This window comes from Mirounga angustirostris, unplaced genomic scaffold (assembly GCF_029215605.1).
Source record: "Mirounga angustirostris isolate CCGP_5_RB_7025 unplaced genomic scaffold, mMirAng1.0.hap1 SCAF_6, whole genome shotgun sequence".
In the NCBI taxonomy this organism is placed as follows: Eukaryota; Metazoa; Chordata; class Mammalia; order Carnivora; family Phocidae; genus Mirounga; species Mirounga angustirostris.
In genome coordinates this window covers 102852153-102989698 of record NW_026991714.1, presented here as the reverse complement: position 1 = coordinate 102989698, position 137546 = coordinate 102852153, and the positions used below count along the sequence as shown (strand labels likewise).

The window sequence follows — 137546 nt, the reverse complement described above, 5'->3', positions numbered from 1 at the left end:
TGAGCCACCCAGACGCCCCCCCTCTCTCTCACTCACTCATTCTCTCAAATAAATTTTTAAAATTAAAAAAAAAAAAAAAAAGAATCACCTGGCTTGAAGGTTTAAAAAATATAGAATGTTAGGTTACTTCCTTGGAAATTCTGATTCCTTAGGTCCAGGATGGGGCCTAGGAATCTGATTCTTAATATGCATCTCAGAAGATTTTCACCACTGGGGCGCCTGAGTGGCTCAGTCTTAAGCGTCTGCCTTTGGCTCAGGTCATGATCTCAGGGTCCTGGGGTCCAGTCCCGCGTCAGGCTCCCTGCTCCACGGGGAGCCTGCTTCTCCCTCTCCCACTCCCCCTGCTTGTGTCCCCTCTCTCGCTGTGTCTCTCTGTCAAATAAATAAATAAAATCTTTAAAAAAAAAAAAAAAGATTTTTACCACCGGGCCACCGAGCCCCTTCCCGCGGCCATCAGCGCGTCGCCCGCCGCTGAGCCACCCCAGCCAGACCAGGCTGCACGGGTCCCCCGACCCCCCCAACCGGACGCACGGACCTCAGGCCCGACCGCGGGCTGCACCCCGAAGGTGCTAACCTGGCCTGCTGGTGGCGGGCTGGGGCCCCCTCCCCCAAGAAAAGGTATTTTTTTGTTTTAACGGTTTGCATAACTTTTATTATTATTATACATAAATGAGCACCTACAGTTTAAAAAAAAAAAAAAATCTTACCACCAAACAAGTTTGGAGAAAATGTTAGTCAATGCATATCTAGGGAGTGTTGGTTGACTTTTACCTGGGAAATGCCCAATTAAATCACAGACTTTCTATCTACTGGGGCTTCTACTCCAATCCTATCCTTTGAAATGAGGGCCTGTATAGAGGTGGGGAAGATCCAGGGCTGGAAGGCCAACTTCTGGGCAGAATTTCTCAGACAAGGATGAATCAAGAAGGGAATTTACACCTGACAGTTCTGTGCAAACCCAACCACCCTGAGGCTACTTTTCTAAAGAATCTATTCTCAAAAAGTTAATTGCTTCGGCACTTTTGTACTTGTTCTTTTTTTAGATCCTAGTGATAATTTCATTTTTAAAATGCCAAATGGATGGCTAATGGAGGGACTTTTCCATATAGAGATTGAAAGAGTTTGGGAAATGAGAGCAACCCTCAAACTCACGACAGTAGTTGAGAAATTAGTGCCCGAGGACCTCAGGAAAATTGGGAGAAACTGGGTAGAGGTGAGAACAAAGCAGAATTGAGAATAGCTGTCCTTACTTTCTGTGATAGTTCCTGCGGTTCTTGTGTTGGCATCCTTCTGAGCTTCTCAATTTTTTTTTTCCTCCCTGGGATCTCCTGGTTCCACCTGAGTAAAACTGGGTTTCCAGAGTATTGTCCCTTTGCAGGGAGGGTGGGAACTATCCTCAGCAACAATGGGCCCAGCAGCTTGTGGGATGACCACGATGTTTGCATTTTTCGTCAAGAAGGAAGCAACAGTGACATTCTCCCTGAGCAGACCCCTCTGCTCCATGGCACAGTAGCCTAAGGATTTATTCAGTCTATCATGGCAGTGAGCTTGTGCTATTTGTAAAGAAAATTCTAGGGGGCTCTGGGTGGATCAGTTGGTTAAGCGTCTGCCTTCGATTCGGGTCATGATCCCAGGGTCCTAGGATCGAGCCCTGTTTCAGGTTCCCTGCTCAACTGGAAGCCTGCTTCTCCCTCTCCTCCCTGCTCGTGCGCTATCTCTGTCTCCCTCTCTCTCAAATAAATAAATAAAATCTTAAAAAAACAAAAGAGAAAATTCCACCCAAAGTTCAAAAATAAAAAAATTAAGCTCGACTCAAGCTGTTAATTTCATTCAATCAACCAAAAATTACTTTCAAATACCTAGGGTGGCACCTGGTGCTGGGCTGGACCCTGAGGGCGCGCAGAAGAACCTATGTGATCCATACCCTGAGGAAATTTAAAAACTGGTAAGGAAGACAAAATGAACATACCTGAAACAATTAAAACGCCATTAAGCAAGATGGGTACTATTTAGAAAAAAGAAAAGAACAGTGTTGGCAAGTTGTGGAGAAATTGGAACCCTTTGGCACTGTTGGTGAGATTGTAAAACGGTGCAGCCACCGTGGGAAACGGCATGGAGGTTCCTCAAAAAGTTAAACACAGAATTATCATATGATCCAGCAATCCCAACTCTGGGTATATATCCAAAAGAATTGAAAGCAGGGTTTCAGAGAGATATTTGCACACTCATGTCATAGCAATACTGTTCACGATAGCCAAGAGGGAGAAGCAACCCTAGTGTCCGTGGACAGATGAATGGATAAGCAAAATGTGGTCTATACACATAATGGAATACTACTCAGTCTTAAAAAGGAGGGAAGTCTTATCACATGCTACAGCATGGATGAACCTTGAGAACATTATAGTAAGTGAAATAAGCCAGTCAAAAAAACAAAAACAAAGGGGTGCCTGGGTGGCTCAGTTGGTTAAGCGACTGCCTTCGGCTCAGGTCTAGGTCCTGGAGTCCCTGGATCGAGTCCCGCATCAGGCTCCCTGCTGGGCAGGGAGTCTGCTTCTCCCTCTAACCCTCCTCCCTCTCATGCTCTCTGTCTCTCATTCTCTCTCTCTCAAATAAATAAATTAATAAATCTTTAAAAACAAAACAAAACAAAAACAAAAACAAATACTACATGATTCTACATATCTTTAGATATAGAGGTTTCCAAAGTAGTCAGATTCCTACATCGAAACGGAGAATGGGAGTTACCAGGGGATAGGAGGAGGGGGAAATGGGAAGTTGTTGTTTAATGGGTATAAAGCTTCAGTTTTGCAAGATGAAGTTCTGGAAATCAGTTGCACCACAAGGAGAATATACTTAAGACCATTGAACTATAATACACTTAAAAATTAAGATGGTAAGTTTTATGTGTGTTTTTATCATAATTAAAAAAAAAAAAATTACAGGGTGCCTGGGTGGCTCAGTCAGTTAAGCATCTGCCTTTAGCTCAGGTCATGATCCTGCGGTCCTGGGATCGAGTCCCTGCATCTGGCTTCCTGCTCAGGGGTGAGTCTGCTTCTCCCTCTGCCCCTGCTCCCCCACCCACCCCACCCCCCGCTCGTGCCTGCGCGTGCGCGCGCTCTCTCTCTCTTGCTCGCTTTCTATCTCGCAAAAAATAAATAAAATCTTTTAGGGGTGCTTGGTGGCTCAGTCGTTAAGCGTCTGCCTTCAGCTCAGGTCATGATCCCAGGCTCCTGGGATCCAGCCCCGCATGGGGCTCCCTGATCAGCGGGAAGCCTGCTTCTCCCTCTCCCCCTCCCCTGCTTGTGTTCCGTCTCTTGCTGTCTCTCTCCCTGTCAAAAAAATAAATAAAAATCTTTAAAAAAAATAAATAAATAAAATCTTTTAAAAATTACAAAATAAATTTAAATAAAAATAAAAAACAAAATAAAATAAATTACATTAAACACTCTGACCGCTGACCAAAATTGCAGTAAAAACAGAGAACAGACACACCGAAGTTAGAGATTTCCTAGGCCTGAACAAATCCTAAAGGATGTGTCATGTTGGATTGGTAGAGCGCGGGGAGGAAAAAAGAAGTTCCAAACAAGGGTCCTGGAAGACGACAGAAGCTGGAATAAACATTGTATAAATTCTGGAGAGTAAATTTTATATGTTCTTAACTGCAGGTGTGTGTGTGTGTGTGTGTACATATGTACACATGGATACAATCAGTGAGAAATCTGGCGCAATTAGGAAGAGTTTACACTGAAGAGTAGTGAGAACGAAGTAGAGCTAGGAAGGATGAGGTCTGATTGTAAGAGGTCTTAAAAGCCAGGAGGAAGTCTGGACTTGATACCATAGACTCCAGGAAGGCACTCTTGGTTCTTTTCTTTTTTCTTTTTTGAGAGAAAGAGAGAGAGTGTGAGGTGGGGAGGGGCAGAGGGAGAGAATCCCAAGCACACTCCAAGCCCAAGTGGGGCTCAATCTCACGACCCTTAGGTCATGACCCTGAGATGATGACCTGAGCCGAAACCAAGAGTTGGACGCTTAACCAACTGAGCCACCCAGGCGCCCAAGGCACTATAGGTTCTTAAACAAGGATGTGTATAAGGTTTCTAGTAAAGCTGAAAATTCCTACCGGTCTCAACTGAAATAAAAGAAGCAAAAGAGAGTGATTTGGATTATATCTGGGCTTGGGCTGGAGGGAATGGGGGAAAGATAACCCCCCCAGGGCTGGGTGCCAGAACGGGAGGGAGAATTGAAATGAAAGGACAGCAGAGGGGAAGTAACAATGCAAGGGAAGAGAGGAAAGCTACAGCTGCCTCCTCATTCTTGGTCTTCAGGAGCTTTTGTTTTTCCAAACTTGCAAAGTCATCTGTTTTGTTTTAGAAAGAGCCTGAGAAAGTTCCTTTCAAGAGCTGTACCATGAAATCCATATTTGATGGTCAATACAATAGTCTCATGGGTTAGAGTGGGAAGAATGAGGGTAGAGAGCCCCAGCGCTCAATCCCAGTGGCACCTGCCAAGTACAAAGGCCCTATCTTGGAGCATTAGCTGAGAGCTTTATCTTGAGGAAGAGGGTGACTACCCATGGTGAGGGCTGTGGTTTCAGAGTCAGAGAATGGTGTCCCATTCCCAGCTTGGTTGCTGACTCCATCTATTCACTGGGGTGAATCACTTCCCTCCATAGGTCTGTGTTTTTACCACCTGCTTTCACAGAAGACAGAAAAGACCAAAAGAAAAAGAAATGTACATCAGGCAACTAATTTGAGCAAAGAGGTAAGGCCTGGGCTCTAGGAAAGCTCGGGATGTACATCCACCGGGGCGGGGGGGGGGGGGCAGGTTTGATGTGCTCTGCTCTTGACATCAGAAGTCCACAGAGAAGACGTAAGTATTAAACAATACAAACAAATGTTGCCCCAGAGAGTCTGGGTTCTGGGAACATGAACTGGGAATCCCAACCAAAATTCCAGGTCTCCAAGTTCCCCTCAAGGAGTCATGAGCTTATGCAGGAGGTGAATCACCACACCCAGGATCTGTCTTGGAGACCTAAACCACCGAATATGAGCCCCAGCAAAGGAAAGGACTCAATTCAAATAGCTTGGGGGTTGTAACTAGAATATAAGCCGTTCCCTTGGGTCCAAATGAGACCAAGAAACAATTTTGCCCAAAGATTTGGATGCTATTATAGTTCTGAGGTCAGTGGCAGGTCAAAGCCATAAAGTCAGTCCCCGTGGAGTCCTATGGTCTCTGGCCTGGAAGACTACATGAATAAAAGAGTTCAGAACACTGTGGGCCTAAAGATAGCAAATTTGTATTCCTCCCAAAGCCTATATTATTTCACAGTCCAACTCTCCATAAGCAAAAGGCGGAGAGATGGGCAGCAGCTTGTCAGAGTCCAGAAGAAAGACCAGAGGGTACATGGAGAAAAATGCATGTTGGCTGCTCATTAGCAATGGTGGTCTCTCTGCTACAGGGAAATGCTAATCCTCACAGCCAGGGAAGGTTCAAGGGGAGCCCAGGGGGAGGAGTGGACCTTGGAAATCTGGAATACTTGAAACACTGTGTTCAAAAGGGATTTCACATACCACTTTGTACCCATTAGGACGGCTGTTACCCCAAAAAAGTAGAAAATAACAAGTGTTGGCAAGGATGTAGAGAAATTAAAACCCTTGTGCGTTGCTGGTAGGAATGTAAAATGGTGCGGCCACTATGAAAAACAGTTTGGCAGGTCCTCAAAATGTTAAACATAGAATTACCATATGATTGAGCCATTCCACTCCCAGGTATATACCCAAAAGAATTGAAAGCAGGGCCTCAAACAGATATTTGTACACCATGGTCACAGCAGCATTATTTACAATAGGTGAAGCCAAAAGGTGAAGCAACCCAACTGTCCACCGACAGATGAATGGGTAAACAAAGTATGGCATATACATAGAAGGGAGTATTATTCAGCCTTAAAAAGGAATGGAATTCTGATACATCCTACAACATGAATGAAACTTGAAAACGTATTTAGGGGCTCCTGGGTGGCTCAGTCGGTTAAGCGGCTGCCTTCGGCTCAGGTCATGATCCCGGGGTCCTGGGATCAAGCCCCGCATCGGGCTCCCCACTCGGCCGGGAGCCTGCTTCTTCCTCTCCCTCTACCTGCCTCTATGCCTACTTGTGCTCTCTCTCTATCTCTCTGTCAAATAAATAAATAAAATCTTAAAAAAAGAAAACATTGTATTTAGTGAAATAAGCCAGACACAGAGGCCACATATCATATGATTCCACTTCTGGGAGGTACTTAAAATAGGAAATTTCACATAGACAAAAAGTAGAGTAGAGGTTAACAGAGTTGAGGGGAGAAGGAATGGAGAGTTATTGTTTAACGGGTACAGAGTTTCTATTTGGAAGGTTGAAAAAGTTCTAAAAATGAGTGGTGATGGTGGTTGTACGACAAAGTGCTTAAAAAGCTAAGTATTGTGTATATTTCACTATAATAAAAATTAAGTAATTAATATTTTTAAATGGCTAAAATGGTCAATTTTACGTTATGTATATTTTACTAAAAAAAGATTGCCAAAAAAGAGGGGGACACAGGGATCTACCGGGCACTAAGAATAAGATTCAGAGAAAGAGGACATGGGAAGGTGGCCGCAATGATATTCAGAGTTAGGAGCTGAGACTGGGATGGAAACAAAGAGCCTGCCCATAAAGGAAAAGGATAAAGTGTAAGAGTCAGAGATGAAAGAAGAGAAGTTGACCAAAATGGAGCCCTGTTAGGGAATAGGGCTGAGTATGGTGGAAGAAATGGGGATTGGCAGGTCTAATTTTTTAAATGAGTCTGAAGTCTGGGTCTTTTCTTTGGCAGGCACGTGGATTTCCATGTTTAACCACTGCAGGGCTTGTGGTGGATGCTTCCGGGACCTTCATCCACTCTGCAGTGGTCATCTGGCTGTTACCCTCTGAGGCTTCCTGTCTCCTTGTAGAGCTGACAGACACCACAGTGAGTCAGTTCTACCAAGACTTGACTCATTTTTGACCCAGTTTTGGTGATCAAACACAAAATCCTGGAATTTGGCACTATGGCTCAAAAGGTATGGGGGGTACATTGTTGCAAGACCAGGTTCCTAGCTGCCCCCTGTTGCCAAACCATTTCTTTGTAAAGGTTGAAGTGAACTACATTTAAAGATTTTATTATTTTTAAGTAATTTCTCCTCCCAACATGGGGCTTGAACTTACAACCCTAAGATCAAGAGTCGCATGCTCCGCCAACTGAGCCAGCCAGGCACCCCGGAAGTGAAATACATTTAAAATCAGAGAGACTTGAGTCCAAATTCTGGCTTGCTTCTAACTAGCTATGTGACCTTGAGCAAATTACTTAACCTCTGAAAGCCATGGTTTTGTCACTTGTAAAATGGAGCTAAGGAGCTCTGCAGCCTTGTGATGGGGATTAGATGAGATAATGTATGAAGAGCTTCTCAGCACTTTGCTTGTCACAAAGAAATTGCCCAGTAAGTTAAGGTTATTATTATTATGACTACTATTAGTACCCCGAGGTCTTTGATTATCTAGGATTGCTTTGCCACAAAGGCAATGAAGACTATATCTGGAGAGTCAGTAACCCAGACTCCTATAGCCCTGGATTTAGAGCAGGAAGACCTGAATCTGATCTGGGATCCCCAGTTTACTAACTGTGTGACCTTGGGCATTTTCCACCCTCTTGGTTTCCTTGTTTGTAAAATGGGGTTACATAGAGTTGTTAATTTCAAATTAAATACTACAGGTAAAGGCTTCATAAATAACAACCACCACCAAAAAACCAAAAGGATGTATACTATACTCAGGATCAGAAGCAAGCTATGTCTGGGCCAAGGTTAAGGTCAAGGTGGGAATCAAGGTTGGGATCAGCACAAGAGCTATAAAAACAACTATGATAGAGATCAGTGCTGGCACTGGGGTCAAAACAAACTTTTGGGCTAAAATAGGGAGGGAGTCATGAGCAGGATCACAGTAGGGGGTTGGGTGGAGTTTTTAGTTTGGCCTAGGAATCCACGCCAGATGGTGCACACTGTCTGAGCCCTGAGCGATACAGCAGTTCTGTGCGGTGACTCAGAGGCGGCTGCACTCCCTGGGATAAGGCTCTAATCCAGAGAATTTGGTTTGGGGGAAAGTAGAGTACAGGACTTAACAAATCCTGAGAGACTTACAGAAGAGTAGGCCTTTAGGCAGATAGTCCAATTGTAGTAGTTCAGCGACCTCATCTCCTTCATCCTTCTCCCTGCAACCTGGTAAGTAGGTAAGTCATATTAAGTATCATCCCATCTCCAGCTCTGATCATCCCTCCCCCATTACCCATCTTCCATCATCCACCACCTACCCATCATCATCCATTCAACAAAGATTTATTGAATACTTCCTATGTGGCCAGCACTTTGCCGGACCCTGGGGATCCAGTAATGGATGGAGGCAAGCATGTTGTCTGTCCTCATGGAGCTTCAGTCTAGAGGGAGAGAGAGATAATGCAGCTGATTTCCACCTTCTACATTTGTGTGCATTAGTGGGTGGTGGCAGATTCTAAAATCAGTACATGAGGCAAAGATTGCAAAATTATTCTTGAAAATACCTTACATTGCCAGGACCTTGGCATTTAGAAGCACGAAAGCCAAGAAATAACATCTATTTCTCTTTCTCTTTGCACCTTGGGTGTCACCCTGAGATAGTAAATGTCAAGATCTGGCTTTAATGGTGGAGTGTGCTTTTAAATGAAGGAATTTCTTTGTTTCTTGCTCTTTCAGCTGAGTGTGGATAGTTGGGTTTGCATAAGTTAACTTCATTAATGATGGGACTCCAGTGTAAATACAAATTACACCAATATGTATGTAATTATTATAAATATGTAGAGGAGGAATAAGGTACACTGTGAATATGTACAGTGGAGGGATGTAGCCTAGTAAGGGGTAGATGAGTGAATGATATGGAAGGCTTCACTGAGGAGGTGACATTTAAGCTGAGTCCCAAAGGGTGAATATGAGTTAGCATGTCATAAAGGGAAAGAAAGAACTTTCCAGGCAGGGGTATTGACCTGAGGCAGAAAGGAGCTCAGTGCATCTTAGGAACTGAAAGCCAATTAGGTTGATGTTGAAGAGATAACAAAGGGCTTCCCCAAGTCAGCCCCCAAAGTGAGGACCTATTCTACATGCTCTGATGCAGTGTATATAACAGCACGGAGGTAAGATGGTCTGAGACTCAGAAAATTAAATAATTCAGAGTACAGGTCTAGAGAAACAAAGTCATCAGTCAACATCTTTTGGAATCACTGGGTGAGCTGCCCTGTGAGATGCAAAGAAAAATAAGAAACAAGTTATTGGAAACAGGGACAGTGGGATTCATAGCTATAGCTCTGAAAGAGCGTATACATAGACACAAACCAGGGGTCACAAATGCAAACACCCCAGAGGCGAAGTAAGTAATGTAAAGAGTAAAGCGGGTGGAATGTCGGACAATGTGGGGGAGGGAGTGTGAGGGCTAATGCAGACCAAGAGCTCTTGTCTTGTTTAAAGGGGTACCTGCCATTCAGCTCCTGCTAATTGTTTCCAAGTAAGAACTGAGGACCAGTTTTTGCTCAATCTTCCATATTGTAGCAGATGCCGTCAGTTCCAGCTTCTTCTGGCCTTTGGAACCCACTCTTCTCTACTGTACCACAGGCTGGATGCTCCTTATGAATTAACACCACCATTGCCCTCCCCACCCCACCCCCCACTCTGTAGCAGCTCCCAGCCAGTGACTGCAGGGTTTGGTGGATAAATATGTTAATGCCTTTGCCTCTTGGAGGAGATAACTTTGAGACATGTGTCCTACACTGTTTCTCGGAGTTCCCCAGGAGAATTAAGCTCCAGATGTCCAGATGGTAATTTCCTTGGTCACCTTACGCTTATCTCTTACCTTCCCTGTCCCACTCCCTAACTGGAGTTTCCTAGGATCACCTTCCCAATAAACTACTTGCAACTGAAGACTTGTTCTGGAAGAAACCAACCTAGGACACAAAAGGTTAAGAAATATTTGAAATCTGGATTTTTTTAAAAAGATTTATTTATTTATTTTAGAGAGAGAGAGAGCATGAGCAGGAGGGCAGAGGGAGAGGGAGAAAGAATACCAGGCAGACTCCTTGCTGAGCACAGAGCCTCACGCAGGGCTCATTCTCATGACCCTGAGATCATGACCTGAGCCGAAACCAAGAGTCGGATGCTTAGCCGACTGAGCCACCCAGGCGCCCTGAAATCTGGATCGTTTTGTGTTAAAACTTCCCAATTGAAGTTGGGCAAGTCAACAAAAGCAGGTTGAAGGGCTAGATTTAGCCAACAGACCATCAGTTTGGGATTCCTGACATAAACTAAGACTTCATCTTTCTTTCAACAATCACCCAGGAAAGGAATACGTTGGCTAGAGTAAAGTGCTTCGGACTGAGTTGGACGAGAAAGTTCTAAGGGTGAGACTCAGGGCTGCATGAAAATGATTGCTTCAAATATGGGGAATCAGGGAGTTCTCAGCTCCTGCCCATGGCTCCCTGCATGCCTCCTCCTTTGAATACACCAAGGCCCCAGGCAAAGTCAGAGAGCAGAGGCAGGCCCGGCAGCTGCCTATACCAAACTGGTTCTGCAGAAGAGGGGCAAGCCAGGGCCTGCTGGCTGCAGGGTCCTCAGAATCTGCCACTCCCGGTTCCCAGTCAGGAGCCCTTCCCGGGACCACAAGACAGCTTGCCTTTCTGCATGATCTTAGCCCAGCTTGCCTCTCAGTGCAGGGAGAGGCCCCAAGAGTGTGTGTATGTGAGGAGCCAGCTGGGGGGAGCCGTGAGCCCCCACCCCTGGCACCTCTAGCCAAGCCAACTTTCTAGGTAGTCATCCAACTCAGCCATCTAAAGTGCTGACAGGAGGCACTGTCATCCTCTGTTGCAGAGAGGAAGACACACCAGGCTCTGGAAGGTTGAGGGCTGCACCTGGCCAGGATGCCCAGACCGGCCCACGGGTGACAGGCAACACCTTGTGCCCCAAGCTGTCTCCAGCGGTGTTTGCAGAGCCTGGGCTATTTTAGGTTCCTTTGTCATCACTGCAGGCAAACTGGACTGGAGGAGTCTGATTAGAAGGGAAAGAACCAGTTTAACAGAGCTGGGCTGGTGGAGGCTGCTTCCCTAAGTTGGCACCATAGCACCCGGCAGAAAAGCCTGTGTCGCTGCTTCTGAGGCTCAGGACTGGGTTAGGATTTCAGCACTGGCTTTAGAGCAACTTGTCAGACAAAAGAGGCAAAGAGGAGGACTTTGAGGTTCAAGGGCCAGCAGCTGGAATTCCCGTCTTAGGAATAACCACGACAATAATACCTTATTATAAACATCCTGTAAAGTATTGAAGTTCTCTTCATAGAGGTGATCTTATTTGATCCTTACTGCAGTCCTATGGGGCAAGCAGGTATTACCCGTCTCACCTTAAATATAAGGAATCTAAAAGCTCACCAAAGTCAAAGTGGCTTGCTCAAGGTCACAGTCTTAAGAAAGTGACAATGGCAGGGCCTGAATCAATCTCAGCGGGGGGGGGGGGGGGGTGGCGGGGAACCTAGATTTGCACATCTAGAGGTCTTTGAAGGAAAAGGGAGACTCCAGGAGACAGGGGGAGCCCTGGCCTTCTGCTGGTGGCCCCAGGAAATGTGGTGCTTCATGGATCAGTGGCTGAGGAGTGGACCCACCCACAGAGCCTGTTGGTGGTCTGCACTACAGGGCAATCACAGCAGGCCTCAGGGCAGCTTCATCTCCTCTCTTAGCTGGTGGGTAAGAAGGGTTTTTCTGTTCCCCTCATGCCGCCCCCTGAGTCAGCTCTCTGGCATTGCCCTGGCACGTCCTGGGCCCCACGCCCAGGCAGTGAGGAGGTGCTGGCCGATTGCCTGGGGAATGCTGCTGTCTTAACTCCAGCCAAGTCCTAGTTAAGACCCCTTCCCAGAGGCAGCTCAACAATGGCTGCACTGGGAGCTTTGACTTGTAGGCACGGGCTACGTCTTCCTCATCCCTTGGACTTCCTGGCATAGGTGGCATTGGGCACACGCCTTTACCTAAGGGCTGCAACCTAGGAGGGGATGCAGGGACCAAATACATTTTATAGACTGGCTGAGCCAGGCTGCTACCCCAGAGCCCTGCTTGGGTTTCTGGTCACATCCAAATAGCAAGGGAGGGAGTTGCTTTTGGACAGAAAAGGGGAAAAGAGAGCCAAGACTCTAGCCTGAAGCTGCCTCAGCTGTTTCTAGGGCTCTGACTCAGAAGCTGCTTCTCAGGAATGTTGAGCACATGGGCCTCTGAGCCCCTTGTCCAGGCACAGTGGAATGAACAGCTGGGGCGTGGGGGATGTTTTATTCTCCCCTCTGTTCTCTGAGGATATCTCTCCCAGAGAAACCCTACCAGGTTAGATTGAGGACTCATCCTGGAAGGCCCTGGCCTCCTTGTCCAGGAAGGAAGCCTCCCCAGACCACATCAGCCCAAGGGATCGACCCCAGTGATGAGTGTCTGCAGCTACCAATTTGTGCTTGTCAAACTGCTGCCTTGCGTGGGTCTCTGTGTTCCCCCTCTTTTTAATTATCTGATCTCCCTAACTATTGCAACTTCATGTTCCAACATGAAGTCAACGTGTTGACTTCAAGCTTCTGGGTAAAAACGGATAATCTAAACATAACCTTCATTTGATAAAAACATTGATTGACAGATAATCTGAGAAAAGGGATCAAAGAAAAGAAGGAAGCAATGAAAAATCAGTGAGAAAACCAGCAGTCTGGGTCACACCCCCAAATCTGGGGACTCTCCTTTCCTTCCCAAGCAAAGCCCCCAGGCCACTTGGAAAAAGGAGAGAAGAAAAGCTCTGGAGAGGTGGCCTGGCACTTCCTTGCCCCCAGCACCCACCCCAACCCCAAACACCCTCAGATCTGCCAAGGGCCACTGGGAACCCTTCAACCTTGAGAGAGGAGGGGGCTCCACAGTGATTCTCCAAATGTAGACAAAGGTTCTTTTCTCTGCCTCTCACCTTTATTTATTTTATTTCTCTAAAGCAGGTAGATATCCCATGGGATAATCCACACCAAAATGAGACCCAAGGAGAACTAACCCTGGAACAGAAATTATGTTAGCAGCTTATCACACAATACAGTATTTTTAGGCTTGTCTGCGTACCTCCTTAGATCATAAGAGCTGGGAGGGCAGGAACAGAGTCTGTCTTGTTCACCAAGCTAGTCCCAGAGTCTAGCACGCTATGTGGTACACAGCCGGCGCTCAGTAGGGTGCTCCATGCATGTTTATTGATTTGGCTAATTGAGGGGCATCTGGAGCCTGCCAGCATACTCCTGCTATCTAAGGGCCATCAGCAGCTTTTATTCTAGAGCTAACTCATTCCAGGTCCGGGAATCTGATGATCTATTGGGAGGAACTGGAGCCAGGTACACTGATAGGCTGTCTCTGGGGCCCTGGGCTCTGGGACAGACTTGGGGTTGGAAATGACTCCTGGGGTGGGGTCTGCTGAGGAATCCACAGCCCTGATGTCTCTCTAAACCCGGGCCTACTGCGGCCTCTAGTGGACAAGCTGAATCACTGCCCTTTTGCGGGGGGTGGAGGTCCAGCTCCCTCACCTCTTTGCCCCCAGGATCTTCAGGTTCTCCACCTGTGGGCCCAGGGTCAAGAGCATACACGATGGCACCACCAGCAAGATAATGAACCATATCATAACAATAGATCAGACATGGAACAGACCAATCCATTAAAAAGCACCCATTATGTCCAGTACATAGTAGTCTAATAAAAGCATGAGGAGGGGGAAGAGGGAGATATGGGAATAGGCAAGGATTCAGCCCTGAAGAAACCTATGTTCTAACTGATAAGGCAAAACTAAAATTAAAATAAGCAAACAGCGAGCCTGTAATCAGGTGCCAAACATTTCAAGAGCTGAGTTCAGAGGATTAGTTTAACTTCTCTGTGCCTCAGTTTTCTCATCTGTAAAACGGGGATATAAAATTTACCTTGCAGAGTTGTATGAAGATTATAATAAGATGATGAAGAGGGAATGTGGCATTATGTTTCTTGCTGTTACTCAAGTAATCTATGTTCATCATAAAAAAATTTAGAAAGCACACTTAAGGAAGAGGAAAAAGTTCACACTGATACCACAATCAGAGATAAGTACTATTAATCTAACGACGTACAGTCTTCATGTGTTAAGCATGTCTGTAGAAGCAGGGACATTCTGGGAGTGGCATGAAATCACAAAACCAACTAGGATTACAGAGGATCTAGAAAGTTATACATGAGCATTCGTATTTAATTCTGAAGGAAACAGCATTTCAGCAAAGGCGTGACCTACTGAAAGCAACATTATTTCCTGCAGATCTCTACATATATGTTCATCTTAGCAGAGGACCTTCCCTGATTATCCTATATTAAATACCTCTATCCACTTACCTCACTTTGATTTCCTTCACAGCATTTATCACCACCTGATGTATTCAATATTTATTTGTTCATAGTTTGTCCCTCTCACTAGCAGGTAGGCTTCCTGAGGGCAAGGACAGCATCTATTCTGTCCACTGCTCTACCCCCAGCACTGAGATAGTGCCTGAAAAAAGTAGGTGTTCAACCAATATTTCTAAAAAGAAAGCACGAGAAAAAAAAGTGAAGTATAAAATAGAGTTGGCAAAGGTAGGAGAGTTACTGCATAACTCTGGAGGGTGAGGTAGGACAAGTCTAAGGTGGTGGGAGGAAAATGCAGAAGAAGGAATGGGCACAAAGACATTTAAAGAGGAAAATATGATGGTGTTGGTTCCTGATGACACACAGGATGGTAATAATAATAACTACCATTTATTTAGCATCAGGAAGTGAGCCATTAACCTACAAATATTATCAGTAAATTATTATAACAACCCTATAGTGAACATTAAGACATCTTTCTTTTACCAATGAGGAACATGAAGCTCAGGGAGTTCAAGTAACTTGCCCAAGGTCACACAACTAGGGAGTGGCAGAATTGAAACCCAGCTCTGTCCTTTAAGTGAGATAAGGGGTGAGTCAAAGTTGACTTAGAGATTCTGAACATAGGTTCATTGGCAGGAGAGTCATGTCACTGTCAGAGCCAAAGGAACTGGAAAAAAAAACTGGACAAAGCAAGAGAAGCAATTATAATAGTTAATATTTATTGAGCCCTTGATATGCAAGGCACTGTTTTACTTTTCTCATGTACTAATCATGTACTCCTCATAAACCCCTATGAGGTGAGTGCTATTATTATCCCTATTTTATAGATGAGAAAACTGAGGCACAGAGAAGTCATAAAATGTGCAGACTCCCATAGTTAGTAAGAGGCCAGGAGTTGGCTTCATTGTTCTTAACCACCATGTTATACTGCCTCTCAATCCAATTAATTTGGATTTGGATCATGTTGGATTGGGGGGGATAGCAGGACATTCAAGTGGGACCATCTGGTAAGTAAGTAATCATCTCTAGCCAAGGTCTGGGATCTAAGAGCCTCTGGACCTGGTCTGGTCAGAAAGTTGGACGTTTGTCCTTCCCAAAGCCTATCCCTGCCCAGCCCAGAGCCAAATACTATTAATATCTGGCTGGTCCCCAGACTTATGTCCTTTTCCTCCCCTCCACCCTCCCCTCCAGCTCACCTGACCACCCAGTTTCCCATACACCTGCCAAGTCCTCAGGATCTCAGGGCCTGACTCACACTCTCTTCTCTATCAGCAATGACCCCTCACCTACAACTCCATCTGCCAACATCCTTCCCCTCCTTTCATCTCCTCCAGTTTTTCCAATTGTTCCAACATGATCTGCTTGCTCCCCCATTAAAAGTCCCATAGTATTTTGCTTTTACCCTCCGTGCATTTACTGAGTACCTACTATACCCTGGGCACTTGAGAGGATACCAGGACAAACATAAACAGACACAGACCCTACCCTCGTGAAGTCTGTAATCACACAAACACATGTAAGATTACACTTGGGATAAGTGCTTTGAAGAGGTGGTGGATGGAACTTTGGGAGGCTGTGATTCAGGGACCTGATCTGGTTGAGAGGCCAGGAAAAGCTACTCGGAGAAAGTGACACCTGAACAGAGAACTGAGCTTAGGCAAGGGGACGGAAATGTGATTCAGGCAGCCATTTGTACTCTGGTACTAATCTTTTGTTGTATCATTGTTTTATTATCGTGCTTATCTTCTTTCCTCCAGTGAGTAAAGCTCCTTTAGGCAGGGCCTATTTCTGGCCCATCTTTTTATCCCCTATAAGAGTTAGGACTGATGTTTACCCAGGGCAGTGAGACTGTTGTCTAAATGGACGGAGGGGACATTGGCTCCCTCTGCAGAACCCCTCAGCACAACACCCCCAGAGCCCCAAGAGCGCTAAGGGGTCACCCTGAGCCCACCTCCAGCACCCTCCTTTGTGGTAAACAAGGACCAGCGTCACTTCCAGCTTCAGGCCCATTTTTATGTCCGCCCTTGATGAAGGTATCTTCTGGCATTAAGCTGGGGTTTCAGGTGTCCGGCCTTTGAGAGCATGGAGGCAGCCTGTGACCCACAGTTTGGAAGGAGCACCAGGGGGATTGTACCAGGACAGTGGGGTTTACTGGGGCCTCCAGGTCCTGTCAGCTTACCGCTTCCCTCTTGCCCACTCTGTTCCTGCCACACAGGCCTTCTTTCCACCCCTCAAATAAACAGGCCTTTGCTGCAGTTCCTTCCACCAGGAATGCTCTTGTCCCACACCTCCAAGGACTACCTTCTTATCGTCATTTAGGTCTCCCTTAAAAGTCCCTTTCCAAGGGCAGCCATGTCTGAGTACCTCAGTTAAAGGAATTCTCTCTTCCTCCCCACTCTGTCCCATTGCTTTATTTTATGTTCTCTGTAGAACTTACTCCAGGCGAAAAGGACCGCTTCCCAGGTTCATTGCCTGCTGCAATACAGACCCAATTCCAATGCAAGTTCCATGGGGGCAAGAATTTTGTCAAATTGTTCTCTTAGGTTTCCATGTGACTGAAACGGAGAGGTGATCAAAGAATTTAAGAAATGAATGACTGAGTGCCCTACTGAGTAAGTGCCTGGATTCAGGACGAGGATTCGATTGGGATAAACCCACGTTGGGTTTAAGATTCCAGTCTAGGTCCCAAAGCTGGTATGAGCACATCTGAATTGAATCCCCCATGCCATTTACTACTCCCCCACCTCAATACCCATTTCTATTCAGTCCTCTTCAGTCACATCCTCCCCTACAACATGTTAGTTGTTTGCTCTTAGGCAAGCTACTTTCCTTTCCTTTTTTTTTTTTTAAAGTAATCTCTACACCCAACATGGTGCTCGAACTCACGACGATGAGATCAAGAGTCAGATGCTCTACCGACTGAGCCAGCCAGGTGCCCCAATTTTGCTTTTTCTAAACTCCAGTTTCCTTTTCTGTAAAATGGGGCTGATGGCTCCTACACACAGAGTGCGGTGGTGAGGGTTAAATGGAAAAGTGTAAGCTAGAGTACTTAGTGCCTCTGCCTTTCCTGTAGCAGGTGCTCCCTAAAGGCTAGCTACAACTGAGGTTTTGTTATCTTCACCACACCTCTCTCATTCACATTCCTCTTGCTCTCCAGCCCCTCTCTAGCACCCTGTGCGCCTCAGGTCTGCCCACCAGGGGGCCCCACATGCCTCTCTTCCTGCCCTGACCGTCCCCGCTGGTGCAGGCGGCCGGCCCCTTACCCCAGTATCTCCCTCCTTCTCTCCTGACAGTTTTGTCACCTCTCCTCAGGTGCTCCCTCTTCGTCCTAATATCTCCGTTTCATGCCTGCAGTACTCCATTCATTCTACAAATAATTATTGAGCACCTACTATACTCCAGGCTTTGTGCTATGTGTTAAGGATACAAGGAGAAAGATCAGGTACCCTGTCTTCAAGGAGTGCAGTCTCTCTAGGAGGATGGTGAGGGGTGGAGAGGCAGAGAGACTGGACTCGGGGGTGGGAAGGCGGAAATCAGACTGCCCTTTGGAATCAGACCTCTAGCTAGAAAATGGAAGAGTTTCTACCTGCCAGTCCCTCAGCCCCTCCCTCCAAATACCACAGCTCCTCACATTATCTACTCCCACAACTCATCTGAAATTCTGAACTCAGCTCATCCCCAGCACCACCTCAGACCCTGTTCCAAACACTTCAGCTCTTCACACCAAAGTTTTCAGCCCTCGCCCTGAATGTCCTCAGCCTCTCACTCCAAAATCTCATCCCCAATGCCCAATCCTTCAGAGCTCAATCCCTCACTTTAAATTCCTCAGCTCCTCTTTTAAGAAATACTGGTTAAATCTGTGGTTCCTAATCCTTTTTTCAGCTCTTAGACACGGCAGGGATGGGAAAACACTCCTGCTAAGGACAATGACTGTTGGGAGTAGTTACTGAGGATGGGCATATCAACTATTCCGTGCATGGTTGTGATCTGATGTGTTTTCCAGGGGAGAGAGAGGCACCCCTCACCAGACCCCCTAGTTTAGAAATTGTTTATTTAAATGTTTTCATTTAAATGTGTCTGCCTGGCTCCGTTGGAAGAGCATGCGACTCTTGATCTCAGGGTCATGAGTTCGAGCTTCACAATGGGTGTAGCAATTACTTAAACAAATAAAACTTCAGAAAGAAACTTAAGTGTTTTCATTTGTCTTTCTCACTCTTTTTTTTTTTTTTTTAAGATTTTATTTATTTATTTGAGAGAGAGAAAGAGATGCAGCATGGGCAGAGGGAGAGGGAGAAGCAGACTTCCCACTGAGCAGAGAGCCTGACAAGGGGCTCGATCCCAGGACCCTGAAATCATGACCTGAGCCCAAGGCAGATGCTCAACCTACTGAGCCACCCAGGCGTCCCTTTCTCACTCTTTCTTATCCCCATTATCATATCTTGTCACTAGTTTCAAATACCTCATCACTAATAATTTGCTCAGAGTCCTTGGAGAGAGGCCATGACCTCATCACCACTAATTCTCCAAAATTAGCCAGAGAATCTTAGAGTTGGAGGGGATTTCAGAAGTCACTGGTCCAGGGAGTTTCAAACTTTTTTTTTTTTTTTTTTTAGATTTTATTTATTTGACAGAGCACAAGCAGAGGGAGAGAGAGGGAAAAGCAGGCTCCCTGCTGAGCAAGGAGCCCGATGTGGGACTCATCCCAGGACCCTGGGATCATGAACCAGGCCGAAGGCAGCCGCTTAACCGACTGAGCCACCCAGACGTCCCTTTTTTTTTTTTTTTTTCTTTTTTAAGATTTAAGTTTCAAACTTCTTTCGGGGACTTTTTTTAGCCAAGGATTCTTCTTCAACAAAATCTTAAGCAGAACCCCAATATATATGTTGAGCAGCTGCCGAGGCATGACCATGTAACCTGTAGGTTTCTGTGGAATATGGATCGAAAACCCCTTATGGGCACAAGACTAAATTGTCTCCAAATTTATTTTACAACATCCCCCAACAAGCAGATTAACTATTCTTTGTCTCCAAGAGCATCATCCCCCTTGCATTTGAACACCCCACTTTCAATTGCCCCATTTTCCTCAAGTCTGAAGAATAAGTACCTTTACACTCTAAAACTGCATTCCAAAATTAGGAGGGGAAGCTTCTCGCATTCAGGGGGGCAAGTCCCATGGTGTAATTTTTGGAGACTTCAAAGAGAAAGATCGGAAGAATGACAGAGGGTCCCACCCAGTGGAGCACCTCTGGTGATTACTGGGGCATCGATTTCCTGTGTAATCCCCTGCTCCCCGTGCTGTGGGCAGGGCCTGAGTGCTGGTGCTACCCAGGGGACTGGCTGCAACCAGAACAGTGCAGCTCGAGGACCCCAGGAAGTTGCCATAGATACTGATGCGCAGGGAGCTGGTGAACTCGTTATTATTTATATGTATCTTCCCTCTAATTGCTGTGGGGCAGCTGGAGGTTGTGTGGGTGCTACAGCAGTGGGGATCAGGAGGGTGTGTACGAGGGTGTGTATTTGTGTGTGCACACAAAGGGGTCTATAGCCTCCAAATTGCCACTCTGGCCACGTCAGAGTCTGACCTGTTGACAGAAGTAGTGAGAGAGGGAGAAGCGAGGTAGACATAGAAAGGAAAAAGAATGGGGTGCCTGGGTGGCTCAGTTGGTTAAGCGTCTGCCTTCGGCTCAGATCATGATCCCAGGGTCCTGGGATCAAGTCTCACATCGGGCTCCCTGCTGGGCAGGAAGCCTGCTTCTCTCTCGCCCACTCCCCCTGCTTGTGTTCCCTCTCTCGCTGTGTCTCTCTCTGTCAAATAAATAAATAAAATCTTAAAAAAAAAAAAAAAAGAAAGAAAGGAAAAAGGAGAGATTGATTTGAGTTTTGTTTTCATTGTGATGTCTAATTTTCCACTTTATTTGGACCTTTCTCAAAATGAAAGGCAGTGCCCAGCACATAGTAGGGAGGCGATAAACATTTGTTGAAAGGCAGTTAGTCCCACTTACCCAGCAGTGTGAGTCATCCCCCAGGCTTCCCCCCACTATTTTTCTCATCACTCTTCCTTTTACCCAGAGACTCCGTGCAAAGTGCTTTATATGGGTACCCTCCAAAACCCAGCATAGAACGCTCACCCTCAGTGGGGAAGATAGCCCCTCTCGCAGTGGGTACCTGGGAGCTGTAGTCCTGATTTTACATTTTTTCCTGGGATACCCCTCCTGGGGACTTCACAGCAGCCCTAGCTTGTTCTGATCTCCTTCCATCTTCTTCAAGCCACCTTACATTAATGAATATCAAGTTTCAGCATGAGGAGGTCGGGAACCCAGTTGTCCTGAGGGCTTGGGAAGGGCACGTTGATGATTAATATGCAGCCCCTATTTCTGGAGTGCAGACTAGCCATCACTTCTGCCTTTAAGGTGGATGACAGGAACTCGGGACTCACTGTCATCCCCACGTATAATCTCATTGCCTTGCCCCACGCTGGGACTCAGAACGGGGCTCTCACCCCAGTGCTTTGAGATAGGAAGTGGCCTTACTCCCCAGCGCCTACTTCCTGTTGCCCTGGGGAGGGGTGGGGCATGGTGTTCTGTCACCTCAGCCCTTTCCTCTGGTCCTTGCTGCCCTCCTCCCAGGCAATCTCTTAAAGCTTTTCTTCTCCCATTCCCTTAATCGCCCCCACCGGGCAGTCTGGTTTTCCCCAGCTCCCAGGGCTGTTGGGTGAGGAAAGTAAGGGAGCCTTCCTTGGGAGCTTTGCTCCACCCACCCCCTCAGGGAGGCAGCCTGGGAGGCTGGGACGCCTCTCAGCTGCCTTCTCGGTGAGCCAGCCTGCTGACAATGGAGGCCTGACGCCCAGTGGGTGTCCTGCTGTAATCCAGACTGAGCTGCAGCAGTTGGCCCAACCCTGTCCTGCCCAGTTGGGGCTGGCCCCTGACTTGGGGTACAGCTGCCTGGACAGGGAAGGTTGGGAACCCGCCCAGCTTGTTTCTCCTCCACGGAGACAGTTGTGTGCCTCAGTTCTACTGCCCTCTGACAGTGGCTACAGGGGAAGGGATGGTAACTCCCCCTGCGGGGGCCCCAAGTAGTCCCTTCATTCCACAAATGTTTACTGAGGGACTGGGGCTAAGCATACAATGGTGAACAGAGGAGGCAGAGGCCCTGCGCTACTGGAGCCTACAACTTAGTGGGAAGGCAAATATTAAACGAATAATAATAGCTACCTCTGTTCTAATTAGGTGCCTGGAGCTATTCAAAGTGCTTTAAGCGATTTCGCCCATTTAATACTCACAACCCTGTGAGGTAGATACTATTATTCTTCTCAGTTTTCAGATAAACTATTGAAGCACAGAAAGATTAAGTGACTTGCCCAACATCACACAGCTGGTCAGTGAGTTGCCCAGAAATCCAAGCAGGCAGTCTGACATCAGAATTCACTCTTTAGACAACCACATTCTAGCTCTTCTGCCTCTCGTAGCAGTAAACTGAATATATCATGACAAAATGTGATGAGTGCTATAAAATAAAAATACAGGGTGCCCTGCAAAAAAAATGGGGATATTTTTTCTCCTTCCTTCCACTTGCTCTCCTAGCCCACAACCGCACAAAACCTTTCTAATCGTTCCCACCTCATCATCCCTTTCGTTCCTGGCCTGAGAGAGAACATTCTCTTATCGCCAGGGTTGGAGTGCAGGAAGGCAGAGTTCCACCTGCATCCTTGGCCCTGGCCTGGTCTCCCTGAACAAACCATGCCTGAAGGGTTTTATCTAATAATGGCCCTGATGCTTACACAAGTCTAGACTGTCCGCTTCCAGAGGGAAGGCTGTTGAGAGAACTGGCTCTGCACAGGCTGGGGGCGCCTCCCGCGTGTGCAGTCTGACAGCGGACTTTTTGACCTTGGCCCTCTCTCCACATCGTGTGAGCCGGGGGCTAAGGACGACTAGAAAACTCGGTGGTGCAGACCCCAACACACTCCCAACACACACACATAGCACGCACATTCCGAGCCCTTGCAGGGTCCACCCTGGGACAAACCCACAGGTCTTGAGGCTTTCAGCTCCCTTCTGGTGGCCGGAGGCTGGGACCCCACCCCCGCCCCCTGCTACCCCGAGCGCGCGGCCCAGCCCAGGCGGCTCCCGGGGCGGGGCGGGGCCGACAGCAGAAGGCCCCTCCCCGGGGGCGGTCCGGGGGCCGGGCGGGGGGCCGGCGGGGCTGGGGGCGGGGCAGGCGGGCGGGCGCGGGGGTGTCCCTCCCTCCCTCGCTCTCCCCGGTAAAGTCTCGCGGTGCTGCCGGGCTCAGCCCCGTCTCCTCCTCTTGCTCCCTCGGCCGGGCGGCGGTGACTGTGCACCGACGTCGGCGCGGGCTGCACCGCCGCGTCCGCCCGCCCGCCAGCATGGCCACCACAGCCACCTGCACCCGCTTCACCGACGACTATCAGCTCTTCGAGGAGCTCGGCAAGTACGACCCGCCCGCCTCCCGCCGCGGCCCCCCACCCTGTCCCCGCCGCCCGGGCGCTATGCGGCTCCTCGCCCCGCCCCCCCGGCCCTGCACCGGCCGCTGCAGCGCCCCCTCGGCCCGCCCCACCCCCAGCCTTTCCCGCCCGCCGCCTCCGGGGCCCCCTCGCCCCCAGCTCCGTGCCCCGCAGCCCCCTCCGTGCCCTGCAGCAGCTGCCCGGGCTGCTGCACACCGCGCTGCCGCGGGGACTGCAGCCCCCGGACCGCTCCTGGGCGCCCTCCAGCCCCGCCCCTCCCTCACCCTTCAGGCGCCCCCCATTCTGACCCCGCCTGCTCGCCGCGCCCCCTCCTCACCCTGCTCGGGAGCTCACTCAGCACTCTGTCCCATGTCCCACGCTCCTGGCACTCTGGACCCTCCCTGGCCCTGCAGCTCCAACCCCGCTGCGGTGCCCGAGTGTGGGGGGATGTTTGGTGCCCGGCCCCGCCCCCCGCTAGTGATGCTTTCAGGATCCCAGCCCCGCTGCTGGGCAGTGCTGCAGCACCCCCTTGTCCCCTCCCCCTATCCCTGCAGTGGTCCCGGGAGCCGCGCGCCGCAGCCGCAGCATCCCCCTCCCCTCTGCACTGAGCTGGCCGCTGCAGCAGCCCCGGCCCCCCCACCCCCACCCGCGGCGCCGAGCCCGGCCACTGCAGCCCCCGCCCTGCCCGCCCCCCTAGACGTTTCCAGAGCTAGAGAGTGCGAGCTCCCATTTGGGGGGAAAGTAGTGGAAAAAATCATGGGGTAGGGGAGCTGTTGGTGTCTGAGACCTACAACTGGATCCTCTGTTTCCCTGCTGTCAGTTGAGCCAGGGATGCAGTGGGATGAAGCCGGTCGTGGGGGGTTTGAGCCTCACTTTCCTCACCTACCCCGGTGATTGAGGGAGATCTCCCTCTCGGAGTCATACCGTCTTCCTAATCTCTCCTTCCCCTGCCCTCAACTATTTCTGCTGAGAGAAGGGCAGGGTCTCTTGGTTCTCTTGGCCGGACTGCGGGGCTGTCCGGGAGATGCAGCAGGTGTGTGTTTTAAGCATTGCCCACCAGCTCTTGATGTACAGCCTGAGGTTGGGGCTGTTGCTTTGTCCAGCAAAGTAGATGTGGGGGGTGGGATGGGGTGGTCCTTCACCCACATCCGTTCAGTGTCATGCAGTGGCCACATCCTTCTGCCCCAGGTTAGAAGGTGATGGTCACTACGTTGGTGTGTATGATTTTGACTAAAGGGCTGGTGACGGGAGCATCGCTGTTCTCAGACCTGAAGCATGTCTGTGTCACTGCTCTGCTCCGCGTCCCAGTTCTTTCCCCCTTCTCCCTCCAGGGGTGCTTTCTCTGTGGTCCGCAGGTGTGTGAAGAAAACCTCCACGCAAGAGTACGCAGCAAAAATCATCAACACCAAGAAGTTATCTGCCCGGGGTGAGTGTTCCCCCATCTTGGCCTCTCCCTAGGCTGCCTCCAAGGGCTATAGCTTCTGAAGATGCTCCAGGAATTGAGAGTTGTGTATTTTAGCCCCTGCAGAAGAATTGGAATTTCAGGGTTGGTTGACTTGGAAGCCAGGCAAGGAGTTGCATGGGGAACCAGAAGTGCTCAGGTAGAAAAGAATGAAAAAGATGTAAGACATGTAGGTAGCTACAGGGAGGAGTGGTGCCTGAAGGCTCAAGGGAGTTTGGTTTTTAAGGGAGGCAGCGACATGGGGAGTGATGGGGGCATGGAACGGAGAGCTCTTAATTTGGAGTCTCTGTGTTGCGGACAGTGGGCAGCCGCTCCAGGCCTGTCTTGGTCCCTGTGCCCCAGTGGTGACTTAGGATGGAAATGCAGTAAGTGAACAGCTCTGACAAATCCAGCCTCCCCCTGCCCACCAGGCGGCAGAACAGACTCCCAAGGGAAGGGAATCTGTAAACATCAGGGGAGGCTGCTGCTGGCGAGGGCTTCTCGGGAACAGATCCTGCCAGATGAACTTGATTGCTTTTTTGATCAAATTACAAAGTTGGTGGTGCAGCAGCAGATGCAGCCTGTCCTGGGTGGAGGGTGATGCCTCATGGTCTGGAAATCTCAGTGGCCTGGTCTGGGTGGGAGCAGTATTGCCTCCAGGTCCGAGGATTGAGAAGGCCCAGGCCTTGGAGCCTGATTTGTGAGATCCTCCCAAGTACCTGGGGCCAGGAGGGTGAGGCCCTGTCTTTGTCTTTCACACCTTGAACCTACACTCCCTGAACCTTGTATTGGGTGCTTGCCAAACTCACCTCATCTGATAGGTATAGACCCAGCAGTCTGTGCAGTGCTCTGTGAATAGGTCTGGTGAGTACAGAGGTATGGGGATGGGTCGTCATTGAGGGCTGTGGGGTGCAGCAGGGGACAAAGGTTTTTAGACCCAGAGAAAGGAGTTAGTATGGGGCAATAGGATGCCCACACATATATTAGGAGCCAGGACTGATGCCCTGGGGAAGGTGAGGGCTGTGGCTAATAGCGACCCAGGCGACGCCAGGGTGAGAGCTATAGTTGATGTCCCTAAGCATCAGAGAAGCTATTAAATTCCACGGAGATGACAGTGGGCTCCTGTCATGTGTCCAGTTGTTCTGGGACCTATTTAGCAAGGCTGTGTCTGCCTCCTGGCTGGGAGGGCTTCTCTTCATCCCCACAAATAGGGCTTGTCTTTCTGTCTCCCTCCCAGCCTCCATCTTTTGCGGTTCCTCTACATTGGCTATAAAGTTGACTTATTTGTTTGTTTTCTTTCTCTCTGGGTACCTTGAGTCGGAGGCGACGGTTGCCATAGAGATATGTGGGCAGTCAGATGCCCTCCTCCCCTGGGGTAGGGGGATGACACAGTGGGCTGGGCTCCTTGGCAGACATCCTGTGGCCAAGGGTGCAGGGCTCAGGCGGGGATGGCAGCTCAAGAGTGGATACCTCCCTGTGCCCACACAGCAGAGCCCTGGTGCATCAGGAATGGGGCTGGTGTCTGGTGTCTCCAGTTAATGATGCAATGCTTCGTGTTCCTCATCTCACCAGTGTCCTCTGACCCAGGGGTGAGGGAGGGAGGGACGCTGGGAGCCACACTCTGAGATGTGAGGATTGCTGTCGTGGTGACTTTGTGAAGCTGCCTGCCTTCAGCTGTCATTCTCTCCTCCTTCCCTACCCACCTGAACTTCCCTGACCTGTGTCATCATGTCCTATCCCCTTCCTCACCTCCTTTAAACCTTGCCTTGTCTTTTCCAACTGACATCTTTCTTTCCCTGCCCAAATTGGATGAGGTTTGATTTCTCTTTGATTTTTTTTTTTTTTTTTTTGTCCCTCAAGGAAAGGATTCTTGTGTAAGATCATATGCTTCAGACATCAACTCCCCCTCTTTCGAGATGGTTATGCCAAGACTGGGGCTCTGTTGTGTGGCTTGCATACCAGGTTAACTTAGGGACAGAGGCTTGGTCCTGGCTGACGGGCACAGATGCCAACAGAGGGGTCAGGAATCTGTCAGTGCCAGTATGGTTCGGAGGTGGGAGAGTGGGAGGGTGTTGTCTTGGAGATGGAGGGACCAAGCTGGGGGCTGTGCCGTAGGTGTGGGCACAGGGGATGTGAGCTCCTGGAGAGTTGGGCCAGGGTGCCCACTAGGCTGGTGCCCATGGGGTTAGGGAGTGAAGGCCCGTGGCTACCCTGCAGCCTCTCAGTTTACGCTGTATATTTTATAAAGGTGCAGCAGCTGGGGCTGGGTTTCACTCTTCGCTGTCTGTCTGTCTAGGGCTCCGCAGGTGTTGGATTTCTGTGTCCAGGAATGTGGTGGGCCCACCAGAGTCATCCATGAGGGTCTGAAGGGGCTTGCCTTGTTTGCTGAGTTTCTCTGCCTGTGTTCTTTCTTGTTTGTGATTTTCCGTGCTGCGAATCAAAAGGAAAGAAAAGAGTATCAAGCTGCTTCTCCCGGGCATCTGCAGTGAAGTGCTCAGGAGGCATGGGGAGAGATCACCTGGTCTTACGGGGGGATTGAATCTGGGTGGGAATCCTTTTGCTCTGTTGTTTCTTGTCATTGTGGCCTCAGAGGCCCACGTTCGTAGCTGTGTTAAAGGTAGGGAGTTCGTGTGGCTGTGCGTTGAGCACCGTCTTTGTCTGCAGGCCTGTCTACATAAAGTCACTGAAAGTCATATAACGTCACTCCCTCTGCTTGGAACAGTCATAGGTGTGGAGTTGGGGCTCTTAAGGGAGCCCGTGGTTCCAAGCTTAGCCTCCACTAGGCTGAAGGAGGCATTTAAAATAGGCTTGGATGCAGGAGCTAGTGGGCCAGGTGATGGCAATGATAAGTCGTTATTTTAAGATTTAAGAGCACCCCCCCAAGGAGCCTGAGCCCTTATGTCTTTTTTTATTTTTAAATCTTCAGATTCCCTTCTTATCTTTATTCATATGCATATAGATTTTCACCTCGTGGAGCATAACATTTTATATCCTGCTCTCTTGCTTACATCCAAAGCGTTTCCCCATATTGCTATAGTTGAAGGGCAAATGGTCCTTTATTCTTCCGTAGTTTAGGATTTATCCTTGGAACAGTTGGCCTCATAAGGAACCTCTGTATTTGGCCCATTTATCTGGATTCCAATTGCTTTTACTACATGGACACTTGGCCTTACTAAGAGATGCTACCAGAAACAATATTTTGAAATCTGTTACAGCACTTGCTATTTATGTATTAATCTGTGTACCCCATGTGAAGAAGTTTCTGTTGAGGCTAAATGTAAGCAAAAGCTTTCCTCTTCCTGAGGACCTGGGAGGTAAAGGGTGGGGACTATATCTATTTCTTTACCTCTGTGTGGGCAGGGCCCAGCAAAGTGCCTGACACGTACCTAGCCTATACATGTCGAACGAATGGATTCAGAGGACTACATAACCAGTCATGGTTGCTTCCTGGCTTTGGCTCTCAGGAAACTCAGAGCCGAGTTGTAGGAACCCTCATACCCTGGTGCTGGCTTGGGTTCCCCCTTTCTGATCCATGGAGCCAGGCTGCAGGCCTGACATGGCTGTTGGAGAGGACACATGAGGTTAAAGACCTGTGCTTGGGGCATATATAGCAGGTGGGAGATGTAGGAACACAGTGTAGCTTATGATTCTTTCTTCCCTTATAGGGCAATGTTGGGACTTCCTCTCAGCAGCGATTTTCAATTTTAGTGTGCATAAGGATCACCTGAGTATGGTTAAAAAACACAGATTCCTGGGCTTTATCCACAGGAGGTCTGGCATTGGGCCCCAGAATCTATACTTTAAACAAGTATAGTGAATTTATGGGCCCTAGTGGATTTCATGCAGGTGGTCCCCCAGCCACGGTTTAAGAAACGCCATCTAAAATCAGCAAACGCACCAGCGGTAGCTCTTGTCATGTTCTCTGAGATTTCCCAGACAAACCTTGGCCCAGCCTTCTCCAGGTGGCATCTCTGCTGGTATGTGGCCATCTGTACCCATGGGCTTTTCTGTGATTAGGGGCCTCCTCTGACCCCCCAGACTGGGGTGTCGGCCTGTGTCCAAGGCTGTGGCGGAGCTGAGTGCCTGAGGTTGTGGCATGTTGGCCACCAGAAGGGCAAAGGCTGTCCCTTTCTGGGTCCAGCTGGCCCTGGGGACTGAAATCAGATCCCCCTGGGTGGTGCCAGCTGTAAGTCCCCACCCCCTTAGTGTTGGCCTGAGTGGCCCCCATGACATTTGTGTACCCTGTGGTATCTCCAAGTAAGACTTTGCTGTTAAGGATCTGGGTGAAGCACGGTGGGGGCAGGGAGGGGAGGGTGAAGCAGCAGTGCAGGGCTGGGGCTGGGGGTGCAGGGGGGTGGGTGGGGGGGAGGAAGAGCGATCTATGCGGCGCTGGAACGCCGGGACTCTGCTACTTGAGGAAGCATTTAAGGAGGTCGTATACAAAACCGTGCTTTCCTCCTGAGGATAACAGGCCAGTCAGTTTCTGTTGACAGAGAAATGGGCATCCTGTATATAAATGACTGAGCTTCCACTGACCTGTTCCCCTAAGTGGATGAGAAAGCAGCCTGGAGGTCCCTTCTCTGTGCCAAAGGCTTATGCTGGGCCTGTCTTGTCATACAGTCACGCTGTGAGCTATGTGACTTAGTTCGTACAACACTGGCCCGTCACCCTGCCATCCCACCCACCTTCCCAGATTGACTTTGGGTTCTGGCCTCATGGGGTGGGGATGGAGTTTGGAAGGTGGCCCCATCCTTGCTCTCTCCCTGCTGCTTGCCCTGGTCTCTTGTCAGAAGTTGTGCTCCAAGCTTCAGGGCTATGCTGAGAGCCTAGAGGAGAGTGGCTGACCCCGTTCTCTGCTGAGGCTAGAGACAGGCAAGGGGAGGAGTGGGTATGACAGGCTCCTGCCCCCAGCTCTGTGCTTGCTCTCTGGACAGCCTTGGCAGGCCGACAGGGGCCTGATCCCATGGGTGCCAAAAGGGTGATGACAGGAAGGGATGGGCACTTTGCACCTCTTGAGTGCCTCTTGGCAGAGGCCTTTTGTTATCTGCCCATGGCCAGAAAGATCTGCCCCAGGGCCAGTGGGGAAACCAAGGCACAAAAGGTTGGTTGGTTTATTTTTGAGCTGTAGGTATGCCAGTGATTTTGCCAGTGCTCAGACCCCAGCATCCTCAAGCAGTATGGTCTTCACCTACCCTGTGGCTCCTCCCTTGAAAACACAGATTCTGGGCATTTTGTTCCTGTGATACGTGCTGATATCCACACCTCCATCTAGGCCCAGAGCTCTAAGCCTGGTGGAGCAAATCCCTCTGTTTTGCTGGCCGAGGCCTCGCTCTCATCTGTACCACCTCTCTGGGTACAGACCCCTCTGTGGTGGGGATATTTCCAGCCACCCCCCCACCCAGCACCGTCTCTACTTCCTGGGTCCTATCAGCAGCAGCTTCCCATCTGCTCCCCTCTTTTCTCCTCTCTCTCTTTCCCCTCCCCCCAGCTTGCTGCTGCCCTGGGAGGAGCTATTTTTAGGGGCTGCTTCCTGGGATGTTTTACTTGGGGCTGGTTACCATGAAGGAAATGTCACCAAAACAGTGGGTAAAGGCTGTAGGCACCCAGATCCCTGCCGGGGGCATGGAGAACTCAGCGGCTGACCCGGTTCTGGCCCAGAGAGAATCCAGAGTGTCCAGAGGCTGAGCCCTGCCTTCTTGGAACTTGCAAGTGACCCCATGGGGATTTTCTCCATCTAAGCTGGCTTGGGAGACTTTGGTTATGGGGCACTTGTTAGTGCCTCTCCCCTCTCCCTCCTTAGTTAAAGCTTCTCTTAGGACACAGAGGCCACAGTGGGGCTTGGGTCTTTGTGTCATCTGGTGAGAGCTGCTTGAGTGAGGACTGAAGAGAAAAGGAGGGTGCCAGATTCGGACAGAGCCTGGGGGGTTGACGTGAGCACGTTTCGGGCCCCATCCCACTGTACTCACAGCACGCGGCTGGTCCCGGGTGTGTGAGTGTGAAGGAATTCCAAGCCGAGACCCCTGCGCAGGCATGGTGGGTGGACTTTGCTCTTAATTGGAGATTCTTTGCACCTTTGGAGTGAGATTCAAAGAGGAAGGGATGTGGCATCGCAGTGTCAGGATGAGGTCAATGGGATTGTGGCCTGGGATTCCCACTGGTCAGTGCCCAAGCCCAGGGGCTGTTTATAAGCAGCTGGAAATGTGGATTATGACACCAAATCCCTATGGTGCCCTTGTTCTTTCTCCTCAGAGTGAGGCCCCGGGGGCCAGACGGAGGCCTCTGCCGCTTGGGAAGGACGAGGAGGGCACTCAGGAGGGCAGCAAGAGGAGACGCTCCACTTGGAGCATCTGAAATTGGGCTGTAGGAATCTTCTCGTCATTCATGTCAGGACCACAGGCACCTTGAAATACCCTTTGGAAAGTCCAAGGTGTCATTGGGATTGGAACGTGGGGAGGGTCCTCATAGGCGGAGTAGGGCCGTGTGTGTTCTTTCCCATCACAGAGGGTGGTGTATTCAGGTGGCAGTAGAATCTTATGTGAAGCTAGTACTGGCATTTGTGGTTTTAGGGAAATGTCACTAAGTCAGTCATGTCCCTACAAGGCCGTGGAGGATCAGTGGCCAGCCTTCCCTGGCCCCTGGTCCTGTGGGGGGGAAGGCAAGTGCATTTGGAGTAGGCTTCTCGTTTGGTTTGAGGGGAGAGGTGGTCTAGGACCCTGCCTCCCCTTTGCCACGTGCTGTCTCCTCATTGCTTCCTCTTTTCTGCCTCCCTTGGCACTGACTACCTGGTCACTCCTTGCCGCTCTTCCTGTGATGGGTACTTGGCCTGGACCGAGGCTCGGAGTGCTTGGGCCGGAGGCAGGAGAGGCAAGGCCCCCACGGATGCTTGTTTCTGGGGCCTGGCTCTACGCTGGGTGGGCTGTTAGGGAAGGCCCGAGCAGGTCCCTGATAACGGCCACTTCTGCTTTCTGCTCCTGTTGCTACCTCTGCTGCTGTGGGGGAGAACCTCGCAGAGAGATGTGGTCAGAGCTGGGCTGAAGGTCGGCCGGGGCGGGTCTGTCCATGGCAGCAGTACGCAGGCAGGCAGGAAGTGGCCCGGTGCAGAAGCGGGAAGTGGCTGTCGTCAAACAGGAAGGGGGGGCTGGGCCACGGGAGGGGGCGGGAAGTAGCCCAGTTGGAAGGTGGGTGGGAAGAGGGTCAGCCTCTGAAGGCCTCGGAACAGCGAGCCCAGGGGTCCATGGAAGGAGGGGTGTCTCGAGGGAGAAGGCCATCTTTGGGACAAAAGCACCAGCTGGTGTGTTACCACCTCCGGATGCCCAGGCGGCTCCCGTGGACTGAGTCAGTTCAGTGGCTTCACCCCTTTTGGGGTCGTGATGCTGTGCTTTAGCCGGGGCAGCCCTTGCCGTTGGGCAAGGTACTCCACAAGCCATATTTGTTCCTGAAATGCCACTGCTGCTGCTGGCATGGAGCCCTCTGCTTTTTTGCCCAGACAGGGCCCGGTCCCGGAGGGGACTCCAGGACGGGAGGTGTGGGGGGGACGGGGGCAGGAGACAACAGCAGGGAGCCTGGGGCGCTGGCCCACGGTGCACGGTGTAAGGACGCAGGGAGAGTATGGTAGGCAGAAACCCCATGGCTCATTGAGCAGAGCTTCTGGATGGCAGGACGCCACCGCCTCCAAGGGTGAGGCCGAGGAAGAGGGGGGACCCCGTAGGCAGTGGCGCGGCTAGGCTGTCCTGTCTCTGAGAAGCCCCGGTTGCTCTCCTTTCCCCAGGGCGGGCCCCACCCAAAGCAGCAGCTTTGGTACTTCCAGCCCAGAGGGGATACGTCCCCCTCAGGAGGGCTGTGGCCAAGTCAGAGGGCTCTGCTGGTGTGCTGTGGACTCTGGCCGGACTCTGGGTCCGACTCGCTCAGTGTCTTTGGATCAGGTTCTCCCTGTGTGCCAGGCGCTGTGCTGAGCATTTACCCAGTTACCGCATTTAATCTGCAGAGAGCCCTGCCTCCGTTTTCCCAGTGAGGAAACTTTTCCCCGGGATATGTGCCTGGCTCCTTTTGTCACCTCCTTCGGGTCCCAATCAAACGTCACTTCCTTGCTGAGTCTCTTCCATGACCGTCCTATTTAAATGTGTACTGTGCCTTTTCCCTGCTTTATTTTCCCACATTTTGCACTTGCCATGACATTTCCTGTGCCATCCCCTTCTTCTTGTCTGTCCCTCCCCCCCTCCCAGCCCAACTAGAATATCACCTCCACGAAGGCAGGGATTTTTGTCTGGTTTTGTTCACTGCTGTAGCCGTAGCGTTCAGAACAGTGCTTTTGAATGAATGAATGAGGCGCAGATGGATTTAATTACTCACCTGCCATAGCCGTGCTCGGACTCAACCCAGGGCTGTCTGACTCCAAAACTGTTGTGTTCATGGATGGAGTACACGCTAAGGATCAGCACAAAGACTAAGGAGCAGCCTGGGATTCAGAGAAGACATGGGGACTTGGCTCCTTGGAGACAGGGTTGAATTAAGTGGCTAACAAGGACCCTCTGGACGCTGGGCAGCTCCTTCGAGGAGCTGGAAGTCTGAATCTGTGTCTCTCCTCTCCCTGTTCTCAGTCACTGGTGAAGCCAGAGCACCCTTATTTTTAGTGCTGCTACTCTTGTGGGACTGTAACCATTAGCCAGTAAGAGACTTAAGGGAGGAGATAAACATTAATCTTCCAGGCCTTCCCCTCAGCAGCCACCTCCACATTGCAAGATGCTGTTCTCCTGCACCTGCCTGGGCAGCCAAGCCCAAGGGTTGTGGGTCAGAGGGTGGCGAGGTGAGTGGTCAGAGGGCGGAATCTTTGGGGCTGGCTAGCTTGGTACTTCCAGCCCAGTTCCAGGAGCTGGGAGGAAGGCGGGGTAGCCCTGGCATCTTCCCGGCCAGATCTGGAAGAAGCAAGCCCCCCTGCCACTGAGCAGGGCTAGCACTACTTCCTCAACTACCTCCAGGGTCTGCAGGTCCCTGGGACCGACGGATCCCAGGTGATGTGGGACTGTGGGGTCACCTGTGGTTCTCTGGCTGCATCCTGGTCAGTGCTAACGCCAAACTGAGGATGGAAAGAAGGACCTGACCCAGATCTTTGGGCAGCTGGGATGGATTAGCTGGGCAGCAGGAACTAATCTCTGTCTGTCCCCACCTCCTTCTTGCACAAAGCAGAGCTGTTGCTAAAGGGAAAGTTTAGGACAAAACGGGGGGTGATTGGTGAAACAACAAATGTGAATCGTTTTAGTCTATAATCCCTGTGTTATCTCAGACTACATTATTTTGGCAGGCCTGGGTTGGAATCCCAGTTCTTTCCCTTTCCTGCTGCAGGATCTCGGGCGAGTTATTTAACTTCTCTGGGCTTCAGTTTCATTATCTGTGAAGAGGTGACAGTGATAGCACCTCCCTGGTAGGATGGTTGTGGGGGTCATAGGGAGCTCTACAGAGGCTCTTTGCTGTTGAGCTAGAGGTGGGGTGGACAGAAGCCCCTACCAAAGGAGGCAGGAATTGCTTGGCAGGTGTGGATGTGAAGGCACCTGCCCAGACCTGGAGAAATGCCTCCCAAAGCCCGGAGTCTTTACTAGCTGTCCTCACTTTATCCTGTCATCATTGCATAGTGATGGAGAAAGGGCTCTAGGCCCAGACTGCCTGCATCCACTGCCTGGGACCTTGGGTGGGTTACTTCAACTTTTCAAGCCTCAGTTTCCTCATTTGTCATGTAGTGTTCATGACAAATGAAGTTCAAATGAACTGGAGTTCAAATGAACTGGAGTTCAAATGAACTGGACAAATGGCAAGGAGTTCATTAGATCCTTTACTTCACAGGGTCTCGGTGAGGGTGAAGGAAGATAACCCACGCCTCTGCCTGGCATATAGTGACTCCTCAGTAAATAATGGTTGTTACTACCATTGGTGTTATTGATAAACCAATACAAAGCCCCATCAAGGCAGGAACTCTAGGATAGGAAGCATCACTCAGAGAGGTCCCACCCTTTGAAGAGCTTGGGACCAAAAGATACTGGACATAATCTACGATGTGAAAATTCTAAGAAGTGCAGCAGAAGATGGGGGGATGCTCAGAGAGAGGAGAAGTCACATCTGCCAGGAAGAACAGGGAAGACTTTGTGAAGGAGGGGACTGTTGCAGCAGGTAGAGGGGGGAGGGCTGCTAGGCTGCCTTGCTTTGAGTGGTAGCATCCTCTCTTTCTACTTCCTGGAGCTCTGCCTTCCTGTGGAAGGAACCGACCAATGCAGCTTGCTTGTACCTGGGGACTCCTGGATTTGGGTCCTTTCACCAAAACAGAGTAACCCCAGTGCCTGAGTGCCAAGAGATGAGCGCTCACAGCAGGGTGTGGCCAGGAGGATCCTGGGGAGAAGCAAAATTACTGCAAAGTGGGCATGATAATAGTGCCAGCCTCATAGAGTGGTTATGAGAATAAATTAAAAGATGTTTGTACCTGGTGTAGAAGTAAGCTCTCGAGAAATGTTAGCTCTGCTTATCATTTTGTCAGATCATTATCATCTTCATCATCATCTTGGTTGTCAGCATCATTATGTTTCAGGGATACTGTGAAGACTAAATCAGAGAATATTTGCAAAATTCCTAGCACAGTACCTGGTCCTATAGTGGGTGTTCCATAAAACTTAGTTATCTCTATCAAGGAAGAGATTCTGGACGCCCTGGCCCAGTGAAATCCCTGCTGTAGTGAAAAGGGTACCAGAGTTGTAGTCGAAGACCTGGATTCAAGTCCTGACTCTGCCTCCCTAACTTGAGGGACTTTCCTAGGGCATTTCCTCATTTGAAAAAAGTCGTAATACCTGTCTCTAGGATTGCCGTGACTTGCTGCATTAATTCAGCAAATTAGTAAAAAGTGCATAGTTGGTGCCTAATAATTGAAGGACTATGAATAGCCACGTGGCCACAAATAGAACGGATGGCTGATGGTTTTTGTTTTCTCTCTTCTGCTTTTAGATCACCAGAAACTAGAACGTGAGGCCCGGATATGCCGACTTTTGAAACATCCAAACATTGGTAAGCACCTTCGCTCGGGGTAATTCTTGGGCATCTGGTAGAAGGTAGGGAGAACAGAGATCCACTGCTTTTGTGTCTGAAACCAGTTCTGTCCCTGGATCTTTGCCTGGTGTAATTTTTTTTTTTTTTTTTTTTTTTTTGTCCAAGTGGGATAGCAGGTGTGTCTTGCTCAGAACGCTGGGGCCTTCTGCTCTAGAGACCTGCGGGTCTCCATCCCCACATTGCCATTTCAGGGCCAGGATAGGAGGTCCTAGAACAGGTTTCAGACTCCCTTTCTTCCCCTTCTCCTTCCGTCTTTGGGCTGAGGTCCAGGGCCTGCAGCGTGTGAGGCTGCAGGCTAGTAGCCTGCCAGCATCCCTCACCAGGGGCCTTCCACAGCCGTCATAAAAGGGTCCGGATTTTGTTTCTGGACTTGAAAGAGTTTTGTTCCTGTTACGGTGTCGTGCGCACTCTGGGGGTTTCCATGGTGCTCCTGTTTGTATTCCCCAGAGCCAGGAAAGCGAGCTGCCCACCCACCTGGCTTCTCTGGAGAAGGGAAGGCAGGAGCCACTCTCATGGGGAAGGAGAAAAAATTAAGAGGATTTCTCCCTGCTCCCACCCTGACTTGGGGGACAAGAGCACATTGTTGGTTGTCCTAAAGCCTGAGGAGGTTTGCCTGCCACAACCCACTCCAGCTCAGTTTTACATTGTTCAGCTGAAATAGTCTTTGCCAGAAGCGTTGGCCCTGATTTGGTGCTTCTCGCAGAGGGGATAGAAACAGGGCTGGCTGCAGTATCTGAGCAGAAACCCCAGTCTTGACTTGAGGCAGAGCAGGGAGCATCTCCTAGGTTTTTCCCTGAAAGCCCTGAGTCATCACAAAGAAAAACACGTGTTCCTTGCTCCTCAGGCATGGCCTAAATATCAGGGCTCCCACAGTGCCCCGGAGGCTGCCTGCTCTGCTCTGTTGGCGGCCAGGGCTGGGAGGTGACTTGCTGAAGCCTGATGCTTCCTCTGGAGCTACCCAGCCTCTGGTCTGCCAGACCTTCGGCTGGAAAGCTTAACGTGAGCTCTTAACGTGGGAGAGCTGAGGTCGTACTCCAGCCCAAGGGGAGAGGAGTAGCTCTGAGCTAACCAGAACTCCAACCATGCAGGGCTTTACAGATCGCAATCAGCAGCTTGGATTACACCCGGAGCGGATTGACATAGCCAATGCTCAGCTCTGCTGGTGCGGTGTGTCCCACTGAGCCAACACCTCTCAGCTAATGGGTCCCAGGCTTAGAACTCCTGGAGCTCCCTGCGTGAGCTCCAAAGTCAGACGCTCACCTGCAAACAGCACAGTGGGGACCAACGTGTCACCTTGGGTAGGAGAGACAATGAGAGGAGCGCCAAGCAGCAGTCGCAAATTCGGGCGTGTTTTGTTTGGCCAGCTCAGTGGTCTAAAAATATTTTATTATTTGCCAGTATTTAAAAACAAGATTTTGCATTTGGGGGAACAAAAATTCTGTTTCCCAGTTTTGCGAATCAGACATTGGGGCTCTGCTGAGCCCTCAGTTGTATGCGGCCAGAATCAGCTAGGGCTGGGCAGTGGCTGCCCCCCAAAGTCTACTGGCCAACCGTCCTTTGCTGACTCCCTTGTTAACCTTATGTTTGCACTACCTACCTGGTCCCTGGAGGCTTTTGAGCTTGTGACCTCTAACCTAGAAGTTCCAGAACAGAAAGAAAAAGCATGTGGGTAACTAGAGTCATCCACAAGCACGGGAGCATTTTAATGTTCCAGTCCCAGGTCGCAGGATCTGAGGACGGCAACTTCCTTCCCTTATGCTACTCGTGACCAACTCGTAGAGTTGTTCTCATGCCAGGAGGAGCATAAAAGGTGGGGTGGGCGATGCAGGAGGCAGAACCACATCTGCATTGTCTGTAGCACAGACTTGATCGACCCTGGAAGGGTTGGGGTAAGATGAAGACAGTTGAGAAATGACCAGGAAAGACAAAAATGGGATTCTAGCTGAAAACAGTCATACCCTTCTTTTTATGCCTTTCTAGAAATTAAATATATACTTTTGACCTTTTAGACCTCACTTGGTTTGGTAGCTCTTTCCTTTTTAATCACCTGCCCCCAGCTCGACCTGGGGTCCTGGCAGTTGGGGGACCGCCTACCCTAATCATCTACCCTGTTAGGGGCCCCGTGAGATCCAAGCCAGGCCAGGCCAGGCACACTCACTTCATCAGCATCTGATTGCCTAGAACTGTGCTTCATTTCACAACTGCTCCCAGATCCTGAGGGATGTTTTTCTGGGGCCTTATTCCGGGATCAAGAGCAGCGAGAGGGAAGGGTGAGTCAGGACTATGTCCTGGGAGAGCTGGCTGGCCAGGCTCTCTGGCTTCCGGTGGGAACCGGGCTCCTGGAGACGTGGTGGGGCGGTAGATCCAGGAGGCTGAGGTTGCCATGGATCCTGATCTGGCTTGTGGCAGAGAGGAGGCCGTTTTGTGCCCTAATTCACTATTCTTCCCCTCTCTTCGCTGCCCTGTCCTTCAGAGTTGTGGCCCCTTTGGCTCCAGCCTCTTTAACTCCATCCCACGGGGATACAAGTGGACCAGCCCAAGAGTGGCTCAGAGTTGAGGAAGCTGAGAACAGAGAGTACATGGTCCCTCTCTGGCTGCTGTACTTGAACTCAGAAGAATTTTTGGTGCAAGGAGCCAGGCATCCCCAGTTTTCTTCCCTAATAGATATTCTATCCCAGGAGTTAAAAAGCCTGCTGGAAGAACGAATACTCATGTAAACTGCAGAGTCTGGGTGACAGCGATGTGTCAGTGTAGGTTCATCGATTGTAACAAATGTGCCGGGCTGGTAGGGCATGCTGATGGTAGGGGAGGCCATGTGTGTGGGGGCAGGTGGTATGTGGATGCTTTCTGGACTTCCTACTCAGTTTTGCTATGAACCCTAAACTCAAAAAAATAAAGTTTATTGGTGAAAAAAAAAAAAAGCCTGTTGGTTATGAGGCATTCTGCAGAACCTGAAACAGCTTTGGGAGAATGGCCAGAGGTGTGGAGTGAAGAGGAGGGGCCGGTAGTCGTCCTGTCTCCAGCCTGAATGGAGCATGTTCTACCTGTGATCTGCTTGCTCCCTGCTCTAAATTCCTCTAATGAATAGACTCTGTCTTCCTTCGTGCTGAGCTGCCCCAGCAGGTTCAATCACAGTCTGGCATGATGGTTTAGAGCAGTACTGCTGAAACTTTTATGTGCTCAGGAATCACCAAGGGATCGCATGAAACTCGGGTCTGATTCAGAAGGTCTGGGGTGGACCTGAGCTTCCTCGGGAGTGTGGTCTCCAGGGGAGGCTCACACTGCCGGTCTGCGGGCTGTGTGCGGGGGAGCAGGGTGTGTGGCTTGGCGATCGTGTCGTCCAGGTTTGCGTGTGGGATTTGCTGGCCTGGAGCTGCAACCTCCAGCAGAATATTTAGCCTCTTCGTGGAGCTGTGAGAGGGTTCAGTGGGTAAAGGAGGCCTCGGCTTGGAAAGAATGGAGGCCATGAAAACAGGATCCCCAGCTACCAGAAGTGACCTTCCCTAAATCCTCAGCCGCAGCTCAGTTTGCAGGGTATTTAAGCCAGGCTGCCATTTTTCTTGAACCCAGGCCCCATTCAGCTAACGCTAAATGGAGCAGAAACAGGGGCAAAGAAAAAGAAGAACACCTTGAATCCTGACCAAGCAGCTCCTAAATCTCTGCCTCGGGCAGTCCTGCCCACCTGCTCCTGGGGGGGCAGCCTCAGTCCCCCACTGGCCCCCAGGAAGCAGGACCTCCTTTCCATCATGCTATTGCTGCAGACACTTTTAACGGTGACACTTTCTCAGAGCTTTTTGAGCCAAGATTTGCTAGTTAAAATGTGGCATATTGTTGGGTGGTTTCTAAAGAACCGGAAATAGCCACCGCATTTGGGTTATGGCGTTGTTAGTCCTTGAAGGTATGAAACGTCAAGTGAGGGTATTTAGGTGTTTGGGCCGTTTTTCCCTCCACAGTTTTTAAAGAAAAAGTAACTAGTTTTATCGCTGAAATGCAGCAGATGCTTTATCATTCTTTTCCAGGTCTTTCTGTCTGTGGACTTGGTCTGGCCCTCCTTGGCCTTCAGGCCATATACTGTGGGATGGACTGAGCGTCAGGTTATTTTTTTCCCCATACATCCATAGCATCCTTCACTTCTACTTTGTAGCCCTTTCCGCAGTAGTGCGTAGTGACATATTTGTGTAAGTGCCGGTTTAAAGCCCGTCTTCCCCATTGACCCGGAAGCTCTGTGGCCACGCCTGCTTCTGGAAAGGCGCCTCGTGGACACTGTTGGGCGGAACAGAGTGGCCAGAGCTAGTGGGGACAGGTTGGAGTTCCTTTGCCTAAGAGGACAGAGAAGGGGACTCCTCGCAGGCAATTCCACAGTATCAAGGATCTTGCTGTCAGTTTGTTTTGGGTTCAAGTCTCAGTTCGGCCACTTAGGATGACCTTGGATGAGTTCCTTTCGGGGCCTCGGTCTTCTCTCCTGTGAGATGGGGGTAACAGAGGTAACGTGAGAGCTCAATAAAATAACGTATGTAAAGCACTTAGCACGATGTCTAGCACATAGAAACAACTAAGTAGTGGTGCTCACTTGGGTCATTATTATCAAGATTCTGCTGGATAGACACTTAGGGTGGCACAGTCAAGTTTTTCCTCTTGTTCTCAGTTCTCTTAATTTTCTTTACAAATGGAAAAAAAAAAAGATAGCATCTTGTTCAGCTATGAGGCCTTTTGCACCTGTCCCTTCTTGTCTCAGTGGTACCTTGCTCTGGGGCACACATCAAAGCCTTTCTCTGAGCTGAGTGGCCTGGAAGGATTAATCTTCCACTGCGGCTCTTCTCTTCTGATTCCCCTGCCCTGCTTCCTCCCACCTGGGCTCTGTGTGTGGCCTTCCTGGAGAAGGGCAAGTGCCCGTGCCTCCCCGCCTCGGCATAGGCCTGGGCACCTGGACTTTGTGCAGCACTCTCAGCCCCGCTGTGTGGGACGAGGGGGCAGGCCCAGGGGTGGGGGGCCGGCAGAGGCAGGGCCAGGGGGCAGGACTCCCCTGGGAGTGGTTGTTAGCATCCTACCTGCTCTACTGTTAGTCCCCTCCCTAATGAGGCTGGTCTTTAGCTTCTGGGACAGCTGATTTCCAGGGGATTATTTGTATTACACACTTTAATGCTTTTTAATAGCAAATTTTTAATTAAATGGAAAGTCCTTTTGGACATGAGGGAACGCAGCTACAGCAGGACTCTGTGCGCAGCACCGACTCAGACCAGAGAAGCGCACGTGGGGAGAGGGCTGGCAGGGCTTTGGGGGAGCTCACTTGAGCATGCCCAGGTTGATTGGGTGGGAGGGAGGAATGGGTCTGGCTGTAGCTCCTTCCTTCTGTCATCTGGGGGCCTAGTGAAGTATGAGCTTGCTCGCCCAAGTACGGGAGACGGCAGTTGGAGGAGGAGGGATTTTTGAAGTACCTCCTGCCTTTGATCCCAATGGTAAATCACAGTTGGGGGTGGAATTTGGGGTAACCAGATCAGATCAAATAAAGCAGGCAGCAGGAAGTGTCAACAGTCAGTAGGCCCTCCATCTAGCCCTGGCAGGCCCGAGTCCTCATTTTTGTCAGCTGAGGAGAACCACGGAGCTGTAGGAATGGCCAAGTGCCTGTAATTTATGATCTTGCTGTGGTGGGAAAGGCTGTAGGGAAGCGCCGCAGCCCTGAGGAAACAGTCTGACACCGGAAATGGGACCTGTCGTGTGGGGCAGTAGGCAGGCTGGGTCCCGCCAAGGAAGAGACATGGTGACTCCTGTGTATCCGAGAACTTCACCGGCCAGCTTGGTGTCAGGCCCTTCCTAAAAGTGCTCTGTGAGGTGCTCCTGAAACTGCCCGGGGCTGGCGTGAAGGTCAGACAGAGGTTCCGCATCAGGAGGGTTCAGGTGAGGGAAGGGACAGGGACAGCCTCGACAGCCTGCCAAAGCATCGCCTTGTGTTTGCATGAGAATGGTACTCAGGGGTTGGCATTTAAGCCCGAGGTGGCTTTGTGGGCAGAAGCTTGAGGAGGAGACCTCAGAAGACATTAGGCTGGTTTTTTGCCCAGGAGCTCTGGAGGCGGGAAGTGGGAATGGATTCTGCCTGCAAGCCTTTGCCGGCAGCTGGTGAGCTGCCCCGCTCTGCTCGGTGCCCTGGCCTCCCAGACCAGTCCGTGTTGCTGCTGTAGGCACGCTCGTGGGTAGTCTCTCTCACAGGCCCCATTGCTCTGGTGCCTGGCTGTGTGGGCTACACCACATTTCTTAGAGGAAGCGGTGGGGTAGACCCGTCTGTGGAGGCAGAAAGAGCTGGCTTTACATCTTGACCTATTGCTTCTTTGGCCTTCGGTAAGATACGATGTCTCTGAGCCCCCAGCGTCCTCATCTGTGGGATGGGAGGAATCCTCCTCTCGGGGTGGTCGTCCGGAAGAATCAACTCCTCAGGGACAGCCACTTTGTCCTTCCATCTAGCATGGAGTCCCACACGTAGCAGGCACTCAGTAAATCCTTGTAGAATAAGTCATGTCTGCAAAGAGCCTAACCCCAGGCCTGGCATATAAGAAGCGCCGAATAAACAGTGATTGTTGTCCTTCCTTGAGTCTGCATGTTGCCTCCCATGCTCACCATCCGTTAGCCTCACTCCCTGTGACTTGCCGCTGGGTGTTACCTTTCCAGCTTCTTCCCCACCCTTTAATTCCCTGTTTCCCATCTACTCCTGTGAAAGGGCTCTCAGGCCCTTTGGTCTTGTCATCCTCTGTCCCTCTGCAGTCAGCCTCCCTCGGCGCCCCTTGCTCTTGCCCTGCGTTACACTGTCATGCAGCAGATCCCAGGACCTCCTTCTTTGGGACTAGCCCCTCTGGGAAGGTTCCTGCTTCTCTCTGTCTTGTCTTCTTAGCCACAAAGCATCTCTCTCTTGCCTACGTCTGAGGCGGTCTGAGATGGCAGCCGGAGCACTGGACCCGGGGTCTGGTTGTTTCTCTGCTCTGCAGCCGTGTCACCTCGTCTTGGGGGTGGGGGTGACAGGCATGTCGCCGCTTCTCGCTGCCACTCCTTCAGGAGATCGTCCAGGGAGGCTGGCAGGCTGGGGCAGGGGTGGGGTTGCTGAGGAGAGGAGTAGGTTTCCAAGGTTTCTCTCTGTTAATCTCTGTCCCCATCTCCTCTCTTGCAGTGCGCCTCCATGACAGTATTTCTGAAGAAGGGTTTCACTACCTCGTGTTTGACCTGTAAGTGCCACTTTCTGAGGGTGTGGGGGCCTTTCCCTTCAGCTGGCTCACCATGAAGGCTTGGAGAAAGACCTAAAGTGGGTCTTCAGCCTCTGCCGAGGGCCCCTCTCCTTTGCCTGAGGGAAAGGATTTGATTTTGACCTTCCTCTGGTAATGGGCAGGTTGCGGAGGGGACCTCGTTGCTCACTCACGGTCTCCCCAGGGCTCCAAACCCCCAGATGGCATTACTCTCGCATTTCTGTTCAGCAGCATACCTTGTGCAGATGCTTTTTTTTTTTTTTTTCTTGTTTCTTGTTGTGTTGTCCTTAGTGGAGAAATAGACTACAGCTCTTCGCATCACCTTAAAAATTCTGGGAATTTAAAGGTGGCTTTTATTAGTCATAAACTGGACTCCACTTGGTCTCTCCTCCACTTTGGTTGTGGTTAAATATCTCAAAAGTAGCTCTTCACCTCCTGGAAATGCCTCTCTGGTATTTTCAGGATTGGGTCTCTGTGTCCTTGATCTCACTATTCTTCAACTTTAGGAGTAGGTCTGTCCTTCTTGGGCAGCTGTGTATCTCAGTATTGATATTGGTCTCAAATAAAACTATGACTTTCTGAGTAGGTTGATAATTTTCTCTTAGATCCCTGTATATTCATCTTTGCCTGAGTATTAGCTAATCTGTAGATTATAGACACAGAAATGTGCAGGAGGAAGGGAGGGCCCACGTTACCCCAGGGAGAAGCCCCACGTCATTGAAGGATGGAACATGTTTGGGCTCTCAGATGGAATGCATGTGGAGTTGGGATTTCTTTAAAAGCTGTTCCGTGGTGTGACCTGTTGCCTGTTGGATGCTGGGATTGGCCAGCTGACCTGCTTCCTCTGACCCTCTCTGTCTGTTGGTTGCAGTGTTACCGGCGGGGAGCTGTTTGAAGACATCGTGGCCAGAGAGTACTACAGTGAAGCTGATGCCAGGTGAGACAAGGACCCTAGAGTTCCGGGTGAGTCTTGGCCACTTCAGGGGGACAGGCTTTGTGCCTGTTTGAAGAGTCTTTGGATATAGATCAGAAGATCTTCTGTCTGGACAAAGATTCCATAGAGCTGGACCTGGGCTGCATTTTAAAAGTTAGAGCCGTCATTTTTTTGGCAGAGGGGAAGCACTTGCAAGTCTCCTTTACCCTTTCACCCCAGAAATACCTTTTCTTTGCACTACTGTGTACTTGCAAGCCTGCCCAAGGGCCCTCCCTACCCCTGCTTCTTTCCTTTGACAAATTTTACTGTGTGCAAGGCACTCTGGGGATGATCCAGAGATGGAGAAAACGTGGTTTGTGTTCTGAAGGAGTGTAAGCATCTGAGCTAATCAACCAGGAACCTTCTCAAAAGAGATTCCAGCCTGGATCCCTTAGTCTCTTGACCACCACGACCAGCCCTGGTGTGGGGCACCTCAGGCGGGAGGACCGTTCCTTGGCCACATCCCTCAGCCCTCAGCCCCCCGTGGCAGCCCTGGCAGAATTCTGCCCACACTGCAGCTCTCGGGTGTTTGTGTGGCCTGTCCTTCCCGCCTCGGCTCCTCCCCCAGGCCCCGAGTTTTCTCCGAGGGTGATGTCCATGCAACCTGGTTTTGATCATCCTGCCTGCAGCTTATCTGGCATATGTGGCAGCTCTGGCTGCCTCTAGAGAGTGGGGGAGTGCAGCTTCCTCACAAATTTCTCAACCCTGAGAGGCCAGTGTTTGCTGATCAACTTCAGATGCTTCAGCCTCAGGAAAACTTCTCAAGTGGGGAGATGAATTCCAGTGCCGGCAGGGGAGGACCAGACCCTGGGGCAGGAGGAGGCGGTGACCGCCCTGGGAGCCTGGCGGGGAGGAGGGAGGGCTGGCCAGGGGGAGGGGAGGGGTGGTATGTGACTGTGCCAGTGGGCTTGGCCTGGCTCTGCTGGGACACTTCGCACTTTTGCCATTTTTGGCCAGAAGGCTCTCTCTGCTAGCCTGGCTCTGTTCTAATTATACATTTCTGTGGAGACTCGCCTCTTCAGCTCAGTCTTAAAGTCTCTTTGGCCTACTCATGGGCTGTGTTCTGAAGGGAGGCCTGAGCCTCAGCCTCCAGGAGCCTCGTAAGACCCGTTGGCTCTTGTGGAAGCCCCAGAATCAGATTTTAGAGAAGGAGTCAGAAGTCCGGGTCACCAGCCGAGCGCCTCTCTGCAAGCCTGCTGCACGTACCTGCCGGGACCTGCTGACGAGGGCCTCATTCTCTAGGCCCGTGATCCTCAACCTCAACACCACTAACATTTGGGGCCAGATAATTTCTTGTTGTGAGGGCCACTCCTGTGCACTGTAGAGTTTTAGAAGTATCCCTGGCCTCTACCCACTGGATGCCGGTAGCATCTCCACCTTAACTGTGACAACCAGCAATGTCTCCAGGCATTACCAGATGTCCCCCAGTTTTCACCATTGCTCTAGATCGCCAATGCTCCCTGCCAGGAGTTTGACTGCAAGTGTGGCAGGATGTTTTGGAAGGTGGGCAGCCTGATTCAGGATGGCAGTGGGGGTGCCTGGCTGGCTCAGTTGGTGGAGCATGCGACTCTTGATCTCAAGGTCGTGAGTTCAAGCCCCATATTGAGTTCAAACCCCGCACTGGGTGTGGAGCCTATCTAAGAAAAAAAGAAAGAAAAGAAATCGCAGCTGAAGGTGACCCTGGGTTAGTTTTTTTTTTTTTTTTTTCCTATGCAAAATCATTACCAGAAATGCTCTTCGGTTGCCCTGTTTGGAACCTTCTTAAGGACATCTTTTCTTAAAGGGGTCTGTGTACTGGCTTTTATCTCCCCTACTAGATGATAAACTTCAAGGCAGGCACTAGGTCTTACTCATCTTTATAGTCTGTGTGGTACCAAGCACAGTGCCTGGAGATAGTCAGTCAATGTTTAAATAAATGAATGAGTGTGCCCCCCCCAGCAAAACAACTGAGGTACAGTTGTACTATTCTTCCTAAGATGCCACCACAAACCTCTTCTCCAAGAACAGAGTTACTATAGGGGGAAGAAAAGAAGGAAGGGGTTGGATGGTCTCTATTGCTCAGGAGTGTCCCCAGTCTCTTGGAAATGGACTGGTGGTATTGGCCCTTTACCGTCTAAGGAGGCATGGTGAACTCTGTGCTAGTCTGTCCTCTATCTAGTGTCTATCTGGTGTTCTCTATCTAGCCTTTATCTAGTGGGAGACCCTGGACAAACCACTTAATATGCCTGGCCCTCAGTTTATTCTTCTGTAAAATAGGTTGAACTAGATGATGTCCAGAGTCCCAAGATTTTAGCTGTTGTTCGGTGATTTCCTTGTGACTCCGCAACCCAGAGTTCCATGCTTTCATCTGTAGTGTGTGGTCCTGGATGAGTGGCTGACATTCCTTCTCCTTGTGCTTTTGCAGCCACTGTATACATCAGATTCTGGAGAGTGTTAACCACATCCACCAGCATGACATCGTCCACAGGGACCTGAAGGTACTACCCAGGCTCCCCCTTTGCCTCCTGCTTGTGAAGCGTAGGCGCCACCTGGTGCCAGGTGGTGGGACTGCGGGGACCCAAACTAGGCTTCCCCAGGGCCAGAGGGTGGGTGGGTGCCTCACGAGGTCTTCTCTTCCTCATACAGCCTGAGAACCTGCTGCTGGCGAGTAAATGCAAGGGTGCCGCCGTCAAGCTGGCCGATTTTGGCCTAGCCATCGAAGTACAGGGAGAGCAGCAGGCTTGGTTTGGTAAGAGTGACCCTGTCTTCCTGGAATGTGGCCCCCGCCCTTCCTCCTCTTCCTGATCTGCTTTCCTCTTTCAGAACTAGAAGCCAGACCCTTCACGGTCCCCGTCTCCTCAGAGACTGGAGAAGGGGGTGGAGGGTACAGAGCGGCCCCTGGCCCTAGGCGACTCAGTGCAGTGAGTCTAGCTGTTGTCAGCACCGCATTCTTGCTGCCCCTGGGGAGAAATGGGAGTTCCTGGTAGGCACACGGACTTGCCCTCTGATTTTATTCTGGGCACTACAAGAAACCCAGCCTGTCATCTCTCGCTGCCCATGTGCTGAGAGCTTATATAGCAAAAACAGCAGGAACGAGAAGGGGCTTGGGGGGAAATTGCTGATGTGGTTTTAACGACAGAGAAAGTGGGTTCAGTGTGCCTCTGCCCTTTCTTCTGCTGCAGGTTTTGCTGGCACCCCAGGTTACTTGTCCCCTGAGGTCCTGAGGAAAGATCCCTATGGAAAGCCTGTGGATATCTGGGCCTGCGGTAAGCCCATTCCACACTCTCAGCTTTTTGGTGTTAAGGGCCCTCAACTTCCAGCGATGGTGAGAAAGAAGCATCGCTATTCCTTGTGGGCCCTACAAGTGTGGGGCGTGTGTGAAATCACGGTGTTTGCTCTAGTGTCCCGGGGATGGCTGTTCTCATCACACGCTCTGCCCCAAGTGTTTCCTGGGTTATACTGCATCCTTCCTAAAGAGGGATTGACCCACGCCTTAGAGGATGGGTTACGTCTAAAGAGGTCCCCGATGGGGCTCCGTGACTTGGGGAGTGAAGCACAGCATTATCAGCTGATGGCCACTTCAACCTCTGGTATAACCTTGACTTTCTGGGTGGCTGAGTCCTGTGTGGCTTTTCTTGGTTCCTCAGTGAAGTCGGTGACTGACCCCAATGACCTGTGTTCTGTCTCGTAGGGGTCATCCTGTATATCCTCCTGGTGGGATACCCTCCCTTCTGGGATGAGGATCAGCACAAGTTGTATCAACAAATCAAGGCTGGGGCCTATGATGTAAGGACTGGTTTGTTCTTGACCCTTGGGCTGTATCCACAGGAGGGGGCATGTTTAGTGTGTCATGGGATACAGGGAGTGTCAAGGGACTTTGAGGACCCAAGGATGGGCATACAGGTCTCGATGCTTGCCACGCCGTATCCCAGGAGCAACTTTTTTTGCACAGCCTTTCTTGGTAGCTGTAAAATCGAGGAGCCCACCGAAGCTCTTTGATCCATTATTTGCAGAGAATGGCATGAGAAGTGTGGTGTGCCACGTAACATAGGGACAAGAAGTGGCGTGGCTTCTCCCACTGCCGTGGGGCCTTGGGCACGTTGTGGAGCCACTGTTTCCTTCTAGTAAGGAGATGGGGTTGAACCAGAATATGTTGGAGTCCCTGCTCTGACCGGATATTCTGGCGTTCTAACCGTGATTCTGTCTTCCTCGCCTGGTCTTTAAGTAGGCACAGGTACTGGGATGCCCCAGGGCTTCCCCAGCTCTCTGCCGGGCAGGTTTAGATAACACGGGGTATCCTGCTTATAGGAGTTGGGACAAAGACAGAGCCTCCGTTTCAGGGTGTGAGGCTCACAGATTTCATATGCCTCCTTTCCCTCTTCCTGCTTAGTTCCCATCGCCAGAGTGGGACACAGTGACTCCTGAAGCCAAGAACTTGATCAACCAGATGCTGACCATAAACCCTGCAAAGCGCATCACAGCTGACCAGGCTCTCAAGCATCCATGGGTCTGTGTAAGTGTCTTCACCCAGGGTGGAGGAGCTCAGGATGTCAGCCCTCAGTGTGCCCTCAGTACTCTCTTCACACTCCTGTTTATGAGCAGAGAATGATTGTTCTGGGCCCTGAGCAAGGACCCAGCAGAGAGGGAGGGATTCAAGGAAGCAGGTGGCCTCGTTGGCTTCAACCTATCTCTCCCCCACTTACTTGTCAGATGTGACTTAGTTCTGAATGAGGGCTTTGGCTGACCCTTGAGACTCTAGGTAGCTGATGAGGGAAAGCAGCTCGCAGAACCTAAAGTGAACTGCCAAGCTTCAGGTGCATATTCAGATCTCAGCTGTCACAGCTGTAATGGAAATGTGACCAAGATCCAACAAATAAACAAAAGGGGCCTCTGGGCAGTTAAAAAGAGCATCTTGAAGTTCGTGACTGGAAAAAAAAAAAAAACTCACCCTAGACGAACCGCCCCCCCGCCCCGCCCCGATCAGGCTGTCAGTGTGGATCAACATACTCTGTTTTCATAAACACTTCTGCAGAATTCTATAAAGTGAAATGTCTGTTTTCAAACTAAGAACAGGGTCTGCTACAGTTAGGCCTCCTGACAGCCACGATGCATTTATGTATTTGTCCTTTCCCACGTTTACTGAACGCCTCTTCAGTGCCAGTCGCTGCATGGGTCCTGGCGATACCAAGATGAGCGAGGCGTGGTCCCTCCCCTCAAAGATCTTAAAAATTATCTGGGGAGCTAGGCACTCAAACAGGCAACCATTCTGCAATGTGGCAAGTACATAAAAGGATCTAATGAGTGCACAGGAACTCTTGCCATCTGGTGAGCAGTGAGATTACTGAAGGCTGCATGGAGGAGGTGACCCCTATCCTGGTTCTTGGCAAATGGCTGGGAGTTCCTCAGGATGATAACCTGCAGGCAGAGGTTAGCATGAGCCGGGGTGAAAGGCCATGGGAAATTGTGGCAAGTTGAAGGAATGTTAAGTAGTTTAGTTGTAGATGAAGATACGCCTACAAAAATGCAAGAGAATGAAGCCAAAAAGATTCCATGACATACAAGTTTCTGCCTAACGAGTTTGGATTTTATTCGGGAAGCAAAGGGAACCATTTAAGGGGTTTAAAGAGGGAACAAAGGGGCGCCTGGCTGGCTCTGGCGGTGGAGCATGCAACTCTTGATCTCGGGGTTCTAAGTTCGAGACCCATGTTGGATGTAGAGATGGCTTAGAAAAAAAAATAAAATCTTTTTTTTTTTTAAGGTTTTATTAACTTATTTGACAGAGAGAGCGCACAAGCAGGGGAGAGTGGGAGTGGGAGAGGGAGAAGCAGGCTCCCTGATGAGCTCCCTAGCCCAATGCAGGACTCAGTCCCAGGACCCTGGAGATCATGACTTGAGCCAAAGGCAGACGCTTAACTGACTGAGAGACCCAGGTGCCCCAAAAATAAAATCTTTTTAAAAAATGAATTAAAAACAAAGAGGGAATGAAATATCCAGTTAAGAAAGGTCACTTTGGAAGCTGTGTACAAAATGGAACTGAAAGGAAAGGAGGCTGGGGCAGAGAGTTCAGGAAGCTGTTGTAATTGCCCGAGCAAGACCGAATGAGGTCTCAGCTAAGGGTAGTGTTAGGAGCCTGGGTGGCATGGCAAGGAGTAGACAAATTTGAGAGATACTTGGTAGATAGGCTTAAAAGGATTTAGTGACCAGTTGAATTTAGAGAGTGAAAGAGAGCAAGGGACTTGTGGGGACTGCCAGATTTTGAGCTGGTAAGAAGCACGGAGTTGTGCCATTCACTGACTCAGAGGAAACCCAGAGGAAGAGCCAGTTTGTGAGAAAGGATGATGATCTTAGTTTGATTGAGTGTGGTGTCTGAGGACCTCTAGCTGGAGATATCAGATGGGTAGTCAGAAATGTGGTTCCAGAGATTAGAAAAGAAGTCAAAATTGGAAACGTAGGTTGCGGTCATTTCTGTGTGGGTGGTGTTGAAATAAATGGGATTGTTTTTATGCTGATGGAATTCCCACTGTGGGTTTGTATTTGCTTCAGTAAGAGAAGGGATGGCCACTGAACACCAGCATGGAAAGACAGGCTGAGTTAGAGGGGCCAGCAAAGGAGGCTGGGAATGAGAACTTCTGTGGCAGAAGGAGGTTCAGGAGCAGGAGACCCTAAGAAACAGGAGGTCTCAGTAAAGGAGCGTCTGTAATCAGATGCCACAGAGAGTCCCTGATAAAGATGGGAAAGAATCCATGGACTCTGACCAATTAAAAGCCAGTTTCATTATTTCACTGACAGAGGCAGTGGAGGGAGAGACCGAAACCTTTCTTCAGTGAGGATGAAGAGAGAAAGAACTGGTACTATAGAGAGAAGATGATGAGTCAGGAGAGTTTTTAAGTTTTTGTTTAAGGAGAGTCTTGAATATAGTGTTTAGACTGCAGAGACGAATATAGTCTAGAATAAGGGGTTTAAAATATTGACTCACTGAGGAAGCAAAGATTGGGATAGTAAAAAGAGGTTGAAAGCAAATGAAAATCACTTTGTGGACGGGGGTCTGAAGTCGAAGGAGTTCTTGCATGAGGATCTCTGATTTCTCTTTGTGGAGAAATTTATACTTTGGAGGAAGAGGTAAAATTATAAGACTCAGAAAAAGTAGAGGAGGTTGGGAGACTTGCTTTGGAAACCAGGAAAAGGAGTGGGCCATGGGTGAGGAACAGGATTGTGGGGCAGCCCAATGGGGTTATGGGCACCAAGCTGCATGTTGTAGGATTTATCTTCCTAGCAGGCTAGCAAGGACAGCAACAGCTAAGGGAAGGGGTGAGCAACTTAAAACGGGTACTCAAAGACTAGGGATATACTATGTTCTGGGAGTCATTTTTGGAGTCCCCACCCTCCACCAACTTACATAACTCAGTAGCCCCTGAGGATGTCACTATATTATGATATTATGTAACAATTGATACTGAGTCATCAAGGAAATTGTAAATCATTTCCAGTGGACTCTTTAAGGAAGAAGGAAGTTACATTGCAGAAAAATTACCATCCAAAATGATGAAAAGTGAAAAGTGAAAACCCTTCACTTCAAGGTGAAGACCCTTAGCTTCTCAGATCACAGCTTTATTCAGGTCCTGTGGGGGTGTGTTGAGAGGGGCTCTTGGAAGGAATGAACCTTCTCTGTAGAGAGCAGGAACCCTGCCTGTTCTCTCACTGCTCAGGAATGTGGTAGGTGCTAAGTAAACAGTTGCTGAAGGAGTGACTGCATGGGGATCACAACACACAGGATACTCTCTTCTGTTCCATAGCTTCCATTTCCCAAGGAAGGGGAGAGTGCTGTCTCACGCACCCTCCTAATCTAGCATCAATTATCAGTGGTGTTTTTGTGTTCAGATTATTGTCCTTACATAACCTTGAGTTTGGGGTAGTGCTTTTATTCTAAAAGCATTTTCACATCTATGACTTCATTTTAGCTTTGGATCAACTCTGGGGCGGCTGAGCACACAGCCGTCAGTCCCGGGACTAGGGTGAGGGGCAGAGGGCCCAGCTGGAGGGCTCACAGGCCTGTCTGTTTGGCTTCCAGCAACGATCCACAGTGGCATCCATGATGCATCGTCAAGAGACTGTGGAGTGCTTGCGCAAATTCAACGCTCGGAGAAAACTGAAGGTGAGTCTTGCCTTTCCAGGCTGCCAGCATCCTGAAATCACAGCTGTTGACAGTCCACCCCCTGCCCCATCACAAGAGGAAGCCCCCTTTGTGGCTGGAGCTGAGCTATGAAGGTTATACATGTTGGGGGGCCCCAAAGATCTGAGGTCTTGAAGTTCTGGCCAGTGGCTGCCCTCTGCCTAACACCAGGCTATGCTTTTCTAGAGTCCAGCTGAATTCACAGGCCCCTCTTCTTTCCCCCAGGGTGCCATCCTCACGACCATGCTTGTCTCCAGAAACTTTTCAGGTATGTTTCCCCAGCTGTGCGCTTTAATTCTGCTGAGGTGAGTGGGTCAGAATGGGGTGTTGCCATCCCGGTGCTGGGTGTCTTAGGCAACACCTTGACCAAGATGAAGAAGACCCTGTTTTGAGGGGGCTGCTGCTGCTGGGTCCTATAACATGAGATTCTGGGGGACTTCTCTTGGGTTCACATTTATGAATTCTATTCCTTAGACCCTCCCGAGGAGTAACCTGCCCAGCCTCCCATTTACCTTGTCCCTGGGGATTCCTATTTAATTCTCTAAAGACTCTCAGCGCTTTAGGATTTTAGCCAGTTGATAGGGTATTGGACAATGGGCTGGGGAAAAGAAAGAAAGAGATGAGGTGTAGTGAATCTTCTCAACCACCACCATTAATTTGTCTACTGGGACGGTCTCTACTTCATTGTGTCTAAATAGCAATGACTAATAGAAATTTTTCCAGATGTTTAATCATTTTCCAGAGACTGTGCTTATAATATGCTTTGCAATACTAGCTGTAAAAGGGAAGAAAGAGAGAGCAGCAGGATGGAGGGAAAGCAACTTGCTTAAATTTGACGGAAAAATTGGGATAGTTGGGACCAGTAATTTGTAAATCACTTGATATTTCTTTTTAAGATGCAAGACACTCCACCCCACCCCACCCCACCCCACCCACCCCACCCCCACCCCCATCTTGTTTGCCCTCAGTGGAGAAGCACAGTGGCTTTCTTTGAGGAAAAGGTTAATGTCAAAACTTAACTGAAGGCAGAAGGTCTCTTCCCACCTTGCACACCACCCCCCACCTGGCCTTCCCAGCCCTGCAACCCCCCAGTCACACTGTTTTGGTTGAAGACTCCCTTTTCTCATTTTCATAGCGAGATTCCTTCCCTTGCTTTCCTTCTACACTGACATGGAGACAGGGTTGTTCGGCCGCCACTTTAGGCTAAGGTTGCTCCCTTGAGCTTGAGGGGCTTGTCTGTGCTGGTTCAGGGTAACCTAAGGGCCCCGGGTCTGAGGATGCCATAGCAAGGGCTACCGGGCACCGGAGGGGCAGGACTGGAGAGTGAGCCAGGGAAGTGTCCCACCTCAGGCCCATCCCCTGTGCTCCTGGTTTGGGGCTCATTCTTATGTGGGTATCCATGAGGGGAAGACGTGGTTGTGGGTTCTACTCTCACAAATGAGAGTAGAGATGGAGCTGTAGTTCCATATCAGACTTCTTGTCCTCAGAATTACTGGAAGCTTCTACTTTCTCAGAAGTGTGAGAGCCTTTTGGAGGACACTCGAGGGCATTTCTGTGCCAAACTAGAATGGTGATCTGTTGTCTCTCCGAGTAGAAGAAATGTGACGACAGGCTACTACTTCCCTTCTAGCCTGGGAAATCCTCCATCTCAACCCCCCCCCCCCCCATCCATTTCAGGAAATTGGTATCCTGGTTTCAGGAGACTGGGCTCTCTGTTAGGACAAAGCATTTTCACTCATTCTTAAAGAGCCTCCTCCTGTCCTTGTTGCCCAGACCTTGTCAGCCATTGAGCTCACTTTGCCCTGGGTCAGAGGAGACCAAAAAAGTGCTACAAGCATTCTAGGATGACCTCTGCTGCCCTGACTCTGGAACAGGTAGGGACAGAGCCTGTCTCTAGAAGCTTCTCTAGAAAGAGGTGTCACCAAGTATATCAAGAAGGAAGAGCGCCTGTGTGGTTTTTTTTTTTAAGGCGTGAACTAGGCTGTTTGCTGAGTTTACCCCAAACAGGGGGTGCGACCTGGACTCTAGCAGGTTCGCTAATAGTGGAATCAGGGGTTCTAGAATGTATTGCTTCAGCAGCCTTTGTTTTCTTTCCGGGGGCTCATTTCTTGGGCATCTTCACCCTCGGAATACTGAAATACAGGCTGAGAAAAACGGTCTGTCCTGGCTACCTGCCTGGAAGAAGGAAAGCAACCCGTGTCTCTGAGGAACTAGAGGATTAAGAGAGGGATAGGGAGCTGGGGCCCATCAGCAAACTTAGCTGAACAAGGGCCATGCACCTTCCATGGGCCTCAAATGCCAGAGTCCCTCCTGTTTGGAATATGGCCAGAGGACAGGGCTCTCTGATAATGTCCTCATTTAGGTCCCCTAGGGAGGGAAGGTGTGAAGGTGAGGCTCCGTTTCCTCACAGCCTCAAGCTAGGGCTCAGCTGCCTCAGAAAGGACACCGCCTCTCACCGATTCAGGCTTTTACCTGGACACCCTGGCCTGAGGTGCTCATGGGACAGGTGCCAGAGCTGTGGTGATCCCCACACCCTGACCGAACCCAGTCCTCTCAGGTCCCCAGACTGCTGCAGGGCTGGCTGCACCTGCTCATCAGCCTGCCCCTGGCGCCTTCGCTCCCCCAGCTCGGCTGGCTTGGCCACGCCGCCTGGGCCCTGCTGTGCGTGGGCGGCCAGCGGTTCCCGCGCCTCGTGCTGGGGCATGCTCGCTGCTGACGGGCCCCTGTGGCTTTGCGGCAGCTCTGTGCACTGAGAGATTGTATCCCCTCAGTTGGCAGGCAGAGCTCCGCCCCCGCCTCGCCTGCCGCGAGCGCCGCCGGCCTGGCCGGGCAAGGTACGTGGCATGAGTCCCCCGACCGCCTGCCTCGGCTCCCTGCCACCCCACCAGGAGGGCCAGCATGCCAGGCCCACTCACCAGGGAGGCGAGTCCCATGCTTGCGGGCTGAGATGGGCATGCCGGACGGACCACCTAACTTGGCATCTGCGAGCGCATTGGTGTCACAGAGCCCCCTAACCAGCCATGCATGCTGGGCGCTTGCCAACTCTCAGGAGGCAATAGCCTGGGGACGTGGAGCTGGGCAGCAGGAGGCTTTCCTCCAGACGGCCGAGAGCCTGGCCTGCCTGAGGGCTGCGGCCGGCGGCAGCCCCCCAAGAGACAGTCCTGGGTGTGGCCGGAGCTGCCCAGTGCTAGGACTAGGCTTCGTCAGCACTGCTGGGAGACCCCACAGAGGAAGCCACCATCCCCCTCAAAATCGTGAAGTCTGGCATTTGCAGGCCTCCAAGTCTGAAAGGCTCTAGAGTGTAGAAGCTGTGGGGAGAGCCGTCCCTGGGTTTGGATCCTAGCCCTGCCACACCCCGAGCGAGTCTCGCCAGCCTTCTCAGCCTCAGTTTCCTCCTTTCTCCGGTGGCGCTAATTTTTAAATAATATGGCGATGATTAAGATCATGTACGTCGAAGGCTCTCAACCCTGCCTGTAGAGGACAGTCTGTCAGACGTCCTGATGCTGACACCCCCACCCCAGACAAATAAAATCAGAATCCCTAGGGCATGGGATAGGCATAATGATTTTTGTTGAGCTCTCCAAAAGTGATTCTAAAGGGCAGCCAGAGTTCAGAACTCTGATGTATATAAAGCACTTAACATAGCAGGTGGTCAGGCATCGTAGTAAACACATTAAAAAAATAAGTTTCAGATCCCCCCAGCATGTAAAAAAATAAGTTTCACATCACCCCAGCATGACTGGAGATAGGCTCATAGGCCATTTTGGGAGGTCAGAATTCTTGTGAGGGAGGGATCCCTATTCTCACTGGAGAGAGAGGGGACCCGGCTTGGGTAGGAATGGCCCCTGAAGGGAAGAATGGCAGCAGTAATAGTGACAATGGTTTACACTTAGTGAGTACTTGCTACGTGCCAAGCACTCCACCTAGTGCTTTCCATGCATGGTCCCCTTAGGTCCCCACGCCTGTCCTGTGACCTAGGCCCTATTTTATCCCATTTTATAAAGAAACTGAGGTTCAGAGAGATAAAGTAACTCACTCAGTGTCATACAGGTACCAACTGGTAGATCCAGTGAAGTCCATCCAGGTGGATCAGACAGTTGGGCTGACTCCATCCCCCTGTGGCTCCCAGACTCTCCCATCCCACTGTGCTACGTTCCTGTGGCCTTGGTGACCAGCAGGTGTCACCAGCCTTCCTACACAAAGCTCGTCAGCCTTGAGCCTCATCCGTGCCTGGCTGGAATCCGTTTACTACCTCGCTATTCTGCCCAGTCCTTCCTGCTCAGTGGTTCCAGAGAGTAGACTGAGGAAAGAGGAGCAGATAGGACCCCATAAGCCTGGTGAGGACCTGCCCAGTCAAGGCTTCAACCTCCCTGGCAAAACCCTCCTGTAGGTGGTCCTGGTCTCTGTGTCTGTGTCTGTCTGTCCTCACGTCTGAGGTCTCCTTCGTGAACTGTGACACTCTTGTTTCTTAAGAGCTCTCAGGAGATGTCTTGCATCCTTCCAGCTTGGCCGTTCTGAGGAACTCCATGGCATCTAGGGACGGAGCCCTCACCTTTCACCCTGGCACTCTGCTTCCAGACCTGGGTGGAAGCTGTTGAAGGCAGAGTTCCCAGTACCCCAGGCAGCTCCTGTACTGAATGTGGTTTCTCCTCCCATGTGCAGTGTGTCCCTGTTTCCGCTGAGCCCTCTTCCGGGGCAGGAGAGATCCGGGGGCGCCACCCTGAGGGTCTGACGCAGCTTGAGAAGCCCTTCTTGCTTTGGGTCTCCCAGGAAGGGCCTCTTCCAGGGGCTTCAGGAGACTCCTGGCCCCCTTGTCAGACACAACAGACTCTTGCGGATCCGGCTGCCGGACTTAGGCTAGGGAGAGGGGACAGTGCAAGAGGCTTGATTTTCCTTTTTGTTTTCACAGCTGCCAAAAGCCTACTGAACAAGAAGTCGGACGGCGGGGTCAAGGTAGGTGTCTCCGCCCCTCTAGCCCAAGAGGGGTTCTTGGCTTTGTTCCTCCTTTCCCCAGGAACCTTCCTATCCTTGCTTTTCTGCTTCAAACCCAGAAACCTCTGTGCTCAGAACAGCAGGTTCCATTGGCCTGGGAGGGCAGAAGAAAAATGTATCTCTTTTGACCCTAGCTGGAACATAAAGACTCAGGGGAAGTGATCTAAATTATGGTTTCCTAGGGCTCAGTCCTGAAGCTGACTGCAGACGCGTGCCTCACCTCCACGGCTTGACTCTCGGGGTTTTTGAGGTCATTTGGGTAATCTTCTTTTTTCCTTTTTCTTTTTGGAGCACAAACCCTTTTTATCAAATGAAAGCAAAGTTGGCCTGGTTGACCCAGGGTGCAGGGCTTGGAACCTGAAGCCCCTGTCCTTCTAGTTTTTGGTCTTATCTCCAAAGCACTTCCAGAACCCAGCTCAGATGCCACTCAGTGAAAAGCGTCTTCAACTTTCTAGAGTTATAGGCTCCTCAGAAATAGGCGAGGGATGTGGTGTATCACAGATGCTCCCATTTGATGAGGGAGCTTTTCCCGTGGGATCACAGCAAGAGGCGAGAACAGGGGCGCACAGGGACCAGCGGAAAGCCTTAGTGGGAGTGGCTGCTTGGTGAAGGGGAAGGAGAGGTGGCTGGGGGTCCTCCTCACAGGGCCCAGAGTGTTCTGTAAATGCTTTGGGGGCAGAACAGGTCCTGGGGCTGGGGCATCGGATAGGCGCTCATACTATCTTGAAGCCTACCAATTGACACCATAGGGTATTTCAAACGATGAAATTATCCAAACCTTTACATCCCAACCGAAGTTGAAATGGGGCCTTTCCCCAGGATCTTTTGTCCCCAGCTGAGATATACACGTGTGCCCCATTCCCCTCCCCGCTCCCCTCCCTCTTTCCCTCATCCTCTGCATGCCTGCTTCTGTGTGCTTCTGCACCAAGGAGGGGAGCTTGGGCTCCACACACACCAACTGACGTGGATCTGGGGGTGTGACCAGCAGCCCCCCAGTTATAGGGACATGAACTGGAATGGGGGAACCAAGTTAGGAAAAGGTGGCAGGCTTAGCTGAAGAGAGATTTTGCATATTTCTATCCAGGAAAGAAGCTAGAATCAGTTATTCTTTACAAAGTATTTAATAAGTACCTATCAGAGGCCCAGTGCTGCACTCAGTTCTAGGGGCCCACAAAAGGTAGAAGAGGTGATGTGGTTTTCATCTAGCTTTGAGAAGTTGCAAGGTTAATTGAAGAGGAAATTGGACACATCTGGAATCAGCTAAGCACTGAATGGTCTATGGTACTGGACCCTACATTACATGGTTCAGTCCAAGAAGCTACTGGGCAAAAACTTACTGGAGAAAGCTTAAAGGATGTAGGAAGATTGGAACCCAGTCAGCGATTGCCTCTAGAGAATGGGATTGGAGGTGAGGACAGGATGGAAAGACACACCTTTAATTTTTCACTTTGTACACGTGTTTTCTTTAAAATGAGAAGGTGTTCCTGTTATAACTTAAAAACAACAAAATATTTTTATGGATTCTATCCTATATATTGATGTTCTCTGCCCAACTGGAACACGGGGTTTGTGCTAGAAGGATGTCGAAACTACAGCTGGATTGGTCTGGTTGGGCAGTGGGATTGGAGGTTTGTGTGTCAGACCACAGGAAATGTAGGCCACTGAGCAGGGAAGCTACGGGTGAGAGCAGTGTTTTTAAAAGATTTTGCTGAGTGTGTAAGGATGACTAGAAGAGGGTGGGAACTAGACACAGAGGTATCAGTTAGGATTTGTTATAATCTGGGCATAGGGTGAAGAAAAGGTGATTAGAAAGGACTACTATTGAAAATACTTCACCCCCAGAAGAACCCAGGCACCAACCCACGAGAATAGGCACTACCTACGGAGAATTGGTCCAGCTGTCACCAGGATTGTGAGGCTCTGATTAGCTGTTAGCTCTGTTTAGAGGTGTGTCCAAGGAAGTTCATACTGGATGTGTTAGAAAGGACCCATCAAAGATGATGTCAAAGTTCCTTGAATGTTGGAAGAATTGGTGGTACCTCTGCTAGAAATGGGAGTAGTTGTGAAGGAATACCCATTTTGATAGCAAGAGTTTTATTTGGACCCCACTGAGATGGAGAGACAGGTGATCTGGGGGGGAGAGGGCTTTTAAGGTGCTGGGAGTACCTGATGTGGCCCAGGGAAGAGGTCAGCACTACACATGGAGATGGGGACTCATGTGAGTGAATCCCATGCGTTCACTCACTCGGCCAGTTCCGTCCTTCAGGAGCTGGGAAGACAGCGATGTAATCCACCCTTTAAGGTGTTCAGAGTTGGGGAGAATCAGGGAAACCAGCAGTCCTGGGTGCTCTGGGCAGGTCTGTCGAAGGAGGTGTGCTCAGGGTGGGCCCTGGGGGAGCAGAGACCAGCTTCTAAGCCAAAACAGGAAATCTTCTGAAGGAGATGACCCATGAACTGGGCTGAAGGATCTTGCTAGGTCGAAGTGAGCAGGACAGGGAGGGGGATATTCCAGGCAGAGGGAATAGCATAAGATATATAGATTTGAAACAGTGTGATGATTCTGGGAACTTCAGTAGCTCCGAAAGGCTGAAGGAAAGAATGATTGCACAAAACAGGACCTGAAATAAAGCAGTTTCAGCCAAGATGGTGGTAAAAAGATGGATAATGAAGCCATTGAAGGATAGGTTTCTAATGGAACTTTCTAGATGGCTGACCCCAGGGATGAGTGTCAGGCGCAACTATGTAATATTAGTGGAAGGAACTAATTAAAAAGATACCGCTTACAGGGTCCAGCCTGGAATTCAGATTCAGGAAGCCTTGGGTGGGAGGCAGAATCTGAATTTTAATAATATTCCCCTTCTCCCATATGAATCTAAAGCACGTGAAGGTTTAAGAGTTCAGTAAAGACAAAATTTCAGGGCCATCTGTCATTGAGAGGCTGGAAGAAGAAGAGGAATCATCAAAAGGCAGAAGAGGTGGGGGAAGAACAGAAGTGTGCAACAATGTCGGACCTTACAGAGCACTGAGAAGGATGAGGGCATGGCAAGCAGACGGTTAAATAAATTGCTTCTAATGAGAACATACGTGGGGAAGCTAGTGTCCGACCCTGCTATGTGCCCAGCGAGTTCTGTGCATGAGAAAAGACTTTGAATATAGTGGTGGGAACAAAGGCAAAGATGCAAATGTTTAAGAAGGGAATGACCAACCAAAATTAAAAGGCCAGCAACAAGTTGAGGAAAATATTCACAGCAGGTGTGATATGAAGGGTTAATATTATTTTTATACAAAAAAGCCTCCGTAGGGGCACCTGGGTGGCTCAGTCGTTAAGCGTCTGCCTTCGGCTTAGGTCATGATCTCAGGGTCCTGGGATCGAGCCCCGCATCAGGCTCCCTGCTCAGCGGGAAGCCTGCTTCTCCCTCTCCCACTCCCCCTGCTTGTGTTCCCTCTCTCGCTGTGTCTCTCTGTCAAATAAATAAATAAAATCTTAAAAAAAAAAAACCAAAAACCTCTCCCTAGCAAATAAGAGTCCCCCCCCAAAACCCAGTAGATAAATGGTCAGAGAGGTTGCACTGAAAACCCAGAAAAGAGGAGGTAGAACTGGTTAACAAATGTGGAGGTTTAGCCTCACTAGTATCAGCAAAATGCAAGTTGAAATGAGGTGCCATATTTTGACTCTTTAAGTTTGGGATAGTAACGTAAATAGCAATGGCCCTTTTGGAAACAGACAGCATGTCAAACACCATAAAAATTGTCCCTGCTGGTTTTACCCTTTAATTTTACTTCGGGAATTTCTCCTAAAGAAGTAATTCAAGGGGCGCCTGGCTGGCTCAGTTGGAAGGGCATGCGACTCTTGATCTTGGGGTTGTGAGTTCAAGCCCCACACTGGATGTAGAGAATACTAAAATAAACAAACTTTAGGAGTAAAGAGAAATAATTCAAAGTATGGAAAAACTGAAAGCAGAAGGATGTTCAACATGACATTCTAACTGAAAAAATTGGCGACGATTTCAAAAGTCAATAAGATAATGACTAAATAATTACAGGAAACCAATTTACTAGACCTTTACAGAGTTATTAATTTTTCATGACTATATAATGATATGTTTTATATTAAGTGGGAAAAGTGGGATACAAAACAGTATACATACACTGTCATATAAATTTTGTTTAAAAAAAACGATGTGTTTGTCAATTATATTCAGTATATATTAAGTGGATGGAAGAGGAACTGGAGGAAACCCCATGAAGTGTTAATAGTAACTTCACTGGGTGATGGGAATTTGGGAAACTTTCATTTTATATATTTTTCTGTATTTTCTACATTTTTTACCTAGACCATGCAATCCTTTGAAAATCAGAATTAAAATCAAAATACTATTTGTTTTCAAAAGTAAGGCATCAACTCGGATGTAGCTTATAATGATGTTTCTAAATTACATGAGAAAAAAGACTAGCAAGAGAGATAGGATTATGGGTGGGTTTTTTTTTTCCCTTCTTTGTTTTCCAAGTTGTTCCTAACGTGGCTGCAGACCTTTTAGAATTTGGAACGTGTATATAACAATGAATGGCATGGTTGGACGTAAGTGCTACGAAAGGCAGAGGGGAAGGCAAAGCAAGATGTGTGGGGTTCGACTTTTCTGGACTCTCTTGAAGGTCAAGGTGACGACCCATGTGTATGAGGGAGGCCTGTGAGGTTGCTCAGAAGATGCTGACCTGTGAGCAGCCTGGGTCTCTTACAGACCCCACCTTGCTTTCCCAGCTTCTCACTTCCCAGTTCCTGGTGCTTAAGGTCTATCGGAAGGTTTCCTCCTCACTCTCCAGAAGCTTTCACAAGATGCTGGAATATTATTATTGCATGGGTTTGAGCATTGAGTTCACTTTGTGCTCTTGAGTGTAGGGACCCCAGGTTCTGATTCGGTTTCTCTGAGAGTGGATACAGGGACCCAGGGTCTGTAGAAGAATGACAGCCATTTGCGAGGACAAGACTGGAGGGGCCACAAACGCTCAGATCCCGAGAGGCCCCCAGTTGAGGACAGTTAGTGCATGTTGCTCATCCCAGGCCAGAGTGGCCATCCAGTCTTTAAAAAAAAATAAAGGAACAAAAGAAAAAAAAGAAAAAGGGATATAGCCATTTCCTTAAGTACTGTTTGAATATTTGTTTAAGTGTGGAAAGTAGGTTTGAATCCTTTTCTGGATTTCAATTTTAAATAAATATTTAATTTGTAAATAAAAGTGAGATGTGGTTCTTTAAAAATGATCTGGTATTTAAACAGTGCTGTAGTGGGCTGGTTGAGAGGAGCTCGGCTGTGCATGGCTGAGGGCAAAGCCCTGAAAGGAGGGAGGAACTGACAGAGCTCTACTAATCCAGTAGAAACCAACCCTTGAGTAGAAAAAGGAATGTCTTGGGTGTTCATGCCAGACAGTTGAGGAAAAAGAGATCCAGCTGCGGTTGGGAATTTCCTCCCCATTAGGTGAAGCAGACAATTGAAAGTGCTCGGCCTAAGGCAAGGTCCAGGTGAAAGCTGCCTGCTCCGGCCTTTCACAGCAAGAAAGGACATCACCAGAACCAAGGGTGGGCCCGGTCAGTGCTCCCAGAGTTTTCACTCCAGTGATCCTGGGCAAGTTAGAGACCTGTGCTCTGCTTTAGCCTGAGGGAAAACCAGAGTCAGCAAACCCAGTTCAACTCAGCAAAAGTTTGTTGATCGTATGCAACCTTTCAGGGATTTTGCTAGGCACAGAGGAGATGACAGAGATGGACCTTCCCTCACATTGTAAACACTCTGGTTGGATAAAAGGATAAGTATGAATGTAAAGCAACGTCCTCTTTTTGAGGAATAATTTTGGAAATAAAATCCCACATTTGGGGCATAAACAACAGGCTAATGCAAAAGAAGCCCAATTTGGGGGCGCCTGGCTGGCTCAGTAGAGCATGCGACTCTTGATCTCAGGGTCATGGGTTTGAGCCCCACGTTGGGCACAGAATTTACCTAAAAAAAAGAAGAAGCCCAATTATTTATAGGTTTTCTTTTTCTTTAGGTATAATTTTAAATTCTTTTAAATACTTGTAGTCCCCTCCTTTTGAATTTAATATTGTCCTGAAAATGTCCTCTAAAGTAGGATGTCAGCCTCTGGAGGGAAGGAACATTTACCTGACACATTCACTGTACCTAGAACAGTAGTCAGACAACAGGTAGACAGGTTCCGAGGGGTGTTCTGTCTCCCAGGAAGCTAATTATAAACTTCTTAAGTGCCTTTCACCTTTGATACAGTCTCCTGAGATGTATTTTCAGTGTTCCATGTGGTCTTTATTTTTATGCTCCTCTTTCACATCTGAACATAACGTCCGTGAGCATCTGGCCGAGCCTGAGGAATCATGCTTGCAGCATCCCCCTTGGTTTCCATCTTGACGTCTTTGTGATCACTCCACTTTTAGTCACCAGCACTCCTGTTCTCCCATGTCCCACTAATTGCAAAATGCAGTGAGATGCTGAAATCTTCTGGATGAGCACGGCCATACTGACAAAGAAGGGGATGACGCCAACTCACCGTTTATCAGATGATTTTCCAAAGCTCACCATCTTTATTCTGAAAAGCAGTGTAGGGATGCAGCAAAAAAGTCTCAGTTCAGGAGTCTAGTGTTTCCAAAGCTGAGGACAGCCTCGAATGGCTTTTGCTATACCTGGTAGCTGCTCAGCCGAATTTCAGGCAGACCTAGTAACGAGAGAAAATAAATAGCCTTACAGTGAGCCAGGCTTAGAAGCCCAAACCTACAAATTTGCAGCCAGATGTTACCTTTATAAACTTGTGACTTAACCTCTTCACAAAGCTTCCTGTGAGCAAGGCTGAGAATCTTAGAATACACTAAATCCGTGTTTGTGAACCTGACAGCGAAGGGCCCAGAGGCATGTGTGTGCCTGGTGGGCTACGTGCTGTGTGAATCCTTCGGGTGCTGGGCTCCAGGTCCCCTTCTTCCGCTCTTTTCTCCTGAGGCAGAGCCCACGCTGGTGCACTAACCTGCAGCATCTCTGTGCTTCTCTTCTTACCTCCTCTTTCCCCTTCTCTTTCCCTTTCGCTGTGGTGTGTCCAGAAAAGGAAGTCGAGTTCCAGCGTGCACCTAATGGTGAGCCTTGCCTGCCCACCCATCTGCCTACTCCATGCTGCCTGCACCCGCCTGCCAGCCACGCAACCCCATTCTGCCATGTGCGTGTACTTCACTCATCCTCACTGCATGTCTGTGCTGTATGGGCACGCGCGGCCTGTCCTGCCAGGCGGGGGCCGCGGCCCAAGGTCTCCCGGTGGCCTGACCGGTGGGCATCGGAGTGTACGGTGTGCCCCGCCCCCCCCTGCAGAGCTTGGACTGCCTCCAGCAGCCCAGGGCAGGACGTGAAGCTAGCAGGGACTGGGGGGAGTCCCAGGGAGAGACCCTCACATGCCGTTGCTCAGAAGGAGAGGCCCTGCTCTCCGGGCACTTACTGGCAGCCGGTGGGCATGTGTGCGGTGGGCAGAGAGCTGGTCTGCAGTAGGCTCACAGCCCCGAGCCTCGCTCTCTGGGCCTGTGCCCCTGGGCGAGTGCCTGTGAACAGGCCGTGCCAACGGTTCATCCTTCCCACCCAGCCCTCAGTGGGGACAGCTGAAAGACTAGAGAGAATGCATCTTCTTTCTCGTGGGACCCAGGCCACCAAGGGAGCATAGCAGGCCTGAATTGTTATGAAACCATCCATTAAAGCCAGAGGTGGGGCCATGTGGGTGACATCCCAGCCCTCTGCACATAGGGCGGGTTTAAGGGAGCCCTGGAGTCTTTGCCTCCTGCCAGGGTGTCTGTCTCAGCTGGGCTTTGCAGGCAGGACAGCCTTATCTGGTCAGCCCCAAACAGGTCGGACTTAGTAGCTGAGCGATGACAGCTCTGCTCCTTCTCAGGGGAGTGGTAGAGAGCAGAGTTCACATGAGTTTGACCCACATCCTGACTCTTCCTGGGACCCCTCTTCTCCAGCCTGAAGGGTTCAATGGGTTCTGGTAGCACTTGGTGCCTGGCTTAAGGTTCCATGCCTAGCCCTGGGTTTGGGGACATCTCAGCCATTGACAGCAACCTAGGGTTGGATGCCTTCAGGTCTGGTCCAAGGGGCCATAAAAGAAGCCTCCAGGCAGGAAGAAATAGGACAGTCTGGATAGCTTTCCGTGTGTATCCTAGGAGAGAAGAAGCACATCCTACCTGCCAGGGTCTCCTCGTTTGTGCCCTGCTCAGAGATGGTAGCTATAAGTTTGTCTGTCTTTTGAAGAACTTGCAGGCATCGGGCTGTTCCTCGGTGGCCACTGGCTCCATCGGGACTCCCGGTGAGACTGAGTACATCGGTGAGGGCATCGTAAGAGGCTCTCGGCCCTGGAGAGCAGCCTCCTTCCTTCCCCGTCATCTCCCCAAACCCTCCCTTGCTGTGCCACTCGGTGTAACGTTTCAAAAGGCAAGGAGATGTCCCAAGATACCCCGGTGGCCCGCTGTTAGGAATGTTGGCCTGCTGGGCAGCCTACTCTCCCAGGGGCGGGGTTCTCAGGCTACAGCCACCTCCCACCCCCAGATTCACCTGCCCCCCCTTGGAGCTCTGCCCTCACTCCTAGTTGAGCAAGTCCACGACTTACCAGGCAGAAAGGCCAACAGCACAGCCTTGTCTCTGCTCCCTGGGGGCAGTGGGTGCATTCTGTATCCAAAGTCACATCCCCCCTGTTTCCTCTCTGGACACCATCTTCTAGGCGAGGTTTTCTTTCTCTTCGTGCTCCTCCTCTTTTCAGGTCAGGCTTCAGGCTGGTGTCTTAAGGGAAAGGAAATGCAGGTGGCAGGTTGAAAGGGCAGCAGGAAACTGCCCACAGATAGGGGACCCAGAGTTTCTGCATTTTGTTCTGCTTTCTTATAAACCCCCCTTCTTTTTCCTGTGAAGTGAGAAGATCCTGACTTTCTTTGGGTAAAATGTGACTGTGCGATGACATGGCATCTGGCATAAGCAGAGATTTCTGGAGAGATGCTTTGAAACAAGCCTTTGGCCCGGGCCCACCTTAAGAGTGCCTCCAGCGTTAGGTCTCTGGGCCCCTCCACATACTCCCCTCCTCCAGTCGATCATCTCTCCGACCATTATTCCCATCCACACAGTATTACAGAGGCCACCTCAGGCCTAGCTCCTCCGGGCCAGGCCGGGGGGCAAGGGAGGTCTGGGAGTCGAACCTGAGCGGCTTTGGTGACTCCAGAGGAACTAAACCATCTGTTTTCTTGTCTCAGCCACAGAGCAACAACAAAAACAGTCTCGTAAGCCCAGCCCAAGAGCCCGCGCCCTTGCAGACGGCCATGGTACCTCCTGACTCCGGCTTCTCCACCCCTGCCCCTGGCTGCCTTCCTCTCCTTCTCCTTTCCTCTTCTTGCCCTCCCTCCCAGGCCTCCTTGGCCCTTTCCTTCTCATCCCTGTAGAGCAGGCTGCTTTGTGTCCTGCTCTGTGGGCCCCTTCCCCCTCATTTTCCCATGTGGCCATGCTCCTTCCTGCACCGCACAACTTCCGCTCCTGCTCCTTCTGCTGTTGGGGGTGGGGAAGAGTGGTCAGGGCTCTCAGCTAACCCTCTTAGCCCCAGGCGGGGGCCCCATGGGTCTGCTCTGGGGGCCGGGAAGGTGAGTGGCTTATAAAAGAGGGTAGGAGCTTTCTTGGGACCTGTCATTCAGTTCTTGGAGGCCTCCTTGTAAAATCAGCCTCAGCCTCTCCTCTGCAAAGCTACAAACAGGAAGGCGGGCTGGGGTCCCCCACCTCTGCATGGTGTCGAGGCCTCTGAGGTCCTGGAGAGCCCCATGTTGGGGGCACCGTGTGCTCCCAGAGCTCTTTCGCTGGTAGTGACTAACTAGAGAGTTCGCAGGGGGGATGCCTGGGAGGGGTGATGGGCCTGCTGCTCCTGCCTGCAGCCTGGGACCCTCATGCTGCCTCACGGCACAATAGGGCCAGGAACTCTGACGCAGGCACAGGTGGTAAAGCAGGCAGCTCCCTGGGCTCAGTTTGCTGAGGGGGAATCCTGGGTCTTTCTGGGAGACTTTAGTCTGGTCTCTCTATGTCCCTGCCTCCTACACACCCCTTGGTGAACGCTGTTGGCAGGGCCTGGCCTGGGCCCTCAGACCCACGGCTCCTCCAGCATATTTGTCCCGTGGGGAAAGAACCCTTAGATCCAGCAGGAATTGGGGACAGAGGCCCTTGTCCTCTCAGCTTCTCTGGTACCTGCTCTTGTTAAGTGCCAGGCCTGTCCTTCTTACTCAGCCAGTACTCTCCCCTAAATCTGGGGCTTCCCAGCTACCTGGGACCCAGGTGAGCCAGGATATTTTGTCTTGCGGGAGTGGCTGGTGGGCAGGCCTCTGTGGTCATCGTAGGGTCTAAGAGGGACTGGGCTAAAGGATGGGGTCCCTCAGTGAAGAGCCGTAGTTCTGTCCCCAGGTCAGGAGGATAATTTTCATCTTCTCTCACAGGAGCCACAAACCACCGTGGTACACAACGCTACAGATGGGATCAAGGTGAGTGGCTCCTGAGCTGGTCTCCTGCTTTAGGGATCAGCAAGAAACAGGTGGGCTGGGTCCTGTGGTGTCTGTGGGGCCTGTAGATGGCAGCCTGCAGGCCGCGCCTTGAGGCCAGATGTGGGCAGAGTCTAGGCTGGGGATAATGTGTACCTGTTTGTCGCTCCAGTCCCTGAAAGGCCATTATGCTTCATGCCCTATAGTCAGACAGGCCTGGGTTTGAATCCTGGGCCACTGAGTAAGTCACTGTAGTACTCTGCACCTCAATTTCCTTATCTGTGAATGAAGGATAATAATAATGGCATCTCCCTCCATGACTTGTGAGGCTTAAATGACAGCAAACAGCTAGAAAAAGAGACAAGAGTATAATCAGACCCTAGAGCATCCTCCATTGCCTCACCCCATTATGCTGTCAATAACTTTGTCGTCTTATTGGCACCCCCATTAGTAAATATTTACCGAGCCCCAAACCATCCATGGCTCTGGTCTACAGAGGTGACAAGACAAAAATCTCTCTCCACGGGTGTAGGGGAAGCAGATAATAAACCAAAATCCATATGAGTAAGATAAAATCCAATAGTGGTAAGTGCTATGAAGAAAATGACACAAAGGAAAGAGAGGGGGTGAACAGGGCTTTTCTTTAAGTGGCCAGGGAAGGACCTCCCTCGGGAGCTGAGTCTTTGAGCTAAAAACTAAACGGTGGGAAGGAAACAGCCAGGCAGACTCTGGGGCAGAGTGCCCTAGACAGGAGACCTGCAAGTGCAGGGGCTTAGCCAACATACAGAACAGAGGAAATGAAGCAGACAGAGCCAAGAGTGTGAGGCCTGGGGAAAGCGGCAGGAGGGGGATGGCACTGGAGAAGCAGGAGGCCTGCTACATAGGACTTCATAGCAGTATGCATCTTCTTCCGGCACCAAGGAGAAGCTATTGGAGGTTCTTAGCGGGGGAGTAATGTAGTCTCATTGACACTTTGAAAAGCCCCTCTGGCCATGTTAGGGGCAAGAACTTTAGGGAGGAGGCAAGCATGGATGCAGGGGGACTGGGAAGCTATTGTAGTCTAGGCGCCAGATACTGGTCACTTGGACTCAGAGCGTAGCTGTGCGTTTGAAGAGAAGAGGTAGGGGTGTCTGGCTGGCTCGGTTGATAGAGCATGCAACTCTTGATCTCGGGATTGTGAGTTCGAGCCCCACGTTGGGTGTAGAGATTACTTCAACATAAAATCTTTTTTTCTTTTTTTTTAAGGTTTTATTTATTCACTTGAGACACAGAGATACAGAAAGAGAGAGAGAGAGCATGAGCAGGGAGAGAGGCAGAGGGAGAGGGAGAAGCAGGCTCCCCTCTGAGCCAGGAGCCTGATGTGGGGCTCGATCCCAGGCCTCTGGGATCATGACCTGAGCCGAAGGCAGACACTTAACTGTCTGAGCCACCCAGGCGCCCCCATAAAATCTTTTTTTAAAAAAAAATGAAGAGAAGAGGTAGGAGACAGGATTTACTTTGGAGGTAGGACTGATAGATTTGAATTTAGGTTGGATAAATAAAATATAAGGGAAAGAGAGAAAGCTAAGATTCAACCTAGAATCAAACCTAGAAGAGGACTCCAGGTTTTAACAACAGGATAGATAGTGTCATTTACCGAGTTGGGGAAGAGTAGGGGGTTGGGGAGGACTGCGTTTGGGAATCCAGGGTTCTGTAAAAAAAAGTCAGATGGCAAGGGTGAAAATCAAACCTTTCATGATTCTTCCTTGCACCTCCTGCAGGAGCACATACTCTGCTTTTGTTCTGCTCGGTTCCTTTAGTGTCCAAGGGCCTGAGTGTATAGAAACATGTTCTTTTTGGCCTACAGGGCTCCACAGAGAGCTGCAACACCACCACAGAAGATGAAGACCTCAAAGGTAGGTGCTGACCCTTGGTGGGGAAGGGACCCTAGCAGTGTCCCAGGTACATTGGCTCTTGTTTGTCCCCAGAATTGAGAATGATGACTCCTTATACTCTAGGAGAGGGCTTGGCATAAAAAGCTCCTTTTCATGGGCTAAGATGTGAGGTCCCTGCCTGGCCTGGCTGGGCTGGGCAAGAGGCTTCTCTTCTTTGACCCCAAGTCTGGAATAGCTAAACCAGAGCTTTTCCTGAGGCTTTCCAGGGCCAGGGCTCAGAGAACCATTCCTATTGCTGATAATGATGTAACATCCCAGTAAAGGAACGTCCTGAGTCCCTGCAGAAGTAGCCCACAAATACAGTGAGTCATTAGGAGGGTGACCCATTGTCCTGATTCCCCTAGGGTTGAGGCGATTCCCAGGATGTGGAACTTTCAGTTTTAAAACTGGAACCGTCCTGGGCACATTGGGATCAGTGACTCTTGTCACAAAGTCTTGTCATGAATGATGGAATCAGGACCACATTTGGCCATGTCCTGGTGGTCCCTTGAGGAGGTGTGGGAGGGCATGGCAGACCAGACCACCGGGAATCTCTGTCCTGTTCTTCGGTTTGGCCTCCTGGAATTGCTCCCTTTGCCATCAGTAAGTGACCTGAGGCCAGGCTCGCAGAACAGATGGAGAAATGCTGAAGGACAGAGCTGAGAGAGCACACCCAGGGGCAGTAAAGGGGCAGTAAACCTTTGGGAACCAAAAAATAGAAAGCATAAACATATAAGGTAGTAAAGAACTGTACCTCTAGGGCTGCTGGGATTCAGGCCAGAGCAGTTCAGTTCTGGTGATGCCGTGGAGTGGCTCCTTCACGGCTCTTGACCTTGTAGCCTGGCCCCCTACAACATCTTCCCTGGGAGCAGGGGTCCTTATACAGGCTATTTGAAGGCTCCTCTGGAAGCCACAAGCCCAAGTCTGCACCTTCCTGGGGCTGTCAGCTGGGAGGCCTCTCTGGCAGAGGCGGCAGCGTGGGATGTGGTCCAGGTGTCCCCAGCAGCCCGAGGCGTTGCCTTGCCCCGGCTCTGCAGTGCCACGGGCTTGGGTCCTGTCTGGCTTGCTCGCTCACCTGCCTTGTTCTGTTTGTTTTGGCTGCTCTGCCTTGCCCTGCCCTGCCCTGGCTGGCTAGCTGCCCCGCTCCGCACTGGGAATGGCAGCTCGGGGCCTGAAGGACGGAGCTCCCGGGACAGAACAGCCCCCTCTGCAGGCATGCAGCCCCAGCCTTCTCTCTGCTCCTCAGCCAGTAAGTGTGAGGGAGGCACAATCTGGCTTCTGTCTCCCTGGCTCATCCTGAAGCCCCTCAGGGATCTCCCCACCCCCGCTCCCCCAGAGCTGTCAGCCCAACCCAGCTGTCTGTCTTAGTAAGCTTGGGGAGCTCGGCCTCTGCTGGGTGGGGGAGCTGATTGGAGGTGCTGTTAATGCCAGGCAGGGGCCCCTGGGACCAGGGCCCAAAGACATAAAGGAGAGTGGGTAGAAGAACTTGGCATGGTGGGAAGGAACAGAAAGCCCCGGGGACATTCAGTGGGCCTCACGGCAGCAATGAGAAGAAAGAAGGGCCGAGTCCGAAATCAGGTCAAAGGTGGTGGGAGCGGGGCTGATGATGAAATTGCTGTAGCCAAGAGCCATATTGGGATGTGGTGTTGCCTGAGGCTCAGCATATCATATTAAGAGCATGAGGCTTGGGGTGAAACAGACCCGAGTTTAAATCCCAGCTACACTACCTCCAGAAATGTGTGAAGCAGCTTACACCTCCCAGAGCCTCAGCCTCCTTCTCTATAAAGTGGGAATAAAACAGCACCTACCTCAGAGCACTGCCGTGAAAAATAAATGAGAGAGTAGAATGTCTTGATACGATGCCTTGCTGGGTTAATGGTAGCTCATATTTATATTTTAAGTTATGTCTGTGTAGAGAATGCCTTTGTCTGCTTCTTTTCCTTCTACCCTCTATCCTTTTAGAGTTTATAAACACAATCCTCTTCACCCATAGGGCCCCAGTCAGGTCCTGCACATGGGTTTGGTGGGGTTGGGGAGGGGGTGTGTGTGTGTGTGTGTGTGTGTGTGTGTGTGTGTGCACGTGACCTACCTGCTTACCTCTGGGACGTGGATAGAGCTCGTTTGTTCCCCTAACGTGCTGCTTACTCACCTGGAGCTGCCTCCACGACAGGGCTGGTGGCTGTGGGGCCCCCCCCTGGCCATGTCTTTGGCTGTGCTGCCCTCTCCCAGCTGTGCCCCTTGGCTGCGCTGTTCTAATGCGCCCATTTGTCTCGCAGCCTCCCACTCCTGTGAGGAGAGCCTGGGCCAGCCCGGGGCTCTGGTCAGGGTTCGCCTGAGCACAGTCTGAGCCCTCTCTTACCCTAGCGGTGCCCCTGCTCATAGTGGTGCTCCCCGTCAGGATACCACCAGCAGCAGTCCCTTGGCTTTGGATGGGGTAGGGGTGGGGGGCTCTGAGGGCACCAATTCTGCCTGCCTGTCATTCTGAGCCTTGTCTTGGTTTCCTTGAGGGACACATCCTGGCATGAGAGCTGGTGTGAGATTTAGAGCTTTCCCAAGGCTCGTCCAGGGTAAATGGAGCCATCTCTCTGGTGAGAAGCTCCGCTTAAAAAGAAGGTTTATAGTTCCAAGATCCTTTATCCCCAGAAAAGCCCTGTGGAGGAGATGAGCAGGGTGAAGAGAATTATGCATCCATCCCAGGGCTCCGTTCATCCTTTCAGAGCCCTCATCCCTGGCTAGGTTCTGCTCTCAGGCTGGCTGTTGCCCAGGGCTAGGTTCTGGACCACTGAGTGAGGGCTAGGGGTGGTGTGGTGGTGGTAGTAATTGAGACCTGACTGAGCCCCTTCAGGTGAGAGAAGTAAGCAGGTGGTGGAGATAGCCATATCAGGAGATGCTTCTTAGAGAGGCTGAACGTGCTGCAGATGGGATGCACGGAGTCTGGGCAGAGTATTAATGATGGCCAGGCTCCTCAACTGTAAAAGACAAGAGTGTTTTCTGCATCCTGGTTGTTGATGGAGAGGGAGACAAAGGCCAGAGAACCATACCTAATGGGTGGACTTTGGGAGGAGGGGGCCGTTAGCTCTATAGGACAACAGAGAAGGAATGAAGAGAAAAGTGGGCTCACTTTTCCTGCAGAGGGCCTTAATGTTCAAGACAGGGAAGAGGGTTATCTTTGTCACAGAGATCACAGGGGATTCTCTGAAGGATTGGGGAGGGCTCTGTCACTTGGGAGCTCCCCAGTTCCATGCAGGTAAATTGCTGGGTTTTTCCCCCCACAGTGCGAAAACAGGAGATCATTAAGATCACAGAACAACTGATTGAGGCCATCAACAATGGGGACTTTGAAGCCTACACGTGAGTAGAGACCCATTTCCTTGTGACCCAAGTCATCTCTTGAGGCCTTCCATCCTCCCCAAAATCAACTTGGACCCTGGGAAAAGGGAAAGCTGGGCCTTGGGCATAGTGCCTGAATTAAACACCAGGCCCTTGGGCTGGGATCTCTCCCAGGTAGATACCCTGTGATAGCACCCCGCACCTCCGAAGATCCTAGCCATCTTGTCAGGCCTAGCCCACAGCTAACCTGCTGCAGGACAGATGCCACTGACAAGAAAACAAGACAAGTCACCCCTGTAGGAGACTGACAGGCTGCTTTTCTTTCTGCAGGAAGATTTGCGATCCAGGCCTCACTTCCTTTGAGCCTGAGGCCCTTGGTAACCTCGTGGAGGGGATGGATTTCCATAAGTTTTACTTTGAGAATCGTGAGTGGGTTCGTGCTGCTGATATACTCCTGCCTGCCCCTTCACCCCCTTTGCCTCTGTCCCTGCTCCCCTTCTCCTCTTCCCAGTTGCCCGCTTTTCCCTTGTTTGACCTGCTTGGCTGCACCCTGGTCTATGTGTTTGCCTCCTTGTACCCCGAGGATGGTCTTAAACTGACACCTTGGAAGGACCTGCTCCAGAGCCCCTACGTGCCCCTTCATTCTGCAGCAGCTTTGTGGCAGAACTGGTTTCACAATCAGGGTCACTATTCCATTCAGCCTCACCTCTCTCCGCAAAGACTGGAAACCACTGAGATCAGGTTGAGATGTCAGCAAGTAATAATGAAGCTCTTTATCTACAGGTTTCACAGTAGAGGAAAGTAAAACCAGGATAAGAATGCACAAGCAAGTAGCAGGGCACTGTAGGTGATTTGTGAGATCAGAAGCTGTGGCTTGGGTCCCTCCTGAATATGGAGGGAGACAGTCCTGGCTGAGGGGCTGTGTACTCTGGACAGTTCGTGGAAGTCCCAGGGGATAAGAAGATGAATCACCACCTCCTCCTATCTTTCTCTCCACTCTCTAGCACCCTCCTCCTCCCTATTTTTTTTTTTCTTTTCTTTCCTACATTATCCTAGGCCTTCCCCATCCTGCCCCAAGTTCTGTTTTATTTTGTCACTGTTTTCTCTACTAACTACCAACCTCATCATGTCTCAGCTGCAAATGTAAGCCCTTGGCTATCTAAGTAATTCTATTAGCCAGAAGCAGCTTCAGAGTTTATAGAAGCCCTAGGGAGGGTCTCAGGTAGCCCCTGTCCCACATTTGAAATGAATTAAAATGTGAATCTCATTAAAAGCCACACAATCTGCCGTGTTCATGATAATGGTAACACAACTTCTTTTACCTTTCCCCCAGAGAAACCTGAGAACCCTGGGGATCTCCTGAGCTTGGTGCTTTGGTGATTCTATTTTAACTTTGGACGTTTTTGGTTTTTTCTTTCTAAATCACAAATGCACTTTGAAATCTTAAGCTCTTGATTTTGCTCTGCAGCCAGTTAGGGACAAGCCAACCCTTAGGAAATCTAAACATCAGCCTGGAAGAGTGGAAAGATCTTAGGCTTTAGTGAAGAGTCATATGGTCTTGAGTTCAAATGTTGTGTGATTTGAGCAAATTACTTAACGTCCTTGAACCTGTTTCATCATCTTACAATAAAGATAATCATATTGACCAAGAAATATAGCTTATGTATGTAAAAACCCCCAGCACAATGTCTGATTAAAGTAGCAGTGGCTATTATCATTGTTCTCCACCTCTTTCTTCCTTTTGGATAACTGAGACTAATGTTCTGGGATTTCCTGGCCTCTGGTGTGTGGGGGACTTAGAGACTCCCTGAATGGCTGCTGGAGAGAGGGTGAGACCTGAAGTGCAGGCGGGGAGGGAAATCCGTGCTCAGGCCTGACGCCCTCCTACCTCCCGCACTCTGCCTTGCCCCCTGCAGTTCTGTCCAAGAACAGCAAGCCCATCCACACCACCATCCTGAACCCGCACGTCCACGTGATCGGGGAGGACGCAGCTTGCATCGCCTACATCCGCCTCACCCAGTACATCGATGGGCAGGGTCGGCCTCGCACCAGCCAGTCGGAGGAGACCCGGGTCTGGCACCGCCGGGATGGCAAGTGGCTCAATGTCCACTATCACTGCTCAGGAGCCCCTGCTGCACCGCTGCAGTGAGCTCAGCCACAGGTGCACCTGGTAGGGGGGGTGAGGAAGGGGACAGATGGGATCAGAGGAGGAAGAGGAGGTTGAAAAGTGGCACTGGGGGAGGAGACGTGGACCATCCCAGAGGAGTGGCAGAAGCCGTCAGACAGACTTCGTCTGGCCCCAGGACTCCCAAGCTGAGCGACTTTGGACAGGTTACTTCCCTATCCTAAGCCTCAGTTTCCTTAGCTGTCAAAAGAGAGAGAGAGAGGGGTACCTACTTCACTGAGTTGAGGATTAAATAAGATACTCGTAAGTGAAGCATTTGCTCAGCAAATGTGAAGCGATGTTATATTTATTTATTTTTAAATTTTATTTATTTATTTGACAGAGAGAGACACAGTGAGAGAGGGAACACAAGCAGGGGGAGTGGGAGAGGGAGAAGCAGGCTTCCCACTGAGCAGGGAGCCCGATGGTGGGGCTCGATCCCAGGTCCCCGGGATCATGACCCGAGCCGAAGGCAGACGCTTAACGACTGAGCCACCCAGGCGCCCCCGATGTTATATTTAAATGCTAGCTTCTCCCCCATCCTCCACCTTCTCAGGCAGACTTGGCCACGTGTATCGTGTGTTGAAGTCCCTGGAACTCATCTGTGTGCTTATTGTCCTTTGTTCTGTTACCACGTCTGTCCTCTTTGACAGGGGCATTAGGAGATCCCAGCCGGAGGTCAAACCTTCGCAGCCAGAGGCTCTGGAGGGCCTGAGTGACAGCGGCAGTCCTGTTCGTTTGAGGTTTAAACAATTAAATTACAAAGCGGCAGCAGCCAATGCACGCCCCTGCATGCAGCCCTCCCGCCCGCCCTTCGTGTCTGTCTCTGCTGTACCGAGGTGTTTTTTACATTTAAGAAAAAAAAGAAAAAAGATTGTTTAAAAAAAAAAATGGAATCCATACCATGATGCGTTTTAAAACCACCGATAGCCCTTGGGCTGGGAAGAAGGCAGGAGTTTGTGTGACACCCATCCTGGCGTGAGCAGCCGGCTCACCCACCCAGCCCTGAAGAGGTGAGCCCGGCCTCTGGCCTCCGTGGACTCAGGGGACCAGGCAAGAACTCTTGACGGAGCTTTGGGGGCTGTGATGTGATTGCAGCCCCTCAGGTGGCCTGCCTGCCCCAGGTCTAGGAATGGACTTCTTCTGAACTTGCATAGCGCCTAGAATGAGGCTGATGAGAACATCGTGGCCATCAGACCTACTTGGAAGAGAACACAGAGCTCCCAGCCTGCTGTGGAGGCAGCTGAGAAGCAGTGGCCTCGGGACTGAGGGCCTGGACGTTGCTGTACTGTTCCATTTAGCGTAGAAGGGAAGAGAATTGGTGCTGCAGAAGTGTGTCCGCTACAAAGCTGATGAGAAACCTTGTGTTAGTCTGACATGTACTCACTTACTCATCCATTTCTATAGGATGCACAATGCACGTGGGCCCTGATACTGAGGCCCAATACCTGCAGCTGGGAAGAGGGAGGGGTTGCTGCTTTGCTTTGTGTTTGTTTTCTTATAACTTAGCAAGGAGAGAGCCAGGCCCTGATCAGGGCTCCCCTTGCTGCCTTTGGCAGTTCTGTTTCTGTGCTGATTTGGACCATCTTCGTCTTGCCTTTTCATGGTGGTGGTCCCCGTGCTGACCCCCATCTGGGCCTGGGCCCTCTGCCAAGTGCCCCTGTGGGATGGGAGGAGTGAGGCAGCAGGATTGAGCTGATGGTTGTTTCTATGCATTCAGGCTGCCCTCAGGACTGCCTCCCTTCTTACTCTTCCCTTGCTGCACGTCCATCTCTTTTCCTGTCTTTGAGATTGACCTGACTGCTCTGGCAAGAAGAGGTGTTCTCTTTAAAGAGGCCTCTCTACTGACCAACTGAAGTATATGACTTACTGCTGGACAATCTGCATGGGCATCACCCCCCCACACACCACCTGCATGTACCCAAAAGAGGTGTCCAGAGCCAAGGCTCCTACATTCATTGTCCCTCTCTGTGCTCAAGGAGTTCCATTCCAGGAGGGAAAGATCTATACTGTAAGCAGATAGCAGAGAAGATAATGGAGGAGCAATTGGTCATGGCCTTGGTTTCCCCAAAACAACTGTGCAGACTTACCTGCACAAATATCTGCACTATTGGGGGAAAGGTGGGTAAACCCCAGCTTCCTGGACTACCTTCAGGAGGCACAGGAGCTGGGAGAAGAGGCAAAGCTACAGGTTTACCTTGGAGCCAGCTGAGAAGAGAGCAGACACACAGGTGCTGGTGCTTGGGTTCAGCCAGGCTCCTCTGAGCACCTCATGCATGCCTCAGCCCCTGGGCCTAGCCCTTTCTTGCCCTGCAGCCTGCAGTACCAGCACGCAGACGCCTTCACCACCTGGTTTGGTTTTGCTGGCTTGAAGACAAATGGTCTTAGAGTTCATTAAGACCCATAGCTTCATATGGCTGCTCCAGCCCCACTTCTTAGCATTCTTACTCCTGTTCTGGGGTTAATGTCAGCATCTATAGACAATAGACTATTAAAAAAAAAAAAAAATCACCTTTTAAACAGGAAATGGAAGGCATTTGATGCAGAATTTTTGCATGATGACATAGAAATAATTTAAAAATAGTTAGTGTTTGTTCTGAATGTTGGTAGACCCTTCCTAGCTTTGTTACAATGAAACCTTGAACTGAAGATATTTAATAAAATAACCTTTAAACAGTCCATTGTGTTACTGCTGTTGGAGGCTGATGGCCAAAGGCTTAAGAGTTTAGCCTCCTGAGTTAAAGCTTCAGATGGAGAGATGTAGCTTCTCCCACTCCCTTGGGGCTCATTTAGAAGAAAACTTCCTCATAAACTCATCAGCCTCCAACCAGCCCACCGGGCTGCAGAGGCGAGTTCGGGGTGGGGAGGAAAGCTGCCGGCCCTTCGCTGGTGGGCCCGGGGTCTCGCCCCGCCCCCGAGCCCCGCCCGCGTCAAGGGCTGCCCCGCCCCCCTGGCCCCTCAGTGGGCCGACTCGGCCTCCCCCTCCGCCGGGCTTAAGTGGACCAGCCCGCAGCCTGGGCCCGCCCCTGCCCCGGGAGTCGCGGCGCCCGACGCTCGCCAGACTGTGCCACCGGGCGGGAACGGGGGGGGTGCGCCTCTGCGGGTGGGGCGCGCAGCCCGGCGTCTCCGAGGCCGAGGCTTGACAGAGCGCTGCGGAGAACCGTTCGGCTGCCCGGCACCTCGGCGGTGGGCTGCGAGGCCCGGACTCCGCGGGGACCTGAGCGGGCGCCGCGAGCGGCAGCGCGCCGCCTCCCCCCCGGGTGGGAGCGGTGGTTGGGCCCGGCTGCGGCAGAGTGTTCGCTCGGAGATGGCGGAGCCGCCGCGACGCGGCCCGAGGCCCCGAGAGCTGGGAAGCCGGGCAGCCCCGGGACGCGGCGGAGCCCGGGGCCAGCGGGGACGCCGCCTAGTCCGCCGGGTGAGCCGCCCTTGAGGGTAACCACCCCCACTCAGAGTGTGGCCCCCACCCACGGTCGCCTGCAGTTCCTCCCCTCACAGACTTCCCCTCAGTGTTGCCACCATAACCACCGCGGGGTTGTCCTGGGCGGCCCCCAGTGCGGCCCAGAGCGCCCCTGTCCTGCGTCCCTCCCACTAGCCTCCCTTGTAGTGGCCTCACTGCCCTCAGGACGGGGCTCCCCCCCCCTCCGGGCTCTCCCAGCCCAACGCCTGCCTCGATGTCACCCCAGGCTCTCCTCAGCGCGTCCCTTGCCCGGTCCCCATCCGGCGCTCCCTTCGTATCCACCTGTGACCCCATGTCCCCCCTCAGCAGGGACCCTCCATCCGTGACAGCCCCCCCTCCGCCCCGCATTCCCGTGTCGCGGCTCGGTACCCCCTCCTCCCACGGCGTCTGCACCGCTCGTCTCCCCGCGCGGGGCCCCCAGCCCCACCTTCCCCGGTCTCTGTCACTGGTGCTGTCGCCCAGCCCGAGCCTGGGGGACCCCTTTGCTTTCCGCCGCAGAAACCTCCCGCTGCTGCCCACGCGCCCAGCACCCCCTACGCCGTGTTCCTCTCCCACCCCGCTCTCTCCCCCGACAGCTCCCTCGGCACCCCTTCCCTGAATACTGCTGCTGCTTCTAGGTGTGAAGCCAACATGCAGTGGTTAAAGAGCACCAGCTGTGGAGCGTGACAGGCCTGACTTTGAATCCCAGTTCCTCCACTGACTGAGCTGTGTGATCCTGGGCAAGTTATTAAGCTTCTCTGGACGCCAGATTACTCATATGTAAAATGGGGATAAAAATAGACTCTACCTCTTACCTACCTCCCAGGGCTGATGTGAGCATTAAATATATGGAAAGCTCTTAGAAGAGTGTCTGACAAAGAGTAAGCTCTCAGTAATTATTTACATTATTCTTAACTTTAAGGGGTGAGACACCCTGAGTGTCCACTTCACCTCAGTGATGACTTCTCACTACTGTGTTTCCCCTCAAGAGTTTCCTTTAACTCTTAGGATTCACCCCTTCCCATCACCATTTTGATCCTCTCCCAGCTTTCTTTTCACATCAGTTCATTTGACCCAGGCCAAAGCTGAACTGTTCTTAAATTGTCTCTCCCAATTCTGAGGAACCCTGTCTCTGCCTAATCACCCCTGAGATGTGTGTGTCTGGGAGGGGGTAGTAGAGAGGGATTGCCAGTCACTGGCCTTCCTAAGAATGGCTAAGCTGGAGAGAGCAACAATAAAGCTTCTAGAAGCGGTCTATCTATTGAAGGAAGCAGTCTCCAGAATTAGGTCTCCCTGAAACTGTTTTCTGATCACACTGTCCTTACCCCTCTCTTATTGGTTGGATATGACTTAAGCTCCTGTTGCTCTCATCCAGCCCCATTCAGTTTGCTCTGTTTTTGTAATGGGATTCAGTCCCTCATGTCTCCACAGGCTAGCTCAGGACCTTTCTGAGCTGTTCAGTGATGGGATATAGTATCACCGAGGCTAAGTTAGGAAGGAAAACTAAAGTGATAGGGAGAGAGACTCTGGACTCAGTTCTCCGGCTTATCTCAGACCCCAGTGATGTGGCCTGCCCTGGGGCTACATTTTTATCCTCTCTCCCACACTGGTGCAGGTGAGGTGAAGGGCAAGGGTTGAGTAATTTTTCACAAGCCATGGAAAAGAGAGTCCCCAGGTTCTGGATTTGGAAGTGACTTGAATGATTAGCTAGCAGCATTTCTCTTGCCTCTTCAGCTCCCCCCACCTTAGTGTCCTCCTGACCACAAGTTCGTTAGTGCTTTTAGCTTGTGATGGTGGGTTTGATTGATGAGGAAGATTAACAGACTCATGAGTTTCCTCTTATCTGATATTTCGTTGGAGCACGGGACTTATGGGGCTTTCCGTCCCTTCCTCCCAGGCTGACCAGAGCTCCTGCTGGCTGACCAACTGCTCAGTCGTGGGCTGGGAACTTCTTTCAGAGCAGGTTCATTTTCAGCCTCCTGGGCTGTTTGGTCTCTTGCTCTTGGGAGATTTGTTCCCTTCCAACCCTTGAATATACTGCTCTAGCTCAGAACTTAGCTCAGGAAGGAGACTTTAGACAGTATTCCAAGAAAGGGAACAAGCTGTGAAGTGAAGGTATGAGACTCAGATTGTGGTGTTCTTCTACAGGAGCTTTTTTTTTTGGAGAACAAGTCATCCTGTGAGCAGGAGGTAAGAGAGATGGGTGAAGAGGGGAATGGATTAATGATACACTTTGAGGTGGAGAAGTAACCCTTGATTTCTCTGTCTTACAAATAGTGAGAGCAGAGATTATGAACTTTGTTGACCTCTGATGTGAGGAGCTCAGCAGGACCGAGAGTGGAGCCTGGCTAGATCTGCATCCTGAAGCCATGGACCAGGGGGCCATGGTGACCTGAGACCAATGGACTCTGTCCAGTTGCCCCTTATTGCCCCTTCTAACTCCCCTACCCTAAAATAAGGGGACTTGACTCCAACTTTTCAGGGAACTGACCCTGAGGAAATCCTTTTCCCTCGTTTTTCTATCCTTCTACCCTCCTGAGAGAGCCCCAGCCTATAGAACTCCTACCTCCCATCCCCTGAGGTAGTCCCCATCCCTGCTTCCCCTTCCCTGCCTCCCCTTCCCCGCCATGCTCAAGCTGTGGAAGGTGGTACGCCCAGCTCGGCAGCTGGAACTGCACCGCCTCATACTGCTGCTGATTGCTTTCAGTCTGGGCTCCATGGGCTTCCTGGCTTACTACGTGTCCACCAGCCCCAAGGCCAAGGAACCCTTGCCCCTGCCCTTGGGAGACTGCAGCAGTGGTGGGGCAGCTGGCCCTGGCCCTGTACGTCCTCCAGTCCCACCACGGCCCCCCAGGCCACCAGAGACAGTGCGAACTGAACCTGTGGTCCTTGTGTTTGTGGAGAGTGCATACTCACAGCTGGGGCAGGAGATTGTGGCCATCTTGGAGTCTAGTCGTTTTCGTTACAGCACTGAGCTAGCACCTGGCCGAGGGGACATGCCCACACTGACCGATCATACCCATGGCCGCTATGTCTTGGTCATTTATGAAAACCTGCTCAAGTATGTCAACCTGGATGCCTGGAGTCGGGAACTGCTAGACCGGTACTGTGTGGAGTATGGTGTGGGCATCATTGGCTTTTTCCGAGCCCATGAACATAGCCTACTGAGTGCCCAGCTCAAGGGCTTTCCCCTCTTCCTACACTCAAATCTGGGGCTCCGGGACTACCAAGTGAATCCTTCTGCCCCCCTACTGCATCTCACACGCCCCAGCCGCCTGGAACCTGGGCCACTGCCGGGTGATGACTGGACCATCTTCCAATCCAATCATAGCACATATGAACCAGTGCTTCTTGCCAGCCTTCGGCCAGCTGAGCCCCCTATGCCAGCACCAGTGCCTCGCCGGACCCGGCTTCCCACTGTCATACAGGACCTGGGCCTTCATGATGGCATCCAGCGGGTGCTCTTTGGCCATGGCCTTTCCTTCTGGCTCCACAAACTTGTTTTTGTTGATGCTGTTGCGTACCTCACCGGCAAGCGCCTCTGCCTCGACCTTGACCGCTACATCTTGGTAGACATCGATGACATCTTTGTGGGCAAGGAAGGTACCCGCATGAAGGTGGCTGATGTTGAGGTCAGTCTTTTTCCTGACTCAGATTTCTTTCCTCAGAAGCTGTTTCAAGCTCTGTCCTATCAGACTCCCTTGACTCTGAGCTTGTCATAGGTATTAATCCCTGCCCTTTTCAGTCTGGGAGAATATTACTTTTCATTTTTCTCCTGCTCAGTCTGCTCTCATGATTTCTCATGTTCCTGCTACCCTTCCCAGGCTCTGTTGACCACCCAGAACAAACTCAGGACCTTAGTGCCCAACTTCACCTTCAACTTGGGCTTCTCGGGCAAGTTCTATCATACTGGTGAGTGTATTCTCCTGCTCCCTCAGAATATCAAGCTTAGTTTGATCTGTCCCTTCACTGTTCATCTTCCTGGGCAAACAAGTTGGAGACAACGGTCAGGGCGTGGGGTCAAAATGCTGTGAGGAGCTACCGGTGGATATGAATTTAGGTTAGCAGGGGGGCAAATAGGCTTAGGTAGGCAGAGGTCAGCAATCTTGTCCCGAGAATGGAAGGTGGTCAGTGTTGTTACAGAACAGAGGAGGGCACATGGCCCGACTGGCTGTGGTCAGCGGTCAGTGTGTGATCATAGGGACGGAGGAGGAGGATGCGGGGGACGACATGTTGCTGAAGCACCGCAGAGAGTTCTGGTGGTTCCCCCACATGTGGAGCCACATGCAGCCACACCTGTTCCACAACCGCTCCGTGCTGGCTGACCAGATGAGGCTCAACAAACAGTTTGCTCTGGTGAGACCCTTGGATCTCTTCCCCTTACTTTTCTCAGAGATAATGGTTCCTTTTCAACCTTTCCCTAATGGGGTGCCCTTTCCCTACCCTATTTTTCTTTCTGTGGAGGCATCCCCACCCTCTTTACCCTCTACTCCCTGAAACTCACCAGGTCCTGGTGAGAGTCTATGCCATTCCCAGGAGCATGGGATTCCCACGGATCTGGGGTATGCTGTGGCCCCCCACCACTCGGGTGTATACCCCATCCACACGCAGCTCTATGAGGCCTGGAAATCTGTGTGGGGCATCCAGGTGACCAGCACTGAGGAGTATCCCCATCTCCGCCCTGCCCGCTACCGCCGTGGCTTCATTCACAATGGCATTATGGTGAGGGACCCCCGATATAAACTTGAATCAAACTCCTATTTTAGATAGCCACCAACCTGCATTGACCTGTGTCCTGTCAACTACTAGTCCAAGTTCACATAATAGGGGGTAGAGGGGTGAAAAGGCATCATGCACATAGTAAGTTTTATTGGTATAACTCAAGACAGTCCTCTGCAAACCCAGGGAATTCTAATGCTGTAGGACTTTTGTCCCTTATCTACTTTTCATTCGCCTTTCAAATCTCATCTGTCTCTTTCTTTTACCCCTTTCTTCTAGGTACTGCCACGGCAGACGTGTGGCCTCTTCACTCACACAATCTTCTATAATGAATATCCTGGAGGCTCTCGTGAACTAGACCGGAGCATCCGAGGTGGAGAGCTCTTTCTGACAGTGCTGCTAAATCCGGTAAGGTGCTGAGAGGAAGGGCTAGAAGACTAGAGAGCCAAAGTGTATATAGGCTGGGACCTTTGAGCACCAAGCCTGATTCTGAGGTGGGATAGGCTCTCCGCTTCTGACATGCAGGCACCCCTTTGCAGATCAGCATTTTTATGACCCATCTGTCCAATTATGGAAATGATCGGCTGGGCCTGTATACCTTTGAGAGCCTGGTGCGCTTCCTCCAGTGCTGGACACGGCTGCGCCTACAGACTCTTCCTCCCGTCCCTCTTGCACAAAAGTACTTTGAACTGTTCCCTCAAGAGCGGAGCCCTCTTTGGCAGGTATGGTTGGAGCTCAGGCTGACCAGAGAGACAGGATGAGGGTGGGAAGGGTTGAAGAAAAGATTAGACATCTGATTTTTTGCCTCACCTTCAGAATCCCTGTGATGACAAGAGGCACAAAGATATCTGGTCCAAGGAGAAAACCTGTGATCGGCTCCCCAAGTTCCTGATTGTGGGACCCCAGAAGACAGGTGAATCATCCCTAGCTAACTTCTCTTCCCCTGCCTTAAATCCAACGGATTCTTTGGTCAAAGAACTCCCTTCTCATACCCACCCCTCCTTAATCCAGTCTCTTGTGACAGTGATTCTTAATTCTGGTGGTGCATCAGGATCATCTGGAGAGAGAGAGAGAGAGAGAGTGTGTGTGTGTGTGTGTCTGTGTGTGTGTTTTTTAAGATCCGCAAGTGATTCTGATGCAGTCAAGGCTGAGAATTACTATTTTAATCCTTCCCTGGGCCTCTCTTAGTCTTTCCTTCTCTCACTATAGTTTGTCCAAAGGAGATATTACTACCCAGAGTAGTTATTGTCTCACCTCCTTAAAGTTCATGTTGTTGATCTGGCTTCTTTCCCACAATAGTCTGGACTCTCTCTCCCGTTTAGGGACCACAGCTATTCACTTCTTCCTGAGCCTGCACCCAGCTGTAACTAGCAGCTTCCCTAGCCCCAGCACCTTTGAGGAGATTCAGTTCTTCAACGGCCCTAATTACCACAAGGGCATTGATTGGTGAGACTGGGATCCCTTGGAATGCTTCTCAGAGGAACACTCCCTTCCCCCCAAATACCCCATTCCAGCTTCCACTAGCACAGCTCACTCTGCAAATTCTCTGCCTTTTATCTGTACTACTTCCTAGGTACATGGACTTCTTCCCTGTCCCTTCCAATGCCAGCACTGACTTTCTGTTTGAAAAAAGTGCCACCTACTTTGACTCAGAGGTTGTACCACGTCGGGGGGCTGCCCTCTTGCCACGAGCCAAGATCATAACTGTGCTCACCAACCCTGCTGACAGGGCCTACTCCTGGTATCAGGTGAGCCTGAAACTAGGGATACATTAGGGCTTAAGTGAGGGAGGTGGTGACTGCTAGAGAGACAGAAAGCAAGAGGGTAGGGAAACTAAACCAGTTGCTTTGGGGAAGGATTCCTATGCTATTTATTCACTAGACCAAGAGTAGGGCAGAATAATTCTGTCAAATTACCCATCCCTTCCCTTCCTGTTCCTTGTCCTTCAGCACCAGCGAGCCCATGGAGACCCAGTTGCTCTGAATTATACCTTCTACCAGGTGATTTCAGCCTCCTCTCAGGCCCCTCTGGCACTTCGCTCCCTGCAGAACCGCTGTCTTGTCCCTGGCTACTATTCCACCCATCTGCAGCGCTGGCTGACTTACTACCCCTCTGGACAGGTACGATCCCCCAATAGCCCTTGTTGGGGTCCCCCTTCCCCTCCTCTTCCCCTCAGCCTAGAGGCTTCTAAGGAATACAGAGGGAACCACATCCCTGTCCCTTTAGTTGCTGATTGTGGATGGGCAAGAGCTGCGTACCAACCCAGCTGCCTCAATGGAGAGCATCCAGAAGTTCCTGGGTATCACACCCTTTCTGAACTACACACGGACCCTCAGGTGGGAGAGTATGACCCAGGGGAGGAGGAATCTGGGGGAAATGGGGAAGCAGGTTGACCATGTCTGTTTGGAAGAGACATGTGTCCCTGTGAGTTGGGAGAGGTAGTGTACATTTATGGGTTTTGAATTTCCTTTCTCCCTGCCAACCAGTGGCCTCTTCCTGTTGAGCAGGTTTGATGAAGAAAAGGGATTCTGGTGCCAGGGACTTGAAGGTGGTAAGACTCGCTGTCTAGGCAAGAGCAAAGGACGAAGGTATCCAGATATGGACACTGAGGTGAGTAAAGCCTGGGACAAGGTAACCCTCTCTGCCTCTAAGATCTCATCCTTGTCCCACTCCTTACCATTTCTGCCTCCATTTTTCTCCTCTTAGTCCCGCCTTTTTCTTACGGATTTTTTCCGGAACCACAATTTGGATCTGTCGAAGCTGCTAAGCCGGCTTGGACAGCCAGTGCCCTCATGGCTTCGGGAAGAACTACAACATTCCAGTCTGGGCTGATGTCCGGGCCTCCTGTACCAGCAAAAGCCCCCTAGTTCGCTAAAGGGCAAGCCCAGAGCAGGGCCCACAAGGGGGATAAGAGTGGCCCAGCCCCTGCCCCTTCTACCTCAGTGGCCCCCAGGCCTGGGATGGCTGAGAAGGGAAGGGCAGGCCTTTCCTATAGCTCTGGGGTCTTATAAAGGGGCTTTCCTTGATACCCTACATCACGGTACTAGGCACCTTTGACCCATGTTCTTGGAAGATGGGCAGGAATGAAAGGGTCCAGGCAGGGTGTAGAGGAACATAATCCAATGATTTCCCTCTTCATCCTCAGCAGTATATCTATACCTGACTATGGGAGGAACCCCCCTACTGTGGGATCAGTGGGATCTACCTGTGGCCCGGCCTCCCTAATGTCATTCACATTGAATGGGGATGAGGCTGGACAGTGGCTCATAGAGCTAAGTATGAGCCCTAGCTGTGGGCTAGAAATGTCTTTAATAAACATCCTTATTTTTCTGTTTTGTCTGCCTCACTGGAGTGGGAGAAACTTAGACTAAAGCAAGTTACCAGTCTCTTCCCCCACCCAGGTTCAAAGCTCATCTGCACATGGAGGGAAAGAAGGCGAAGGCCCAGGCAGACTAGAGTAAAAAAGGAGTTTATATATTTATAAATGCCAAATAAATACCAGAGGCCACCCAATGCCCCCTCCCAGACAGGGCTGTCTCCCCCAACCCTAGGTTTCTAGGGTCTGAGACATCTTGGCCCCAAGCTACGGCCCAAGAGCAGCTGCCAGTCTGGGCTACCAGAGAACTGAGTGGGGATGATCTGTCCAGCCAAGATTCACTCCCTCTGTGTGAGGGGCCCCCATAGCCACAGGCCTGTGTCCCTGTATAGGACCCTAGAGGGGCCAGACTCATGGGGAGAAGGTGGTCATCTCGAGTGAGACCCGCTGCCACAGCTCCTTGGTCTGTTTGCTGCGCTTGAGGTTCTGCAGGATGTCGTTGAACTGCATCATGCCCATGGGTGTCAGGCAGAAGGCGCTGCGGGCACTGCGGATCGCATTCACAAAGTCGTCGTAGTCGGCAGGGGTCAGGTGAATCAAGCGGTGGTGGATGTACTGCAACAGGATGAAGCCACTAAGCACAGCACCAGGCCCGTCCTCCCCCGCAAGCGGGGGAATTGGTTCCCTGCCTGCCCAGGAGGGACTCCCCCCTCCTCCACGCGTCCTAGGTTGTCACCTGCATGTATGCCTGCTGGCAGCGCTGCACCAGTTGGTGGAAGGCCGGGGCACGCAGGTGGTTGTGGGCATGAGCAGGGCTCAGCCGCTGCAGCGTCTCCATGACGATCTCCTGCAGCACAAACGGGCTCAGCACCCCCTTGGCTGCCCCCACACAGAACTGGTGCACGTAGTTCACTCCTGGGGGGCAGGGGGAGGGGCATGAGACGGGGGTGGCCACCTCTGCCCTAGGGACCCAACTCTCCTCTCTCAGCTCTGGCCTGGCAGAGAGCCGCCCTCCACCCCAGGAGCTGAGGTAACCCCCCGCCCCCCGCGCACGCACACATACCCGACCAAGGCCTCAACTCTGAGCAAGAGCTAGGAAGGAGGTCTGGGATAGGAAGGTGGGGGAAGCGGGTGGGGGGCGGACAATGGTCCTGGGGAGGGGAGGTGTTACCCAGCTTTGCTGCCAGCCCCAGCAACCATTTGACATCATCAGTGTAGGGGGGGGAGCGGGAGAAGTTGTTGGGGTGATCATTGTGTGCTCGGCGACCCAGCATCTCCAGTGCCAGCATTCCTGGGAGAAAAGGGTGGGCACATGGTGGGGGTACATCCTTTTCCTCCTCTACCCCAACCTGGTACACCTGACCCCACAGTAAACAAATGAAGAGCTGTGGGGAGCGAGGGGTCACTGAAGAGCCTGAGGCACAACTGCAGGTGGGGGCACAGAAGGGGTCCTCCTCTCACCAACACGGTAGGCAGCGTGCAGGTGGTGTAGGCTGTGTGGGTTGACAGGCTGACTGTGTGTCTCCTCCTCGGGTGGTGGAAACCCCCCGCTCACCAGAGGGCTGGGCTGTGTAGTCAGGGCCGGCAACGAGGCACCCTGGATGGCTGGAAACGTGGATGCTGGATGGACACTGCTCACTGGGTGGGGGCGGCGGCGGGGAGGGGAACGAAAGTCGTATGAGCAACTCACAGCCCACAAAGGGACAGAGAGGGTTCCTCCCCCATCTCCCCTGCCCAGTGTACCTCCCCTCCATTCACCTGTTCCCTGTCCCCACAACTCACAGGCCACACTGGTGGGCAGTGGGAGCCCTGGCTCTGTGTGGTAGGGATGTACTGTGATGGGTGCCATGGAAGGGACGGGGAAAGACACAGCAGTGGCAGCAAGTGAGGGGGGAGTCACTGAGTAAGGGTACTGAGCCCCCAAGAAGGCAGGATGCACACCCTAAAGACAGGGAGAAGAGAAGGAAATGATACTAAGATGCGTCTCTCCCCCTTTGGCCCACAACTGGGTGTCCCTACATATCTTAGTTAGCCTGGGTCCCCCAGACCTCCACCACCTCACCAGGACAGCCCTGTTGTTCTCCCAGGGTACCCCACTCCAACCCCACATGAACTCCCAATGCCCAGCCCCCGCCCCCTGCCCCCCAGCGGAACACTGGTCTCACCTGTGGGTATGCAGAGCTGGGCACAGGGAAGACGGCAGGCCGGGGCATATGAGGCATTGGGTGGGCAGGGTGAGCTGGGTGGGTGAGGTACTGAGGGCTGCAGGGCAGGTGGGGCTGTAGAGCAGTGTAGGGGTGCAGGCCAGGGGAATGACCATGCCCCAGTCCTGGACCTGGGTATAAACTGGACCCCACTGAGATGACTGGCACCACTGTGGCTGCTGCTGTCACTGCTGCCGCTGCCACTGTAACCGGCTCAGTCCCTGGGCCCCCCCTGCCCTCAGGCAGCCCCCGCCCAGCCTCCCCAGCTGCCCTGATCCCACCGGCACTACAGCTTGTAGCCGCTTCACGGGCTGTGGATGAGCCACCTGCTGTCTGCTCATAGAGCCAGAACCACTGGTGAGCAACCTCAAACAACACTTCGGGGTATACACCCCCACCCTTAGCCGCCTCTTCCACCGCCATGCAGGCCTTCTCCAGCATCAGGTTATCCTGGAAGGGAGGGGCAGAGGGTTAAGGGGGAGGGGCTGTACTCAGGCATGGTTTTAAATGACATTCCAGCGTGTCCCTCTGAATTGGCCGGGTCCCGGGTCCCGGGTCCCGGGTCCCGGGGAGGCATCAGAGGTCAGGGCCAATGCTCAGAGTCTGTGTCAGAGCAATGAATGCGTCACACACACACTGAACAAACACCTGCTGACCAGCAGAAGACCCAGGTTATAGTCCCAGTTCCAGACTAACTTAGCCACTCCCTCCCATCCACTTCCACTATCTCCCCAAAGCCTGCCCTAAGGATTTCAGCCTGGTGATCACCTTGGTCCCTAAAGTGTAGGCCTTCATTTCCTTATCTATAATACAGGAATAATCCTGATCTCGGAGTTATAAAGTAAAAGAAGTAATGGATGTGAAAGTGCATTAATATGTCAAGTATCACCACTTCAGGACAAACTAGGTAATTTGTGAACTTCGGGATACGGCAATCAAGAGCTGGACCGTTCGTTTGCCCCATGCCCCATGCCCCTGCCCAGATGCCTCAAAGCAGGTCCCCAGATTGCCTGTAGAAATACCTGCTCCTTGCACTGCACCAGGGCCCGCTGGATCTCATTGGGGTTCAACGCATGGGCATGAGGCAGGCAGCTTAGGGCTAGCTCCGCTGCTGCCCTCACCATATTGGAGTCTCGTGCCCGTGACGCCCTGTCAGCCAGGGATGCAACCTCAGGGGGTGTCAGGTGTCCATCCCAGCATTCTACCAGTATAGTCAGAGCTGCACTGCCAATCTCCATTGCCTGGCCTTCAGGGAAAGGAGCAAAAATCAGCATGGGGTTAGTATGGGCACTGCTGGGGAGCGGGAATGGTGTCTCCTATCCGATCGGTAATTCCACAAGGATAAGACTCTCCACTCTATCAGTTAACACCCCCTCCCAAAGCCAAGTCAAGACACTGGGTTTACCTGTAATCCAGGAAACGTGGGAAGAATAAGTACGTGAGAGCCAGTTGGGAGAAACAAAGTTGTGCAGGCCAAGGGCATAAAGCCCAATCTCGAAGGCGCAAAGATGCAGGTTGCGGTGAGGACCCTGGTGGCCCCCTGAGGAAGATGGATGTGTGAAAATGGAAGTGCTGCTGTTGCCCCCCGCCTTGATCAGCACCGTCTTCGCCAACTCGAAGTAGAAGTGTGCAGCTGCCTCTGATGGCTGATTGGGTACATGGGGGGCATGACTCTCGGGACGGCGGCCCTTGTACCTAAAGGGGCGATGGGGTAGGGACGGGGATTGGGGTTTCTCTGAAATGGGTATCCAGGTGGGTTGGGAGAGCCCAGGGCAAGTGGGGTCCCTGGGGGAACGACAGCTAGATGACACTAGGCGGGTGGCTCTGAGGGTGGGGCCAGATGAGAGGAGACGGGGACTTCTTCCACTGACCTGCCAACTTCAACGGTCTTCGCCCGGGCCCCTCCACTGGCACTGGCCCGGCGACTTCCACTGGACGACGACGAGCCCAGAGAGTCCGAGGAAGAGCTGCTAATGCTGTCACTGTCCTGTCCTCGGCCCCAGGAGGTAGGGGCCCAGCCCCCTCGAAGTGGCCTCCGGCTTAAGGTGGGGGAGCTATCCGACGTGGTTTCAGGGGCACTGCTGTCAATGCTGGCCATGCCTAACCCAAGACAAGTCAGTCTTCAGAAGCCAGAAGTTCCAGAGTTCAGACTTCAGGAATTTCCTTCCCTCCATATCATCCCACAGGCTGTCATACCTGTGTGTTTCTTCTTAGGCCGCCCTGGGGAGCCCCAGCCCCGTCCATTGTAGCCGCCACGACTGCCGAGTGCCAGGCGGCTGGGAACCTTCCCTTCTGGCCTTGGGGTCAAAGCTGCCTCAGATGGGAGACCCTCACAGGGAGAATGTGGGGAACTTTCTAGGTGGGGAAAACAGGACATTGGGATAAGCTCAGGAAAGGGGACCCCAACGTGGTTCCATACCATTCATCCCCCCTGCCCAGTGCCCCCACCTCACCAGGCACATTCTTCTCTGTGAAGCCCTCAGTGGGGCCTGGCCCAGCCCCTGCCACACTCCCTGGCTGAGCAGGCCCTGCAGAGCCCGAGGTCAGCGGTTGCAGGGCCCCTGGGGCAGATGGGCCCCCATGCTTTGAGGGAGACCTCTGGCTGGCTGTGGCTGGGCGGCTGGAGGAGTAGAACGAACTCAGTGTCTGGGGCTTATGCGTCTGGCTCTCTCGGTCCAACAGTTTGTCTAAGATCTGGAGAACAGAAGCAGTGACAAGATGCCCTTTATCTCCTGACTTCTATGTCTATTACCTTCCTCTCTCTTTGAAACAGCTTAATACCACCTCTTCAGGAAGGCTTCCCCAGTTACAACCATAGGAAACCGCCCCCCCCCGCCAAGATAGGGGCTGGCTTACATATCTTGATATCCTAACAATCCCAGGACTGAGTATATTGATATTCAATAAATATTGAAATAAATGTATAACTGATTTTATGCTCTCTGCTTCTCTTCCTCCACCCCCTGCCCAAGTGCTCCTATGAGAACCATTGGTCGTAGTCTTCTTTTTTAGCGGTGGTTTTTTTAGTTTTGTTTTTCATTTTAGAGGGAGAATGTGCAAACAAGCGCAGCAGAGAGGGGCAGAGGGAGGAGAGAGACTCCCAAGCAGACCCCACACCCAGCACAGACCCCGACACGGAGTTCAGTCTCACGACCCTGAGATTAGGACCTGAGCCGAAATCAAGAGTTGAACGCTCAGCTCACTGAGCCACCCACTGCCCCCTCCCCCTAATTTGGTCTTATTATTTATGAAGTGTCCCTAAGATTCTCCATTAATCTCCTATGAGCAGAATAGCCCTTTCCTCGTTGTCCTGGAATTCTGGAGAAAGGTGGTAAAATTTGCTCCCCGCCTGTCAAAATCCCAGTTCCTCAGTCCCTACCTTTTTGAGCTTGGCTTGGTCATCCTTGTAAGTGATCATTAGTGCTAGTGCCAGGTCACCCTTCTCCCGACGTGTGCCTTCACACAGGAGGGGATGCTCTGCCTCACTCACTGTTGTCTTCATACCTGTAAGAAGAAGGGTCTCACAGGGACTGAGAATGGCCGTAACTCCCAAGACAGCAAAGGTGAACAGGCCAGGGCTGCCGAGCCACCAGCGTATGACCTAAGGAGTTCTGGTCCAACCCACAGCCCCTGTGGAAGGTCCCCATCGCCTACGACATCCAGCCTTAGCTCTGACCTGCTTTTTAAGACCTTTGTGACCTGGCCCACTCTGCCTTCACAACATAGCCATCCCTTCAGGGAAGCAGGACTCCTCACTCTGATCAAGACTGAACTGCCCCTTTGTCTTTATTCGTGGTGTTTTGAACCCCCTGTCAAAAACTTAGCTGACCTTTGAACCTACATTTCCTATTCTACACCCTCCCTGAGTCCTCTTCCTAGATTTTTGTTTCGCGGCCCTTCTAACCCCCCACAGCCATAGCAAACATTTTGTTCCTAATTCTTGGCTGTCTCACAGGCACCACTTGGCTCATCCGTGTCACTCTGGCTGTCCCGCTGCCCTACAGCCCCTTCAGAACAGGGCCATGTCTCACGCCCTTCATGGCCTGGGCCAGGCTTAGTTCACAGATGTGCTCAAGATATCGCTAGACTCACCTAAGGCGGCAACCGCTGCCTCAAAGCCCAGCTCCTCATCCCCAGGCATCTCGTTGTTCCAGTTTCGACTTGGAGGCCGGGAACCCGTGGGAGAAACCACTAGATAAAAGTTGGAGTAAGTCAGCCAGACAGAAGCATGATGGGAAAGAACAAAATGTGGGGAACCCAAGACCCTTATCATTCCAGACCTCTCAGGAAGCTGCCTGATGGGTCCTAAAGGCAATTCAGAGCCTTGGGGCTCTCGGTTTCTCCTTAGAGAAAACTACTCCCACCCCAAGATTCCTACTTGCTGTAGAGTCGTGCGCCATACCTGGAGCACAGAGAACGTCAAAGATGAAACTGGCCAACATGAGAGGCAAAACAGGCCGATAGTCACAGAGCGTCCCCTCCCGAAGCTCCTCTGCCCGGCACCGCATGGTACTCATCTCACTCGGACCCAGAGGAATCTTCTTGAGCAGGGCAGCCACCTCAGACTCCTGGTAGGCCAGCTTCACCTATCAGTAGAGGAAGGGGCTCAGACCTCTACTACTTCGATGGAGGTCGAGCTGCAAGGCTCTGAGGAGAGGGCAGTGCAAGGCTCAGACAGAACCTCTGACCTCCAAGGCCTTGGTAGAAGCTGGGGGCCGCTGTAGCTCCAAGGCAAACATGCCAACTCGGAAGGCCAGGTTGTGGTGCTCTGGACGCTCACTTAGCACTGTCAACAGGAAGGCTGCCTTGGTCAGGGTGTTGGTAGCCACCCAGGTCTGACGGCTCGTAGATACCTTGTTCTTCTTGCCCTAAAGAGGAAGTACGAGGAGGCAGGCAGATGAATCTGACTCATCTTGGTGGAGTGAGGAGGAGGCTCTCGCTTGGGGTGCGGCACAGAAGAGGGTTAGGGCTAAGTGGGGAAGGAGGTAGGTAGGTGGGGGTCTCTCACCTTGGCAGGGGGCGGCTCTACCTTGAGGTCGGGTGGGTTGGCTAGCAGGTCCTGGGCAAGCTCCACGGTGAGGCGGGAGGCCTCACTGCTGTAGCCGTGCGCGTGCAGGGCCTCAGCACAGGCAAACAGTACCTGGAGAGCACAGGGGCAGCACGTAGGTTGAAGCCCGAACTTCCAGGGGCAGGACACCATACTCACTTACGCGGCAAACATCCCATGAGTACTTACTACATGCTAGGCCCTATACTGGTCTTGGGTAGACCACGGGAACTCACAGTCTGATCACAGAAACAAACACACGAACACACAAACCAGTGTGAAGCCAGCTACCCCTGGGAAAGGTCAAGAGGGGAACAGGTGGGTAAGATAGCTCACTGGGGCCTGGGGCAGAGGAGCAATCTCAGGGAAAACTTCCTCAAGGAAGTGATCTCTAAGATATCTGAGACCTGAAGAAGGAACAGGAGGTAAGGTGAGGGAAGAACATTCTAGGCAGAAAGGCCAATCTGTGCAAATGTAAGGATGCAAGAGAAAGCATGGCAAGCTAGAGGAATGGTTCAGCTGGCCAGTAAAAAGACAGAATGGCTAGATGAGTCTGGAGAAGCATGCAAAGATCAGACCAAGTGAAGCCTCACAGGTCATGCCAAGGACCTTCAATTTTAAACTGAGGGCAGTGAGAAATGCTGGAGACTTTTAAGTATCCGAGTCACACCATCAGACAGTTCAGGAAAATCAATATGGAAGCAGTGAAGAGAAGAGACTGCAGGCAGGGAGGCCAGTTAGGAGCCCACTACCGGATTCTAACGACCTTGCTACATCCTGACACCCCCAACTACAGCCAGCTGGCCCCGCTCCCAGCTGTGGCTAAGAAGCCCCCTCCTCCTCACCTCCATGCGGCTCTCCTGTTCCAGCGGCTTCAGCCCAGCAAACAGGTCGTGCTCCTCCCCGGCCCCGCCCTCGGCCTTCTCTTCCTCGCCCCCAGCCCCATCCTGGGCATTCAGATAATATGCCTGGTAGTCATCATCCTCCTCTCCGACTGCAGTGGCTGCCTCTTTGGTTTTGGGGAGCCCATTGCCACTCTCATCTGTGGAAGGGAGGTCGTCCCGGGTACAGACCTCCCCAGGCAATAGGCCACGGGGGCCCGCAGAAGCTGTGGGAGGCTCGGGCCCTTCTGAGAAGTACACACCACCATCTTCTTCGTAAGTATCTGGGGGTTCAGGAAGGAAGGTGGAAGGACCTCGGGAGCCACCGGGAGGAGGGCAGGGTGGCGGGCTCTCAGGGAATCCACCAAAGGTGCTGGCCTCTGCACCCAGGGCCAGGCTGCTGTCATCCAGGCTCATCTCGGCCAGGTCTGGCTCCAGGGAGCTGTCTTCACTGCTCAGCCGCCGCTTGCTCCCACCGCCTGCTGGGCCCTTGCCCCCACTGCCAGCCCCACCCAGGGCCTTGGCTTTGCCCCCACCTGGACCCATCTTATGCAGAGCCTTATCTCCCCCCTCAGCAGAGAGGCGGCGGGGCCCCCGCTGCGACGAGGGGACCCCCTCACCCAATCCCTTGCGCTTGGCCCCAGGCTCCTTGGGCCGCACAGCGGGCTCAGAAGGAAGAGCTCGGGGCCGCTCCCGGGATTCCTCCAGGCCCCCAGATCGGGAGGCGCCGGGCCGAGGCGGCAGGGCCCGGGCCCAGCACAGCGCCAGCTTCCGGTCAGTGCCGCTGTAGGTGACACCGGGAAGTGGGTAGGCCTCTTCCCAGTTGAAGTAGCAGGCCTCCACCGCCGGCCGGAAGCCGGGGAAGAGCCGCTCCAGGGTCTTTTTGTGTTGTCCCCGCTTCACGTTCTCAATCACCTTTAGCTGCCACTGGCGTAGCTGCGCACACAGTTCCCGGCGGCTGTGGGAACAAAGGTGGGGAGGCTGCAGGGAGGCTGCTTTCCGCCCTGAGAAGGGATGGGGGGAGACAGAGCAGGCGTAAGCCCCAGAAGAGGGGCCCGCGGAAGGGCCGAGGGAAGCACTTCTTGCGCCAGCCCACACACATCACTCCAACACTCGGGTACTTGGCAAAGTGGGAGCTACTTAGGGGAGGGAAGGGAGAAAGCCGCTCAGAGAAAGGACTCCGAAGTCACTGGTAACCCTGCTGCTCAGCACCTGCCATCTCCCCAGGGCTAGAAGAACAGCACATTTGCGTGTGCGCAGGACATGAGCGCAGGCTCTGTCCTGGGCGGGCCCAGCATCCGCGCTGTGGCGAGCCCGGGGAGAGACTCACCGCTGGGGGCTGAGTGCAGGGTCCAAAACAGCCAGCCTCCACAGCGTGACCATCTCGTCACACATGCTGGCACACGCGTGGGCTGCCACCTCGGACTGCCCGTTGCTACGGCCCGTGTGCCCACTGGCACTGCTGTGAGAGGCGGACGTGCGCACGCTGTACCACCAACCTGTTATCTGCAAACAGAGAGAAAGATAGAGCGGCCCTCCGCAGCGCCCCTGTCAGCAAGAGGGGAATGAGGTCCAGGGAAGGAGGAAATGAGCCACGATGGGCCTAGCCAACTCTGGAGGGTTACCTGCTCATAGGTGAGGCACTGGTCGGTGAGGATTTCCAACAAGGGGGCAGCATTGCTGTCCCTCCGTTTGAACATCTCCCGTACAATGCTAAGCAGGTTCCAGACACCCTCTGGCTCGCGGCCCCTCAGAGGGCGCAGCAGACATGCCCATTCAGCAGCAGCTGGAGGCTCCGTGGAAGACAGGTACATGGAGTTCACGTCACTGTGAAGGCAGGGGAGTGGAAAATGCTCACCCTGAGATGGGGCCGCCTTCAACGGGTCAAAGTGCACCAGGGCTTTGACACAAAAGGGGTCCCGACCCAAAATACAGGGTGTAGGGGGAAAGGATGTCCAGGACAAAAATTCTTGAAGTACGGGTATTCACAGAACAGAGGATCTGTCAACAGCCTGAGGGACGCTCCCTTCTGCCGCAGACACAGGCGTCAAGAGATCCAATTTACCTGAAGACCACAGGCGAGGGTCCACAGAACTTGTGCAGTGTCTTCTTGATGTTGTCAGTGAGTGTCGATTCATCCAAATACCAGGTACTCTGGTCAGAGGCAGAGGGCCCTGCTGTGGGGTCTGGGGGTGATAGGCAGTCAGTTACCTAGAGACAGGGACCTGGATTCGCCTGACAACAGCAAGTTTTGAGGAAGTGCTGCTCTGCACGACCCGCTTTCTTCCTTCCTACCGCCCTTCCTTCTCTCCACACTCACCGGGGGCCCCACACACCGTATTGATGGCTGTTGACTGGGAAGAGAGGAGTTCATCCAGAAGACGCTGGGCTGTGGGGAGGATCTGACAGGGAAAGGGACAAAGGCGCGGGTGACCCAAGGAGGCACTGGTCTACCGTGAAGACTTATATGCGGTCCCGGAGCTTGGAGTTGGAGGAGGGACGGCCATCCTCACTCACCTGCTGAGGGAGCTCACTGATGAGGTACTGAGCAAACTTCTGCAGCTGGTCCCTCTGCAGCCGAGACAGGGATTCTGAGACTGGGGCACGCAGGCAGACTGCAGAAGCCTGAATGGGACACAGAGAGAAACAGAACAAGCTGAGAAAAGGCTTGCTGACGCTGGAGCTGGGGAAAGACAGGCAGATTAAGGGAGGCGAGGGGGCTCACATTGTGGCCAGGCATGCAGCAGAGAAGGGGGGGATGGAGCGTAGGATAGGGCCGGGATAAATTGGGAGGGCCTCACGTTGTGGATGCGGAAGAGACAGAGTGCCACGACGTGAGTGCACCATTTGGCCCCAGCCCCACAGGTGCAGCTGCAGGAAGTGACCCGACAGCGGTCAAACATCACAGCCACGTTGTAGGCCCCTTTGGGGGGGACCATCTGAGGTGGCACCACTGTAGCACTCAGGTGGAACCCTGGGGAGAAACATGGGTATGGTCAGGGAGAGCCATCAAGACATCACTCTCCGCCCGCACCCCTGGCCCTGCAGTTATTCTGACAACCTGCTCTGGCTTCTTGCAGTAGGTCCTTCATTCCTAACACAGGGGATGGGAGGAGTTGGGGGGGCGGGGCGGGGCCCGCACAGGGCACGAGGGCACCCTTACCTATCTGCAGTGGGTCCTTCACAGCCCTCATGCGGAACAGCTGATCCCCTCGCTGAAACTCATCTGCACTGCCGTTCGCGAGGCACGAATACAGCCTGGGGGTGAGGAGGAGGACACGGGCACAACTCAGCAAATAGCCTTCTAGAGACCCCGTCAGAGACCCCCACGCCCTGGGCACTCTCTCCCCAGTGTCACTCCCTCTGGGGGAAAATCCCAGGCACTCTCCTCCCCTCGTCTTCTTCTTACCACAGCCCCCCAGTACAGTATCTCCTTTGTTCTGTACGAAGCCCAGTACACAGTGTGGAATATCAGGACCCACTCCCCACCATCAGTCCTTTAGCCTCACCGGATATCCTCTTCATTCTCAGGGAAGCTCCAAAAAGCAATTCGGAGCTGTAGCTGCTCAGGCACCGGGGGATAAACTTTCTCCACCACTTCAAATGGGATATGAAATGCCACCTGCTTTGCTGATAGCTCCACCAATGGGATCACCAGTCCATCTTAGAAACAAATGTTTGGGTGAGGGTAAAGAGAAGGGGAAATGAAAAGGGCCATGATTACTTGGCACCAATGCCAGTGCCTCACTTCTTGGGCCCCACTTCACTATGAAAGGAAGGGGAGAGCTGGATAAAAAACCAAGGGACCCTCCTGTTAGGATACATTAACCCTTAAGCCTCCCATCTGGGGGTGGGGAGCTAATCAACCGCAGCCCACAGCCCGCTACCTAAGGTCTAGAACAGAAGATACCAGGGATATCCCAGAAACTCCTGGCCAAACAGGTGTGTTCCAGGATCCTAGCAGGTAACCCCTCTCACATGGCTCGGCATCTAATTTCCCTTATACCTAGCACTTTAGATTCATATTACGTTGTTAATGTCTCTCCTCTGACATTCTCTTCTCTAATTGCTTTTTTACTATCCCTTTTTCTCTAGATGACTCTAAACCTCTACCCAAGGAGTGAGGATGGGCCAGAGCCCAGAGGAGTTAAGAGAGGCTGCATGTCCTTTGGCACACCTGAACCTTGGCTTCCTACAATGGAAGCCTGGGAAGATGGGATGGGGGGAAGATGGGTTATCCCAGGGGAACCTGTTATCACCTGGAGCAGGATGGAATTGCCACTCAAGCCTTCCTACACTGTTTTTAAAGATTTTATTTTTATTTATTTATTTGAGAGAGAGAATGAGAGACAGAGAGCACGAGAGGGAAGAGGGTCAGAGGGAGAAGCAGACCCCCTGCTGAGCAGGAAGCCCGATGTGGGACTCGATCCCGGGACTCCAGGATCATGACCTGAACCGAAGGCAGTCGCTTAACCAACTGAGCCACCCAGGCGCCCCTCCTACACTGTTTTAATAAAAAAGTGGTGAAACACAATAGACTGCATACATATCTCCACAAATTGCTAGTCAGATTAGAAGAAAGATCAGAAAATCATGGAGCTGAAAGAACCTTTTTTAAAAAAGTTAATCTCCTTATTTCACAAGTGAGCAACTGAGGATAGCCCGGGATGGCAGGGGGCTTGGGGAAGGACAGGCTTTCCTAGATCTTAACCTATTCAGGAAGATATTGGTATGCTGAGAATGTTCACCAACATGACTTTGGTTACTTCCCTCAAAGTGAAGGAGCTCTAAACCCCAAGACTACCCACACATGCAAATGTGAAAGAAGCAAAGAGACCACAGAAGACCCACAGTGAAACTGCCTATGATCTTTGTGGGCCTGTGGGTCTGTGTACACAGAACATATGCCACCTCTCCAACTGAAGTTGAACACTACCACTCCTAACAAGTGACATGTGTACATTTCTCTCTGTCCCAGAGGGGTGCTAAAAATTTCTGTAGGGCAGTTTGGAAAACAGGACTCTTGGAATGGCCGGAGTAGAATCACAACCCCAACTGCTGAAAAAAGTCAGCTTGCACTGAGGACCAGGACAAAAACTGTGCCATGAGGAAGGCAGGGAAAGGATGTGGTGAGTCTTGAGCCTATGGAGCGTCACTTATCATCACTCTCCCCTCAATCCCCTTTAATAAAAGGAAAAGTCTTCACAGCACTAATCAGTTAATTCACTGAAAGACCCAAGGATGAAAGAAGCTTACAGCAAAAAAGCAGGAAGAGTGTTTCTTATGGAGACTCTAGAGCCAATTACCTACACTCTTCCCCGGGCCCCAGATGATAGAAATCTAAGGCTCTAATCCAGTGGTCCCAGCCTCGGCTCCTGACAGATGTTCAATATGGCCCAGAACCAAGCCTCTGATGTGAACCTATGTAACTGTGGAATCTCTTCTCACAGGCCAGTTCACCTCCACTTTCCTCTGGATGGAATCCCTTCCTGGTGTAGCCAGGATCAGAGATGGTCATCACCCTTAAGAGGAAGCTCCCGATGCACTTTACAATGGAACTGACACACCTCAAGTGGTCCCTTCTTCACAGTCCACCTCTTACCCACCTTCTCTTCTATTTTCTGGCTCGCCACGCTGAACTCGGTGGGTATTCCCAAGTCAGACGAGTTTTTTCTCCTACCCCATCTCTAAGGCAAATGAACCACAAAAGATCTACTTTCTGTCGCTAATCCTATCGAACCCAGGATTTCCCAGCCATCACTCCAACACACACACACACACACGCGCGCGCGCGCGCGCGCGCGCTGGTGTGGAGAAACCAACCCCAGGAAGACTGGAAAAGCGAATCCAGAAGTCCGTTCTGGGCTTGGGACAGCTCGCGGTCCGGGACAGCTCCCGAGCAGGGACAGCTCCCCAGCAAGGCCTGAGCAGAGCCAGCCCGCTCCCTTCCCCCTCCGCTCACCCTCACCTCGCATTCTGGTACCGCCACTGCCACCTCCGCCACCGCCGCCAGTGGGGGAATTGGGCCCCGCGGACTGTTTGCGCCATCCCCGCCAGTTCTGGCAGAGGCTCTCGGCCTCGGAGATGAAGGAACAGAGCGAATCCTCCTCAAAGCGGTCCGAATCTTCGAATGAAAAGCGCTCTCCGTCCTCCCATTCCGCGAACATCAGCTCCATGGGGCCTGCACCCCCCGGGGCCGGGTCCCCCCCCGCGGATCCGGGGCCTGGGCCGCCGGCCGGGGGCTGAGGGGAGGCCCGGGGCCTGAGGGGCGAGCCGGGGCTGGGGGTGGCCGGGGCGCTCAGGGCGGCCGTGCCGGACGAGGATCTCAAGCCTGGAAGGGATATGGAACCGGGCCTCGCCCAACTGCGAGGTGCGAACGGGGATCGTGGCCAGTATCCGAGACTCAGGGCCCGGACGAAGCGCTCGGCAGCCGGGGCCTCTAGGCGGCTGCGGCGCCGCCTCCCCCATCAGCTGATCTGAACTTCCGGCCGCGCCGGCCACCACCACTTCCGCCCTCACGCGCTTGGGAACCGGACCCGGTACGGGCAGATGTAGAGGACCTGTTTGTTTAATTGCTGCATTTCCTGCCTTTTTTTCTCGAACCCAGCCTCAGATACCGTAAGAGGAAGCCAACCCCCAGAGGTATATGAAATGACTACAGATCCCAGCAATAACTCGGCGTCCATAGTGTCCCCAAGGAATAAACAGCCGCCATGAATGCCGGGAATCGTAGGCTGTCAAGCGATAACACAGGAACTATTGGGTGGAGTTATTGTTTTAACTCCGGATAGGCCCTGGGGCCGCATTTCCTCCTGGGAGTTGTAGTCCAGAAGCCTGCATGCCATCAGAGTTGTTACAGGGTCTCACCAGGGAAGCACCGCGAAAAGAATGCACTTGATTTCAGGAATGGTTGTACTGTTTTGTCAGTGGGTCCTTTGAGTTCAGATGTTTTAGCTTTTTTTTTGTGCTACGGACCCTTTGGCAGCCTGGTGAAGTCTCTATATAGACACCCTTCTCAGATTGTAAGTGCACAAAATAAAAAGAAAAATTACAAAGGAAACCAATTATGTCGAAATACAATTTTAAAAATAATAAAACAAATTTGTAACATAGTAATACTTCTTTATTTACACATTAAGTAAGATCCAGCAGCAAGTGTAATAACTACCATAATTTTGAAGCTAGTGATGGGTACAATATTGAGGTATCTGCAACCTACTATATGAAAATATGATTTCACATAGATATTGCTGATACTGTGGTTTGTTTCCCTCAGTCTTAACTGAAATACTAAATTTCAGTTGTGGCTAAAGATAAAATTTGTTTCCCATTCATGTCCACAGACCTCTTACTGGGAATCTACTGACCCTAGGTTAAGAACTCCTAAGTCCAGTCCAAAGTGCCTAAGCACTGAGCTTCTTCCTACCGCTAAAAGCCTCAGCTGTGGAACCAGGCAACTGCCCAGTGCCATACCCAGGGGGAATGAGGACTATAGGAAGAGGTAGCTGTGGGGGTCAGGGAGGCAAGACTCCTTCTTTATCTGAATAATTATCCCAATGGAGATTTAGAAACCTCACTGATCCCTTTGTCTATTTAATGCTCTAACGTATATAGGAAAGGTTAAGTTAGTTATGCCTGAAAGGGCAGAGTATACATAAAATACTATACAATTCTTTCTAATATCAAGGGGTCACAGAAGTTAATACCTTTAGCAACTAGGTGGATAACTTAATGAGAATGAACAGGTGATACACAAAGAAGATAACTGCCAAATAAGTTTAAGTTTCACCATTTGAGAGAGGCCAATGCCAGGTATTCTCCAGGTATGGAGAATAGAGACAAATGATAATCAGTTCTACACGATTATTGCCATGCAGGAATAAGAAATTGGTGTTGCCAGATCCTTTTTTTTTTTTTAATGGAAAGCTCCAAAGTGGATTTTTAATGACATCTTTCCTATTTTTGAAGGTGGTCATCTAATTCAAAAAGAAATTTTTAATTGTGTTGGCTAAATAAAATACATCTGTAGTAACTTTGTGCACCAGTTTGTGAACTTCTGATTATTCTGGGAGCATCTTGCAGGGGCTATGCACAAAATAGGCAGTCACTAAATACTTACGAATGATGACAAAAAAACTCTGCATATAGGCAAACTTCAACTCCCTTATTGCATCCAAAGGCAAGGATACTAAATGGTGTAAGGACTTCAAATGCAGAACAAGAATAAATCTGTCCTGCTCCTGGGGCAAATCAGAGAGCAAAGAGCTTCCAGTCTCATGGAGGATACAGAGTTCAAGGATGGAGGGAGAACCTAATCTACAACAAAGGCCAAGTTCTCTTTAGAGGATTTTATTTCAAGATAAAGCATAACTTCCATCCTGACAATGATTCCAAAGGGTGAAAAAGGTGTCTTGCCTCCTTTCACCTTTCAAATAGAGCATGGCAGTGTAAACGTCTCTAAAACACCTCTGCATAGTTCTCAGTAGCTACAGTCCAGTCATAGAAAATGCTTCTCCATTTTCAACTGACATGAGATTTGTTAGGAAATCTCTGTAACAACTTATTCAGTTTCTTGGGGGGTAAATCCCCAGATTCTCCTGTGCCCTGGATTGATTGCATCTTTCGGGCTCCCTGAAAAGACAGAACAAAAACAAAAATGACAGCTCTACAGTTTATCCTGACCTAGGCCAATAGTTCTCACAATGCCACAAAGCACATTAATATATTAACCAGCCTGGAAATATCTGTGTCATCTACCCAGTCCCCTTTCAAAAGGGACGTGGAACCTAAAGATGACTGGATGACCTGAAGCTACCATGCGAGCTAGCAATTAATTTTAGGCTAAAATCCAAATAACCTGCCCTTCACTATCTTTAGCTCTATTTCAGACAATAATGTCTATTTGAGCGGCACTTTAACTTTTATAAAATGATTTTCCCATTCATTCCTTCATTTAACACTCACAACATTCTGTAAGGTGGGTATTAATATTAACCTCCTTTTACATCTGGTATAGCTAAAGCTTAGAGCAGTGAAACAGATCGCTCAAGATCATAATGCCTTCAAAACATGACTTTTTCCACTGTGGCGTGAGTGAAATCGCTCCCACAACTTTCCTCGCCTTTTTAAAATAAGGACTTCCTATCACTTAGCAAGAGGCGAGGAGAACAATTACTTGTATCCCCGCCCCACTCTCCTCCGAAGAGGACACCCTAAGAGCCTTCTGTCACCTCAGCCCTCGAAGCACAATCGAAGAAATCCTGGATCTCTTTTCTGCACGCTTGGTCGCGGAATTCATTCTGCTTCCAACACGCCATCATCAACGACATCTCTGTAATACAAGTCGCCTCTGGAGGAGCAGAACGAGAACCCTCAGTCACAAGGAAACCCTTACCTTCAGCCCTCCCACCCAGCCGCCCCGTGCATCCCTCCGGCTTCCGCTCTGGAGCCTCCCTGGCTCCGACTGCTCACCGCCCTTCTCCCGGCGTCGTTCCCCAACACGGTTAGCTAGGATGAGGGGCTTGTTGGGCTTCAGTATAGGCTTCCGGGGGTTTCCCAGCCGCGGTAGGCGACCCCGCAGGCTGGGCGTCGCCATTGCGCACCGAACTCCCGGCAGGCTCTGCGTCGCCGTGCGTGACCCTGCGTGACCCCTACGAGCTCGACGAGTCTAGGCGCGCAACCTGCGGGAAGCTGGGAAGCCAGCTTGCTCTTTTGGCCCTGTAGACCCGATGAGGGAATCCAACATCGGTTGTTCAAGACCTGTGTGCAGGTTAGGAGGAGAGTCTTTGGGGCTCGTCCGCTGACCGAGACCGCTCTTTTGTGGGCTACCGGGCCCTGAGGGCTCCGGGCGGTATTAGGCCGGGAACATCCTGGAAAGGACCCGATAAATAGGACACTCGTTTATGGTGGTAGCCGGCTGAACTAGAGGATGATTGACATAGGCAAGGGCAGAGTATGGGAGCGAATCAAAATATGAGACTTTAAGATGTTAGGTTGGGACAGATTCTTATTATATTTTGACGAGTTTTCAAGAACTGTTGGATCTTACGACCTTTAAAACCACCCCAAAACCGTAAAGAAAAGTTAGGCTCATTTTTTTTTTTTTAAGATTTTTTATTTATTTATTTGAGAAAGAGAGAGAGAGAAGGAGAGCACAGAGGGAGAAGCAGATTCCCCGCTGAGCAGGGAGCCCTATGTGGGGCTTGATCCCAGGACCCTGAGATCATGACCTGAGCTGAAGGCAGATGCTTAACCGACTGAGCCACCCAGGCGCCCCAAGTTAGGCTCATTTAAACAGTTGCTACTACTGGGGCACCTGGTGGCTCAGTCAGTTAAGCGTCCCACTTTTGATCTCAGCTCAGGTCTTGAACTGTGGGTTTTGAGTTCAAGCCCTGCATTGGGCTCCACGATGGGTGTGGAGCCTACTTAAAAATAAATAAGTAAAAATAAAGTTGCTACTACTTATATATTCTACTATATATTCTTTGCTCTCCTTTGTAATGATCTCATTGGGTAGGGTGAGTTTTAAGCACTTTGGCATTTATCGTCTAATTTAATCTTCTCTCCAATCCTGTGAAGATACTTGGTGGTATCATTCTTATTAATAGACTTGACCCTTCAGTTGTGATGCCTAGCTTCATCAGACTTGGTTCTAAGTGACTTTTAGCTGTTTACAAAACTCAAAAATGTGCCAGGGATTCTCAGGGCATTTAGAAATGAGCTTCAAGAAATGTTTCTGGTAATGGAAGCGTAACTTGAACAGCTTTTAGTTCATAAGAGGACTACTTTGGAGGAGCAATATTTACTTGGTTATGTAAAATTTAGTGTGCTAAAATTAAAATCATTTATCACAGATGTTTAATCTTCCCATTGGATCTCTGCATGACTGGTTCTTTTTCTTCTGTCGAGTCTCAGTTCCTGTCAGAGAGGCCTTCCCTTACGTCCCCCATCCCCCCATCATCAAGCTGTTACATTTTTTTCATAGCATATATCACAGTCTGAATTACCTTGTTCATTTTTATTGTTTATTTACGGCCTTCCTTACCAGCGACATCCATTTAAAATGTAAGCACCATTAGAGAGGGGACCCTGTCTTACTGAATCCCAGTGCCTAGAATAGTGACAATAAATACTTGTTAAATAAGCAAATATTTTGACATATTTTTCCAAGCCTCCAAGCGTATCATACTCAGCCCAGAAATATAACCAAGCAGAAGACACTTTTTAAAAAGAAGTTATTTATTATACAAAATGAAACCTGAGAAAATAGAAAATCGCAACACATGGAGTAATAAAGGCATCAGTCTCATGCTCCACCGCCACCCCAGCAGCACAAATAAAACTGATTCCTAATCAGACACTTCTACCACCAATAATCTTGAGCCTGTTGCCCAATAATCTTGAGCCTGTTGCCGTTACAGAGCAAGTGGGCCCAAACCAGAGGAAATTCACATTGTTTGCTTTCTCTTCATATTGGTTCTGCTTTCTCTTGTGGAAATTCAGCATCTGGTTTACTGTACTCTTTTGTGAATACTTTTATGGTGATAGGATTAAAGGAGAAAGTCTGGGAAGCACTGTCCACAAAGCAGGCATGAGTCTCCAGCCACAATCATTCATAAACAACTGGCCCACTTTGTACATAAAAGTGCTAAAGGAATGCCAATGTGAACTGCTGTAATTAGGAGAGGTAAGGATGATTATACACTTTGCACTTACCCTTTTTATTGCACATAATGAAACTTGATTCCTAACCTTAGTTTGCACTTGAGTAATATGTATTTTGCACTATAAATCAGCACCTGCATTTAAGTAGATTGCAAGTTCAGAAATCAGAGTCCTGAATTTGACTTCCTTTGTGGGTTGCTATTTTTTTTTTAAGATTTTATTTATTTGGGGCGCCTGGGTGGCTCAGTCGTTAAGCGTCTTCCTTCGGCTCAGGTCATGATCCCAGCGTCCTGTGATCGAGCCCCGCATCGGGCTGCCTGCTTAGTGGGAGCCTGCTTCTCCCTCTCCCGCTCCCCCGGCTTGTGTTCCCTCTCTCGCTGTCTCTCTCTCTGTCAAATAAATAAATAATCTTTTTTTTTTAAAGATTTTATTTATTTATTTGACAGAGAGAGAGACAGCGAGAGAGGGAACACAAGCCGGGGGAGCGGGAGAGGGAGAAGCGGGCTTCCTGTGGAGCAGGGAGCCCGATGTAGGGCTCGATCCCAGGACCCTGGGATCATGACCTGAGCCGAAGGCAGATGCTTAACGAATGAGCCACCCAGGCACCCCATCTTTTTTTTTTTTTAAGACTTTATTTATTTGACAGAGACACAGTGAGAGGGAACACAAGCAGGGGGAGTGGGAGAGGGAGAAGCAGGTTTCCCCCCCAAGCAGGAAGCCTGATGCGGCGGTACTCGATCCCAGGACCCTGGGATCATGACCTAAGCCGAAGGCAGACGCTTAACGACTGAGCCACCCAGGCACCCCTAAGCAAACTTTCCATGCTGGTGTGAAGGGTATTTTTTTACTAAGAAATAAAATGGAAAAAGAACCACGCTGGCAGTGAAATCCAGCCCAAATTACAGCTCTCCTTGGCCACATCCTTAGATGTCACAGTATTAAGGGTGGGACCCATCTAACATACATACATACATACACATACACACACACACATACATCTGGTTGTAAATTAGTGTGTGTATATGTATGTAAAAGTACATAATTTAGAAACAGATAAACTGATAAGCTATGGAACTTCTCTAGTGATAATTCATTAATACTACATTACAACCAGAATAGCGCTAAGGTCCAAAGTATTCTTTTTTGTTCCACTGGCCCAGAAAAAGCTAACGGTCTCACTGCCCATTAAGCTTTATTTTCAAACCACAGCAATAAAAGGGTTTGGCTGTACCCCAAAATCTGCCTAACAGCTTTTTATTTAGCCAGCCACTTGTGGCTATCTCTTGCCTCACCTCCCCTTGAGGTTAGGACCTTAGGTGGGTTCCATCAAAATGTAGTCTCAGTAAGTACTATAAAGTTGTACAGACGGATATTGGTAATAGAATGAAGTTGGAATATTCATACCACATAAAGTGAAAAATGCTACATAATATGAGGTAATTGCTACAACTATATTGCTGGGCTGTTTTTTCCAACATAATCTTCATGTATCTTTGGGGAAAATGAGATTTAAAATTGTAGCATATAAAAATAATAAAAGAGAGTTCATTAGGCAGACAGAAAAGACCAAAGACCTATAAAAATCTGCAGTTTGATTTGCACTGGTCTATTTTAACATTTCAAAATCATTTAAATATCATTCATGTGTGTATATATATATATATATATATATACATGAATAATATATATATACTCTGTCATCATTTCCAGCCTTAGTCTCTATCTCTAACCTAAAATAGAGCAGGACAATTCATTAAATTGACATGGCATATATTAGCCATTGAGTCTTTCTGTTCATGAGAAGGAATTCCAGATACGCTCTTAAAAAAAAAAAAAAAGCAAACCAGCAGTAAAAAAAAGCTGTCAGACCTATAGCCGGTTTAATGCAGGGGAGAATGAATGTGGGGATGGTGGCAAGGCTACTGCATCGTCATCAGATACAGTGGACAACCAGGAAAGAAAAATCCATTTAAAATAAAAAGTTTGACATCAAAGGCAAGTAAATGATATAAAAAATACAACTCCAAGAACCAGAATACAACCCACCAGGAGTTTTGCTTCACCACCAACATAACAGTTTATAAAGCAGGAGATGAGGAAAAGAGATTAGGAAAGGTACTGAATAATGAAGAATTTAAGGAATAGCATCAAAGTTTTAAGACCGTAAACCTGACCCATCTTACCTCATTCTTAGACAAGTACCAAGGAGTTGTTCCAATCACAGTTGAGAGGATGGAATGGCTAGAAAAAGATGCAGATCTTTTAAAATTCTGTTCAATCAGCACTTTGAAACAAGTGGGTGTTTCAGGCTTTTGCTTCCCACTAATCCCAAGAACTGGAGGCTTCCATCTCTCCTTGAGGACAGGCCCTATTACCACAAGCTGAGACACTGGATACACATCATTAAAATAAAATATCAGTGGCTGAAACTGGAATTCCTTGAACTCATGATAAGACAGTGTTCATTAAGGTTGTGCAGCAGGTGCCCCTCATGTCCCATAGTAGAATAAGGACTTCCATCTCCTTAGCTCTACCAAGTTAAAGGCTCTTGCAAGGGTAATTAGAGATTTTGGTTCCTTTTCATGAAGATCTCATGTAGGTAATCCCAAAATTTCATCTGCTTTGTCTCATTGTTGTGGATCATGGCAGTGAGAGCTTCCCCCTGGTCCAGACCTTGCCAGTAATCTTGCAGCCACATCTCCTTCCAGCTGAAACATCAAAATGGGAGTTGGATTATGGAACCTCTGCACAGCTATGAGTCCTGCCTTCTCTGAATGGGGTCAAAGAAATCTTAAGCAGATACAGTAGTCTCTGGGACAGGGCTCTCCTTAGAAGGGAAGGAAATGTGAAATAAATCTAGTAGTAGTACAAGTGACAGTAAGCTGCAAACATGGTATCTATCACACAGCCCACCCCCAATGAGTTACACTTCCTGTCTTGCCCACTCCGGATTCCCAAATGTGGAAGGAGTTCAGAGGAAGGCAGGGCAAGGGCCAGACTATGGAACCAGAAGTCTGTAAGAAAAGCCACGGAGCTGGGCGCCTGGGTGGCTCAGTTGGTTAAGCGACTGCCTCCGGCTCAGGTCATGATCCTGGAGTCCCAGGATCGAGTCCCGCATCGGGCTCCCTGCTCGGCAGGGAGTCTGCTTCTCCCTCTCCCACTCCCCATTTGTGTTCCCTCTCTCGTTGTGTCTTTCTCTGTCAAATAAATAAATAAAATCTCAAAAAAAAAAAAAGAAAGGCCAGGGAGCCTCTTTAGATGGTTACCTTATAAGTTGCACCTCTATTTCAATAATCAAAATGAAGGTGCAGTGCTGTCCTATGTCTAGATAAAACATATATTCTTTTTTTAATGTTTTACACTTTTCTTCTACTAATTCATAATACTATGTTCAGCATAAACTAGATACAAATTACTTGATGGAGGACTCCATTCCCAGAACCAAACTGTGTCAGCAGTGTATATAAACAGCCCTCTGCTGCCATCCACTGTGCAAGTCGGTCTCTGCAGGCCATTCTAGCAGTCTTTGCTTTCTTAAGCTTAATAATCTTTTTATCACCTCTCCCTGAAAAGATGTGGTTTGCTGCCAAGTGTCTTCAACATTTTCTCACCTCCCATGCTGACCTTGTTTCCCAGTGCACCACCTTTTGCCACTTACTGCAGTAGCTTCCTCACTTCTCTTCCAATTCACACTGCCCACCATTGTTCACTATTATCTATTGAAAGCAGTCCTATCTTGTTTAAAGCGAACGTATATAATTTATCATCCAAACCAGGGTACTTTTGAGAGTGAAAGGAGGTACTATTAATAATTATGCCAAGTTAACAGATGTAAACCCTACTGCAGACAAACCTCTCTCAAAATATCCATCTTTGTATTGCTCTTCCCCACCCCACCCTTTAGAAGGTGCTAAATAAAACATCTGAGTTGATTTTCAGGAGAGTCCAACTCCTGAGCCTGGTATTCAGGCTATGTATAGCCTGGCCCCAGTTTATCTGCCCAACTTTGTCTCTCATCACTTCCTCTGAACAGGCCCCTCTGCTCTGGTTAAAGCCTTTTCTGAATCACTACTGCAAACACTGCTCACATAAGCTGATCTTCATGTTGTTGCCTTGAATTATATTTTGCATCTTTTCCTGAGCTTTTTCAGTTTGTCTTATCTCCCCAACTAGACTCTTGACACCTTAAAGGCAGGGTAAGCCCATGTCATCATTTCCTCATACACAATCCCTTCAGCACCTAGTACTAGTTCACTGCCCACAGCAAGCAAGTCAATCATTTGATTTGATGGCCACAGGGACCCCGGCTATCCTTACCTGTCATTCTCAGGAATCTCTTCCACACTGCCAAAGCCAGGTGTGGGCACCGGGCAGTCCATGTGTGAGGGCTGGGCAATGTGAGGTTCAGGGCCAGGGATGTCCCCAGGAGAGGCTGCGTGGGCTTTCTCGGCCTCCAGCCGAGCCAGTTCATGGTCACAGACGAAACACTCAAAACCATTGAGGTAGTTAGGCAGCAAAGGATCATTCACTCCCCACTCCCGATGCTTCAGACTATCCAGAAGGAACTGGTTGGTGATGCCCCCAGGTTGCTTATATGCCAAGTATTTCATGTATTCCTCATCATTCTTGTCCAGAAAGTCAATAAATTCTGCCAACTTCTGAGGTGACTCAAAGTCATCAATGAGGATGATGGAGTGATTGTTGGGCATCCAGTCCCTCACAGAGGGAGAGCCGCGATACACAGGCACAGCCCCGAGATGCATGGGGCGCCACAGTTTTTCTGTCATGTAGTCATCACAGATGGCATTTTCGAGGGCCAAGTGGAACTTGTAGCGAGACAAGAAGGCCAAGAGCTCTGGATCCTCGGTGGTAGCTGTGGCTGTGTCCTGTAAGCGCGGAGTGGGCAGCTCCCGATTTTGCAGGCATTTCCCATAGGAGTCCACCTGAGCGGGGTAGAGTACGGCCGTCAAGTGGGTGCTGCATGTCGGCCTGGACGCCAGAAGTCCTGGCCTCAGCCGCACGCGCCCCCTCGCCCCCCCACCCCAGCCCCGGCCCGGCCCCACCCACCGGGATGAAACGCATCAGCTCGCGCACGTAGCGGTCCCGGTCCGCAGGCACGTCGCAGTGGGACTGCAGATAGAGCAGCGGCGCGTAGCCGCGACGGCGCCACTCCGCGCGCTCCTGTAGCGGAGGCGCGGCGCGGCGCAGGTAAGCGGTCCCGGGCAGCCACTGCAGCGGCAGCGGGTAGTCAGAATGGCGGCTGAAGGTGGCAGTGAGATTGAAGAGGCGGATGCCCGGACCGTGACTCAGCACGAAGTTGTTGAGGGGCGACTCCTCGTGCAGGAGCGCCCAGCTCTGATGTGCCAGGCGCGGCAGCGGCGCCTCCGACGCGCGAAAGTCAGTGCCGTAGAAGAGCAGCGCGCGCGTCCGCGAGTGCCCCCGCACCCATCGGTCCCGGGACGCCACGCACGCACCGCGCGCGCACTCGATGCGCTCCGAGTCGCCAGGGAAGTGGGGAAATAGCCCTGGGCTCCACCACAGCAGCACGGGCAAGTCCACCGCCTCCTCCCTCCCTGGCCGGGGGGTCCCCGGACTGCGCGCCACCCCCACCGCGCCCAGCGCTGAGGGCGGCCGGAAAACCGCACCATCCCAAGGCTCCGTCCACTCCGCCTCCCCGCCCGTGTCCCCCTCAGCCACGGGCCCAGAGCCGCTGACCGCACAAACACTAAGCACGCCAAAGACGGCAAACACAGCCCTGCTGCGGCCCGCCGCCATGTCCACTGGCAGCTGCCCCCTTCCCCCCCGCTCCCAACTCCTCCCGGCAGCACCAGACCCCGCCCTGCGGTGAGTCGGGACGGACGAGGTCCTACGCCCGCGGTGCGTGTGACGCATGCGCAGTTCTGCTCAGCCGGCCCCTTCCTGGGAAGTGCTAGGCCTAGCAGGAATGAATGCAGGGGACAACGGTAAATCACAAGTAAAAATGAGGCTAATTGTTACATCTTAATTTATTTTATTTCTTTACAAATTAAAGATGCATTGAAAAATAAACCAATGAAGATAAATGAGAGGTCCAGAGCAGGGGAATCCCAGGCTGGGAACAGACAAGCCTGGCCACCATCAAGCCTAGCCCTTGTCCTGCCCCAGCCAGTTCAGGTTGGAAGATAACTGTCAGCCACTCTGTCAATACCAAAGCTCGAGTGGTGTCCCAGCAGGAGAGAACAGAGCTCCAGCCGCCTCTGCCTCTCTCCCCAACAACTCCCACCTTGGAGAAGCAGTGTTTCCAGTGGGAGCTCAGAGTGGGATAGGGGCTGGCTCTGTGAGGTATTGCAAGTTGATGATCAGGCTCCCTACAGAACCATCCAGTGTTGGAGCCTCTCCAGCTGGAAAAGAGGCTGGTACCTCTCCCAGGTCTTAATATTCTTTGCAACTCATTTCCCAGGCTCATTCATCTCTGATAATGTGCCTCTATCCATTGAGTGATCACTGATCATTGCAGGAGAGAGAGAAAAGCTAATCAACCACTCTCCCTAACTTTGACTTGGTTGCTGACTTCCAGGCCCAAGAAGGACTGACTAACCACTTCTCTCTCCACCATCTATGGTCTATACCCCAGCTCTTGTGCACCTGTATGTTTTATCCCTAATATAGGAAGTTGTTGATGACACTGAGCTGAATTAGCCCCTCCCCCCCATGGTAACCCTGGGATTCCCATTCCTTCCTGCCTGCCCCTCTCTTCTTGGAGGCTGGTCCAAGGGGACACATAATATTGCCAGAGTCTGGGTGCCTTCAAATCCCCCAACACCGAATCATATACAGTGAACTGAGAAACTACATTCATTACGACAGGATTAGCAGGAAAAGGAGGGTAATGTGAGGGGATAGGGGCACCTTTCATCAGCAGGACATGACAGAGTGGTAGGATACTTGATCCCAGAAAGGTGTCTCCTTATACCTCCCCCTCCCCCCAAAGAGACTGAGGTCAGCTAATATGACTTAGATATGGAACTGTTCCAATTTCTCTGCCATCCTGGGGTACTTTCTGGAAGCTGGCCTGGCACCCTATGCCATTTACCCACTTGCTCTAGCTCAGTAGCTGCCGGATTTCCTTGTGCATGTGACACAGAAAGTCCACATAGGATGCTCCCCCGCTCAAGCTCTTGTCTTCCACCAGGAAGTGTTTGAACAGCATCTCCAGCTTGTCCTCCTGTTTCACCACGATAAGCTATAGCCAGAAAATAGGGTCATGAGGCAGGGCCAAAAGGAATTAAACATGCCCTAAAATCCCATTATCCAGTCACTTATTCTCACCCCCCCTTTCCAGGAGAGGACAAGGTAAGAAATCCAGGGTTTAGATCAGTGTTACCTTCATATACCGTGATCTCTGTGCCCTCAAGCTATCAATGAGGCCTCGCACCTTCTTGGACAGCGGATTATCCAGAACTGGCAGAACACTCTGCAACACAAAATTCATTTATCCTTATGGTAAGATACTCTGAGTCCAGTAAAAAAATGGGCCAGCACAGATTTATTCATCATCTGAAATAAGCCTGGGAATAATGACAGCACCCTCCCTCCTCTCCAAATGTTCCCTGCTATTAAAGGGGACTAGCACACAAACTTTACTGGTTCCCACTCATATCACAAAATGCATTTCCACACCCAAATTCCCCTTGACTCCCTGCCCTCACCAAGCCACTGGTGATCTGACTGAAGGAGGAGACACTGAAGAGGCTCTGGACAACACCCTGTTGGACACTTGCTCCCACCCACAGGAAAAGGTTGAGCCCATTCTCCAGCAAATATATATCCCCATTGCTTAGACGTTCTTCAGATGCTCGAACTGCTGGTGGTTCAGTGGCACTCTCAATGGGAGACTTTGTCTAGACAAAAGGAAGGGGGCAAAGGTTATTTACCAAAGACTGTAAGACACATTTGCACCCCCACCCCAACGAAATTTCAGAGAGCTCAATCTCTCAGTAACTTTTTCAGTGTGAAAATTACATCAGATAATGCAGGTTAAAAACAAATTCACTAGGGTCAGACACAGATAATATTAACCCTTCCCTTCCTCCTATGATACCCTTTTCTCAGCACACAATGTCTCATCCAGCCCTCAGTCGCACCAATGGTAGAAGCCGAGGATAAAAGAAGACATTGGTCTCAGCCACATCCATGGAAGTAACCAGCTGTCGGACATAGGCACGGTCATCAGTAGTAACCTCAGCTCCAGGCTGCAGGACGTCACTCTTCAACACACAGTTCAGGTAAACTGGGAGTAGCTTCATGCACTCAGGAAGGATCAACTGCAGGGGTTACCAAAATAAAGTGAATGATCATGGGCAATCTCTCCCAAATGCGAACATGTGTCCCAACAATTCCTCCAGTGTTTGCCCACCTGTCCCGCAGAGGAGGGGCTGGCACAGTTCTTTCTGTAACAGGCCAGGATCTGGGCACACTGAGTGATGAGAGTATCACGGACAGTCTTCACGGGGCTATTAAGCACCCCCCGGTATGCTGGATGGGAAAGGGAGATAGCACAGTCACTGGCTGGCCACCCCATTGCACCTGCTTTGCTGCCACCACACCTACCTGGGAATGCGGAATCACTGACAACCACCTTTCAGCCCCAATCCCACTTCGCCCTCCCTGCCTCTACCCTCACCAAACTTGGCCATGTAGTTGATGAGCGTGTCAGTCTCACAGTTTCGATACAGATCAGCCAGCTGGGTGCAGCAGTTCAGGGCCAGATTGTGGATACGGAGCCGTCGCTGCCCTGCACAGCTGGTGTAGAGCAGGGCACACTAGGGGAAAGGAGCAAGGGAGAACTCATACCCCTCCCTCACCAAAGCCCTCTGAAAAACTGCTCCTTTGCTGTATTATTAAGCTAGAAGAAAGACAGGAGCCATCCCTTCCCTGGCCTCTTCCAGTCCTCTCCACCCACCTCCTACCCTCCCTCTTCCCTGCAGCCTATTTATATCCAGTACAATGATATTTGACACTTCCTCCCCAGCCCCTGCCTCCCGCCTGCTACCTGCAGGAGGGCTCCACTCTCTTCATTGAGCCGATCGTCATGCTTGAACTCCACAGTCACTGTCTTGTCCCCATCCAGCCCAGCCAGCTCCACATCTGTTGTGTTGCTCATGTAGAAAGCCCCGAAGAAATCGACAGCACGGATACCTGAGGCCACATAGATAAGGTCAGGGCTACAGATATTATAGGTGCCACTTGCCCCCCTCCCGGGTTTAGTCCCCAACCTGCTCCTCTCCAACCAGGACTGACCAGTGCTTGTCCGAACACGCATCACAGCATCAAAGCCAACAACCTTCTGGACATCCCGACGCAGGTCACTCAGGAACCGTTCCTGGTCATTCTCCACCTGCAGCCCCCCAGGCCCAGAGTCACATCACTGACTACATAACAACCTGGAGACTATCTCCCTGCATCCCCTCCATTCTACAAGCTGCTGAATCATAATAACAATAACAGTGAAGATGACAATAATGATGATAATGACAATGATAGTTTTTAAGCATTTACTATGTGCCAAGTACCACATTAAGTACTTTACATATAACAACTTGATCCTGATGACAAATCTTACTTAAGAAATATTAAATTCCCATTTTACAGATGAAGAAACAAAGAAGCAATAATTAATTTCTCCTAGGTCATACTGCTAGTATTCTGGGAGGGCCAGAATAACAACCCAAAACTGATTACAAGCCCCATGCTCCTAACCACTACACTTATGGCTCTCTTCTTTATCTTATAGGGTTTTCTCCCCCACCAGGATTCCTATTAATGAGTCAGCAGCTAAAGAGCTGCTCTGCATGTAGGCAGACATTCTAGTCCTGCTTCCACCTGCCACCCAGAGTCCCATGCCCTACCTGAAAGCAAGCATATTTGTAGACAGAGCCACCAGTGAGCTGGGGTACAACAGAGAGCGTGGCCACATCCACATACTGGTTAGGGAAGAGGAAGAGATCTACACAGCAGCCTTGGGCCACACACTCTTTGGCCAGGGTCTGATAGGCACCTGTCTGAGGCTGGAACAGAGTCTGGGGAGGAACAGAATAAAACATTCAAATATCTCAGCTCCACCCTACTTGAGAACTATATATATATATATATATATATATATTTTTTTTTTTTTTTTAAGATTTTATTTATCCATTTGAGAGAGCGAGAGTGAGAGGGAGCATGAGAGGGGAAAGGGTCAGGGGGAGAAGCAGATTTCCTGCCGAGCAGGAAGCCCGATGTGGGACTCGATTCTGGGACTCCAGGATCATGACCTGAGCCGAAGGCAGTCGCTTAACCAACTGAGCCACCCAGGCACCCCGAGAACTATATATTTAATATGGGATATTCAAATATATGTAAGACTTCAGATCTACTTCATAGGTATTTCCAACAGTAGTAGAACATTCTCTAAAAAAAAAAAAATCTGTCCCGGGCTTTGGGATGAAATGGGGTAGAGATGTGTGGGAGCACTGAAGAAAGTTGGCAGTCATGGACTTGACATGTGAAAGAGCAGAGTGTCTAGTTCCAGTACCTCTTCAAGCAAGTTAAGAGTATTGCATTGCATTGCAAGAATGAGCACCTTCCTCTGTCATGGAAAGTCCTCCCCCCATCTCCCAAACCCACACCTTCTCCTTGTCTGTGTTGATCAACTTCCTGTCGTCTCTGTTCTTCAGTTTCCCTGGGGCCTCTGCAATGGGCAGGGAGGTATGGAACAGAAACAGCTTCCCTGCACACTCAGCAGCCTAGGAAAGAGAGGACTACTTGTTCATTCTTTCCTTTATTCAGCTATTATTCATTCATCCCTTCCCTCGTCATTTATTCAGTGCCAGTTATGTCAGATATGCTGACTCACTGGACAGTCTTCAATCACTAAAGAAACAGGAGTTCTATCCCAGGGTACAAGACGGTCAGAGGAAAGTGAGGCAGAGGAAGTTGTCAGGGTTCTAGCCGTACCTTTAGAGCCTCCATCCCAGCCTGGATAACTGGGGCAAATACTGTCTCTGTCTCCCTCGTGTCTGCAAACATTTCAGGAATCTGATCCAATAAGCTGAAGAGACAGGTGATGGGAAGCAATCAAAACTGCTATCCAGACTCGATTCCTCAGGCCTTAATTCTCCGAAGAATCATGTGGCCCCCTAGATTGAAAACTCCTGAGGCACAGTCCCTGTCCATCTGCTGACCCCTCTGCTCAACTGTCTGGCTTTCTGTGATGGTTTCTGCCCCACTCCCACTTTACCTCTATAATCTGGCTGGCTCTTACCTGGTGATGACTGCCCGAGACTCACTGACATTGACAAGGAAGCCATCCAGCAGTGGCACAAACATGTCGGCCACATCAGATACAACCATCATCTGTGGCTGGGCCAAGGAGCTCTTCACATTGTAGAAGTGGAGCACCTTATTATAGGTGACAAAGCCAACTCGGATTGCTGACTCTTCTGCTCCGCCCTCCCTGTAGAAGGTAACATCATTACCCATACTTGCCCCCTTCTCCACCAGCCAGCTTCATGACCTCAAGCTCTACCTATTGAGTCAACAACCCAGAACCACCCCCACCCCAGCGATTATCCAAGGGAAGCACCTTGTCTCCGTAGGTCTCACCTAGGTAGAAAGTCTAACAGTGACTTGAGCTCCTCACAGAGGAGCCTAACAAGACCACTCCTGACTGCATTGTAGGAGACATCAATCATGAAGATGAAGGCAGGAGGGCTGGGGAACTTATTGTTCTGCAAAGGAAGGAAACGTTGGGGGAGAGAGGGGTATTGGTAAGCAGGCTAAATGACTAGAGAGAAGTCAACATCAAAGGGGACAGTGAAAGAGGAGACAATGAAAAGATACCCACCACTCCTCCCCATGCTACTTTCCCTTACCTTGCAGTAATCTACAGTGGCCAAGAATTCATACGAGCCCAGGGATAACTCCGGACGGTCATAGGCATCCACACGTTTGCCAGTATGATCCAGATGTTGAAAATACTGGGGGGGAACTGTGGGGAGCATGACAGAGTATTACTCGAACGTCCACTCTCAATCTTAGTAAGTCTGGCTCTGGCTGAGCTCACTCTACTGCCCCACATCCCCATCTGTGCCCTACTTCCCCAGTTCCTGAATAAGGGAACCTCACCTATCTCACTAGAAAGAGAACAATGAAGATGCAATACAGAAGAACATCCCCCCAATCCCAGCCACAGTGAACATACCATCATTGATACAACTGCAAAAGCAGCACTGGAAGCGCCTCCCTCCCTCAACGAACTGCATGAAGGGACACATATATGCTTTGCAGCGATTGCAGCGCAAAGGGCCAGATTCCCCATGGTCCACAACATACGGTGAAGCCTAAGGAGCAAAGGGGAGGGGCTCAGACAGAGGAAAGCTACAGTGGGTTGAGACATGTGGCAATAGATGAAGAGCAACAACCTGGAGGGAGGAGGGCATGGCTAAGATATTTTGCCAGAGGGGGTAGGACAGTGAAGGGGAATGAAGATAAATGATGAGGGTACTGGTCACAGGAATGTCCCTAAGAGTCCAAATTCTATAGTTCCCTCTCCTTACTCCTTGTCTCCAGAATTCCACTTTTTCGAAAGAAAAGAACGATGTAAGTGGCCCTACCAAATCAGGGGCTGCCATAGACATAAAAGGAGAAAGCCAAAGATTACCTAGGATTCTCATTTCTGGCCCTATCTTCAATCCTCTTCACTCTTATCTTACCCTAGGGATCTTAACTCTGCTTCCTTCCCCAGCCAAGTATCTATAACACTGATCCTCCCCCATCCCTGGGTTTCTGTGACACCTACCAATGTCCCAAGTAGATGTCATCCTACATATAAGAGATCAGAAGCCAAGTGTCTAACCATCCCCACTGAGACCCAGAGAGAGAAAAACACAGAGCAAGACAGAGAGAGGCAGGATGTAAACTGAGTCTTGAGCTTCCAGTTATAGAGAAATCCACCCTAAATTCAGTAAGCTAGGCATAAACGTGCCAAAGCCTGGAAGAGCAGCTGACAAGCTCGCTCTCTCTTTGCATGCTGATTTCAGGTATTGAGGTGATAAATCAGGGCCCAAGTCAGGTAAGAGATGGACTATTGGACCCTAATCTACCTTTTTTTCTTATATGCTGTCCTAACATTCCCTAACTTACCTGGGATGATAGACAGTACAGAAGAAAAACAGGATAATGTATCTGTAATCATCTGGAGATGACCATGCTACGAGACGCTTCTGCATCCGGCCGTCTCCTCCCCTATAAGTTGGCCCTACCTCTTTTCATAGTTTGTTTCCCATATGGACCCTGCTCCCATCCAACAATTTCTTGGGCTTTTCCCTTCATCCCAACCATGCCCATCAGGCATGGGCCCTGGGGTAGAAAGCTATTGAAGATACTCTCCCTTCCCGCCCAACCAAGACTTCTTCCATTAGGACTGCCAGAATCATTTCTAGGAAGAAGTCTTACTCCCTCTCTCTTCCTCCCTTTCATTATACTCTAGTCCCTTCCTGACTTACCTCCTCTGGAGGCAGCCTTGCCAGTGGTTTGATGACAGCTGCCAGGGGCACCTGAGCCTGCTTAGCCATGTCAGATGTGCAAGGGATATTATAGGATGTGCATCGGATGTATCGGGGACTTGCATTCCCTAGAGGAGGTAGAAAACCGGAGTCAGATCAAAGAATCCCTCCAGACACCAGCTCTCCATTGCTGATCCACCCCACCACCCCAACAAATACTAGAGCTGATGGCGGCTTCTCCCCTAGAGACCAAGGAGGGACTGGTCTCTAATTAAAGACTGACAAAAGTAGGGTGCCTGGGTGGCTCAGTTGGTTAAGCATCCAACTCTTGATTTCAGCGCAGGTCATGATCTCACAGTCAAGCCCCACGTTGGGCTCCATGTTGGGCGAAGTCTGCTTGAGATTCTCTCCCTCTCCCTCTGCCCCTCCCCCTGTGCGCACTCCCCCCACTTCTCTCTGTCAAATAAATAAAATAAATCTTAAAAAAAAAGACTGACAAAAGCTTATCCATAAGGAGAAAAAGCCCTCCAGGGAGGAATTAATACTCTTCTTACCTTGGTCTTTCACCAGGAAGTTGGTGGTGACTAAGGGTGGCACCTGTCCCCGTACTCCAGTAACAAATGGCTCTGAACCCCGGTTGTTCCTGTCATCCTCAATAACCTGAATCTGTAGAGAAGAAGTGAAATGAGTGAGGTGACAGAAGAAAGGGAAGTACCAAGTCCTAGAGAGCCTGGAGAAAGAAAGGCTAGAGCTACAGCATGGAAACTAGTAATTTGCCAAGAATACCTCATGCACCAGGTCTGCCCTCCTTCTGGAGACCACATAAGATGCTACAATGCCAATCTTTCACTCTATAGTCAGCAGCAAAACTCTGGACAGGCAACACTGAGAATGGGCTTCTTTATGAACTGCCCTGACCCTCAATCTGTGGTGACCACCCCTTATTCCCCCCACTCCAGGAAAGCTCCAGGTCTCATCACAAACCTTCCAACATGATCAGATTCCGCTTCCCTCCCCCAGCAAGCCTCCCCTCCCCGTCCTCTCACCAAGACACATTCTGAGTGAGAGCAGGTAAACAGACAACAGTAACCATGTAAAAATGAATCTACCTGGAATGACTCTACACTCAATGAAAGTAGAAGGGACAGGGTGAGGAGAGGATTAAACAGAAATGACCAGGTAAGGTGAGGAAGCAGATGCTACCTTATTTTCAGGTAAGCATCAGTGTGTCAATATGGGAGAAGAGGATTAAGTACCTGATCCTTACAAGCCCAATCCTCAATCCCCCACAATTCTGACAGACCCAGCAAAGGCAGAAAAAAAAAATTTGCAAAGTTGGTAATCAGATCTTTGTGTAGGCTGATGACATTTGGTCAGTTACTTTAAGATGGTTTGGTAAAACCAGAAAATGTAAAGGGAGAATAAGACTCCATATCCCATAGTAGAAAGAGTTGAAGCTTAAAATATATCAGAGTCAAACAGACTCTCCTGATGAAAGAGTGGCTCACACTTTCCCAAAGCAGCAGTCTCTTCCCCTGTGAGAAATGCCAGTACCCCAAACTTGTACATCAGTAGTCACCTACCCAAAGTTTCTCCACAAGCTATAGACAAATCAATCCCAAAGGGGAAGAACCTACCACTCCACTTTGTCCTGTTCTATCAAATGTCACATGCAGACTCCTGGAGGACCCAGCAGGACTAAAACCAAAGCTTAACATGCCACCTGACCCCACCCTTAGAGCCTGATCTACCACCCCATACTCAAGGCACTGCTAACAGCTTGTCATTTCATTACATGGTGACTTGAGACATGCACATCCTTCTGGTTTGTAAAAGCGAGGATCTAGAAGGACTAAGGGAAGAGGATGGAGAGGGATGAACATGGTGGATGAGGTGAAGATGAGGTCACAGGCATGCATGGGTGGCATTAACACAGGGAAGACACGCATACACACACCACCCCCTGCACTTACTGGACTAGGAATGGCATCAGGGTCTATTCTGTGCCTGGTTTTCTGCTGAGGAGGCAGCTCATTGAGTTGCTTTTAGTGTTTTAATAATAAAGGCAGCAGGGGAATACGGGGAGGGAGACAAAAGAACAAGAAGCAGATGTTACTTCTCTCGACCCTGATGAGTTAGACATGAATAGCTGGAGCCCAGCTGAAATCAGGCCCTCTCTAGGTCAGAAATTCCAAGTCTCTCTGGCCCAACACAGAGGCTTTAATGGCTCAGACTATGACGTAGAAAGATAAGGGGGAAAACAGGAAGCAAGCAGGAGTTTTACAGGGAGGGGCTGAATGGGAGAAATCTTAAGGAGGAGGAAGAGGGATGTTCCCTCCAAAAGGCCAAACCTCCCATCTAAGGACTGTGCTTATGCTTAAGGAAGCCTTTCTTCACATCGGACCAGACTCTCCTTTTCCCTGAAGGAGAGTCTGCTTAATCCTCTAGGGTTCCTCTTAGCTAACAGAGTCCTTCACCATGGTAATTCCCCAAAGGAAGAGGGAAGAGAACAGAATGGAATATGACAATGGCTAAGCATGGTGAGGTAACTGACATAGCAAATGTAGACAGAACTATAAAGTAGCCCCCACTTAGGAGTACAGTCCCAACTTCTATTCCAACTAGGATAAGGAAGGCCTGAGGGTTCTGATGATGGCCCCAAGGCTGAGATTCACTCTCTTCCTGGGAAAAGCAGCTTCCCCACATTGCCCCTAAAAACTGTAGATCACTTTTCCTCATCTACACAGCAGGATTCTAGCCAACCAAAGTACTGGAGGTTTCCTCCCAAAACACTGTCCAACTAGGGGCAGAGAGAAACCAGTGAGACTTTCCTTCTCTTAACACCTACCCTCAGAGAATTCCCACCAGCTCTACCCATTAAAAAGACTGCCATCCTACCAAATCTAAGAGGACAAGACCTGGACCCAGCTCCTACTCCAAGGGCAGAGGTTACCATGCTATGTCCAATAGTGACAGAACACAGCACTCAACCCCAAGCTCTACCGACACTACTGAACACTCTTGGCTTCCCTTCCTTCCCTGCCCAGCTATGGAGTAAAAGTGCCCCCAAAAGATTTCTGGGGCCTCAAGTTCCAGTTCAAAGCGTCAAAAATTACATCTAGGTTCTACACCTACAGGATGAATGAAAAGGGAAAATAATCAGAAAATGCTAGGCAAACATCTCATCTAGGTTAACTCACTTATCTGGCAGCCACAAACTCCTTCCCTAGGACCACATAAGTATCTACTTACAGGGCTTGGGATGGCATCAGGATCCAGGCGCTTAGGAGGCAGTGGTTGAGGAGGCCCAGGCTGACTGCCAAAGGTGGGTGCTCCTGGGTAGGGACTTCCATAATTGGGCTGAGGGCCCCGGGCTGGTCCAAAGGAACCTGAGAGACAAGGGCACAAGGTTGATAAATTCAAAATCCCCTCCCTATCTCTTAAGGCCCCAGGAAAATGACTAGACTCCTGTAAGTGTAGAATTACGAGGTAATAACCATTCAGAGAAAGACCACACTATCTGAACTAAAAGAAAAAAGAATGTCTTATAAACCCTACATCCTAGTAATAATACCCTAAAGTTGTCCATCTAGTTCATCACTTAGCAAGCAATACTAAAAGCAAGCAAACAAACAAAAACACCTGAATAGCTGAAGCCTTTGGCTCCTAGTCAGACTTCGGGAAAAACTCACCATTTGGTTGCAGCTGATAGCCTGGCTGCTGGGAGGAGTGCATAGGTGGTGGTGGTCCTGGGGGCCCAGTCATTTGGGTACCAGGAGGCAGAGCTTGAGGAGGAGGTGAGGACACATGGTTGGGCTGGCTCACTGAGGGCCCCCCAAAACCCTGTCCAGGCAGGAGTGGACCAGTCATCGAAGGCATCCGAGGACCCCCTGATGCTGGAGATGTGAAGCTGGAGGCCTGTGGTGGGGCTGATCGCTGGGGAGGCTGGGTCCCAAGATGACCCTGGGCCTGGCTAAGGGGGGGAGTCTGGCCCTGAGGATAGGAGCCATACAGACCAGAGTTGGGGAAACTTCCTGAGGCTGAGGCCAGCGATGTTGGTGGGCCTGAGAATTAGAAGAGGTAGAGTCAGATCCCTAGTCATTCTGCCTTCTTATTCAATAAATCACTCCTTTTCCACACGAGGGGCAGGAATGATTGTCCCATCTGCTGGCACTCAGAAGCACAAGACATAAGAGGGATGCAGGTATACCCCAGAGTCTGATGCTTCTAAAAAGAAGGGGATAGTAACATTCCTGTGATCATAGCTACTCACCATAGCCCAGCCCCACAGGCGTAAGGGCTGGGGCCACAGCACCACTGATCTGCATTCCGGCCAGCTGAGCAGTCACCTGTGCACTTGTCGGGGGAGGGCCATAGGGCTGAAGCACAGTTGGCTGGCTGACCACAGGGGCCAGTGGGACTGACCCAAAAGGCTGAGACCCAGGAAACCTGTGAAGACAAGGAAGGTGGAGGTGACAAGCAGGCTGGGACACTCTTCAAAGCTGGCAGGAGCTCCACATCATACAAGAAACTGTACTGTTAGGGTGCCTGGGTGGCTCAGTCGTTAAGCGTCTGCCTTCAGCTCAGGTCATGCTCCCAGGGTCCTGGGATCAAGCCCCACATCGGGCTCTCTGCTCAGCGGGAAGCCTGCTTCTCCCTCTCCCACCCCCCTGCTTGTGTTCCTGTTCTCGCTGTCTCTCTCTGTCATATAAATAAATAAAATCTTTAAAAAAAAAAAACAAACTGTACTGTTCTACAGCATCTTACTGTCAGCCTGGGCTCTTTTATGGCTTTGTACTTTTGTATACTTGTAGATATATTATGTTCCTGATGATCTACACTATGATTATTCATGGCAAATCTTGTTTTCCATTAAGTTCACTCCACAAACATATGCCAAGCACCCTCAAATATGTACTAGATTATCACCTCCTCTGACTTAATCCTTTGTTGAAAAACCACCTCAATAAACAAACAAACAAAACATCTCAGTATTCTAAGTAGAAGCCCTGAAGAAGTTGAAAGGGAAAGCGTGCAGAAGCATTAATACAATAGGCACTTAACAAATGTGGGATCAAACAAATGTAGTTTGATTGTTTAACTTTTAAACCAAAGTACTTGACTATTTTATCCTGGCAAAGGTGTTAAGAGCAGAGTAGGTCAGCTGAGTTTGACATTCTGTACTAGTCAGAAAGATGATGCCAACTCTACCAGAAAGGGACTAGAGAAATAGGACATAAACCAGATAGCCTTCTAGCTGGGTTTATCTAGCAAGAGCCTCATTACTTGGATAGCTACACTGGACATTCCCATGGTATTAGATGGCACATTAAAATATAAATACAAAATCATTCCAGTATCATTACATAACAGCAAGTAACTGCACTGGTGTTCTATGGTGATATTACTGTAGAAATCTACAACATAGATTATTATACATAACAAGCTCCACATGGGATTTCATGAATGAATCAAAATCTTCACAACAGTCAGTTACACTGAAATTCTGATTTATCCTTTCTGCTTATTTTGTCTCTATTAAATAACTTGTACTTTATTATATTTGGTTAGTTCCTATCAGTGTTGCAGTTTAACACTTTTCACTCATTCATTCATTCAACTACTATTTTCTAAGTGTTATGCTAGTGAACCTTACACCTCCCTAAGCTCTTTGTTGGGCTTTGCATTTTTTGTTCTCCACACCACCTAACATACTGTTAGCTCCATGGCCAATGCTCACAAACCCTTGTCAGAATAATTATATTCCATGGTTACTACTCCATTAATATGGATAATACTACCAACTACCCACTGTTACTCCACCACATGCCCTAGTAATATTGTCTGTAAATAGCCTTACAGCTTACAAAGCATCGCTAAGTGCTTTAATTTAATCCTCACAGCAAAATGAGGGCAGAGCAGATAGAAAAGTAAGACATGAAGAGTGTAAGTAGAAAACCAAGCTAGAACTAGAGCCCAAACTTGATCTTAGTTCAAGGTACTTTACTTTTTAATTGTAAAATATAATGGAAATAGAAATAATACATAAAACAGATATGTATTCAATAATTATACAAACACCAATGTAACTAAAAACCAAGTCAAGAAATAGAACACACTAGCACCCAAAGGCCTTGTGTGCCTCTCCTCCATCACAGCCCTCTTTCTTCTCCCAGAGGTAACTACTTTCTTAACGTCCTAATAATCATTTCCTTGTCTTTAAAACAACATAGTTCAGGGGCGCCTGGGTGGCTCAGTTGGTTAAGCGTCTGACTCTTGATTTCTGCTCAGGTCATGATCTTAGGGTTTTGAGATGGAGCCCCAGGGTCAGGCCCTGCTCAGGGCAGAGAGATTCTCTCTCTCCCTCTGTCCCTCCCTCCTCCCTCTCTAAAACAACAACAACAACAAACCATAGTTCAGTTCTGTCACTTTTTTAAACTTTTGTAAATAGAATCACATCATACATACTCCTTGGGTTTGGCTTCTTTTGTTCAACCACAATTATGAAATTCATCTATACTTGCATTGCCTTTCATCACTAAATGTTATTCCACTAAATAAATGTTATAATTTACTTAAGTATTTTAATGTAGATGGATATTTAAGTTTTTCTAATTTTTTAATATTATAGACGACGTTGCTATGAACACTCATATACTTGTTTATATATACATGAATTTTTCTAAGGCATATATCTATGAGTGAATTGCCAGATCAAAAGGTATGTATACCTTTGATTTTAACAGATAATTCCAAATTATTTCCCTGAAGTAGTTGTTCTAATTTGCATCTGACCACCAGCGGATAAGAGTTCCTACTACTCCTTTTCCTCAGCAATACTTGGGACTATCAGACTTTTTAATTTTGCCACTTTGATGGATACATAGTAGAATCTTGTTATTTTTTTTTTAAAGATTTTATTTATTTATTTGACAGAGAGAGAGAGAGAGTGATAGCGAGAGCAGGAACACAAGCAGGGGGAGTGGGAGAGGGAGAAGCAGGCTTCCTGCCGAGCAGGAAGCTCGATGTGGGGCTCGATCCCAGGACCCTAAGATCATGACCTGAGCCAAAGGCAGACACTTAACAATTGAGCCACCCAGGCGCCCCTTGTTATGCTTTTTGACTTGTACTTTTCTCATTATTTATGAAGTTGAATAGCTTTTTAATATGTTCTATCTTATTGTACTATACTCACCCTTCTTCTCCTGATAATGAGATGATAAAATGCCTACGTGATGAGACAAAGGGAGTGAATGATGAAGGCTTTGTGAGGAAGTTACTACTGACCCTCTGATAGTACATCAGAAGGAGGATCATCTGCTTACGGATTGCGGAAAGAGAAATTACTATAGTGGTTGCTTAGGGCTGAGGGGGATTGAAGGACTAGCTAAATAATAGTAGCTACTGAGCTAAAGGATATGGTGTTTCTTCTTGAGGTGATGAAAATGTTCTCAAACTGTGGTGATGGTTGCACATATCTGTGAATATACTAAAAACCATTGAATTGTACACTTTAAATGGGCGAACTGAATGGGATGTGAGTTATATCTCATTTAAGTTGTTTCTAAAAATCCAGCCTGGGAATCTGGGTGGCCCAATCGGTGAAGCGTCTGCCTTCAGCTCAGGTCATGATCCCAGGGTCCTGGGTTTGAGTCCCGCATTGGGCTCCCTGCTCAGCAAGGAGTCTGCTTCTCCCTCTAACCCTCCCCCCTGCTTGTGCTCTCTCTCTCACACGCTCTCTCAAATAAATAAATAAAATCTTTAAAAAAAATAAATAAAAATCCAGCCAAATAAAACTGCCCTAAAACCTCATACCACCCTCAAGCTTTTGCTCCTCCTTTAGCTAAACATTACAAAAGAATGGTCTATGCTCTACCAATACGTCTTTAGTTCCTATTTCCCTTTCTTTTTAAAGATCCTTCTTTCTGGGTTTATTTTCCTTTTTTTCTTTAGTCTATCCCTTAATAATTTTCTCAACCAAGGTCTATACATACATGGTAAACTCTGAGTCTGTCTGTAAATGTCTTTATTTGTGCTTTCTCTCAGCTAGGTACATAATTCTACATTGACAATTGTATTCCCTTAATGCTTTCAGGTACTAGTCCACGATCTGCTCTCCTCTAATAGTCTCTAGTTAGTCTAATCAGTTTTTTTTTTCTCTCTGAGAATCCTTTACAGCCTGAGTTGACGGAGTGTGGTTGTTTCACATTTGCTTCTGTAAGATACTCCAACGGTATTGCCACCCAAGATGACATTTTTTTAAAAAGCTTTGAAATACAATTTCCATACCGTTAGATCCATTCCTTTTAAGTGTACAATTCAATGATTTTTAGTAAATTTATAGAGTTCTGCAACCATCACCAGAATCTAATTTTAGCACATTTTCATTCCCCAAGATCCCTTGTGTCCATTTGCAGTCCTAAGACATTTTTCCCACCACTTACCCACAGTCAACCCACAAGAAATAAGATTCCTTAATATCCCCCAGTGCCAGTGTGCATATTTTTTTTCCTAGTCTACCTGTTCACTGAAGGTGCAGCCCAGGTCCAGACTTCATAAATAAGGTCTCCACCAAACCTCAGCTCAGAAAAGCCCAAAGACTCATCCCCCCCATCCCCAGTACCTCCTTAAACTGAAGTCCCCAAGTTCTCAAAACGATCATTCCCACCCTCTCCAAAGGCAGCCATGGTGTCTACTTACCACTCTGATTTTCAGTTCCCACTTGGTCTCTGGCACTTGAGGATTTCACTTTCTTTCTTTTTAAGCTTGATTATGTGCTTGAAAAACATTTTTTGCTTCTATTTCCCTTCTCCTTTCTAGATATTTGTAGCAGAAGGGTTTTCAGGTTATATTAATCTACTACCCAATTGAAACTGTTTGACTCACTCCAACTAGATGGCTGTCTTGATATCTCACTGAAACCATATTTGTTAATGATGCCGAACCTCACCCAACACAATGACCAATTCTCAGTCCTCATCTTACCTTTCAGCAGCAAATAACACAGGTGATTACTACTCTCTTGCCTTCCTGAAATACTTTCTTCACCTAGTTTCAGGATGCCACACTCTCCTGGCTAATCTCCAATCTCACTACTGCTCTTTCTCAATGTTTTTTGATGGCCCCTCCTCGGATCTCCTTTTAAAATGCTGGTAAGCTCCAAGGCTCAGTTCTCAATTCTCTCTTTTTTTTTTTTTTTTTTAAGATTTTACTTATTTACTTGTCAGAGAGAGAGAGCACACAAGCAGGGGGAGTGGCAGGCAGAGGGAGAAGCAGGCTCCCCGCTGAGCAAGGAGCCCGATGCAGGACTCGATCCCAGGACCCTGGGATCATGACCTGAGCCGAAGGCAGATGCTCAACCAACTGAGCCACCCAGGCGTCCCCTCAATTCTGTTCTTTACTGTCAGCGATCACTTTCTTTCTTTTTTTTTTTTTTTTAATATTTTATTTATTTGTTTGACAGAAAGAGAGAGGGAACATAAACAAGGGGAGCGGGAGAGGGAGAAGCAGGCTTCCCACTGAGCAGGGAGCCCAATGCGAGGCTCGATCCCAGGACCCTGGGATCGTGACCCAAGCAGAAGGCAGACGCCCAACGACTGGGCCACCCAGGCGCCCCCAGTGATCACTTTCTAAATGAGTTCATCTAATCAGTCCTATGCCATTAAATAACATCTCTATGCTGAAGACTCCCAAATTTTTATCTCTAGTCCTGGCATCATTCCTCACCTGCAGATTTGTATATACAACTACCTATTCAATATCTCTACTTGGTAGCTAGTAGCTTCTTAAACTTCTAATGTACAAAATAAAACCCTCCAATTCACCCCAAAATCTGCTCCTCAAATATACCTCACCTCAGTAAACAGCACTACAATTTATCCAGTTGGCTTAAGCCAGCAGGTTAAAAAATATCCAGACTTATTCTTCCTCTCTTATCTCACATCCAATCCTATTGACTCTACCTATCCAAAATTTCTTTCTCAGCACCTCTACCACTACCATCCTAAACCTGAACTACTACAACAACCTCCTAATAGGATTCCCTACTTCCACTCTTAAATCCATCACTCACCTCTTTTTAAAAAATAAATATTTTTTTAAAAATTATTAGAGAATGAGGCAGTATATACAAATTTTTAAAAAGATACTGTTTTTAGTAATCACATTTGTGATAGTGTTAGTACTATTATACTGACACTGTTGTATATAAGAGATAAAATAAATGAGAAATTATGGCATATTTCAGTATTCTATCATCCCCATGGCCTCAAGAAAAGAAGAGCCAGGGGTGCCTGGGTGGCTTAGTCGGGTGAGTATCTGGCTCTTGGTTTCGGCTCAGGTCATGATTTCCAGGTGTCAGGCTCTGTGCTCAGCAGGGGGTCTGCTTGGGGATTGTCTACCTCTGCCCCTCCCCCTCACTCACCCACACACTCTGAAATAGATAAATAAATCTTTAACAAAAAAAAGGGAGAACTGGTCATCTTCAGTAGATAAGAGAGGACCAATTCATTCCCTTATAATCTGGTAAACAAAGGTAAATGAATTGCACAATTGGTAACCAAATAACACATGAGGAGAAATGTCAATAATGGTATTCAAACAAATAAATAAATGAAAAAAGAATTAAAAAGTATCCCCCATTTTGTAAACCCAAGGAATTCATATATATATGTATTAGTAAGCACCAACAACTGCTAACACAAAACTACTACCCCCCCCCCCACACACACACACAAAAACCCCACACGATATTAAGATAACAAGTCTCTGGATCTGGCTGCCAAGTGGCAGAGAATACAGAGAAAAGAGGAACATATTGAACTGTAACATGAATTTGCAACCAGGAGATTCCAGACTGTGGGGAACTCTTCAGGTCAATCGGCTTCAATTCTTCAACAGATAAACAGAAAAAAAAAAAGAGAGAGGGAACCTATAGACTTAAAAGACATGTCAAGTTGTTCTTGTTGTTGTTATTTTTTAAATAGGCAAAATTAAACTGTGGTGTCTAGGGATGTACATTTGGGTGTAAACTATATTTTTTTCTTTTAAAGATTTTATTTATTTATTTGAGAGAGAGAATGAGAGAGAGAAAGAGCACGAGAGGGGGGAGGGTCAGAGGGAAAAGCAGACTCCCCACGGAACAGGGAGCCCAATGCGGGACTCGATCCTGGGACTCGATCCTGGGACTCCAGGATCATGACCTGAGCTGAAGGCAGTTGCTTAACCAACTGGGCCACCCAGGCGCCCTGGGTGTAAACTGTTTTTAAAAACACAAAAAAGTGGTTACTATAAGTTAGGATAATCATTACTTAAGGGGATAAGGAGAGAGTTATGACTGAATTGAGGCATGCAGAAGGGGCCTCTTTTGGGGTGCGTGGCAGAGTTCTATTTCTTCATCTGGGTTGTAGTTACAAGGGGGTTCCCTTTATGATAATTTATGAAGCCATACATTTGTTCTGTATGGTTTTTGTGTGTGTTTTATATTACAATGAAAAGAATCGTTGCATAAATGAACAAACACATAAATCCAAAGGCTTCTCACTGCAACTAAAATCAAATTTACACTTCTTAAATCTTCTTTTTTCAAGATTTTATTTATTTACTTGAGAGAGAGAGCATGAGAGAGGAAAGCAGGAGAGGGGGGGAGGGTCATAGGAAGAAGCCGACTCCCCACTGAGTAGGGAGTCTGACGCGGGACTCAATCCCAGACTCCAGAATCATGACGTGAGCCAAAGGCAGTCGCTTAACCAACTGAGCCACCCAGGCACCCAAATTTACACTTCTTACTATGGCTTACAAAGCACTACATGATATGGCTCTTGCCTATATTCCTATCTTATCTCCTCCACTCTCCAGTCTGCTCTAGCCACACTGACCTTCTTGCTCTTCCTCACATCTGCCAAATTAATTTCTCCATCAGGGCCTTTACACTTGTTGTTCCCTCTACCCAAGACACTCTTCTCCCTTCTTCAGGTAGCTCCCTTCATCATTTCACTGAGGTTTCAAATATCACTTCAGAGAGGCTTTCCTTGAGCAATGCATTTAAAACAGCTCCCTACCTCCTCACCAGGCATTCTGTGTATCCTTACTCTGTTTTCTTATTTCTATTTGTCTACTTGTTATGGTCTGTGTACTCCACTAGATTATAAGTTCCATCAGGGCAGAGATCTGGTCTGTTTTGTTTACTGCTTTTATCTCCAACCACTAGAACAAGAGCCAACACACAATAATACAAAATAAATATTTTTGAGTGGATGAATGAATGAATGAATTCCCTATACCAACATACAAAGTTAGGGAGCACTTCCCAGGCTCTTTCTCCAGGCTATTGTTCTATGCTAAATATGTATATTCTGGACACTTAATAAAAATGCCATTACCACACAACCTACTCACAGTTATACTTTATTCTTTGTTTACCAAGAAATAAACAACCGTCCAACAGAGATGACTGACTTCCTTTAATGGACTTCCATACAAAGACAGGTGTTTATTGGATCATGAACCACAAAAGTTTTTATCATTTATGTGGTTTTTCTTTGAGTATCTTTCCTTTCAGAACTGGTCACACCCAAACTTAACCAAGAAGTCCTACTAACTGCTGATTGAGAGGAAAGGAAGAAGTCAGAAGAGACATAAATCTGAGATCCCTTTTTCCTGTTTCCCCCTGAGGATAGATTCGGTAGGATTGCAACTATTATTGAAGATATATGTCTAGTCAAGAAAAAACTCAAGTTTACAGAAAAAGAAAGAATACACAAAAGAACTTAATGGGTTAATGATCTACAGAGTGGACAACAGCAGCACGTGTAACCTGGAAAAATGCAAACAAAATTTAAAAAGTGGAGGAAAGAGAAAAGAGGATCTAAGGGAAAGGCAAAGAAAAAAGAAGAGGAAACACGCCCTCATCCATTCCTGATTCTTCTAGCTTCATCAGACCAATTTTAGGTTGACCCAAGTACATACCTCTGCATCTGAACAGTGGAGCTTGGCCCATTCTGTACATCTCCTTGGCCAAACTGGCCATATGCAACCTGGCCACAAGGGGCCTGTGCTGTTGAGGCTGGAGGTGCCTCTGAAGAAGGTGGGGCTCTCGACACACCTGAGGGTAAAGGACAGAAACTAAATGATTGAGAAATAACGTTCTTCTCCACCCTGAGCAAGGAATGTAAAGCAAGGATAAATAAGCTCAGACCTTCGCTGGCCCAATATTACAGCTTTGCAATCAAAAGGATACCAGGAACCTGCAATTCTAGTTACAGATTCTGAACATGGATGACTAGTCAGAGTGTCTCCACTCTCCTAGACAGATATACTACAGATGAAGCTGTAACCAGAGCTACAAGAATGTAGAGGCTTCCTGTGATCAACATACATTCCCACTCAATCCAGGTCAGTCTAATATTCTTATCCTAGACAAAAAGTCAACTCTTAAAAAAAAAAAAAGATTTTATTTTTAAGTAATCTCTACACCCAACATGGGGTTCAAACTCACAACCCCAAGATCAAGAGTCACATGCTCCACCAACTTAGCCAGCCAGGCACCCCAAAAAGCCAACTCTTTTAAGGAAAAGATCCAACTCCAGAACTCAGAAACTTAGAGCATATGAGAAAGTTGATGCAGAAGATGATCAAGTAATACAACAAACTAGATTATAAAGAAAGGCTCCTCCTGGGGAGACCATTCGGTCAGCCTCTTTTTCATATATTCTAATTATCTTAACCATCTTCTTTTTATCCACTTCTAAATGTTGATGCTCCCAATATCACATGGCTCAGGAAAGTGTTCTCACAGTTTGGAGATTCTGCCCAGTGGTTCAGTCAAGACAACTGATTTGCCCTCCCATTAGTGCTGCCACCTTTATCTTCACAAAAGCTGTACTCCATCGTTTTGCCCATCAGAGATGCATCAAAGCTATTTCTACTAACTCCCCAACCATCCTTTCTGCATACCATCCCCAACCATCCTTTCCACATGAAATGCAGGGAATTAGTAAGTTGGCACATCACTTTGGAAATGTTGCTGACCCCTGTTCAAACAGTTGTTTTTCTTTTGCTCTGTTCCTCAGTAGAGATCAGACAATTTAGAACCTGCCTACAGGTTAATTAATCTGAACCTACTCACTAGCTATCACAGAACCAGATACGTTTTCCATTCAATAACAAAGCTTCCTCTTGGGGCAATGCCAAACTCCGTCCTGATAAGCCAGGACTTGAGAGATCAGAGGTGGACTCTGTCCAGCCAAAGTCCAAATCCAGAATAAGGCTCTTCCAAAGACCTGAGACCTAATCTCACCACTTTACAAATTTTTTTCTCAAAATTATAATTAAAATGGTAATACTTCATTCATTTCCCAAATCTTACTTATGCCTCCTTGGTGCCCTGTTTTCCCCATATCCCTGTATAGAATTTACTATCCTAAAAAGCATTAAATGTTTGGCGTACCCTAAGTCTTCAGCTAGCCTAACCAAAGATCTACTGTTAGCCATTTTCCAAAAAGCCATACAGAGAAACTGTAGAGTACCAGCTGCTCTTCTTGAAAAAGTAATGTAAAAGCCAAACACTGATCCTAAGGCAGCACCAGATTAGCCTTCTCTTATTGCCCCGATACTACAGAGCATCTAAGCAGCAGATGAAACTCAAGCAAAGGCAAAGAATGATATGAGCAGAAAGAATGGAGAAGCACACAAACACCACACTTTTTACCCATGAATTAATTTCCCTGTCACAGGGTCATTTATAGATAGAACCATTAATCCAATGAGAGGTATTAGCAATATATATGAGGAACAAGTGATTTCAGGGAGACTTTAGGTCAATAGGAAATATTTAATCCTGGTCACAGGCTCTGGAGGAGCTTTGACCACAACCTTTCCATCCAGCTGTGAACAAAGCAGGCAGTTGAGGCTGTATAGGGTGACATTCACAAGAAATGAACTGCCACTGAAACTGGAAGATGTGCTTCCACTAGATGTCTTAAGGCAGAACTTATGTAAAAACAGGGAAAGGCAGACTGCCCACAAAGTTCTCAGTGACTGAGAGCCAGAGTCATGTTCCTCAATCCCAGCCACTCCAACTCTCTAGGCAGCTTAGGTAGGGCAATACCACCCAACCTGAACACTACTGATTCCTCTCCTTAGCTCAAAGGAAACTTGGAAACATACCTGGGAGAGGTGTTTGCTGATAGCCTGGTACTGGGCCATTGTAGGCGCCATAGGGAGTTGGTGGGGCTGTGGACCCTGGTTGCCCACCATAGCTGGATTGATGATACCCTGTGTAGACAGGCTGGGGCTGCCCAAATGGCGGCACAGGTGGAGCTGACTGGTTGACGTTCATTATGAGTGCATCCCCAACTTGGTCTCACCTAAAAGATGAAAGAGAAGAGAGAAATTAATCAAAATCAACTTTCTAAAGACAGATAAACTATACAGGGTAGGAAATAGACATAAAAAAGGACTGACCTTATCAGGCAGTTTCTGCCCCAGACAGTAGCCAGATTACCTCTTCAAAGTAAAAATTTGTTACTGTGAACCCCATGTTTTGTCACTGCCAAGAGGGTATAAATTTCAACTTTAGACAGGCCCAATGGAATGGGGAAACAGCCTCCATTCCCCAGGGGTAATGATTTCTAGTGTCTACTCACACAAGGAGTCCTGCCACTGATGAACTACTGTGATATTATAAGTAAATGAAACAATGTTTCACTTCCCATTCATTCACTCTAGCATGGATTCATTCAACAAACACTGAATACTCTCTAATGTGCTAGTCATTTTTAATCACTCAGGCTACACATATAAAACAGATCAGCTAAATTCCTTGTCAAAAGACAAATTTTAGAGTAACCGATTAGAGAAATGAAATTCTTTGGCTGAACTGCAATAATTCAAATGTTACTCCATTCCCAGTCTTCCCACCAAAAGAATGTATGGATTTGAGAACTGAAGCATTAAAATCATTAAATGTAAAGGACACCCAAAAACTCCAGCAAGGTACCAGACTTTATCAAGTGCAGGCCAGGCCCCAAAACTTCTCACAATAACCTAGGAAAACAGCCCAAGGATCATTGACAAAGTTAGGTTTCATGTAAAAAGATCATTCATCTAACCTTCAAGCAGAGGAACTAGGAGTATTCCAAATCCCATGAACTTCTCCAACTATTCTGTTTCTGCTTTCCTTATATGCCTGTCATGAATCTAGGCCACCACTGAAGTTATTACAATCTTGACCAGCAACAGAGGAATGAATTAGAGGGCCTTTCCCGGGTCCTTCCAAGAACAACACTATCTAATCACATCTAAACAGCCCGATCATTCCAGCTACTCTATAGACAGATGGGGCACAGGAAGCAGGAGAGTTCACAGCTGCTGCAGTAGAACAATGGGCCTCTCCCATTTGCTAGAGAGGGTCATCTTGAAAAGCCGAACTGCTTCTGGACTAGAATTCTTTAATCTTACAGCCATCCCAGGAACTGTTCTTCCAAATCCTAAACCTTGCACAGGTCACAACACTAAGCTTGACAGATGACCCTTCCCCTGTATCTTCCTAAAGTCAGTGTGGGGGCGGGGGTCGGAGGAAAGGAGCTTCTTCGCCAGGAAATAATCTCACACCCAAGAGTTTGGAGTAAGGCTCAAGTCTGGACTCCATTCTGGGTAGACAGCCGAGGGTGACAACCCAGGGGGCGGGGCAAGCTTCCTAGAACTCTGAAAGTAGTCGAGCTTGTGGAGGCTGGGAGCGCCGGGGATCAAGACCAAGAAGCCAAACTAGCTTCTCCAGCCACGACGAGAGGGCTGGTCCATTAAGCATGGAGATCGAGCGTCTTGCGCCCTTCAACAGGCTTGGCGCAGGAAGCGGGAGCCGGAATCTGGGCCGGGAGGAGAGAAGGGAGGGTCTAGAACTGATTCAGGACTGTGGATGCGTGAGGTGAGGGTCTCTCCCCGTGCCCCGCCCCCAGGCTCCTCCCTTCCTTTTCAGACCGGACCCCGATCAGGCCAGTGATACCTCGGCCTCTCCCCTGCTTTCCTACCCACCAACCTCCCGATGCCACTCCTCACCCGGCTCCAGATCCAGGTTCGGCTTCGTTCCTAACGTCAAGGCTCCCAGGCCCAACTTCCGGTTCCGAGGGGGGCCGGAGTGTCGTCCCCGGAAGTCCCTCCCCCACGCTCCGGGGCGGGACACTCCTTCTGCCACGTCTGCCGTAGACGTGACTTCAAGAACCCGGATGCCGCGCATGCGCCACTGCTTCCTCCCATTATGGCTGAGCCCTGGGAGGCTCCGCAGATTCTTATGCATTTCCGCCTTTTATTTTACCCCAGATGTTCTGGTCACTTTACGGTCCCACTAACTGAGATGCGATCGAGAAGACTAGGTCAAACTATCTTTAGTAACGCCCCCACAATCCTCTTATGACACATTAGTGACCTCTGAGCTAGAGTCCTGTAGACACTTCCTGCTGACCCCTGACCCCATTGATTTCCGTCGGCGAAGTTGCTTTCACCTATGACTTTTGCTGGTTATGAGATTACGGAACTTATTATAGTAAAGGGTACTAACTTTGCTTTCAGACTTCATGTGTTCAAGTTCTGGCTCTGCAGCTCACCAGCTTGGGAACCTATCTCTGCCTTAGTTTCTTTCATCTGTAAAATGGGAGAGAATACTAAATACCCTTCTAATAATAGCTTGTTGAGAGGATGGAATTAGACAAGTCACGTAGACAGCCTGGCACCGTAACAATCACTCAGTAGATGTCAGATGTTATTAGTTAACCATTTTTATACAGTGGCTTCGTTTAGATGCAGAGCTCTGCCAGAGCCTGATGATCTCTGCACTCAGAATGCCCCCAGCCTGTTGGAAGAATACAATTCCTGGAGTAATTATTATCCCATTTAATGACTAACAATATTGTAGCTAATAGTTGTAGGATTTTTAAAAAACATACATGACCTCACTTAATCCTTTCAATAATAGTTTTAATTTTAACTTTTTTTTTTTTTCTTTTTTTAGCACTGCTGTGTGCCAAGCCTTGGGTTGGGTTCTGGGAATACAGT

General features: G+C 49.9%; 6 protein-coding genes and 1 long non-coding RNA gene across 57 annotated transcripts; 2 read left to right on the top strand and 5 right to left on the bottom strand.

Annotated features, from left to right (window-relative positions):
* Positions 1 to 22708: 22708 nt before the first annotated feature.
* Positions 22709 to 77387, top strand: CAMK2G (calcium/calmodulin dependent protein kinase II gamma). Of its 29 annotated transcripts, none has more exons than XR_006791308.3 (23): positions 22709 to 22903; positions 24248 to 24342; positions 35338 to 35397; positions 42593 to 42647; positions 43537 to 43602; positions 46043 to 46115; positions 46264 to 46366; positions 46800 to 46883; positions 47309 to 47403; positions 48008 to 48130; positions 51686 to 51769; positions 52013 to 52055; positions 54559 to 54621; positions 56697 to 56740; positions 63867 to 63899; positions 66042 to 66110; positions 67260 to 67304; positions 69148 to 69196; positions 70350 to 70463; positions 72490 to 72565; positions 72875 to 72977; positions 74461 to 74705; positions 75362 to 77387. XR_006791308.3 is itself a non-coding variant. In XM_045878110.3 (23 exons), exons 1-22 carry the CDS (start codon positions 22839 to 22841, stop codon positions 74691 to 74693), a joined length of 1743 nt encoding a protein of 580 aa, XP_045734066.1. In that variant the 5' UTR covers positions 22710 to 22838; the 3' UTR covers positions 74694 to 74705; positions 75362 to 77387. The 29 variants fall into 29 exon arrangements, 27 of the variants coding, with proteins under 27 accessions (XP_045734080.1, XP_045734066.1, XP_045734065.1 ...); XM_045878110.3 differs by having other exon boundaries at positions 22710 to 22903; positions 24272 to 24342; positions 72875 to 72969; XM_045878109.3 differs by having other exon boundaries at positions 22711 to 22903; positions 72875 to 72969.
* On the bottom strand, positions 60465 to 70347 carry LOC123846559 (uncharacterized). 3 transcript variants are annotated; one of them, XR_008506345.2, is made up of 5 exons: positions 69969 to 70347; positions 67458 to 67649; positions 65411 to 65580; positions 64989 to 65116; positions 60465 to 63490 (listed from the first exon to the last, which is right to left on the bottom strand). It is a non-coding gene; the product is annotated as an uncharacterized LOC123846559 (long non-coding RNA). The 3 variants fall into 3 exon arrangements; XR_006791310.3 differs by having other exon boundaries at positions 67458 to 67580; XR_006791311.3 differs by lacking the exon at positions 67458 to 67649.
* A 388-nt stretch (positions 77388 to 77775) lies between the features above and the next one.
* Positions 77776 to 89411, top strand: NDST2 (N-deacetylase and N-sulfotransferase 2). Of its 8 annotated transcripts, none has more exons than XM_064594840.1 (16): positions 77778 to 78123; positions 78783 to 78884; positions 80293 to 80334; positions 80422 to 81776; positions 81969 to 82056; positions 82346 to 82500; positions 82681 to 82866; positions 83143 to 83271; positions 83403 to 83585; positions 83680 to 83776; positions 84186 to 84309; positions 84437 to 84611; positions 84813 to 84983; positions 85090 to 85199; positions 85371 to 85473; positions 85570 to 86193. In XM_064594840.1, exons 4-16 carry the CDS (start codon positions 80772 to 80774, stop codon positions 85693 to 85695), a joined length of 2652 nt encoding a protein of 883 aa, XP_064450910.1. In that variant the 5' UTR covers positions 77778 to 78123; positions 78783 to 78884; positions 80293 to 80334; positions 80422 to 80771; the 3' UTR covers positions 85696 to 86193. The 8 variants fall into 8 exon arrangements, with proteins under 8 accessions (XP_064450915.1, XP_045734064.1, XP_064450913.1 ...); XM_064594841.1 differs by having other exon boundaries at positions 78783 to 79025; XM_064594845.1 differs by lacking the exon at positions 85570 to 86193 and adding an exon at positions 89198 to 89411 and having other exon boundaries at positions 77776 to 78123; positions 78783 to 80334; positions 85090 to 85162.
* On the bottom strand, positions 86317 to 101269 carry ZSWIM8 (zinc finger SWIM-type containing 8). Of its 8 annotated transcripts, none has more exons than XM_064594834.1 (26): positions 100280 to 101269; positions 97821 to 97974; positions 97475 to 97569; positions 97113 to 97285; positions 96829 to 96936; positions 96632 to 96713; positions 96377 to 96497; positions 95937 to 96138; positions 95642 to 95817; positions 94276 to 95269; positions 93413 to 93523; positions 93072 to 93251; positions 92786 to 92969; positions 92476 to 92574; positions 91763 to 91887; positions 90837 to 91077; positions 90580 to 90738; positions 90255 to 90483; positions 89789 to 90078; positions 89406 to 89629; positions 88345 to 88833; positions 87938 to 88121; positions 87641 to 87817; positions 87351 to 87470; positions 86916 to 87026; positions 86317 to 86794 (listed from the first exon to the last, which is right to left on the bottom strand). In XM_064594834.1, exons 1-26 carry the CDS (start codon positions 100485 to 100487, stop codon positions 86334 to 86336), a joined length of 5697 nt encoding a protein of 1898 aa, XP_064450904.1. In that variant the 5' UTR covers positions 100488 to 101269; the 3' UTR covers positions 86317 to 86333. The 8 variants fall into 8 exon arrangements, with proteins under 8 accessions (XP_064450904.1, XP_045734055.1, XP_045734057.1 ...); XM_045878099.3 differs by having other exon boundaries at positions 93392 to 93523; positions 100280 to 101268; XM_045878101.2 differs by having other exon boundaries at positions 86916 to 87094; positions 93392 to 93523; positions 100280 to 101267.
* Positions 101270 to 102644: 1375 nt separating this feature from the next.
* Positions 102645 to 103950, bottom strand: CHCHD1 (coiled-coil-helix-coiled-coil-helix domain containing 1). Its single transcript, XM_045878098.3, has 3 exons — positions 103783 to 103950; positions 103542 to 103660; positions 102645 to 102942 (listed from the first exon to the last, which is right to left on the bottom strand). The coding sequence occupies exons 1-3, from the start codon at positions 103904 to 103906 to the stop codon at positions 102832 to 102834; spliced, it is 354 nt and encodes a 117-aa protein (XP_045734054.1). The 5' UTR covers positions 103907 to 103950; the 3' UTR covers positions 102645 to 102831.
* Positions 103951 to 104005: 55 nt separating this feature from the next.
* On the bottom strand, positions 104006 to 111802 carry FUT11 (fucosyltransferase 11). 4 transcript variants are annotated; one of them, XR_010412481.1, is made up of 5 exons: positions 111043 to 111802; positions 110293 to 110918; positions 108159 to 108683; positions 105318 to 105421; positions 104006 to 104180 (listed from the first exon to the last, which is right to left on the bottom strand). XR_010412481.1 is itself a non-coding variant. In XM_045878096.3 (3 exons), exons 1-3 carry the CDS (start codon positions 111748 to 111750, stop codon positions 108536 to 108538), a joined length of 1482 nt encoding a protein of 493 aa, XP_045734052.3. In that variant the 5' UTR covers positions 111751 to 111802; the 3' UTR covers positions 107841 to 108535. The 4 variants fall into 4 exon arrangements, 1 of the variants encoding a protein (XP_045734052.3); XR_010412480.1 differs by having other exon boundaries at positions 104102 to 105421; XR_010412482.1 differs by lacking the exons at positions 104006 to 104180; positions 105318 to 105421 and adding an exon at positions 105532 to 106364.
* A 160-nt stretch (positions 111803 to 111962) lies between these two features.
* SEC24C (SEC24 homolog C, COPII coat complex component) lies at positions 111963 to 137038 on the bottom strand. 4 transcript variants are annotated; one of them, XM_064594838.1, is made up of 25 exons: positions 135608 to 136342; positions 134961 to 135045; positions 134664 to 134863; positions 132465 to 132600; positions 123772 to 123947; positions 123191 to 123562; positions 122751 to 122887; positions 121472 to 121540; positions 120053 to 120164; positions 119499 to 119626; positions 118196 to 118334; positions 117867 to 117982; positions 117598 to 117722; positions 117257 to 117448; positions 116950 to 117043; positions 116622 to 116738; positions 115863 to 116033; positions 115255 to 115351; positions 115007 to 115152; positions 114638 to 114776; positions 114371 to 114489; positions 114099 to 114278; positions 113664 to 113855; positions 113339 to 113428; positions 111963 to 113197 (listed from the first exon to the last, which is right to left on the bottom strand). In XM_064594838.1, the coding sequence occupies exons 3-25, from the start codon at positions 134833 to 134835 to the stop codon at positions 113057 to 113059; spliced, it is 3360 nt and encodes a 1119-aa protein (XP_064450908.1). In that variant the 5' UTR covers positions 134836 to 134863; positions 134961 to 135045; positions 135608 to 136342; the 3' UTR covers positions 111963 to 113056. The 4 variants fall into 4 exon arrangements, with proteins under 4 accessions (XP_064450908.1, XP_045734048.1, XP_064450909.1 ...); XM_045878092.3 differs by lacking the exons at positions 134961 to 135045; positions 135608 to 136342 and adding an exon at positions 136554 to 136706; XM_064594839.1 differs by lacking the exon at positions 134961 to 135045.
* Positions 137039 to 137546: the final 508 nt, after the last annotated feature.

Bases quoted from the DNA above. Each gene is read 5' to 3' on its own strand.
- SEC24C (XM_045878092.3), bottom strand. From the start codon at position 134,835: ATGAACGTCAACCAGTCAGCTCCACCTGTGCCGCCATTTGGGCAGCCC. The intron at 123,563-123,771 runs GTGAGTAGCTAT...TCTAATTCTCAG, and splicing joins GCCTGTGGGGCTGGGCTATG to GCCCACCAACATCGCTGGCC. The intron at 113,856-114,098 runs GTGCGACTGAGG...CCTTTTGTCTAG, and splicing joins ATCCTCGGCTTCTACCATTG to ACAAAGTCTCCCATTGAGAG.
- ZSWIM8 (XM_045878099.3), bottom strand. From the start codon at position 100,487: ATGGAGCTGATGTTCGCGGAATGGGAGGACGGAGAGCGCTTTTCATTC. The intron at 95,818-95,936 runs GTAACCCTCCAG...CTCTGTTTGCAG, and splicing joins AGTGCCTCACCTATGAGCAG to ATAACAGGTTGGTGGTACAG. The intron at 88,834-89,405 runs GTATTTCTACAG...CCTCCCTTCCAG, and splicing joins TGGTGCAGTGCAAGGAGCAG to GATAACCTGATGCTGGAGAA.
- CAMK2G (XM_045878109.3), top strand. From the start codon at position 22,839: ATGGCCACCACAGCCACCTGCACCCGCTTCACCGACGACTATCAGCTC. The intron at 46,116-46,263 runs GTACTACCCAGG...TTCCTCATACAG, and splicing joins TCGTCCACAGGGACCTGAAG to CCTGAGAACCTGCTGCTGGC. The intron at 48,131-51,685 runs GTAAGTGTCTTC...TTTGGCTTCCAG, and splicing joins TCAAGCATCCATGGGTCTGT to CAACGATCCACAGTGGCATC.
- NDST2 (XM_064594842.1), top strand. From the start codon at position 80,772: ATGCTCAAGCTGTGGAAGGTGGTACGCCCAGCTCGGCAGCTGGAACTG. The intron at 83,272-83,402 runs GTAAGGTGCTGA...ACCCCTTTGCAG, and splicing joins TGACAGTGCTGCTAAATCCG to ATCAGCATTTTTATGACCCA. The intron at 84,612-84,812 runs GTGAGCCTGAAA...CTTGTCCTTCAG, and splicing joins GGGCCTACTCCTGGTATCAG to CACCAGCGAGCCCATGGAGA.
- FUT11 (XM_045878096.3), bottom strand. From the start codon at position 111,750: ATGGCGGCGGGCCGCAGCAGGGCTGTGTTTGCCGTCTTTGGCGTGCTT. The intron at 110,919-111,042 runs GTGGGTGGGGCC...TACCCCGCTCAG, and splicing joins AGCTGATGCGTTTCATCCCG to GTGGACTCCTATGGGAAATG. The intron at 108,684-110,292 runs GTAAGGATAGCC...TTGATGTTTCAG, and splicing joins GAGATTCCTGAGAATGACAG to CTGGAAGGAGATGTGGCTGC.
- CHCHD1 (XM_045878098.3), bottom strand. From the start codon at position 103,906: ATGGCGACGCCCAGCCTGCGGGGTCGCCTACCGCGGCTGGGAAACCCC. The intron at 103,661-103,782 runs GTGAGCAGTCGG...CTGCTCCTCCAG, and splicing joins ACGACGCCGGGAGAAGGGCG to AGGCGACTTGTATTACAGAG. The intron at 102,943-103,541 runs GTGACAGAAGGC...CTGTCTTTTCAG, and splicing joins ATTGTGCTTCGAGGGCTGAG to GGAGCCCGAAAGATGCAATC.